The sequence below is a fragment of the Homalodisca vitripennis genome, chromosome 7 (genome assembly GCF_021130785.1).
Source record: "Homalodisca vitripennis isolate AUS2020 chromosome 7, UT_GWSS_2.1, whole genome shotgun sequence".
Taxonomy (NCBI): Eukaryota; Metazoa; Arthropoda; class Insecta; order Hemiptera; family Cicadellidae; genus Homalodisca; species Homalodisca vitripennis.
The window spans coordinates 75,045,604-75,189,782 of NC_060213.1; the positions used below are offsets into that span (position 1 = coordinate 75,045,604).

A 144,179-nucleotide genomic window follows, 5' to 3' on the forward strand; every position below is an offset into this window, starting at 1 on the left:
ACTCTTCGGCAGGTTGGTAAAGTCTATGGTGTGTTTATTTGGGTTCTACAGATTTAAATTGTGATCAGATTCCAGTTACAGCCGTCATACCCATTGTAATGAGGTAACTAAGGCACAGCTCGACCAAGTAAAAATTTTTCCAAGCAACCACTTGAAGATCTATACATAAACACTACGACTACTGAATGTTTCTTTATCATAAAACCCCCAAACTCCGCACGGTACTCTTCACTGAATTGGCGTACGTTCAAAAGTTCGCAGTAGATCTATTTATGTATACTGCCAACCCTCATCTGCAACTGCTACGACAAAAAAACTTGCAAGTTTAAGGTAAGATAAAAAGTTGAAGTACAAAATTTCATCTTCAACTAACCAGTGTTCATGTATGAAGATTGCATCTTTTTGTTTGACACGCAAAGGGTCTCAAGTTCAGTAACTTTATTTCTCATACATGGTATGTTTACAGAACACAACTGAATTGTGTTAATTGGGTTAAACCTACTTCAAAGGTTTTAATAAAAGTTTTACTGACTGGTTTAAGCGAATTTAAAGGTGTGCGAGATGTTTTATATAATTTATTGTGTTGTTTAGCAATCTCCAGAATAAAAAAACCTTTAATGAAATAAATCTCTTGGCCATTTATTACGTAGAATTATTCATACTTTGAAAATTCCACATCTAGTTTGAAACTTTCAAATAGGCCTTTAGGCATAAGTTTCTCAACCACAATATTAGTAGTACTAGGGAAGGTAAGAGTTAGAAAAGATCTTACCGACTTTTTGGTCAATCCTCTCTTTTCTTCCCTCAAATGAAACTATGCACGTTTCTCAAACATTAATAATAAATTAATGTCACCACCACCCATAATAACATGTTTACTTTTGGTTGATTTCACTTTCTTAGATTTATTATTTTGGGTATTTTTAGACAATTTGATTTAGGTTATGTTGATTGTTTTCAAACTCATATTTTTCATTTCGCTGTTGCTATATGGACGCCAACCGGCTGTCGATTAGACGGGTGATGAGTGGTGACGTCAACCGTGACGTAACGAAAGGGCAGCTATAATAATTATTGTCACCTTCACACCACTGCCTTAGAAAAATTAAAAAAAAAAACACAATAATAATAATAATAATTCTTTATTGAACATATTCTTAGAGAACAGTACAATTTAAAAATTCATTTATCGTGTAAAATGGATGGTCTTGAAGCCAGAGTTTTAGTTTGTGTCCAAACTGCAGCCGGTCTCTCCTCTTCAGTTCTAGTGGGAGGGCGTTCCACAGCTTTGCTCCGACATACGTTGGCTTCTTCTCCGTGGGCGCTAGGCGGTGAGCTGGAAGATGTTAGTTTGCAGCATGCCGAGTGTTGTAGTCATGTTGCTGTGCTCCAGTCATCACTTCATCGGGTGATTTCAGGTGTACGTAGGTCACAGCTTCTAGGATGTATAGGTTGACCACAGTGAGAATCTTCAGTTCTTGAAAGGCTTGTCTGCATGATTCTCTTGTGCGTAAGAAAGAAAGAAAGAAACACTTCTTTATTGAGGCGAAATTAGGACCACATGGTCCTTTCTTACATTTAACCTCTTAAAAAATTAATCTTAATAATGTAAATTAAGGCTAATTAACTATAGCTTACACTTACAGTATTCCATTCACTCTTCCATTCACACAGTCACGATTCAAAGAGTAGCCCCGCCGCCCGCCACGATCATCCGGTCCAGGTATTTTCGTCTCAGCTCCGCCACAAACCGTTTTCGGCTCTCAATTTGTTTGACAGGATCTGGCAAGGAGTTCCATAATCTACATGCGGTAACGGTGAAGGATCGGTTATAGGTTTTGGTTCTGTGTATTGGAATTCTGAGACTTAGTGCACCAGACCGAGTTTCTCTTGCGCCACTCCCCGCCAAAAACTGAAAGTTTTCAGATAAATATTTTGGTGAATCCGTATTAATAATAGAGTGCAACAATGACAAAATTCTAATCGATCTTGAATCAGCTAATTTTAGAATTGATGATTGAATAAAATATGGTGTAACATGATCCCTACGACGTAAATCAAACAGAAAGCGAATGCAGTAATTTTGTGCTCTTTGCAGTTTAGTGCTAAGGGCTACAGTCATGTCATTGATTACAGAGTTGCAGTAGTTAAAGTAAGGAAACACAAGTGACTTGATCAACAGAAGTTTAATGTGAAATGGTAGAAGTCCTTGCATTCGTTTCAGTGTGTGCACAGCAGCGAACACCCTGTTACAGGTGTACACCACTGCATCGGTCCATCCAAGTGTCTTGCTTATGATTAGTCCTAAACTTTTTACCCTTTCAACGTATGGTAAAAGTTTTCCGTCTACAGTTATTGTCGGTGTATTTTGTAGGTGTGTGCGTAGGCTTGCAAGGATCCGAATTGCTCTCTTTTGGTGTATTAGGACCCGTTGCAGGTTGCCTAGTGTGGTACCTCCCCAGACTGCAATACCGTATCGAAGATGTGATTCGTAGAGAGCATAGTATGCAGTTTTAGCTGTTCTTAGGTCGCTGATATGTTTCATCCTGCGGATCACGTACAGTCCTGCGCTAAGCCTTTTATAGAGGTTGTCAACGTGGTGTGTCCACGTCAGAGAGTCATCTATTGTCACTCCAAGATACTTTGAAGTGCTGATTTCCTCCAGTTCAGGCAGTCCTCCTACAGTGTCTTTGTGTCTTCCAAAGAATAGCTGTTTTGTTTTTGTCTCGTTTACAACAAGGTCATTGCCATGGCAGTATTGCACTGCCATATTAACAGCCGTGTAAGCAGCTATCTCTAGCTCTTCTTGATTTGTTTTCCCGAGCAGAAGCACAGTATCATCAGCATACATCAGTGTACTGCTGAAATCCTCCATGTACTGAGGAAAATCGTTTGTGTAGAGGATAGAGAGGACTGGTCCAAGAACAGAGCCTTGCGGCACTCCTCGAGTGATGGCTTGTAGTCCTGAGCATATTTGGCTGTGTATTTCACTTCTGTCATCTGGCTTCGTCCTGTGAGATAGCTTCGGAACCATTCCAGGGATTGTCCTTGTATTCCAAGCGTAGCTAGTTTAGATAGCAGGTGGTCGTGGCTAAGGCAGTCGAAGGCTTTGCTGTAGTCAAGGAATATGGCTGTGGAAGTGTTTCCATCTTCGAGTTGATCAGCTAAAAACTCTACAAGACTTATCAAAGCAGTTGTAGTTGATCTACCTGGTAAGAAACCGTGTTGATGTGGAGTCAAAAGTTGATTCATTTTATAAGTCAAAATTTGTAGACTATTTTATTAATTGCATACTATGCATTGGTGATGTATTGAACGGTAATGTAATAAAAGTGTACGCTTAAATAAATTAAAAAGGAGAAATATACAACTAAAAATTAACCATGTACCATAATCTACACTCCATAGTTTATTAACACATAGTTTTGTTTCTAGCAATTTTACTGGAATTTTTCAATTTATTAATAGTCATTAAGAGAAATCATAATTAATTATAAATAATTGTTGTCGTATTAAATAATGTTTGTCATTCAATAGCATAAAATAACTGGAACATTTGTTTTATTTGCAAATAACACTCATGGTTATAATTTCATTGTATATTGTAAGCAAGTGGTAAGAGGGAAATTAGTTCGTTTACACATACATCTCACTCTCGACACGTCATAAGATATTTTAAAATTAATTCTTCCCTTTACCGATTAAAAATAGTTTCATTATTAATCACTTATGTATTATCAGACTTTAGCAGGACTGTAAATTCTTGTAGAAGGGATCATAGTACAGTTTAAAGTATATAGCCTACAGTCTACATCACTACCTAACTTTTCTATTGTTTCTGGGCAAAATACTGTCAGTATACAAACGTCTGGATGAGTCAGACAGATGTAAAGTAACACTTAAAAAACAACAGATTTTTTCAAAAAACTTGTTTTATTTGATTCCTGACATCAATCACTATTTTTCTACATAATTTCCACTTTTGTTTAAACATTTGTCATAACGATCTACAAGTTTTTGAATGCCGGTGTCATAGAAGTCGGCCGAATGCGACGATAACCAGTCTTGTACTGCTTGTTTCCCCTCGTCATCAGTGTCGAAGCGCTTCCCGCCTAGGAACTCTTTTAGGTAGCGAAACAAGTGGAAGTCACTCGGCGCCAAGTCTGGGCTGTATGGCGGGTGTTCTAGCTGTTTGGTTGGCAGAGTGGGGTCTGGCATTGTCATGCAACAACGAAACTCCAGCTGTCAATAGGCCACGTCGCTTGTTCTGTATTGCTCGTCTAAGGTTAGTCAGAGTGTTGCAATAAGTGGCCGGATTTGGTGTTGTTCCTCGCTCCAATAACTCGACTAGCAATATCCTACGTCTATCACGAAACTCTGTCGCCATAACCTTGCGTGTGGTCAATGTTTGTTTTGCTTTCGCTTTAACCGGTGACGTCGAGTGACGCCACTCCATCGACTGGCGTTTCGTTTTTGGGGTTACGTGGGAAACCCATGTCTCGTCACCCGTCACAATGTGGTCTAAAAGATTATCACCTTCCTGATGATATTGGATCAAAAATTCAAGAGCAATACCCATTCCTCTTTTTATGTGTTCCTCAGTAAGCAGCCTGGGAACCCAACGTGAGCACAATTTGCGAAAATCCAAAATTTCATAAATTATTACAATGTGGTTCTACTCACGTTTGGAAATTCTATTGTTAATGAAGAAACAGTGAATCGCCGATCTTCACGAATTATTTTATCATCGGCTTTCACCAAATCTTCAGTGATCACTGACGGCCGACCAAATCGTGGTTCCTCATGGACATTTTCCCGTCCATCTTTAAAAGCTCTCACCCACTTCTGCACTTTGCTGTCACTCATTGCATTTGGACCGTACACTTCATTTATCTCATACCAAATCAAATCAAATCTTTAATTGCTCGCAACAATTTCTTCACATTGTATGGCAAACGTCATAATTATTTCTAAATTTTAAACTCTCATACCACACAACTACCACAGTCATACTTACATAATTTTCATACATTCCAGTCTCATTCATCCTTCGCCAATTTCAACCCACTTACAGCGCTGGAGTCAGTTATCGAATTGGGCGGTCTCCCAGTTAAACGCCAGAAACTCGTCAACGCTGTAGAATGCCTTTGACACCAGAAAACGCTTAAGTTGAGCTTTTGACGCATTGGGCGTTTGTAATAGAATTTGGCAAACTGTTGATGAAATGAACACCCGCCTGCGAAGGCAAGTGCTCATAAACCACCGTTCTGTGTCTTCCAGTACGGTAGTTATCTCTGCCTCTAGTCTCATACCCGTGTATGTCACGTCCCCTGATTAGGGCACATTTAGACAAACAGAACAAATATGTTTCTAAAATGGAGAGACTGGGCAAAGTCAATAGCTGCAAAGTTTTGAATGCTGTCCTGCACGACTCTCTGAAATTCAACTTTGCGATGATACGAATAGCTTTTTTTGCAATTTGAACATCCCCAGGAAATGATTGCCTGTACAGGCTCCGCACAACACCATTCCATAGGAAAGTTGAGAGTGAATTAGCCCATAATATGCCGCAATCAATACCTGACTGGGGCAGTACCGGGCCAAGGACCTCAAAACATATATCCCTGAGGACAGTTTGGTACACACATGGTCAATGTGGTTATTCCATGTCAACCCTAGATCGAGGAGTATTCCAAGGAATTTTGCGGAGTAGACTTCTTCCAATATAGAATCTGCAACATGACAGCTGACCCACATTGGGAGTCCACTGGGCGCAGTGCGAAATTTAGTACGTTGGATTTCGAAGAATTTGTTTGAAGGTTGAGGCTGTTGAAATATTGAACACAGTTGTTGATATCGACAAAGGTTTGTAGTTCCAAACCTTCTTGTGAGTTATCTCTGAAACAGAGAGTCGTGTCATCAGCATACTGCACGATTTTGCCATGCAGCAGCGATGAATGTACGTCGTTGACATAAAACAAGAAAAGGATTGGGCTGAGTATAGATCCCTGGGGAACTCCATAACTCAGTTGCATTAGTTTGGAAAAGTGGTTTGAGATCTGAACCACTTGAGCTCTCTGACTTAAAAATGATTTAAGCCATAAGAGCGGCACGAATCTGATCCCATGACATTGTAGTCTGTCAAGCAGTATTTCATTGTCATCGCAGTCGAATGCTTTAGATAGGTCAAGGAACACACTTAATGTGTGATCCTGACGTTCTAGCCCCTCTTATCAACCAGACTCACCACTGCGTCTATTGTCGATTTATATTTCCTGAATCCACATTGGTGTTCAGAAAGCTGGTTGATTTTATTTAAGAAGTAAAACATTCTAGCTAGAAAAAGTTTTTCAAATATTTTGCTTAAGATAGGCAAAATTGAGACGGGGCAATAGTTATTTATTGAACAGGGGTTTTCTTTCTTGAAAATCGGATGCACTTTTGCAATTTTTAGGAGTGAGAGAAAAACTCCTGAGTTAAAAGACAAATTGACTAATTGAGTCAGTGGTTTTACAATATGCCTTGAGCATTTTTTTATTAACCACATGGATCTTAATTCTAGATCATTTGATTTTTTGGCAGGGAGTTCTTGAATAATTCTATCGAGCTCTTCCTCAACTACGGGAGTCAGAGCCATTGAGGCTATTGGACTCTGTCTACGCGTGGGGTTCCCCTGTGGCATTGATGCAAGAGGGCCCCGTCCACAAGCAGCAGACGCAAAAAAAGCCGTTAAACTCGTCGGCAACCCTAGAAGCATCACTCACAAGTGTGTCCCCAATTTTGACTGTGATTTGCTTGGATTCTGGATGTTTATTGTTAATGATGCCCCATACAGTTTTTGGAAACGTTTTTTGAAGAAATAATTGATTTTAAGACATCATACACTTTTGCAGCTTGGATCACCTTTCTGTAAATTTTTTTATAATTTCGAAAAAAGATTTTGAACTGTTCATTGGCTGATTTTTTGTTTATTTCGGAGCAAAACTTGAGTTTTTCTCTCGAAACCAGAATACCTTTGGTGATCCAAGTATTGTTTACCTTCTTTGGACGAACTTTAACCGTTTTTGTAGGGCAACAGGTATTGAGGTGGAAACTCAAACATTCATTGAAAATTTGGAACTGCTGCTCTACGGGATGTGACAAATTTAGAAAATTCCACTTTTCTTTTGAAAGGGAAGCGTTGAGGAAAGCGATATTTTCTAGCCTTGTGTCTCTTATTGTTTTGATAGTTTTTGGTTCTCTCGCGATTTGTTTTCCACTAATGACAGCCTCTTGGCCATAATGGTCCGAGATAGCTGTGTTGACCACCGACACTGTGACATTTTCAATGTTCGTAATGATATTATCAATAGCCGACTGTGTTGTGGCCGTCACTCTCGTTGGAGTTTTGACCAACAGTTCAAGGCCAAAATAACCTCAGCAGATCGACTAGTCGCTTGGTGGATGGATGGTTGCTGTCCATTGCATCCACGTTGAGATCTCCCATCAAGACGTAATCGTATTGATGGTTAGTCAGGTCAGTGAGTAACGCTTCGAATTTTGAAAAAAAAAACTGATCTTCATTTCCACTGGGAGACCTGTAAATCCCTATCACAATTAATGTTGACCTGTTAATTTGTACTTTGATCCCAACTGCTTCGAAATCTTTCGCGGTCGTTACTTTGATTGGAAATTTTTTGAAAACTAAATTTTGTCTCAGAAAAATTGCTACACCACCTCCTTTGGAGGTTTGGCGACAGTACGCTTCTGCCAATTTGTAATTTGGAATTTTGCATAGTTCAAGGTTTTCGTTGTTAAAACCGTTTTCGGTTACAACGAGTATATCTGATTTCAGCTCCTCACACATCAGCTGAATTTCATCCAATTTGTTGGTTGCGTACTGAGCGTTTTGGTGGAGTAGTCTTAGGGTCTTAGGGTAGGGTAGAGTAGTCATCTGTCGATGAATATCTGCTGCTGAAACGTTCCTTGCTGTCAAAAACCGTATCACAGACCGTATTTCACAGTCGACGGGACGTTCAATAGTTTTAAACATTTTAAAAAAAGCCAGACAACAGCAGACTACAACGATTTCACTGCAAATGGCGTCGTTAAGCGCGCAATGCATGCTGGGAGTCAGGGCGCATGCGCATTTCGCTGCTCGCTTACTGTTTGTCTGGTTAACGCGAATCTGACCTTACTTTCCGAATTGCCCTAGTAGTTGGGTCTAGAGGCCTTTGATTTAGACATGGATCATGTTGTTGTGGTCGTCTGTTTTGTTTTGATAGCACATTAACGTCAGAAAAGGGTGGGAATGCATCTTCTGCGATTTATGATAATACTGGAGTGATTTTTACATAAGTAATTACTAACTTTACGTTTCCTTCAACGTCATTTACAGGTTTATTTAATCAGAATTCGTCATTTACAACTCCTTTCACCAATCTTCTTTCGTCAATCAAGTTATTGATGACATAGAATCACAAGTTAACGTACAGAAACCTTACATTGCACCCCAATATTAGGTTTGCCCTTTAAAAATTAATCATACATACGCCACACACATATTCACTGTCAGCCTCCATCGTCAACCAAATAACCAATCTCGTAAGCATCATAGTAATGTCTAGATCTACCCTTGCCAACCCGTACCCGTAATTTAAGTCCCAGAGGGTTTATGGGACACGACGGGTGTGTGCTTGATAGAAAAAGCCACCAAATAAGAACGAGTTCAAGACGATGGTTGTTCAGATCTAGGTATGAAGGAAATGTACAGGAAGTTAAACGGGTCTGGCTTTAAGGCCTAACTAGATTGATTACTCAGTACATCTTAGTTGATGTTACATTTTCAATGGAGGCCTTCATTTTGTACCATTAATTCAACTTCAAAACGTTACAGTTTTTAAACGTCGCTACTAAACCTTTTGTTAGCGCTGTACATCTGTATAAACTTCGAATTTTACTTCCCTGGCCAAACAGTTTTTCAACCATTCCATATATATATATATATATATATATATATATATATATATATATATATATATATATATATATATAAATATATATATATGTAGTTAAGGCTCCTGACCAATATCATTACTGTAAAATTATTTAAAAATAATCAATTGTCTTGGATTTCCAGGAAATATTTGTTAGTGGCATATAAGAATATTCGAATATAAATCATTCTTAAGGGAAGTTTCAATTGTTATGATTGTAAAAAGGGAAACTTCAGGTTCTTTTGAGGAACTTGTCGGGTCAGGAGTGGTGAGTGAGGTGGTTGTCAGCCAACTCAGCTGCTCTGTTGTCTGTTACTGTCAATATTTTTTTAGATAGATACTGTACACTGTACAGTACGAGTGAGTGTAATGTAAGACTAGCCTAGGACTGAAACTTTATGATTGGTGATAGTAAAGTAGATAGTGCAATCTAAACGTCTGCATTCTTCTAAATCGCTTGAGTTGTGTTGGACTGTAAGTTTGGTTATATTTCTTTGATTTTAATGAAAAAATTAGTAGTATTTATCGTTATTTTAATTTACACCTAAAATTTAAATCAAGAAAGCATCACTAATCCAAAAATCAAATAGTAAAGTTTCCAGTAGGCTATATTCACAATATTTCTAACGTGGACTAAAGAGTGTCAACACAGTTCAGCACTGTAATAGCATAAGTCCATAATGACAAATCTTTTTATATTAACAAGTTATATAACATGATTATCCTCTTGCAGTCTTATGGATTAACCAGGTTTGACTTCAGATATACCAGCCATTTGTGCAATAAAATGTTACTGAACTGGCATTTGAATTTTTTTTTTAATAGGCCTATTTCCATTTTATATTTTTTTATCTATGTATATTGTATTGTAAATTTTGGGGGCTGCAGTTTCATAAGAGGCACAAAACAATCAGTTGTAAATATTGAAATGGGTAGGGTCCAATAAGCGGACCCGGTTTTTTATATCGAAGAATATAATCATCGATACCTAATATTCGCATATCGAATCATAGACTATCAATCGATATAAAAGTAATAACAATCATATGTTTAAATTAAAATGTGAATTTAATGATAACAAATAATAAATGAACATAACCAAAATCAGGGAAACTCATAACTTTAACTAAATGAAACAGAACGAAAACGTTTTTACTAAAGTTGTGTCCACCATTACCTTCTTTTTTTGCATCTGAAGACGACCATGTTAGCTCCTCTGACAGTTACATTTGTTACCTTTCCACAAATATCACATAATGGATTCTTAGGTACTAATCCAACATCCTGAAGCCATAAAAAACATATATTTTATCGTCTTTTAAAGCAATTTCGTGAAGCTTCCTAAGATTGACGGCCATTTTAATACACAATGTTAGGCCTACGTGAAATTTAAAATATTACCTTGTATTATTTGAAAGTGTTTACAGCTGTTCATATAGATTATTTAAGGCCTCGCCCAAAAAGTAAACAATTTGGAAAAAAGTTGTGTTTTTATTAACATATAGTAATGTTTAAAGAATTTTCCAATTGCTCCAAGAGTCTACAATTATTTAAGTTGTTAAAAATAATTCATCAGTATCGATTGATTATATCGATGGTTATGATTAAGTAATATCGTTTTGCCAATTTCGATATAAAAAACCGGGTCCGCTTATTGGACCGTACCCATTGAAATTTAGAATGATATGCATTCTTACACTGATGTACTGTTACGGTAGACTTTACTAAGCGGCCTACACTTGTTATTCGGTTGTTTTTCTCCAATAGTTCGATGTTTTTATTCAAAGTTTTTAATTCGATATTACAATTTATTTAACCTAGGATATGATTTCAACTTACTTAGTAATTTTAATGTAAATAATAAACAGCAAGGAGTAACTAATATTTTGAGACTTTGTAATTGGCAATGAATATAAGAAAAATATGTGAGATATTTTACGAGATTTGTTTAAGTGGCTTCAAAATGTGGGTTTGGCACCTGGTAACCTATGGGGAGAATTCTCTCCTCCATTTCATATATCAAGTTCATATATCAGCAGTTACTCATTGATATCAAGTTGGGCAAGTTATAAATATTGTAAGGTTTCTTTGATATCTAAGTCTAGGCCATAGTTGGTTGAGTTGTTTTGTAATGTTAATGTTAAGTTTAATTTTTTTTATTGTTATGTACGAGATTCGGGTAGGGTACGAAAAGCGGACCCGGTTTTTTATATCGAAGAATGTAATCATCGATACCTAATATTCGTATCTCAAATCCTAGACCATCAATCGATATAAAAGTATAGTCCTCAATAATAATCGTATGTTTTATATTAAAATATTAATTTAATATTTACAGTGATTAAATAAATTATTATAACAGAAATTAAGAAAACTGAAGACAACCATATTTGCTTCTCTTACAGTTACAGTTGTTTCTTTCCCACAAATTCCACATAATGGGTTTTTCGTTACGAGTCCATCATGTTGAAAGCACGTAAAATATGTCATCATTTTTCAAAGCAATATCGCGTATTTTTCTTAATTGACTGCCATTTTTAATGATCAAATGTTACTTATGTAAAATTGAAGTATTACCTTACGTGTATTATTTGAAAGTGTTTACAGCTCTTGATATAGATTATTTAAGTTAACTGTTCAAAATAATTTTAAATCAGTATCGATTGATTATATCGATTGTTATGGTAAAGTAATATCATTTACCAATTTCGATATAAAAACCGGGTCCGCTTATCGTACCCTCCCCCGAGATTCTTATTGTTACATTAATTTATTATAACACTTAGCTACTGTATACAATTTTTAAATATCGAAGTCAGATAATATCTCGAACCATTTGAGAAAAACAACTGAATAACAAGTGTAGGCCGTTTATTAAAGTCTGCCCTACTTTTACAGTACAAATAAAACAGACTATGAACTCCTTGCAATGAAAACAAAAGTAGTTAACTTATTACAACAAGTACAAAAGAAGTTACTAAAATATACTGCTGTCCCAGTTTAAACCTCCCAAGAGCAAGATAAATATAAGTAAAATTTCAAAATTGAAAGACCAAAACAAAAGGTTAAATTTAAGGCAAATTCAAAGGGAAGCATTGCAATGAATACAAAAGTTGAGCCCTAAAAAGCGAAGAATTGAAGCACAAAATGTAAGTGGCAGTAAACACTTTTCTCCTGAAAGTAGTAAATGTAATGACCTTAACAAGATCATTATTGAACACAATGCTTTGAAGAAAGAAATAACCATGTTTTAGACCGAGTTAAATACCTTAATAAATAAACAGAAATAAAAGCGCAAAAATAAATTATTGCTTTATTAAACTAGGAAAGAAAAACAAAGAAATAAACTGATAAAACACGAACTGTTCTTTATAAAAAAAGGTGTTAAACAGAATACTACTACTATGAATGCAGTAAAAAGTATTCTAACACCAGGCTAAACTAAATCTAATGGCCAGGTTTGGTGGAAACATTAATACTTATCCCAACCTGTTGTGTTAAGAGCGCTAACTTGTAAAATATATATGGATATTTAAGGGAAAAAGTTACTTGATTTGCCATCCCCTACAATGGAAATTGGTGTAGCAAATTTACTTCATTTCCCGGTATTTCAAACAAAATTCTGGCTCTTGTTAAAAAATGTTAGGAAAATTTACCTGAATTGAATAAATTTTGTGTTGAGTTCGGTGAAATGCACATTTATAACATAATTGAGAATTCTGTTTCAGTGGACCTTAATATAAATAACCAACAATCACTTTATTTACCTTAACTAAACACACACAACAAATGCATTCAGCCAGCTCAGAGCATTACTGTTTCGAATTGGTGATCAGGTAACTGCCGCTTACTGATACGGCTCACACTGGTTCTTGTGCTTGGAATCATTTACTTACTTCAACTTAACCTATGGAGTTAAACCTTTGCTCCTACAGGAAAATGTCCAGATAAAAAATAAGTGTAATTTCCTTTTATCTCAAACTTTTGAGCTGATAAAATATAATAAAACTTCCTAGCACACTAAAAATTTTATGTTACTATTGAAATTCTTAAAACTTTGGTAGTAAACAAAATATCTTATGACAGATAAATCAGTAATATACTAACACTGTTCAAAAGGTTATTTAGTAATGATTAAAACATAGAGAAGAGCATTTGTTGTAACTCAACAAATTCTACAAAGAATGATGTCCGAAGGAACACGCTGTAGTTTCCATACAGTATGCCACTATCATGTTGGCTGTGTAACATGCTTTCCAGGAAGGGACCACTTTCTGAATCTCAGTGCAAAAGCCCTTACTATACAGTCCTGGTTGCTAAATCTGAAAGAACAGGTCAACTATATTGAGGTTCAAAAAAACTTTTGCACCACTGAATTGCTCTCTCTCAAAAACTAACTTACTAACTTGATTTCCAGGTTAGTTGAGACTGCCCCTTGCAAGATGGCAAACAATGGTTCATACAGCAATGACCGCTCTTCTGCGAGTGCAGATATTGACTATGCAACAGATCCAGCATCTGGAAGTTTTTTCAATTCGGATTACAAAAAGTAAGTTGTTGCAACTTAACTACTATGATCAGTGCAATAGGTACCGTCTTTTAGGATGTCATTATTTAAGTTAGACTATTTTTAGAAAATATAATTAATTAGTAAGCAGTTGAGTGACTATAAAATTAAGGGAAAATGTTACAGTGGTACTACACCACTTGGCTTTGTTGTTCTGACTGTAATAACTAATTGACGTGACCATTTTATAGCTTTCTGAAGATCAAGTAATGCTCTCTAGCCAATCCAGATGCTACAAATGTTTATAGTGTTTTCTGTCTTAATAAATTGGAAATAGTACATGGACATTGATCTAGTTTGAGAGTTCCCTGGTCAACCATCGCAACAAAACCCCTCAAATAAGCCTTTCTTGGTTCTGAGTAGCCTCTGAACAGCAGTATATCATGGTTGTTAGCAAAGATAAATGCTATGGTTTAACTTGTAATGTTAATTGTTAACGGAGTCCTGAAATTCAATCAAGAAATTTTAATAAATAATATCAATACTGGAAGTACTGAAAATTCCTGTGAAATCCTGCCACGGAGCATTATTATGAGTTTGAGGCATCAAGATCTAAACAGCCTCCTTACCATCTGAATTTCCACACTGCCCATTTTGTGTTAAAATAGTAATTTTTCTAGAATGGTTTTCTTTGATCAATGTTAACTTGTAAATGGTTGAAATTTAAAGTTGGTCTTGGATATAAATGAAGTCTAATAACAATAATCTTCTTTATTTGCCATAAAATATACAACATTACTGGCAAAGTTATTGTTTACAGCTTATTGATACAGAGAAATCATTAAATAGAAAAATGAAAGTAGATACTTAAGTTCATCAACATTATTGATGATTAAAAATCTACATTTTTGGGAGTAAAGAATTTATTGAAATTGTAAAATGGATTGTCCATCAACCAGGAATAGAACTTATTTTTTTAATATCAAAGGGATATAACAAAATTTTTTCTCCTAAAAGTTTATACATTTTAAAGACACTACAATGTGACTTGTTTGGGGTTTGCTTAAATGAAAGAGAAATATTTTTTACATGGATAATGTAAAAGGATAACAAGATTACTAACGTTTGATATTGTCATGTGTTACTGCAATAGAAACACGTATATTTTAGAACTGGAAAACTCAGTTGTAAAATCCTAAAACAATGTCAAACGTGCAAAAACAAACAATATAGAGTAGTATAAAATTATGCTTAAGAATTTATATCAGATTTTTTTAACTAACCAACTAAGGCTTTAATTACTGCAGGCCTAACAAATTGTAGGCCAGTAGATTTTCACTTATTGACTTAATGACTTACTTTTTGTAGGCATGAAGATTTGAAGCAGATGCTTGATGTTAACAAAGATAGTTTGAAACTGGAGGCTATGAAGCGGATTATTGGGGTAAGTGGACTGAAAATAAATAGGTATTTTGTCTCATTAAAAGTAATTAAATTAATTTTAAAAAGAATTCTAATGATAATTATTATACATTGTTTATATGAAACCATGAAGGAAGCAACTCTGAAATTATATACTAATAAATTGACATGGTTATAAAACATTTGATTGTTTAATATGTTTAATTGATAATTGAAGTAAAGTTAATTTCAATGTCAGCCAAACTAACTGTATCGTACAATTTATATTCCTACTGTATAACAGTCTGCTAATTAAAAGTTCTAGGCTATGCTTACGTAATTAAAGTGTAATAATGACAGTGGTGAAACTGTTATCTAGAAATCCTTTCAACAAAGTAGGTCTATCTAATTCCAATTTTGTTATCCCCATTCTCTCTGGCTCTTCAACTTTTCAAAAATTTGTATATTTTTTCACCCAACTTACTTCCTTTAACAGATGGTCGCAAAGGGAAGAGATGCGTCAGACCTATTCCCAGCTGTAGTCAAGAATGTGGTCTCCAAGAACATAGAGGTGAAGAAATTAGTGTATGTGTACTTGGTACGTTACGCTGAGGAACAGCAAGACTTGGCGCTCCTGTCCATCTCTACATTCCAGCGAGCACTCAAGGTCAGTTGGAAAGCAATCCCGTCTGTTCGGATGTGTTTTAAGAAAAAATAATGCTTTAGTCTAAAATGTCTATTTTGTAAGAATGGCTTGCTTAAAGTTAATTTTACATTACTTTTTCTTATAGAAAAGTATATGAACTGTAGGCTATGTTTATTATTTGAGGACCTAATTTTACAGGCTGTGTAAAATGTTTGAAAACACCTTAATATTTTTTAAACCATTGCAGATAAAATCGACATACTTTGCACAATATATGGCTCTCTTAATTACTTTTTTAAGCAATAACTATCACACACCTACATTGGGGAGACGGCCCGTTGCGATTGTCTGAATAATCTTAAATGCAAGCCCTGGTCAATATGCATATAATTTAAAAACTCTTTAATATTAGAACATAGTGACACAAACTACACTTCATAAGCTTTATTCGTCACAAAATGGGGGCTATTGAAAAAATCAATATCATACCTTTTAATGACCAACATTTGTATAGGTTAAATTTTTCAGAAATCACAATATCAGAAAATTGAGCACTTTGTATACATGCCAAAATTCCAAAACAATGAAAAAACTATTTAATTTGAGAGAAAGAGCCTTCAATATATTATGTTTGTCATTGCAGGACCCTAATCAGCTGATAAGAGCGAGTGCTTTGAGAGTGTTGTCCAGCATCAGAGTGCCAGTGATTGTGCCCATCGTGATGTTGGCGATTAAAGACTCTGCATCTGACATGTCTCCTTACGTCCGCAAGACTGCCGCACATGCCATTCCTAAATTATACAGGTAGTGTAAAAGTCCACTACTGACTATAGCATAAAAATATTCTTGTTTGCATCGTTAAACTAAATATTTACTTTTTTGCAACAAATCCTGCCTGTATTGAATGTAAGTTTTGTTCTCCCCAATTTTCCCTATTGAGCAATACACATATACACGTATTGTTTTGGTAGTAAAACCACACTGATTTGCTCAAACTTTTGTTTTACCCAATCACCTCTCTCCTGGATGAGTTAATTTATTGATTAAAATTCGACCATCTACTTTTTATAATTTAATTTGTTTAATAAACAGCATTTATTTTAATAATGAAATTTGTGTTGAAAATGCACTTTGTTATTTTCACATACAAAGGCTATAATGTACAAAAAAGCAGTTATGCTGAACCCAGAGCTACAAAAACGTTTAAGAATAATTTAACAGGAACGTAACTTTCAGAATTAGAATGATAAAAATCTTTATTCAGTTGTAACAAATGGTGTACATAAATGGAGTCACATGATTAAGAGTGTAAACATTCAAGTATTCAAATATACTTTACATTAGTAACTAAATAAATCTAATATAGTATAATTGTAACTTCAGTAAGAACTATTGTAAATTGTATAAAATTTAGAAAAGGAGTAAAACTACAGGTCAGTCAGGTAACGTTTAAGTTAATTTTTAAAATGATGTATAATTTTCTGTTAATTTTATATTGCTTGGCAGCAAAAAAATCTAGCTTCTTTGTATATTGGTTTTTTACAGAAAAAATTTAAGTTATGTTGAGCTGTTGATATACAGCTGTAAAATAACACGAATTGCTTGTTTTGTATTACTAAAATTTGAATCTAAATGTTTTATTGATGTGGATCCAAATAATAAGATAACAAATACAATATGTGAATGGATGTGTGAAAAATGTACCATTTTTAGAGTTTCTTGTGGGAATGATTTTGATATTCTGCGAAGAGCATATAAACCAGAGTTAATTTTTGAAAAACTATTTTTTTCCAAATATCTATTCCATGTCAGCAAACCCAAAAGCTTTACTTTTTCTTCCTTAACTATAGCCATCTCATCTATTTCTATATGAGGATTAATATTATTTCTGCATTGGTTTGTGCAGAATTTCATAAAGCTTGTTTTTGTTGGATTCAAAATTAAATTGTTTTCTTGGAAAAACTTGTTTATTGTATTAGATAGGCTGAGAAAAGCAGACACCTCTATTTCCTCTTTAGACGATGCCCTAATTCTTTAAGTGGCATCATAGCTTTTAAGCATAATTTATCTAGCTCTGGAATTCCTTATAGGTAGCAGAGGAATAGAAGTGGCCCCAAAATGAATCATTTAGGAAACCAATAAGAAGTTAGTTTTAAAGTATAAATTATATTACTAGTTAATTATACTTGTTGTTTAGATTATGTATATCCACAAATTGCTGTCTGTTATGTATATATGACTTTAGCCAGTTCTTCTCCTCATGAAATACCAAACTGTGACAATTTAGTTAGCAATTTAGTATGACTAACACTGTCAAATGCTTTATGGAGGTTCATAAATACTCCTATTACCTTATTCCGTCTATTAACAGAATCAATCATAAAGTCAAATAAAATCACTGGTAGCTGTATCTAATGATTTACTTTTTCTAAAAAAATGTTGTATGCTATCAAGTAAATTGTTTCTTTCTAAATAGTCAGCCAGCTGGTTAAATATTGCACACTCAAATATTTTGGATATAACTGGGAGCAATGCAAGTGGTAATAATTTGTTGCTTCGAATTGATTACTTTTTTTAGAGGTTTTATTTTTGTTCAATTTGGATACTAAATTCTTTAACGCATTTTATAAAATAAAGTGCGTTAAAGAAGAACTTTTGTATAAGATTTTGTGTTCTAAGTCCAACAACTCCCAGCTAGCCTGCAAGACTAACTACTGCACAGTTACACAGTTTTTGCTATACTGTGTTTATTTGCGATATTGTCTTTAATGCCGATATTGTCATGTAAGTAGTATATTTCAAATAAACTAGGTTTAATAAAAATTCCTTAGTTGGGTATGTTTTAACGAAGTGCCAACCAAATAAATCACAGCACACTAGGCTTAGTGAAGGATTGAGGAATAGGCAATTTTGCTAAATAAGGCATTTGTGTTTCTGCTTATTATAAGGGTCTTGAATGTGCTATTAAGATTCATAAAATTATCTCTATTTTTGTAATAAATTTTTATTTATTTTAATGGAAAAGTATCCATATGTTCTTTCAGTCTCGATCCTGACCAGAAGGAAGAGCTGATTCTTGTGATCGAGAAATTACTTTCTGATCGCACGACGCTTGTCGTTGGCTCAGCAGTAATGGCATTTGAGGAGGTGAGATTGAATTTGTTGTCACATTATTCACTGTAGAAATGTACTCACCTGTATAATTTTGTAACTTCAAACATTAGACCTACAACTCAATACGTGCAGTCTGTGGCATGATTGCGATAAGAGTTGGTGGTTCAATACCATATTAATTGCCTAAATAGTAGCTTTGTCTACTAGATGTTTGTGCTTGGTAACGTTTTCTGATATTTAATTAGTATTGTAATTATATTTGATGCAAATATCAATAATACCAAGTACTAGGCTACTAAATAATGTAGAAACAGAAACAGAAACAGAAACAGAAATCTTTATTTACTATCATCAAGATAGAAACAGGCGTCATGTAGTCTACATTATAAATAGAAAAGAGTCTATTTGCTTGCCAATTGCCATGGTCACTCTCTCCAGGTTAAAAATTCATTGACACTGTAGAAGGGTCTATCTGCCAGCCAAGATTTTAATTTCCTCCTAAAAACTTTCAGCTCCAAGACCTTCAAGGATGCGGGTAAGGCATTGTAGAATTTTGCACCTGCGTAAGAAGGTCTTGATTCAAAGGAGCTTCAAGCGATGGACCGGCAGGTTGAAGTCAGTTCCATGTCTGGTGCAGTGTGTGTGAACATCCTGATGTCGCTTATTTATTCCCAGGAGACAAGCTAGTGTTGTAGACTGGAAGATATATATATTTACAACGGTTAACAACTTCAGATGTTTAAAGACTGGCCGGCAACTATCTTGTATTTTCATTCCTTTTATGGTTCGGATGGCTCTCTTCTGTAAAATTAGAACTCGTTGTAAGTTATGTGCAGAGGTTCCACCCCATACCGAAACTCCATAGTACATGAGGCTCTCAAAAAGGGCATGGTAGGCTGTTAAAGCTGCCTCCTCTGTGCTGACAGATAATGTTCTTTTAATGGCGAAGACAGCTGTGGATAGCCTTTGACAGAGAACATCTATGTGCTCATTCCACTTAAGATCTCCATCCAAGTGTAATCCAAGATGTTTAATTGAAGTGACAGCATCGATGTCGGGAAGGTTTGAGACTTCATCCCTCTTGGTGCCAAAGGTAACCTGCTTGGTCTTGGAAGCATTGAACACAAGATCATGCCTTGCACAGTAGTCCACCGCCAAATTCAGGCCAATATACGCGTTTATTTCGAGGCTTTCAACAGACTTCTGAGAAGTGAGTAGGACGGTGTCGTCCGCGTACATGATGGCCCTACCATAAGGCTCCGTCACTGCAGGCAGGTCATTGGTGGACAGCACAAACAAGAGTGGGCCCAAGACCGAGCCCTGAGGAACCCCCCTCACCATGGGCCCGAGAGTCTGATCTGGATGTGGATCTGATGCCTTTGATGGATTGAGCTATTTCAACAACCACTTGGTTTTCTGTTAGAAAGATAAGATCGAAACCAAACACAGTGCCGTATCTCGGGATACCAAGATGGTGTAATTTTGTCACAATCATATCATGGCTTAAACAATCAAAGGCCTTGCTCATGTCAACAAAAATGCCCACAACACTATCTCCATTTTCTATGCCATCTACAATAAATTCAAACAAATCCACCAAGGCTGTGAGAGTGGACCTACCCTTTACAAAACCATGTTGTCTATCAGTGAGAAGATTGTTGATATTTAGGTGTTCAAGGATTTCTAGATAGAACAATCCTCTCGAGGATCTTAGAGATAGTGGGGATTAATGAGATGGGCCTGTAATTCCCTATTCTCATGTTTACTGCCTTTTTTGAGAAGAGGAAAAACTCTGGCGGTTTTTAGTTTTTGTGGAAACACACCCTGGGCCAACGACAGCTGGATGACATGAAGCAAGGGTGGTAGAAGTTCATGTTTGGCTGCTTTCAGTATTTTAGCTGAGACTCCATCCACTCCCGTTGAAGATTTAGGCTTCAATGAATCTATTGTAATTGCAAGCTCTTCAATTGATAACGGGTTTCAGGATATGTATAGTTTGTTCCACAGGGATTGCGTGAGTAGTTTCAGCTTGGTTATAAGAAGGGCTGCTATTATTTACTCTAATTGTTTCATCTGCTATTGTTGTAAAGTATCTGTTGAAGTGATTTAGCTACGTCTGTAGCATTATCTACCACTCTTCCATTTTACTTCAAGGTTTATGGCATTTACAGAAGACTCTTTGGACGATTTCCTCTCACCATTGATTATTTGCCAAACAGCTTTGCTTTTATTCATAGATCGGCTAATGACAGATGCGCTATTTTCTTTTCTAAGAGACCTAAGTTTTAAGTCGTAGGCTTTTTTTAGTCGAACAGCAGTCTGTTTATCATTGTCTGAGTTATTCAGGATGTACTTCCTTTGAGCCTCCAAAAATTCCTCCTTCAATAGCTTTGCTTCTTCGTCGTAGCGTGCAGATATTTTGTAGTTGCGGTTTTGTCTAGACTTCTTCAGGGGGCAGTATATATCTAGATTAAAAGTTAGAGTGTGAATTAGAGACTCATATGCGCCATCTGCATTGTCTGAACCAAAAAACTCCAATCCAGTTCTCCAGCTGCAAGATTTTGTTTTAGGTTGTGCAAATTTTCTGCATTGACGGTGGACGACGAAGAGAAGATTCTGTTATTCGTTGTCTTGCTGGGAAAGTGAGGTGACAAAGCTGACGGTATGGTCTGAGATCGCTGTATGCATTATATCAACCTTAATAAGATTTGTACTGACGTTTTGTACATACGGCATCGATAGATGTTTGTGAAGATGCAGTAATCCTAGTTGCTGGGAGTTGAAGCCTCGTCAGGCTGTGTGAAGCCATAAGGTCGTTGAAAAGGGTTCTTTCAGGCAATGGCTGCAAGTTGTCGATATTGATGTCACCCATTAGAAGTACCTTGCCCTTGTTGAAGATGGAAATGAGCCCAGTATATCTGACAGGAGCTCAAGTGCTCGAAACGATAGTTTCTTGGCGTTTTATAGGAGGGCGATATACTCCTAGAATGTACAGAAATTCTTTGCCACTCAACTTGATGGATACTCCTGCTACCTCACATATCAATGGTAGACTTTTTACATTCCACGTTTAAATTAGCAGTTTCGTTTTCTAGGGTACATTTTTTATATATATATTGCGACACCCCCCTTTTGCCGATTTCTTCTCCCGAAGGCAGAAAAATCAAAACTATAGCCAAGTAATCTGGTGTTAGTGATTAGGTTGTCGCTTTGTCCATGTTCAGTAATCACAACAATGTCTGGTGATAAAGAATGCAGAAGATGATTGAATCTATCAATTTTATTGCCAATCCTATCAACATTTTGGTGCAGCACAGTTAGATTTTTTGACGTGTCCATCTTGAATTTATGAAAAGACGTCTTCTCTGAGTAAACTTCTCTCTGGTTTTCTTCAATGGGCTCTTCCATAAAAAAGAAGTCTCTTGGTGGCATGGTTCTTGAACTGGTGTATCTAAATTCTCCTGACGCAGCAGACCCAAATACAATGTCACCTGTTACCGAGCAAACACCCACGTGCTTTGGAGTCAGACAAGTGCCCCGTAGCTGGTCTGTCTTTTATTTGGTTTCTTTTCAAGAATTGTTCAAAATTACTTTCATAAAAGGCTTCAAGACACTCTTTTTTATCCAAGGGGACTGCAAACATTGGGGGTTTATTTCCCAGTTTCAAAGCTGATTGTAAAGCTTTAAGCTCCGAGACAACGCCCAATCTTGTTTCAACATCTGGGAGAGGACTACTATTTACAACTGAGCTTGTTATGTTAGATTTCTTGTGTTTCCACGTTTTCTTGTTCAAGTATTGCATTTTTTTTCATATATTTTAGCTGCTTGTAAGGAAATGCTGAAAACATTCTTTCTGTTTCTTGAGCTAACTTTTTTACGTTTTGTTGGTGTACAATTAGATGAAGCAGTAGTATTTGTATCAAACAAATCATAGGATAACTGCTTATTTTCTATGACTGATTTAGTGTTCTGTGTATTGTTTTGGAGGGCTTCAAGTGCATTTTCAATTCTATCCTGCCTTATTTTAATTTTAGTCATTTCGAGGAGCAGAGAGGAGTTAGAACCATGAGCTGAAGATTCAGTAAAGTCTGTCTGTGTTTCAGTACTTCTGTAAATTTTGTCTGTTAAAGTAGGAGATAATTCAGCACTCTTTTTGAGTTGAAGTGAATTATTCTCTTGAGTCAGTTTCTTTACTTGTCCTTCAAGTTTGGTAACAAGTTCTTCTTTCTCCTTGTCATAATACTCAAAAGTAGCAGTCAATTCCAGCCGCAGTTGATTTTCTTTTCCTAGTTGCACTTTTCTACTTCCTGAAGAGTTTCTGTGAGAGCTTTATTTTTCTGGAGATAAGAAGAGATTTATCGTTTTCTAGCTCTTCTAATTGTTGTTGAAAGTAGGTATTATTTTTAGTGTTTAACTCCGTGATTTTATTAGCCAGGTCAGCGTTGTACGATTTTCATATTATGTAGTTCTTGTTTTAGCTTTTGGTTTTCACAAAGGAGGGCACTCCCAGCTTCGGCAGCTAGAGTTTAAGGATGATTCTAGAGCTTGTTCATCTTGCTCTTCATAGTCTTTTATTTTGTGTTCAATTACGTCTATATTTGTACTGCTGGAGTTTGTTTTACACATGTCAACACTTCCAGAGATTGATTTCATTTTTTGTTAAGTTGTTGAACTGATTGATGGTCCAATTCAAACATTTAGAGTGATACCATTGTTTGCATTCTCCAGTGCAGAGGATCGCTTGATATCTTACTCCATTATTGCATATTCCACAAGGGTATTTACTTGTCATTTCAATAAATGTTTACATTAGTAGCAGTAATAATAGTGATTATATACAAATTACTGCCTCGCCGACAGAGAACTGCCTTACCGACAGAAAACTGCTTTACCGACAGAAAACTGCCTTACCGACAGAAAACTGCCTTACCGACAGAAAAACTGCTTTGCCGACGAAAATCTGTCTTATCGACTAATTAGTTTGAACGATCGCACTGGGAGCGCTTGTTGCTGGCCAGCCTGATTTCGTTGTTGGAATGAAATTTGTGAATGAAAATGTAGTGATAATCTTCGTATTCAAACATATTAGTTCTGTGACTGTTTGTACAAATTATTCCCATTTATAAATTACGGAACAAATAATATCATTTGTAAACACTAAATAACTATACTTGACTCATTTCTTATAATAGTTGATTGGTATGCCTTATGGTAGGTATAATGCACAAACATGTACTACCCAGATTTTGTGCTCATCTTCGAATTCCTTGGTTTTTGCTATAAACGTTTATATTTTTCAAAAACTGCGTATTAGAAATGTTTGGCTATCTTAGATTTTTTAACTCAAAGATTAAAACATTTCACCCAAAAAGTCATGAAATGGTCCACTTATTACATGTAACACATTTTTGTTAAAACTTGCTATACAAATCAAATCAAATCATTTATTGCCAGGACACTACAAAAGTGTATAACAACGTCAACAAGTTATAACATGTGAAACTAGTGAAAGAAGCATACTATTACTAGCATTGTAAAATTCATTTACACTATATATACACTTCTTAAGCAACATGTTTTTTATGGAGGTTTCAAACCTAGGCCTAGATAATTTTTTTATGTGTTCAGGTAAAGCATTGTACAATTTGATTCCCAGATACCTAAAGCTACTTTGCGTGCTTGTGTATTTACACTTCATCAGCAACAGATCATTCCTATTTCTCGTAAAATAGTTATGGTTATCACTAAGGCTAACAAGGTCATTCAAGTTATCTTTAACATACATCAAAACACTTAATACATAAACGGATGGCAGGGTTAAAATATTAAACTTTGCAAACCAAGCTTTACAGTGATCTCTGTTAGATACACCAGCAATCAATCTAACAGCCCTTTTTTGCAGAATAAAAAGTTTTGTTGCATACTGTGTATTGCCCCATAAGGTGATTCCATAAGTGATAAAGCTATGAACATAAGCATAGTATACAAACAATAAATAATCAGTTGAAATTGTGCCCTTTAATGCCCTAATTAAGAAAACACCTTTAGCAACTCGAGAGGCTATATAGTTAATATGATCATGCCACTTGAGATTCGACTGAACATATATTCCAAGAAACTTAATACTATTTTCGCTACTTTTACTGTACAAATTAAGAGGTAGGTCTTGAACTTTTCCAATGTTTATGCAAAGTTTATTTGCAGAACACCGATCCAAGACAGTAGAATTCTTATCGCTAAGTTTATTTACACTGTCCAAGGCTGATTCAGCACTAACCAATAGCCCCAAGTCATCTGCAAAGAGATAAGTATTTACACAGCTGTCATTTAGATTTCCTGGGAGGTCATTTATATAAAGAATAAATAATGTTGGCCCCAGTATTGAGCCTTGCGGCACTCCAAAGTTAACAGGTTTAGTTACTGAATATGAGCCATTTAAATATACACATTGTGACCTATTTGTCAGATAAGAGTTAAAAAAATCTAAAACTAATTGATTAAAACCATAAAATTTCAGTTTATTGACTAGAATACTATGTTCAACAGTATCAAAGGCCTTTGAAAGGTCATAACTTCTAAAATTAACAACATTTTTTTGTTCAAGGCCATCAAAACAAGCACTTACAAGAGCCTGTACCGCTTTTATGGTACTGCGATTAGAACGGAAACCAAACTGACAGTCACTGAACAACTTATTTGACTCTAAATAATCTACAATCTGCCCATGTACCAACCGCTCAAAAACCTTCGACACAGCTGGAATAATAGAAATAGGTCTATAGTTGCAATGCTTGTCCATAGGACCTTTCTTATGAACAGGAATAACCTTACTAATCTTAAATATATCAGGATAAGTTCCACTATTAATACATTCATTAAACAAGTAAGTCAAGACCTCACAAATATGTTCGGCAGCAGCTTTTAGTACATGTGCATTGATACCAAAAACATCCAAACATGTGCTATTGCTTAGGCTAAGAATAGCTCCATAGGTTTCCTCTGTAATGTATGCGGGTCGACACTGTACTCTCTATGGGTCGGGAAGAATAATTAAACTACACATTTAGAGTAACATTGCTCTAGGACCGCTCGTAAAGGAACGGACGGGACGCGGAGGTTACATGACGGTGTCTGGTGGTGGACTCCGGGTGGACTGCTGGCTGGCCAGCTTGGACCGTTGGTTGTAGGGTAGTGGCGTGATGTGACGTCACAGGAGAGCAGCCTATGAGCATTCTTTATTCTTTTAGACCACATCGTATGTTACATCGCCTGACAATACATACTGCCAACATCACTGGTGCAGACATTAAATATCACTATGGATACCTACCAACTTAGTACTTCTCACACTAAATACACTACAATCCTCCCCCTTAAATACATAAGTCCCCTACAATTTTAGAAATTTATCAATTACAATTTGTTTTACAATTCTCCAATTTTAAATCAATTACAATGAATAAGAAAATTGACATTATACTCTTTTATTTTTGTAAGTATAGATTATAGAGAACAAAATACAAACTCAATATAATCATTTAACACAAATCACAAACACTTCAATCAAAACCAATAAATCAGAATATAGCAATTAATAACACATTGAATGAACACAATTAACAAATCGATAATAATAATGCTTAAACAATATTAATTATATACAAGTCACAATTGGGTTGTATTTACAAGTCCATTTTGACTAAAGGTTTACGATCCCTTAGCGGGTATCGTCTAACAGGTGTCATTTGTTTGGGTGAAACGCTGGAACTGTTATTGTTTACATTTGTACGTGGGCTGGGGCTTTGCCCCTGAGCGTTTCTGTTATTGTTATGGTTTTGCGGAGAGGGGGGCAAGGTCGTTGCTAAAAGTACTGGCGTCCTTGCGCTCGCTCTGTCCCGCGACTGTATATCGATCGTTTCCTGCGTGTGCTCTGTTGCCACGCTTGCGTCTGGGAGTCTAGGCATTGTTGTCAACTCAGACATTTCCGGACTACACTGTAAACCTACCAACTGGTCGATATGTCGTTTCCACCTCATGCCCGTATTCAGTTCAACTAAATACGTGACTGGTCCTAATCGTGAAACTACCACACCTGGTATCCACTTATTTCTACCTCTGTAATCTCTGGCTATGATTGGTTGTCCAATAGCTAACTGTCTAGTTTTACTACCCCTATAGTACAATCGTTGTTTTTCTTGATTATCTGACATTATTGCTTTAACATTTGGGCGAATTAAATCTAACCTAGACTTTAGCGATCTGCCCAACATTAATTGAGCTGGCGATAGATTGGTAGTAGAATGCACTGTATTTCTATAAGTGAACAGGAAGTTACTCAAAGCTAATTCTAAATCCTTGGAATTATGAAGAGCTGTTTTCAATTTATTTTTAATAGTTCTGACTGACCGTTCTGCCAAACCATTGGTTTTCTGGGTGGTATGGTGGTGAAAACGTGTGTTTGATACCATTTGACATCAAAAATTCTTTAAACTCTTGACTGGTAAAAGGTGGTCCGTTGTCGGACACTATGTGGTCTACAATACCATACCTACTAAATAATTCCCTTAATTTCACAATCGTGTGAACAGCTGCCGTTGAAGCAACGGGCAACACCTCTGGCCACTTAGAGTACGCATCTTTTACCACCAAAAATAACTTGGACTGAAAAGGTCCAAAAAAATCAATATGAATTCGAGACCAAACTCGTTCCGGAACATTCCAATGATGCAGGAAAGCCTTGGGCGGTTTTGCTCGTTCCTCCAAACAGGAGGAATCCTCCACCTTAATTTCCTTAAAACTAAAGTTAAAATTTATAGTCTCTGAGTTACAGGACTTGTCAAGATAATAAAAATAATCATAGGTACTATTACCAATGTTTTTACAAGTATCTTCCACAGAAGAGACAAAAAAATCATTAAAAGTGTCAGGTCTGAGAAAATGAGACTTGGGAACTGGCCTGCTGTTGACTTTGGCTGACTTTTTTATTATGCCCCAAGCAGCTTTGCTTTTATTTTTGGATCTATCTATTATAATATTTTTATGACAAAGTTTAGCTCTGTTTATCTCAAGTTTGTACACTGCTTTGAGACTTCTATATTTTGCCATTACATCCTTCTTATCCTTAATTGTATTTTAAGTAATAAAATATAACCTATCCAGCTCAGACTTAAGTTTAACAAGACGATCATGATACCATCTAGTACATGAACTTTTAGCTTTTAATTTCAATTTTTTAATTAGAGCAGCACAATTTAAGGCCCATAAAAAAGGTCAAGAAACATTTTAAACTTTACATTGATACTTAAATTTAGGCTATATACATCTAACCAGTTAATTTGGCTAGGATAATGCGCAAAAAAGGATACCCCAGACAAGCTTAAAGGTCTAGTTAAGTGTTTTAATATGAGACCACTTCCCGTAGATCCATCAGTCTCGATATCCGCAACAAAAAAGATGATGTTGTGATCAGAAGCAGGATTATGAAGCACCGACGATTGTCCTCTATCAGGATGTAGGGAAGTTAGTAGGTTATCAATGCAGCTACCCGCAGATCCACAAGAGTTGGTATTTGGCCTCGTGATATCCGACACAGTCACATTCAATCCAAAACTATCAATTAAGTTTAATAGTTCATGGGTCTCTTCATTGTCTGCCATAAAGTTTACATTGAAGTCCCCAACTACAATAATGTTCATTTTGATGCAGTATAAAAAAGCAAAAACATCATGCAACTTTTCATAAAAAGAGGCTAGACTACCTGCAGAAGATCTATAATCCGCAACAACAACCGTCTTTAACACAGGGAGCACAACAGCTGCCAACTCACAAGTCATCTCCTCCGAGTAGCCAAGAACTTGGTCCAAGATGGAGAACTCAATACCTTGCTTGACACAAATAAGCACTCCACCGTGCAAGTGATGTTCCCTTGCAAAATAGCTTGCAACACTATACTCTGGAATTACCAAATGCTGGACCTCAGAGGAAGCTAACCAATGCTCCGCAATGCACAAGACATCAGAATTAAGTTGGTTATTCAATAATTCAATGCTACAGAGTTTATTGGTTAAACTACAAATATTCCAAAAAGTCAATTTAAAATTATAATTACACCCAATTACTGTATTTACATCACAGGATGTAACTTTCAGGTTAGGCCTATCAACACAAAGTTTAGTTACTATTGAATTGTTATCAGGCTTTTGCTCCAGAACATCACCTAAAAGTGAAAGATCTATTTTATTGTATTTGCCCCTTGACTGGGATCCAAAAAAGAAGGTACTGAAGCACTTTTACGTGGGTACCTAAATCGACTCACATATGTTCCCATTGGCCAAAAGTCTGGGTCATAAACCTTGTCCCAGAGTGTCAGATGAATCCCGATTTTAAAAGAACTGTAGCCAGGGTACCTGGTTTTTAATTTTGTTACTTCAAAATTACCACCATCAGAACAGTCTTTCAAGTATTGCCTCAGATCCTCACACTCCATATCTTCAGAAAGTCTTGATACGAAAATATGTCTGTTTTTTTCAACAATTTTTAATTTATCACTGTTAACAGTAGCACTACCAGTCAAAAACATACATCTTTTACCTGTCCTAGGCCTACTCTGTCCCGGCATTTTACGTTTTTTGTAATTAACCTCTACAAATAGGTTATTTGTATTATCCCTTCTTGGCTCAGACGATTCGTTTTCAGGCTCCATTGCATCATAATTAGATGGTTCCTCAACACCACAGACTGCCGAAACCGAACTCAATGCTGTAGAATTAACCGATACTGGGTTGAGCATCGAGTTATTTCCATGTAGCCCAGCCTGCCGCTCTCCGGATTCACAGCCAGTGCCAACCACTGCCGACTTGATAAACTTGTGTTTGACATTTCCAGAAGTTATTTTCTTACTTACTGGAGCAGGTGGTAGCATTGGATTATATTCTCTGATTTTCCTAGCAGACAAGAAATCAGGTTTATTCACTGCCGTAGTCAAGTTTTGTTCACCAACTGCACCATCAATTTTAATATTACTGTCCTCATTAAACTTATTTATCACAGTCAAAGAATTTAAATTATCAGCGCTAGACCTTAAAACACTAGCATAAGTTAAATGGTTAGAATTATTTATTAAAATGTTACCAATGGCCTCGGTATGACTGTTCAAGATAGAAACAAGTTTAGCATTTTCAGCCCTAGTTTCACCTAACAGATTACTAAGTTCACGTTGATTCTTAGATCAAATATCTGATCTGTTAATATTCTGATGTGATCAAAACATTCACAATTCACGTGAAAGTTTTCAGAAACAGTTTCCGAAATAAGGTTACTCACTGCACTGTTACGTTGCTCCTGTAGTTGTTCACAGTTACTACACACACAAATTCGGCTTTTCGCCTTTTGAGAAGGAGTATTCACTTTTTGATTTTCCACCGCATTCAAAATGGAACCATTTCGCACAGTTTCCCTCACAATTAATACCCCCAGAGCTATTTGTAACTCTTTTAGGGCAAGCTCCACAGACTGGATTTTACTCACTGGCGCCATCTTGGAATGTTACATTTATTTTATGTTTGCACCTAATGTACTTGCAAATAATTTTGTCATATTATTGATTGTCATGTTGTATTCATTTTTATGATTTCTAAAAAACTGTATGCAACATCACAATATTCTTCCATGTATTAGTAAAATTACTGCCACAGAGTTAATAATAACCGTACAAGAATGAGTAAGTTAACACTTATTTCATCAGTTTTATTTTATTGGCTGAGCATTAGTGAAGCCTATCACTCGTGGAGCTGGAAAAATTCATTTCTGTCTGTCTGTTTGCATGATAACAAACTGACCTATAGACTTAAAATTGTGCACAAAGCTTCATTTCTATATAAGAAAACACTGAGTTGGATAATGGTGCATGTCACTCCATGGAATTTGGCTGAGCTTTAGCATATATTATTGCACTTGGTCTTATGGGTAACCATGATGGCAACGAAAATAGCAGAATAAATAAATTCGTAAACAACGCTTATACACCCCTAAGAGATTCAAACATCTTATTGTAACATATGTAGCCCAACGATGTCAACACGTACAACATTATGTTACAGTGACTTGTTGTGTAGATCTTTATTATTTAAGCTCTAGTATGAAACCTACTTTAATGAATAAAAATTTTAATGCAGTATATCATGTAACAAAATACGAGGGTTATTCAGAAAGTAAGTAATGTTTGGTAATTTAAAAATCAAATACAATAAAAACATTTTATTATATACATGTGAAAGAGGGACTAAAGTACTACTTTTCTACATAATCACCATACAAATTCAGACACTTTTCATAGCGGTGAACAAGCTTTGAAATTCCTATGTCACCTGTGATCTCAGCCACTCGGTGACACGTAACTGAAGTTCCTCATCATTGTCAAAACGCTGTGTTGCTAGCCAGATCTTCATTTTCAGGACTCTAGGGGGAATGAGGAAAAACTTCCCAGTTGAACGAGTTCAAGAGTTCTTGCATATGGTTTGCCATGTGAGGTCGGGCATTGTCATCAAAAAAAATTTTTGATGACAATTTTCCTCTGCACTAGTTTTGGACAGCTCTCCAAGATTTTGCAGTATTTGGCAGTACTGCTCAGAGTTTATTGTTGTATCACACTCGAGAAAAACAATAAGAACTTGCATGACCCAGAACACTGTTGCTATGATCTTCCTTGACGGCAAAGTTGGCCGACATTTCCTTGGTTTTTTATGGGAACTTGTGTGCCCCCACTCCATAGACTATAATTTTGTCTCACAACTCACATGTTTCACCCAGATTACGTCTCCTGTAATGATTTGATCCAGCAGTGCATCACTATAACTGTGGTAGGTCTCCAAAAACATCAAAGCTGCCCCTTATTCGTTGTTCTTTATGGTGGTCTGTAAGCATTTTTGGCACCCATCTTACACAAAATAATGTAGTAGCATAGCTTCTGTGAAATAATATCAAACAATAAATTCGGTGAAACTTGTGAGAAACAGAGAAAGCTGAGTTATTGTAATATGGCGGTTTTTACTAATCTTTTCGTCAACTTTGGTGACCAGATCAACACAATGCTCGGGCATCCACTCTTCTCTTGATCATGAACGTTTGTTCTGCCATTTTTAAACTGAATGCACCACTTCCTGACAGATCTTTCAGTCATTACGTTATTCCTGTACAAATTTATTGAGAACTATGAGAACATAGTTCTCAATAAATTTGTATTGGTTTTAAGTTTTTACCAACAAAAACTAATCACAGACCGTACTTCGCAACTGACGAGACTTTCAATTGCAGCACACATTTCAAATCTGAATATAATAAAAAAACAGGCAACAAGGTGATGTTCCCGTTGTCACAGCTGGACACTGACTGAAGTGCAGAGTACGAGCACACCAATATATACACAATTGTCACACGCCTGGCGGCTTTAGGTGAAATCGCTCCTTGCTTTCTGATTAGCGCTTGTATGTCAAGAAAAATTCCATATCTAGACTTGAAATAGTGCATGAATCTTCATTTCTACATGAATGAGTTCTATGATGTGTCATTTTAGTGTCAACTTTTTTTATGATTGACTTTCTGTCTTTCATACAAAACATCTGTATGATCGCAAGACAACTTGAGAATTAAATGTGCTAGATTTGAAATTTTGTATGCAACCTTGGTAAAGCCTTTTACGACACATGGTGTTGCGTACTTTCTACCTTGTAGTTAGAAACATGGTTTCCATATTTAGTTAAAAAAGTAGCAAGAGCAACATGTTTGCCCAGCAGAACCAAAACAGTAATCTTAAGTTATCAAACTGGCGTTTCACTTCCACTGAGCCAACACATAATGCATTAAAGTTCCATTAAACATCCATTAAAACAATAATAATAATATGATATTTAAATGGTGTAGCAGTTGTAAAGTGTGTTATTGTAATGTTTTGTAGTACCTTTTTATATTTTCTCTTCTCGTTTGGTTCCTGTAATATTTCCTTGATTACCAGGTATGTCCGGAGAGAATTGACCTGATCCACCGCAACTTCCGGAAGCTTTGTAACCTCTTGGTGGATGTGGATGAATGGGGACAAGTCATCATCATCAACATGCTGACTCGCTATGCTCGAACACAGTTCACTGATCCAAACTTAGATGTGAGTCATTACATCACTTTACATTGCTTGAAGCTGATTTCAGCATTTATTTCAAACTTTATAGCAACGATCAGGTTTTTTTTTTAACGGTAGAATATTGTTCTCCTACTTTATTTTCAGTTACTGTGTTTCTGTTTACTGAAAAATGTATGTTACTCTGTTACAAGATTCATGTGAGTTTGAACTCATTTCTTGTTTTTATTTAAGTAAAACCAAATTTATGCTGTTAACCTGTACACTCTTTAATAATAGCTATTTAAAGTACATTTTTAAATAACTGAGAATGAGCAGTGAATATCACAATCTTATTTGAATAATAACTTTGTTACCTAGATTCTATAATACAATACCAGAGAAACTGACTTAAAAGTAACTGTAGACATAAAAGTGGTTGGGTATTTTAGTACATATTTTTAATGGACCTGATTACCGTGCTGAAATCCTTTAGGATTTTAACCTTATTTGATTAACCGTATCACCGGTCTGTGAGACCGGAGGGGAATTTCATGTTTCTGAAATTGGCACTACTGGTGTTTCGGTCGCCCCCTCCACGCTCAGTAGCTGTAAACCGGACTCTCCTGAGACGTTTTTGATTGGTTTTAGTTTGTCTAGGGCGTTTTTTGACCTTGAATTAGTCTAGTTATTTTGTGAGCGCTACGGTCTACTGTACCGGACGATACGGTTACTGTAACTATTCTACCGGTCTGTCATACCGGATGATACGGTTAAAGTGTGAATAGTTATTACGTGTTTGAATATATTAGTTTTTATGTTTTATTATAACTTGTTATAATCATGAGTGACTCGGAAATTTTAAGAGTGAACGATGGAAGATTTAACGAGCGACTTTTACAACTCCTACACAACATTGAAGGGGATGATAATGACGATGAACCTGTTAACGATTCGGATGAAGATCCAAACTATGTAGTGTCTGATAACAAACTAAATCAAAGTGAAAGTGATGATATTTTTGCTGTTGATGAACCCCAACTGGAAGATGAAGATGACATCCACTATAGTGTCGAAAATTATTTGGTTCAGGAAACTTTTTTGGGGGGAAAGATGGTAGCGTATGGTGCTGAAAGGAGCCACCCAAGCAGCGCAGAACACCTGAACATAACATTTTGAGGGGACCATTACCCGGGCCTACTGCAAGAGCAAGAGCCTTAAGTAACAATCCACTCATTACAAGATTTTGAATTCATAAAACGTCTGACCTTAAAACTTATAAAGCCTCACATGACAAGACACCTAAAAATTAAAAATTTGCCAAGAGACATTAGACGCGTCATCACGGAGTACGTTGGAGAAACAGAAGCTGCCAATCCTAATGAATGTGTTCCTAGTGACAAACTGGAAAAACGGAAGACATGTTCCAAGTGCCCAGCTGCTAAGGAAAGAAAAACCAATTACAAATGTATCAATTGCGGACAACCCATCTGTTTAGAGTGCAGCAGAAAGTTGTCCATTTCATGTGTTCAGAATATCTAAAAATCTGTGGATACTTTTTTTGTATGTACTTATGCCTTTTTTAAGTTTAAATTGCTTTGGTAAAAATGTATGTGCATTTCTGATACTTGTAAATACAGCTTTATACTATACCAGTATTCTAGAATATTATTTTCCATCCTAAATTCCCCAAATTATTAAATTTTATAATTTTTTTCAATTATAAACATTTTAAAAATATTAATTGTAGTGTTTATATGAACAGGGAATAATTGTAAATATATTTTGTGTTTAAATCTGAACTAAAAAACAAGAATAGCCCAAAAAGAGCAAAAAACCTCCCTCAGGTCTGTGAGACCGGATGATACTGTAAGTGATTGTAATTTCATGATACGGTAAAAAGTGTTTAAAAACAATTTCTAGTGTTCACGGGGTTGAAATCTTTTAAGATCACTCATTGTTGATTAAGACACTGACACTTCTCACAGGATGCTGGATTGGATTCAGACGACAACCAGTTGCCGTTTTATGAGGAGGACGAGCCAGAAAGTGACAAAAACAAGAAACCCGCCCCCAGCTTGGATCCGGACCATAAGTTGTTGTTGCGCAATGCCAAACCTCTACTGCAGAGTAGAAATGCTTCTGTAAGTTCCATTCAAACTATATCGATGAACTTATTTTTGTATAAGCATTGAATGTTTTACAATTTTACTAATTGAAACCTACGTCAATAATAGAATTGTCTTTTACACTAGAGGTTACAAATTTTTTTTGTACCATTTTATCTCTTTTTCCAACCTCTCAAACAAAAAACCAGACACTCTATGTCATGCACTTTTTACTACTTAGTACTAGGAGTGTATTGAGCAAATTGGCATAAGGTTGAACAAATTTGTTTTTGGATGTTAAGGTTCAATCAAATGTTGAATACTACTAATAGCAGATGCTGCATCACAGTGACCAGCTATCAGTTGTTGCTTTGGTCTAAAGAAATCTCACTTGACCTGGTTTCAGATTAGAGTTTTAAAGTTAAACTCAACATATTTTTAAATGCAGAATATTATTTCTTCAGCAGCACACTTACCAGTGATCTCATTTCAGAAAACAATGTAAGCCAAGTGTTTACTCCTGTATATCTAAATAGAGTAACTTTATTGTAGCATATAATGAAATATATTATTCTGCTGCAGATCTAGGTTGAAAACTGTTGTAGATGTACACACAGAACAGTATGATTAGATTTCAATTAAGCATCTTCCATATCTTTAGTCTTTTAAGTAGAGCCTAAATACAGCATGTGATGTATTTTGCTCTGTTTAACAAAATTTCTGATCTGTTAATTTACAGCTCCAATGAGCTGAATATAAATTCAGTTGTTGTACTAAGATTAAACTAAACTCACTATTATGCACATCACATCAAATGTAAAGTTTTGTAGCGTTCTCAGTATGTTTAAAGTGGAACAGCTCCTACATTTTGCTAATACCCAGTTCGAGACACAAGCAATCATTTTCTGCTTAAATTCTTTGAACTGTGGTATTCTTGACAAAAAAAGACATAATTTTTAATCTGTTCTGTTATTTTGTCAGGTATCTTGATTTGATTACTGGGCAAGCCTCTCAATCAAGGGCTTTTTTAATGTAATTTTATTAACAATCTATTGTTGCCATTGTGAATAATCTTCAATGTATTGCAAACTGTTTGTCAACATATGCAATGATTGGCATCTTTCTTTTGAAAATAATATTATACTGTTTAAAGTTAGTAGGGATGTTCTCACTTACTCAACATAAGTTAAATGTTTACTAAACTCAAATTTATTGAATATAGTAAACATTTATTTACATCCTCTGCATTAAATTTACATTATATGACATAAAAATACTACTTGTTTTTGTCTACTTGTTATTAATAGATTTACAAAAGTAAGATGGTGGAAATTTTCCTTTTCCACGTAGGGGTGAGAACATAATCCTAAATGGGACCCTTGCACTTACTCCCAGATTGACAGGATATTAAGGATGGCTAAGATTGGTGGTAGGTGCTGCCTCATGTCAAGATCCCATGAGGAACGATATGGGCTCTGTATCTCAGTTATGTCACCTTGGATAAAAGGGAGAACTCCTCATCCATTCAAAGCGGGTAGAGGAAGGTATTCCATCATGTCCAGACTAACAACAATCTTTAACACTACAGGAGCTCCAACAGTCATCCTCCGCAGTAAACTAGACCCATCGATCAACCCTTTTACTCCAATATCCCAACATTTGCGTTTAATAATGTGCCGCTTATGGACATCATGGGGTTGGCCAGATGGTCCTATACCCATTCTAAGTTCATTAAAAGTCAAAAGTGAACCCTCCTGGAAAAAGTTTTTCTTGAATAGGCTGCTGTATCTTTGATATATAAGAAATTCTAGCATCTCTTGTTCATTTCTGACATTGATCTTTCCAGTCAGACAATTTAACTTTCCTACCACTATTCAACATTTTAATGCCTCACGAGTGAAAGAGCAACACCCAACTAGACTTACATCTTGTAATTTACTACTTACTTTGTCCTAGTAGCGCTAGACAGTTTTCTTGCTCATTCAGTCAGCTGTTAATGCTGCCAAACTTTATATAGCAAAATCGTAATAGCCCATGCTATGGAAAATGTCATTTTAAATATTCTTCTGTTAAAATCTCAAGTCTACAGAAACCTTTTGGTACTTCCATTGAAAATATATAACTTTTATTGAAAAAATGTCTTATTGTGTATTTTATTTGCTTTTTATATCAGTTGTGTGTGTCTTAAAAATGCCAATTAACATCCATAGAAAATGTGCGTTAGGACTTTCATATCAATCTATCTTCTTAGTGTGATCTCTACCTCCATCCTTCCCTCCACCATTCATATACGAATTCACCTCATGTCCATCTTGATATATCTAACTTCTCATCTTTGTATCCATTACACGCAAGGACGTACCCAGCGAGGGGGTCCAAAGGGATCCGGACCCCCCCCCCAAATTTTCATTTATTTCAATTACTTTTTTTTTTAGTAAATGATTATTATTATTTAAATAATTCAGTATTACTGATATGTATGTACTGCTGAAAGATCATTCTCTACAATGAAACTGGTCTAGAACTTGTTAAGGAACAAAATGGGGTCTTACTCTCTGTCTACTACGGGAAAAAATCAGTTGTCTACGTTCTTGATTATGTTATGTTTGTTCTAAATAACAGTACTTATGCCGGGGGCGGGTGAATCGAAATAAAGAACACTTTTACATTTCTTAAAACACGGCCACACACGAGGGGTGGTGTGGCAAGCGAGACTGGGAGTTGACTGACTACCGGCTCAAGGAATGCTCGGACGAGGCAGTGACCAATGGAGAGGGGGGTCAGGTGATCTCGAGTAGCCAATGCCGTTTATTCAAAATCATACGATTAAAACAGCCGACACATTACGTCATATGGGGTGAGGTGCACATGTTGCAAATATATCTAAACTTACTAGATAATGATACAAAGAATATTCATATATAACAGATTACACCCAGTTATGAGCATTCATGGCTTGGCCTTACCACTGATTTAATTAGTTGCACACCATTTAACTCTGTAATATTGTTATGTAGTCGTGTTTGGCCTCACTTGTACCAGATCCTTCTAATCTCAAATGATTGTTTTGTTTATTTCAGGTGGTGATGTCTGTAGCCCAACTCTACCACCATCTGGCCCCTCGCAGTGAAGTTTCTGTTGTCGCCAAGTCTCTCATCCGACTGTTTGCGGTCCCACAGGGAGGTGCAGTCGGTGGTACTCAACTGTATCGCCTCCATATCCACTATTAGGAAGGTGAGGGCTTTATGGGTCTCTGTAGTGCTTCAGATAAAGGGAAATATAATTTTAGTTGGTATTAAATTTGACTTTAACCCATTGCGGATCGTGAAAACGGCGCGCGCGCGGGCCTTAGAGTACGAATTAATCCGTATTGCAACGCAGCACCCGCAGTGTTTGCACGCCTACCTGCCTGCTTAGCGCGCTCGCTAATTATACATGTTTTGTTTGTTTATGTTGTTATTTATGTTATATAAACATTATACAGATCATATTAGACAAGTATATTATACTAGAAGTATATTCATAAATATCCTCGGAAGCACTACTTTGAGCGTTTTTATTGATATTGAAATGATGTTGAAATAGAGTTTCCACATCCGGTGGTGTCCCAGGAACAATGTCTGAAATAGTCTGAACATCTGAATCATGGTCACTAGCCCGCTCGTCACTGTCAACATTAGTATCCGCGTAATTATGAAAACGTGGACAAATACGCGTGATAGAACCGTCTCCATCCTCAATAACACTATCGATATCACTTTCATCACTTCCACTTTCTAATAATAGTCTATCTAATTCAGATGATCGTAAATTGTCACCCATTTTATTTACGTACACGCACACGAGGCAAAGGAAAATAGAACGCCACGACTGTACGCCTCAGACAAACAATTTGTCGCAAATAATAACGTTATTGACCGATAACGAGGGGAGTATTTGTGGACGAGTATCAGAGATAAGATAGGAAGCCAGTCCAGGAAAACTGACTATAAATATCTCCGAGGCTTATAACAGCGATAAGCGTTCAAAACAAATGAGTCATCCGTACCACGTCATCCGCGTGAGGGTCACGTCATTGTGCTTTTGGTCCACGCCTCGCTCCCGCGTCACCCTCACGTCGTTGATCCGCAATGGGTTAATAATTTGTCTGCGAAAAAGTATTGTTACCTGAGAATACAGCTCCAAGTACTGCATCTAGATCAATTTAACCCTTTGGAATCAGCATGAAATTTATATGATTGCCCTCTTAGATTGCCTGGCCGCCATAGCTGTTGTCTGCGTCAGGTAATTTTATTCCACCATCACGTCCCGTCCCTCAGCTCATCGGGCCATACCTAGTGGCCCTCGCTGTTTTGCCATTCAGCTTGTCAGGCTACTATGTGTGGCCCACTTTATTGTGCAATTATAAAATTGAATCCTTATCCAGTTGTGGCTGGTATGTGCTGCAATCTCTCAGTCAAATAATTAACTAAATTAATATTTATCTATTTGCAGCACATACCATAGTAAACATTGTTCAGAATTGTTTTTATCCAAGTGTCAGTATCACTGTAGCTGCTATAGTGAATCATATGAATGTATTAAAATACTAGTGCATTTGGTGGAGACGTAGCTGAAAATATGGAAACGAATTAATATTCTATCAATACTAGAGACCTACTAGATGCTGATTGTATTTTTATTCTGCAAATAAAAATACTTTTAAAACAGATAAACAGTTACAGATCAACATGTAACTTAAATTACATATTACTTGGATCCTTTAAAAACAAATAATAGTAAATAACCAATCAATAAAGTTTGAACCTTAAAGCCTATAAACTTTTTGAATTATTGAGGATTTTATTTAACCCTTCCAACGCTGCTAACGCCTAAAGACGCGGAACTGCCGATGCTTTAAACGCGGATAACGTATACAAACGCAAAAGCTTTAATTTTGAAAATGGCGAAGAATTAGTTGTTAAAACTTCCGTAAAGAGCAGGTCAATGTTTCTTTCGACTGTCGGGACTAGACAAAACGCTTTGTCATCGTTTGTGGACGTTGTAACGGTATCTACTAGGGTTGAAAACAATCGCGCCATTTTTTGTGTGGCCTTTGTGACGCGGCATACGCCTACAGACGCGTTCGTTTCATTCAGCTGTTTAACTACGTGTGTGATGATCGTATGTTGGTTATATTGTTAAACAAAGTGTTTTGAATCAGTCCGATGTTATTCCTAATAGTGTGTTTTAGTTTGTTTTTACTAACATTTAGTGTAATGTTTTGTTATCTTTTACCATTTTACTACGAAAAACGTAGTTTTGAGCGCATTTTGGTATATTATGTGTAATATTTTTTTCAATTATTTGTTTTGTATTTTATACCATTTTTTACCATACAAGTCCAGTTTATTTATTCTAAATAAATAAGGTTTATAAGTACAATATTTGTTTCATTTCCCTTGTAGGCTATCATATAAATAAGTTTGTGTGAATTTCATGTTATTACATTTCAAGATCTTATACTGAACTTAATTTTATTTACTAATTATACAGAAACTTCAGTTACAATTTACTCATTATACTAACCTGTATAAATGTAATAATCTGTCAATAGTGTTCCTATGTACATTATCCTGCAATGCAGTTTATTCAAAATTTTCAAATGTTTTCGTGCGTATAAAATTCTCAAAAATATGTAATATTACATGTTTTATTATTTTTTCTTATAAAGGTAATTACCAAGGAATATGAAACAAAAATTAGCATTTGGAAATTAAAAAAAAAAAAATACTTTTTTTTATGTCTTAGCGTTTAACAGTAATTTAAACCTTAAAGCGTCATGAAAATTAGGACCTGATCTTTGATAAAGTTACAGTTTTTTTAAATTTACAAATGTGTAAGTTAAATTTATTTTTCGTTTCTTTTATGTCAAAATAGAATTATTTAACGGAAAATAAAATTTGTTTATCCCTTTTTCTAGGCTAATTTTTAACTTTTGAGAATTATCGTAGAATAGCAGTGTAGTTGTCACTAATATTTTTATCATTTATTCAGTAAGTATGGAATGAAACACAGTTTTATAGATATACATATACTATATTTAACAAACCAATAAAATTAGAAAAATACAAGAGTAGACAAATATGTTCAATTTGGAGGCGGGCTGTCACAACTGACATTTCGCGCGTCTCCCGCAAGCCACTGTTAACGCGTGGACTTTGAACCTTCTTATCGCTCGCAAAACCTGTAGAACATGCAGGGCTTGAATTATGTTTCTTGCTTTCTGATAACATCCTTATGAACGTAGTAAAATATTAAAAAGTTTGGGGTTGACCAAAGTAATTGCTCAGAATTACCAAATCTTCAAATTCCGAATCGTCTGGATTCACCATTCACAGGAATAATGGTAAAAACACTAAATAAATACTAGAAACTGCTGTATATAATATGAATAATTTACTTTAAAAAAGAATAGGACACAACAGAAAATTAGCGATAACCGAAATACATATGCATGTACCGGGACGCTTCTCACTAACTGGCTAGATGCCTTGACGGGAGCTCTCGTCAATGACTTTGTGAGGAGGCGCGTGGCCACGCCCGCAAGACAGTGTTTGGTCCAATTAGAAGCAGCTGCCACTCCCATTGTAACAGAATTCGAGGCAGGGGCAACCCGCGTGTTTGTCGCATGACTACTAGAACCATCTAGCAGCAAAATAATTCAACTAACATAGCAGTAAGAAAATAAAGAATGCAAAAACGCGGATCCACGGCAATAACGTTTTGAGCTTGTAGTGGACCTCCGCGGATCCGCGTCATAACGCTGGAAAGGTTAAATTAGCGCTTTAAGGGTTAAATCTCAGTCATTTAAAAAGCTGAAGTTCAAATACTGCCATTTAAATTTGAGTAAAGTGATGTACGTGGTTACGCAAGCACCAAGTTATGACGCAGAACACAGCTTCTTTGTGTTTCATTGCATCTTTTGGCATTTTGGTTTTTGGCACTATATCAAGGGGAAGTCTATATACAATTTTAGTATGCAATTAAGGTCTAATTTAAGACTGAAACCATACTTCACCAAGATTGCATCCATTCTATTTTGTGCAACATTTTTATTTTGGCTATTTCACAATTTAAACCTATAATGAAATGTTTTATTACAAACTCTTAACAAATTTCACACACTTTAATATTGGGCTATTTCCTAAGTGTTCAAATGGTGCCAGTACAAAGTTTTAATGTGACAGCTGTATATATTAATTTGAGAATAATAGTAAATTTTAAAAAGTTAACTTTTACATTTATATCGCTTTATCCGCACACGTCTTATTTTGACATGCTTACTATTATATAATCTTCATACCATCACTGTTGTATAAATTAACTTTCAATATGATGGCAAAATAAGAAACCAATCTTTCTTTTGACTGTTTCTTGTATTTCTAGACATGTTTATTATTGTAGTAAATGATATTTTAATCGAAATAAAATTGTTAGTATATTTTTTGCATCACGGACCAAAATGTAATGAGTAATGTAAAATAGTTTTTTTTCACAAATTTGTTGTAATATCGTAAAGCTTTTTCCTTACTTGTCCTTACATTAGCAAATCTTGTGGTTTAAGTTTTTTAAACGGAAGTTATCAAAGAATGACAAATTTAAAATTATTTCAGTTCACTTTTTCCTAGTGTGGTTGAAAAAAAATCATTTCTCCTCTAATTTAGGATCATTTATATCTTTACAAATAATTAACAGTTTAGTCTAATAGACAACTGTATGTGTACAGAGCATGTTCGAGCCATTCTTGAAGAGCTTCTTCGTGCGAACTAGTGACCCAACACACATCAAACTGTTGAAACTAGAGATTCTAACTAATCTTGCCACGGAGTCAAGCATCTCCTTCATCCTGCGGGAATTCCAGACCTACATTTCCAACCCGGACAAGGAGTTTGTGGCAGCAACCATCCAGGCTATTGGCAGGTAACTTTCACACATGGACTATTAGTTTACATGGCTCAACTAAACTCATATGTATTATCTTTAAACGCTTTCTGTTATAAACAGCTACAAGTTTTTATGAACTTAAACATCATCATGACATTGCCTTTTTGTGTCAAAGCTGGATTTCAAAGCAAAACTGCAAAATTATACCACTAGAGAAACCATAACACACTTATGAAACTACAAAAAAAGTACATGTTAAAGCATGTTTGACATTTTATACCTTTTTGTGGAGGGCCTCAGTTTAAGAACATTTTAATATGAAGATTTTCTTGTTTGCCCTGTTTGAAATAAGGACAGAAAACATGTTTAGGACAAGGACACATAGAGGAAATTTAAATGTTTTATTAAGATCGTTAGGTTGTTATGTGTAATCTTCATTACTTATACTTTCTCAACTAAATATTTAAAGTACAGTGTTTATTTATTGTCTTCACTAATGATATACATTGTTCACTATTTCAGATGTGCCTCCAATATCAAGGAGGTTACTGACAGTTGTCTAAGTGGCCTTGTTTCTATGCTGTCTAACAGAGATGGTGAGTTGCATATAACAATCTATCTACTTGTTTGAATTGTACTTTAATATTCAAGAACATTACAAATATTTTCTTTGTTCTGGCCATAAATTGTTATCAATATTATTAATTTTGTGAGCAAATTAAATTTTTTTAGGATTTTTTAAATTTTAATTTTAATAATGGAGCTCCTTTTATGTTGATAAGACAGATAGAACAGTCCTACCTTTACTAAATGAAAAATTTGGTCCTCACCATCTTCTTCATGGCTCAAACGCATTGAGTTTAACAGTCAAGAAGAAAAGAGGACTAACCTTCCAATTTCGCAAGGATAATTTTTTTTACTATGGTCCTCAAAGGGCTTAGAAATTGAAGTCCTTACAAAAATATGTTTAGTTATATATAAAATTTTACATTTCAAAATTGTTTAGTGCTACTTTGAGAAGTGTGATTGTGGTATTTGCAAACTTTGTATATAGGTAAATTAGAAACACTTTACTTGCCACCAAAGCTTGTGATAACCAGGCTCTGTCACAACTTCGTATGAAACTGTCCATTGATATCTGAGGATGGACCAACAGTTTTCTGTGATTTTATCATTCTGAATGAATGAATGACGTTTATTCCAGCAATTTTACTAGTAATATTTGTAAAGGCCAATTATATCTCCACAGAAAAGTATTATGTATACATATTTACTAAAATAAAACAATTTTAAGATAAAAATAAACAATATGTTATTATAATAATATACAATACTGGAATGCCTACATGGAAAAATATGCATGTGTGTAGGCCTAGTTGTATCTAACTGCATCCGTTAAAATTGCAGAAAAGGCCAGAGAAATTTAGAAAAAAGTAATAAAAACTGCTCTGTCTATTGCTTCTTGGAATTCGCTATGTAAATAATGATTTGGGTTGAAACGGTGATAACAATAAATTTTGTAAATAGAATGGTATGGTACCATTATAGTTTATAAAAGTATAAAATACTACTTTAAAAAATGTAGAAAAAACTATAGAGGAGTGAGTTGAGAGAGTGTGTCCCATCAATAACAGTGACATGTCCGTCAAGGGTCAGGTCCCTTGTTTCCGCAGTGATGATCTCTGCCTCTGATAAGCCTAATTGTAATAACCACTCACTGATAACAATATTTTAAAACTGGCTAAGATTGAGCGTTGAATAAATTAGGAGCCTGGAAAAACGAGAAATGTTTCTGAACAGTATATGTAATATATAATGAGATTTTGTTGTGGAAAAGGATCTATAAAGTTGTAGAGTGGCTATTCCTGTTTTATGGACATATCTGGTGGGGAATGGGGGAATTTCCCCATATGAATGGGGAATTTCTGAAAATATGGAGTGAAAATTTGAGAAGATGTAAACTAAAAGAGATTTTATAAATAAATGATGAACTGTAAGGACAGATAATTCCTCACATAAAATATCAGTAGGATAATGACGACCTTTGTGGAAACCAATTTTTAGTAACTGTTTTTAGCATAAAAACAAGGTGTGGATCGATGTATTATTAGCTCCCCCCCCCCCCAAGCAGTATTTCCAAATGAAAGCAATGATTGAATATAAGCGTAATATGCCAGTTTTAACTCGCTTGCATTCAGAACATCGTTCAGTTGTTAAAAGGCAAAAATTAACCGTCTTAGCTTCGTAACTAAATAATCTATACGTCAGTCTGTGATCAAAGATAACTACAAGATACTTTTACACTGTTGTTTCCTCTATACTTTCGCAAGTACAAAATTTATTAAGATCATTTCCACAGCTATGAATGATCAGAATTTGTAAATTGTACTCAGAAACAGTGTGCAAGGGTAGTGGTAAAAATTTAGTTTTTGAAATATTAAGCGTTAAAACTTTTTGATCGAGCCATTTCTTCAATACCAAAAGGCCACTCTGAGCTTTAATTTGTACTTCTGTCCAGTTTTTCCATGTACAAAAGATTGACATGTTATCAGCAAATACAAAAATTTTCCACTTAAATGTATTTTTAAAATATTGTTGATATAGATTAAAAATAAAATTGGAGTACTTTCCTGAACAACACCATAATCTACTGATAATGGTCACTAGCCACCCTGCAGACAAATGCATATTGTGTTCTATCAGTGAGGTAATTTGAAAACCATGCAAGGACACTTCCACATACTCTAATAACTTCTAGTTTGTTGAGTAATTTGTCTCTTTTTTAATCGAGTCAAATGCTTTCTTAACATCGAGAAAAACAAGCATAGAATAATAAACTCTTGGAATGCAGACATTAATTTATTTATAAAATCAAATAGGACATTTATCTTAATCACTACATTTAGAGCACACAAACCAATACTTAAAACTTTTATTTTTGTGAGGCCTTTCGATAGCAAGGCTATCTTCGTCAGGCACATCACAAAAAAATAGGACATTGTTTATATTTTTATCTTTTCTGAACTTATACTGACAGTCACTTAAAATATTGTTTTGATGATGAAGATAGGATACTAACTGTTCTTTAATTATCATTTCTAGTACCTTAGAAAAAACGCTGAGTAGGGAAATCGATCTGAAGATATTTTTGTTAGTAAATTCATTTGATTTTTGAAACAGGAACAACTTAGCCATTTTAAAATTACTAGGAATAATGCTGGATCTAATACTTAGATTTATGAAATGGCACAATGGCTTAACAAGGGTCAAAACATTTAGGTAAAGCTAAAGGATATCAGCAGAGACACCATCAAAGCCAGGGCAGAACCCTTCCATAAAGCGTCCATGTGGCTTACAATGTCCAGTTCGATCACAGTGTTAAGGCTGAACAAATAGTCTAGCCACAAAGTCATTCACAACCGGCTCCTCCCCTGAATCAATCGCATCAGCCAGCTCCCACCCAACAGAAGCAAAATATGAATTAAAATTATTTGCAATTTCTTTAGTTGAGTAAGGAGTGATATTAGAAAGCCCGGATGTTTTTTATCAGAAAGATAGTTAGTTAACTTAGTTCAATAACTACAGACCAAAATAGCGTGGGATTATTTTTTTATTTATCAATTTTATCAGGATAATATTCTCTTTTTGCACGTATTTTAGAATTACTGAGGTATTGTCTGAGATGCCTGTAATCTTTTTTTAATTTTAAATTAAAAGGCTGTTTTCTTACTGCTTAACTTAATTTATCTCTTACTTATTTATCAACACCCTAGATATTCCAGGTTTCAAATTTTTTAGTCTGGTATTTCTATTGGAAATTTCTTTTTTTGATTCAAATACTGAATTGCAAACAAAACCTGTAAATTCTTTTGAACAGAGCTGACATCTGCGCAACACAAGATTGGGCTCAGACAACGCAAGCTGTTTTCTATAACAACAAATTGTTTTCAACTTTTTCTCATTCCAAAATTATTTTTATTGTATTATCTCAGCACCAACATTGATTATGATCTCTTTACATAGGTACAATAAAATTCGCTGTAGTTGTCCGAAGCATCTAAAGTTGTTCGCTCATAGAAAATGGATGCAACATTTAATACACAGTTGGCAAGATTTTCAAAGAAAGCAATGATTTTGAAAGTTGGAACTCACTTCCCAGATATTCCTCATAGCACAACACCAACCTGAATGATTTCTGTCCTCTTACCACATTCCATCTCACAATATTCCTGTAGAATATACCATTTCATATAATACCTACATTTTGTATAAAAACACAATTCTCATTCATATTTGAATAACTGTTGTATAGAACCAAAGTGTCAAATTGGGATATATTGTTTATGTTAAAAATACAAAAGTAAACAATAGTTGATTTGATATTTCTAGTAGTTCCATGCCAGTCAGACATGTTTGGCACAGCAACTGGAGTGTTTTTAAAAGTAGTAAAACTGATGGTGATATGACAGAGGCGGTTGTGGCGGAGAGTGTCGTCGTGATCAAGAAGCTGTTGCAGTCTCAACCATCACAGCACAAGGACATCATTACACAGATGTCAAACTTGGTGGACACGATAACGGTGCCGCAGGCGAGAGCTTCCATCCTCTGGCTTCTGGGGGAGTACAGTCGGCTGGTGCCACACATAGCCCCTGATGTGTTGCGCAAGATGGCCAAGACTTTCATTCATGAGGTACTGTTCTATAGTCTTGGAATGTTGGGAACTGAAAGATCTCAACATTTACAGCCTACAGCCTAAATTACCCTTTTGTACAGTTTAGAGATCATGTTATTCTTCCTGATCTCTATGGCTAATTTTACTATAGGTGTTATGTCTGTGAAGTTGGCAGTGCAACTCAAAAGTATTGTTATGGAACCTATACCAAACGTTTGTGCTTCGTTTGTGCACGCAATATTGACGTTTGCGCTCGATGTATTTCCCATCAAAAAATAATTTTTGAAGCACTGCCAACTTCACACGAGCAGTGCAACTTCAAAATTTTTGAACGAAACCGGTGCCAATTGTTTGTGCTTCGTTAGTGCACGTTTGTGCTTCACTGCGGAAGTCAAAAAAAACGAATTTTTGGAGCACTGCCAACTTCACACGAGCAGTGCAACTTTAAAAATTTTGAACAAAACCGGTGCCAATCGTTTGTGCACTCATTCCCGACGTTTGTGCTTCACTGCGGAAGTCAGAAAAAGGAATTTTTGAAGCACTGCTAACTTCACTTGAGCAGTGCAACTTCAAAAATTTTGAACGAAACTGGTGCCAATCGTTTGTGCTTCGTTTTTGCACGCAATCCAGATTTATGCGTTTTTGCTCGATTTATAGATGCATAAAAATCATTTTCTAAAGTGACCACCAACTTCATATGAGCAGGGCAACTTCATATTTAATAAAATTGTACTAATCGTTTGTGCAATCCTGATTGTTGTTAAATACACCCTATTCACTGAAACATGCCTACAGTTGAATTATTCGAGCTTATTATACGAATCTAGCCGGTATATAAATATGTGCCGTAGACGATCTATTAATAAACATGGCCATGACATTTTACGACTGTCTCTTTACCATCCAGAGCTTAGTGTTATTGAGCTAGTCTGGTCAGATGTCAAAAATTAGGTTGCTGCACATAATGTAATGTTTGAAATTACATATGTTGAAAATTTCAAACGTGATCCCGCCACAAGAGGGTTATTGGTAGGTGGTGGGGGGATGGCGCTGCAGACATGAAGTTCGCTCCACGGTTTCCCTCAGTACAATAGTGGTTGCCGTCCCTATAGAAGAGGTTAGTGCGTCACAACCCCAAGATAAGTCACAACAAAACTCGTATTTTTATGGTTTATATTTGTTGAGGTTTAATTTCCAATTTCTAAACAAACTTTATTTTGTTATTGTAACTTGTCTTTGACTGTACTGATTTGTACAATTTTGCATTGAGTATATATATTGAGGTTGATAGGTCTTTTACACTACCAATCGTCTAAATGACCTAATTATATTAAACGTTTATATTGAGAGAACTGTCTTTAACTGAACCATTCTTTGTGCCAACGGTCCAAAACGTGGATATGTATAAACAATATGAACAAGGGTCGTAGTGACAACAACCCATTTTTAATTAAATGGATAACACATGGTAAGAATGTAGTAAAGTATTGTCTCAATGACCCTACTTTTATCTGTTCAAAGGTTCGATTAGTCAACTAGGCTCTATATGTCAACTGCGTGCAACCAGGCAATGTGGTGAGATGTTGAGCGCAGTTGTCGTGCGGCACTGGGCTTGCGCTCGTATCGGTTTTGCGTTCACTATTCTCTAGCAATTATAAATTTACTAAAGTAATAGTTGTTTGTGTATTCATCCAAAACTATATTGACATAAACTCCTGTAAAAAGAATGATTAAAACGGGAATAATAATTCAATGCAATTTCCACAATTGAAAACTTACTTTTTTACAATTTAGTTCGATTAACTTTATGATGACTTACAAAATAAATATATCGTATGGAAAGGTGTGTTTTTTAATGTTTAAATTAATTAATGCACGTTCAGTGTTTTTCACAACAAAACTTTTTCTTCCATTGTTTTTAACATCTCTTGTAATCTCAATAGTAACTATCTCTATATCTCTTAATTTATAAATAATTTTCGCTGTGGATTGAATAAAGTTGACACTAACTATAGTTAAGCAGATTCACTGTGACAAGACGTGGCTCACATTGAGGTTTTCAGCAAATAGCCAACAATACAAAAACTGTTTAAGCGGCATCCCCATAATATATTATGAGTTTTGTTACTTATTGTGTTTTTTGGTGCAAATAAATTACATATCCACATTACAGGCTTACGTAAGGGTAGGGTATTCAAATATTTTCTGTTCATTTAATTTATTTTAAGATCTGTTGTTTTAGGGTTTATTTCTTTACTAAAATAAAGTGTGGTTACAATCTTAGGTTTAAGAGGAATGTTTTAACGCGGCCGGCGAGCGGTCTTTTCATGGCTCTGGTATTTACTACAGAGATAGAGACGTAGACATTATTTTCACCAATCTAAAGTAAAAACAAATATTGTGATATGAACAAATACTAGGCACTAACCAAATATGTAGTATTATTTAAAAGGTCATTAAAAGACAGAAAAACAGTGTATTTTCGGATTCACTAGAATCCTTCATTAGAAACACACTGACTAAGAAAACAAATAAACCAGAATCAAGGTAATTCTGGGCATTTTTTCTTCACTTGGGAGTAATACTTGATTCACGCCCAAATAATACTAAACCTAGTACAAATTTAATTCTGTAACTTATGACCATGATCTTAACATTAAATCATTTTAAGTTTCAAGATCGAAATTATCTTCAAATTAAAGGAACTGCTATGGGTACACGGATGGCTCCTTCTTATGCCAATCTATTTATGGGTTCAGATACATAATGATACAGATGATATTTTTTAAATATGGCAACACGGTATCAAAACACTTAAAGACTTTCTTTCTAATCTCAATAAATTTAGTATTTTAAAATTTACATAGTCTATCTCACCAGATTCAGTAACATTCCTTGATACTGATGTGTTTATTGAAAATCATAATTAATTTTAAAACTAAAATTCATATAACAAACAGTAACAAAATGCAATATTTGCATTTCACAAGCTGCCAACCAATTCACGTTAAAAAATCAATCACTAAAAGTCTATAAATAAGGGCAAAAAATCTTTGTAGCAATCAATCTGATTTTCATAACTATATAAACAGACTGTCTAATGTCCTTACTGAAAGGGGGTATCCAAAAAATCTTGTTGATAAACAAATTAGAGCACCAAAATTCAGTTCCAGTGCTATTAATCCTAATGATCCTACATTTATTACTCAATATTTTCCTGGCCTTCATAAGATCAACAAAATTCTGAAAGTATCTTTTCCCTTTTTGGAATCTTCCCCTGATACTAAAAATTTATTTTCTAAGTCCTTCAAAGTAATCTTTAAAAACCTCCAAATTTACAAAACACTCTCTAGACCAAAATTTAACTATGAAAGCAATTCAAGAAATAATAAAATGCGGCATTTGTAAAATGTTAACAATTTCTAAATCTTTTAAGAGTAGGACAACAGAAAAAGAATATTCCATTAAAGGAAACATTGATTGCAACAACAAAAAATGTAATATATCAACTAACCTGTAAATTTGGTTCCAAAGATTATATTGGCAAAACTATCACTCCATTAAGAGTGAGAATGACATCTTCCGTAATACCAATCGGCTTCAATACGCTTTCAAGTAGTTAGAGGTTATTAAAAGACAGAAACATCAGTGTACATGTTTAATTTTCGGATTCACCAGAATCCTTCATCAGAAACACACTGACTAACAAAACAAACAAACAAAACTCAAACCATTAATGAATAACATAACCCTTGCCCACTAATGAATAATGCATATGGCCTTTCAGAACTAAAAACCTATAAAAAAGTGTAACAAATTGATGTATTTCATAACTTGGAAACACACGCGTGGGGTGGATTAAACCCCATGTTATATTAAACGTCCAAAAATACCTATTTTTTATATAAGTTTGCAAAACAAACACTCAAATAATACTTATAAAATAAACAGAATAAAATATAAGTATTATATTGGAGTGTTTGTTTTCTAAACTTAAGTAAACTAAGAAGAAGCTGGTACAATGTACCTATTTTTATTTCTGAAAATGAGTCATTAATACAGAATGTTTCAGACTACCCGGCCGCAATCTCCTGTGGTTGAACCGTTTGGCACAGAGCTATGCAATAAACTGCCAACCTAATAAATCTCATACGGCGAACGTCGTAAAATTGGTGCTGTAAGACAAACCTCAAACATGGTCATGCGACACTCATAATTAACGAGGTTTGCAGGCTCATCGGTTGTTCCTGATCAGCACAGACAGGTCTTTCACGCCCTTTCCAGAATTTTTGAAACATTAAAATTGTTATAAATATAAGAAATCCTTATTATCTTAGTTCCTAGGTTTGTTTGTATTCCAAATTATAAAATACATCAATTTGTTACACTTTTTTATAGGTTTTTAGTTCTGAAAGGGCATATGCAATTTAAGTTCCCCATGGTATAGTATAGGATAATTTTTGTTAAAAGTCATTTAATTTACTTTTTACAGATGCCGAAGCAGTCAACAGTTAAACCAGACGAGATTGTTAATCATGCATCTGAAGAATCCGCCATTTTAAATAAGAATGGTGAAGTACTGGGTCCAACTCATGAAGTTTGGAAAAAAATTTCTGATAAACTTGAATCAAGAATAACTCCAAAACATGTGTATACTATTGTAAGGGCCAATCGGAACAATGTACTGACTTCAATTAAAGAAAAATTAGGTGTTTGCAACGATTCAACTAAGAAAAGACCCTTGCTTTGTCCCACTGATGATGACGACAAAAACTCTTCATCATCATCCGACCAGGAAGTCACACATAACAGTTTAGTACCACCTCAAAAAACCTTTAAGGTGTTCATACCGTATGAAGATTTTGAAGCAATGCAGCCAGTGTACACTAAAATGAAAAGTAAAAAGCAGGGAAAATTGATACCAAGATTTTGTCTTCCGCCCTATATTTGGGCTGAAAAAATTGCACATCTTATATGGGATCAACACAAACTCCCTTGCCCCTTTGCTGTAAAAAACTCACAAGCAAACGTCGATTCAAGTGTTGGTGAATATTATATAACAATCAATGCTTACTGCACAGATTCCAAATGTAAAAATTTAGCTAAAGGAATTATAGCACACAAACCCGTATCAGGAGAACCTGTTGAAATGGAATGGAGATGTGTAGATACGGATGGCATAATGCACTCTACTAAAAGATATCTTAGAGGTTCGATTAGAACTGAAGTAGGAAAGAAACTTGCCCACACCTCGTGTACAGTGTTCCGTTGTCACGCTGCTGATGAACTAATGGATATTTGTGACCAGCAAGAACCTCCTACTTTGTATCGAGATCATGTACTTCGGAAGGCTAAACAGGAGTTCAAGGATTTACAGTACAATGTAGTTCATGGGAACGATCCTGTTTTGTGCTTAGAAGTAATGAAACATAATCAACCCCATAGTGGTTCAATTCATGATATTTCTCTTGATAAGTTTTTTGTTCACTACTATACGCGGATGCAATTACATACATACAAGATTCTGTGTCGATCTAATTATGTTGTCCCCATAATTGATGCTACTGGTTTACTTGTTAGGAAAATTATAAGAGATCATGGTGAATCTCAACACATATTCTTGTATGAAGGAGTTGTACACACTGGAAAACAGCAAATACCTGTTGTTCAAAAAAAGAGGAGCAAGATTCCAATACTATTCTGTATTGGCTAAATGAATGGCAGCGATGCGGTGCTCCTTCTCCTAAAGAAGTTGTGACCGATGATTCAAAGGCACTTCAATCGGCTGTAAGCAGATCCTTTGGCAGGTGCTATGACATAAGAGACTACAAGGACAAATGTTTTCAGTATCTTATGAATGAAATGGGAAGTCTACCTGCATGTTATATAAGGATAGATGTTGCACACATGATAAAATCATGCTCTAAATGGAAATTGTGGAAGATTGACCACAAGCGAGTGAAAGATTTCTATTTGCAATGTCTAGGACTATTAATAAAGAGTCAAAGTTGTAAGGATTTCGAAGATATTCTGAAAAATATGCTTATTGCATCAACATCAAAAGACGAGGGTATTAATAAAGAAAGAAAGCCTGTTGCAATGGAACAATCCCTAAAAATGTTGATGGAAAAAATAGAAGGAATAAAGAATATTGAGGATATATTAGTTTTTAAAGATGTAGGTCCTGAAGAAGAAGAAGTTGTAGATGATGTTGAGACTAATAAAGAAAGTGAAGAAGAACCACCTATTCCTTCAATTGAAAATTGGTCAGCAGCTATTAAACTGTTTGTGGCTGAAAAGTGCAGCGAAAAAGGAAATAGGATCAATCCTTACTATGCCCCTTCTGTAGCGAAGAAATTCACATTGTCAAAGATTTTTTACCCTGGTCTGGAGTAATGGGGCCTTTATTTAAATCACTGTATCTTACTGCATCTGCAGCCTCAGTGGAAAGTGACTTCTCAGACCTAAAACGAAGGATTTTAAAAAATGAGCATACACCATTGCTGGTACATAAATTTTTAGATATACACCTCCAGTCAATTTCAGAGCACCTAAAAATAGCACATGTATCGTTAAAATCAAATATTTCTGACGAGAAAGAAAACAGAGTGGTAGATGAAAACGAAACAGAGGACGAAACAAAACATTTTATGAGCACCAATCCAAAAACCATTGTTGATAAACATAGAGATGCTATGGAAGAGAGCCTTGAAGACTTAAACTTCTTTGAGAATTGGCGAAGAAAGGTAACGAAAACAGAGAGACCAAAAAAATCAAAATACTTAAACTCGTTTCCAGAAATCACCTTGACAGGAAATAGACTCAAACCTCCCATGGACAAACTTATGAAAAACTGTAATAATTGCCAACCTATCCGTATCGAACGTAACAAATACATATCAGTGAAAAATACCTGTACATTTGACTCCTTGACAAGTCTTTTGATGAATGTATACATAGAAAATCCACTTATCGTTCCAAAATTGATAACAGTAATAACCTAACTATGAAAACTGCTAAAAGCTTAGCAGTTGTAGGAGCCAATTTAGAAACTTTCCAATTAAGAGCCCAAACGATAAGCAGTTTGTCAAAACCATTGAACACCACGATAACAGAAAATAAGCTGAAAACTATATTAACTGAGGAATATGATTTATGGTCAAACCTAACAGATGTAAAAAAATCTTTGCTAGATACAGAATATAGTGCAATTGTGCATATACACTGCTCAAATGAATTCTGCACAAGAAACACAGAAGAAAAGCACGTAATTTTAGATACTGATAGCTTCATTATTTGTAGCCACGGTTTTGAGCAATTATATGAATCTATTGATAGTTCAATTAAAAAGGGAAGACCCTCAATACATGATTGTAGCTCTGCAGATATTAAAACAAAATGTTTACCTCCATGCACAGGCGATACGAAAATAACAATGGTTGGACAAGACCACTCGTTGATCGATACTGAATATATACAGTACACTGACAACGCAATAGATCATGATAAATTGTTCAATCGAAAATGCTCATTAAATGAAATTCCAGTTTACATTGAAATAGGCGATCAGGAATATTACTTAAATGGCTTGATCGCGTTTCGCCCTCGTCATTATGTGACTTACACTAAGACACACGGAAATGATACATGGGAGTTGTATGACGGGTTGGCCAGAACGGTATTAAAACATATATCAAATAAACAACAGGTGTGTCCTCACTTAATAATGTATACGAAAAGATTCAAAGCTACTGTTGTATAAGTACATGAATTTTGACGGTGAGGAGGAGTAGTTAAAATAATTTTTTTTTAACTACTAGAAATTCTATTTGTATATTAGAATAATTTCACCATTTAATTAAATAATAATTTTAATTCAGCTGTCATTTATTTGGATTAAAGTGGTTTTGAAAGGTTAAATACAGTGTTAAGGGATAATCTTTTAAATACTCATGCATTATATAGTAGTTTTGATTTGTTTAGTTCATATTAATTTAACTTCCACTTTGCAAAATTTTATTTGAAGTTAATTAGGTAACATGTGCTTATATATCGTGTAAAATTTTAAGGTAGAGAATGTTTAGACTTTTAAATATAACATTTAATAACAATATCATATTATCAACTTTTAAATACCATACGATAAAGTGTTTTCATGTGTTGATGACTATTTCATTGTTTATTATTATATACTTATAATTTAACGTAGTACACGGTCAAGTTTTTTATATAATGAAGTGTTTCAGTTTAAAAGACTAGCAATAAGCGTGATATACTTTGATATATTATACTATTAAGTTCTATTAATAATTGCACTGCGTTGTGAACATTTGAAATAAGATAAAATTTTTAGTTGAATTTTTATATAAATATATCAAGTAATCTTTTGTCAAGAAATATGATTTTTCAAATTTATGTTTTAAAACAATTAAGGCTCTATAACATAAAGGTAACATTAATACTAGTAAATTCCTGCTGTATGTATGATATCGGGCTAAATGTTTTTTTTTTTTTTTACATTGTTTTATAAATTATAAATAGTATTCTATAGTTCTTTGTTAGCAAACCATGTACTGGTACATTTAAATGTATTGTCAAAATAGTTTCATAATCTCTACTTCCCTTATATTGTATAATTAAAGACGCGTTGTAAGTGTAAAATTTAATATTACTTTGTATAATTGTCAATATACTCTTCATATACATTTGATTCGTGATTTATATACTGTATATGCATGTGCGAGAACATGTACTGTATAGCATAGTATTTTATAATGTACTTAATAGTGACAAAATTTATTCTACAAATAAAATAGGATATATAATTATTTTTAGATTAAATGTGTACATTATTTAAAATATGCTTTAAAATATTATTAGTGTAATATTTGTATTGTTTGCCATGTATAAACAATGTGCAAAATAAGAAAGTAAAAAGTGTTATAAGTTAAGTTTGAATGGAACTGATGATTTTTAATGGTATGTACATTTCAACGTCAATAATATCAAAGTATGAATATTCAATATTAAATAATTGTGTATTAGTATAACAGTAACATGATTTTTCAGTTAAATTGTTTAGTGTTTTATACATTATTATTAATAATATGTGGAATGTAAATATCACATGACGTTTAAAAGTCCATAAATATTTGTTACTATACAATGAGTTTCATTACAACATTCCTTTGTTATACAATATTTCTAAACAAGTTTCACTGCTCGTATGAAGTTACCAGTGCTTATGAAAATTCTTTTTAGACGTCAAGAAATAGAGCACAAACGGGATAGTGCACAAACGATTGGCACCGGTTTTGTTCAAAAAATTTTAAGTTGCACTGCTCATGTGAATTTTGCATTGCTTAAAAAATTCCTTTTTTTTACTTCCGCAGTGAAGCACATACATCGGGAATGTGTGCACAAACGAAGCACAAACGATTGGCAACGGTTTTGTACAAAATTTTTAAAGTTGCACTGCTCGTGTGAAGTTGGCTGTGCTCAAAAAATTCCTTTTCTTGACTTCCGCAGTGAAACACAAACGTCGGGAATGAGTGCACAAACGATTGGCACCGGTTTCATTCAAATATTTTGAAGTTGCACTGCTCATGTGAAGTTGGCAGTGCTTCAAAAATTCGTTTTTTTTACTTCCGCAGTGAAGCACAAACGTGCACTAACGAAGCACAAACGATTGGCACCGGTTTCGTTCAAATATTTTGAAGTTGCACTGCTCGTGTGAAGTTGGCAGTGCTTTTGAAAATTATTTTTTGTTAGGGAATATATCGAGCACAAACGTAGGTATTGCGTGCACAAACGAAGAACAAACGTTTGGTATAATAGGTTCTATAACAATACTTTGAAGTTGCACTGCCAACTACACAGACATGTAGGTGTTTTGTCACTTCTTAGATAATATTAATAATAATAGTAGAAATAGTAGATATTAAAATTGATGGAAGGACTTTACACTAATTTTCACACACACTTCAGTACAGCTATGTTTATTGAATTAATCAAAACTGGTTTGGGCATGAAAAATAAATTTAAACTAAATAAAGTTGACTGACTAGCTACTAGTAGCACATCCTACAATAGCAGACTATTATACATCTTCTTCTACTGGGATCTGTTGAGATATTCAATAGTAAAGATCGTAGTTTTAGACATTTGAGAAAATTAAAGGCCAAAAATTTTTAATTTATATAAGATACCAGATGAGATTTCATTTTTCTAATCAAGTAAGAAAAGTAACTAAGTAGGCAATAACAAAAAAGTGGAATTTTACAAATGAAAATGTAATGATAGTTTCCTAGAATTTTATTTAATAGATTGGAAGAAGCATTGGGGCAAAACAGTGTGTTTATAAAAAAGTTGTATTAAAATTTCCTCATTTTTGATAAATTAAATAATAATCTTTCCTGTAATAGGAGGACATAGTGAAGCTCCAGGTTTTAAACCTTGCTGTGAAGCTTTACCTGACGAACCCGGACCAGACAAAACTGCTGTGTCAGTACGTGTTCAGCCTGGCACGTTACGACCAGAACTATGACATACGTGACCGTTCACGCTTTCTACGTCAGTTTGTGCATACCGACAACCCGTTTGCACAACATGCTCACCAGATCTTCCTCGCAACCAAGCCGGCACCCCAGCTCAATTCCAAGTTCAAAGGTAACAAATGAAGTTAACTTGGTATTAAAGAACATGATTTAAGAGATTGTAAAGTAAAAGCTGAGTAGAATGGGTACAAGGTAAGTGTTGTGTAAATTGTTAATTGCAATAATATTATCATCCGAGTACAATGTTTTTGTTGTATATAAGGTTGAGTGGTATAGAAGGCTTGACATTCATTTCATTGTTATGTAATAACCTCTATTACAGCACAAGGGAGAAATTTGCATGAAGCAAAACCCAGTTGCTGTAATCACCAATATAGTTTTTTTACAAAACTTGTGGATACAGTATTTTATCTAACTCTATTTTCAGTCTATAGGTCGACTGTAGTATTTGCATTTGATTATTTTTGTAGAGTTTGAGATGGTTGACTCACAGACAATTTTTTCCAAGACTAGGTCTAGTAATAATTACTTAAGCACAACAGAATATTACCCCAGCATTTGCTTTGATAAATAAATAACACTTATCATATGTTCCAACCTTTAACGTCCATACTGCTTATATATTTACATATTTAGTTTATTTGAAATAAACACTTTTTATGAAATATTTTTAGTAAATTACATTGGTAATAAACATGTATGTCATATGGATGATCTGGAAACAGTTCTCCCAAGCCGGTTACAGTTGCAGGTGAAATCATCCTTATTTTAAACTTGTGAATAATGAATCATTCAATTGGAAAAATATTCTTATGTTCTGTCATGTCTCTCTTGTGGTGATTGATACAGACTCCTCTCTTGTGGTGATTGATAGATTGATACAGACTCAAGACCTAAGTCTTGAATGGAGATGGAAGTGCCCGAGCTGAGGTGTTGTAAGAGTGTTATTGTTATCTAATCTGGCTAGTACATATTAAACAATATGGTTAGACGTTTGTAATTTTGGGTCAATACGTTAGAAAAATCATTGCCTACATAAGTTTTAATGATGATTAGAAATTAGTCACAATTACAGAAGTTGACTTGGTGATAATTTTGTTCCAATCAAACTTAGTCTAAAAAAATTGTTTGCAATTCATAATTTGAGATTTGACAATGTTTTTTTTTTTTTTATTTGAATCTTGAGTTGTGATTTAGAAATTTTGATTTGACCGTAACTAGTGTACTGTATAGGTAAGAAACTACAAAAAGTGCCAGTCTAGTCTGTGGTGACTTCCCATTGTAGTTCTACCTTTACCTTTGTTATTTCACGTTGAGGACTAGTGGACAGTTTTTACTACATGTATCCTAATAGTCATGCACCATCTGAGGATCACAGTTCTGTTGTCTAGACCAAGAACAACTGCAGTTGGGTTCTCTCTCACACTATATAAACACGCGAGCGGCAGGCTACCATGACTTGCCTCAGTTCCCTGAGACCGCCCCGAGTGTTGGGGAGCGCAACGTGGTGGATCCAACTCCAGCTGCCACCACCAACACAGAGCAGGCACAGGACAACTCCTTCTTCACCAACAAATCCGCCCAGAAGCCCACCAAGAAGAAGAAGTCCTTCTATTCTGAGTCGGACAGTTCACCACCTGATGGTAAGGGGACTTCCAGTTTGAGTTATGTCAAATGTTATCATGACTTGAAAGGCAATACTTATTGTTTGCAGGGTTACCTATTCTTTCCATAAGTGGAATATATAATTTATGAACCTTGTAAAATGTTTAAACTATAACTTCTGTTCAGAATCCGAAGGATCAGGAGGAAGCTCTGAAGGGGAAGAGGAAGAAGGAGAAGAAGAGTCAGGAGATGAAGAGGATTCCTCAGAAAGTGAGAGCGAGTCAGAGAGTGAATCGGCCAGTGAAGATGCAACTAAGGTAAATTGAGTCATATGTGATAGTCCAAGATTAAAATCTCATTCAGTTTTAATTTAGAATGTTTAAAGTTAAGTTGGTTGTTTATTATTATATGGGCCAACAACAGTATGTTTATTTTTATATTTTGATTGTTTTTTTTATATTTAGAATTAGTTTATAACAATCTCCTGGTTAAGATATCTAAAAAACCGAAATAACTATCATATAGTGTGATTATTTGTGACAATATTAGTTGATTATTCTATATACAAATGAAATACATTACTACACTTTTTTATTATAATTTTATTATCATTATTATTATTACTAAATCCACCAGCACCAGTGCATTTAATTTTTATTATGAATAATGCATTAAGTTTATGTTCTACTGATTAACTCTTGGACTGGAGGGATTTTTTCACAGCAGTCATGCCCCAAAGAGTAAGTTTTTTTAGATTTTTATTTTTTTAAAGCTACATTTTAGAAAAAAATTATTCATTTTTAGTAACAATTTATTTCAATTTTTACAAAAATTAAAAAATTATCGGTTAATATTATACAGTATTACTTTAAATCAATATTTGTTAGTATTTGTTACATAAATACTGGGACAAGGCACTAGGTGTTCAGTTCCCAGTTTATTAAAGGCACATTAGAAGTTTTTATTGATGTGAAGGGTTTTGAATCATTCTTAGATACACAGAACATCATCAGATTTGTGGCAAATCCATTTTGTGTCCTGACGCACTCTTTATCCATCCTCATCATCATTCATCAATATCTGAATTATCATCATGGAATCACATGTTGTTTCTGCCCTAACGATTAATATTCACTATTGAACACCGGTCAGTTGTCAGTTGTTGGTTATTGAGTGCAGGCCAATTAAGGCCTGCTGCATCACATCATGATAACCCCTGATCTCTTTTGCCCAAGTGATCTTTTAAGTGAGCCTGAAATGATATAGAACTGTCTGATCTCTATTAGACTAAGGAAGATAATTAAATAATTTTGGACCTAAGTAAAAAAGTGAACTTCTGAATTAAGACAGCCTGAATTTAATAATTGCAAGGTTTTATTTTTGTCTTAAGTATTGTAGCAGTGATCTTTTTTAATATTAAAACATTGAAATGACTTCTGTTTTGAAAAATTTATATCAGGGAATGTTAAATCAAAAACTTGCCAATGTTAAGATTAATTTTAATATACATACACATTTGTTTTATTTACTAGGTTTTCTCTAACAAGAGTACTGCTCTCTTGCAGAAGCCCAATACAGTCCAAGCCAATACCAAGGAAAGTGAGAGTGAGAGTGAAGACTCATCTGAGGAAGAGAGTGATGATGACAGTTCCTCCGGTACTCCGGTCGCTGTCACTCCTGTCAAGAAGAAACAACAGCCAGCTGTCACCCCTCAGGCCACTCCCAAGTCCAACCTGGATCTGCTGTTAGACTTCAGTGAAGGTGAGGTGGTCAGCAAATGGTAGAAACATTGTATTGACTCATTATTACAAAGTAGGAGTACACCACAACACATGTGGCATAACAGCCTTCGCTTGGATTACATGCAAAGTTTCAAGACTATAGCTAATTTTACTCTGAGATGTCCTATCTACAGACAATCATACAGTAAAGAAATTTTCACAAATATTTGAATTAGATAAAAGAAATTGTGTCAGCCAACTGAATGATAAGCTTCAATGACAGTCAGCCAATTTCCTTAATTGGACATGCACCATCATAGAACTCATTCTCATCTATGTAGAAATGATGTTTTATGCAAAATGTAAAATTTTTGGAATACAGGGGTTTACGAGAATGATTGCAAATTAAATGTGGAAACATCTTGCCACATATTACATTTACATTTTTGTTCTTAAATTTATGTTTTGTAGTAGTATTAAAATAATAAAAGTTCCGGTGATACGGAAATCCTGTTATATTAGTAAGAAAGAGTGTCACTATAAACCAATAAACTCTTGTTTTTTTTTTTTTTTTCAAAGAAAAACCTTATACCATTGTTGTAAAAAGTTAGGTTACTAAAAAATAAAATTTGTATTCATTATTTTTCAAATATAGTAAAAATACATTTTTGTTAAGGTTTTTTACCTACTTTATATTTCTTTCTGAGTCAAAACTGTAAGGAAGTACCAATCATGTAAGTATTAGACATATTCTAAATACCTACATAATTAAGTACCTACATGGCTTATGAATTATGTAATTTAAAAATAAAAATGTATGTTGCGCTATGTATTTAACGTATTTGATTAAGTAAAACACCAACATTTTAGCTTATGAAAGAATGTAGTACTAATTACATTGGTAAACTGTAGAAGTGGGTTGGTTGGTGTGCTTTTTTGAACAAAGTAGGCTATTTGAAACATAATTAGGCCTACATATATTACTTGGGTTCTTTTTCACTTCAAAAGTTTTTTGTAATGTGATACTAGTCAAAACACGAGTGAGGATTGAGTCCAAGTTTGTGTGGGCCTAGGCCTAGGCTTAACCCTACCTGGTGCTGAAGGTTGATGTTTAGTCTCATTATCATCTAAATCACGATCACTTTCATCCTCAGAAATAGCAAATTCAGGATCAACATCATCATCATCATCATCATCACTATAAAAATTAAAAAGTGCATCCTCAAAATCATTCTCGTGCAAAACATTTGCATCACTGCCCCCTCGACTCGTTGACGCCATTTCAGTTGAAAATGAAAACCCACTTTACATGTTTATTTGTTGACAACTCAATAATAATAATACATCTCTATCCATCGCTAAACAGATTCAAAATAAATGTTTAACCACACAGCAGCAGACACTTACAAGTCATTAGTTGGTTGAAAATAAGCACTATGTATATTTTCAACTTCGCATCGCAGTAGTGTCGAAAGTGGAACCATAGAGGAAGGTAACTTGTGACTGGTTATTTAAAACCCTTTCACAAGATCTACAGAGACGTTAAATAATATATAATAATAATTCTTTATTTAATTTTTTACATTTTCATTTTTTTACATTTTATATTACATTGATCAAATATGAATCTGAATTTCTTTTTTTGTTAGATATTCATGTTGCAACAGATGTCGGACTGAGTCTGGCACTGGACCAGAACGGCCGAGATACCGAAGTCAGAAGTTATGTAATATGTGGCAAGAAGTATAGAAAGAGTTTGCCTATATACCCCAAAAGGTTAAGACAAGTTTTTGATCAAAGTTAATTTTGTTGGAACTGTAGAGAAAAACAGTTTTCTCAGTTGGAACTGTAGAGTTGATCATTATTAGTGTGATGTTCAAATATTTCAGCAAATGTGTATTTGTGCTTGCACATTCCTTCAAATGAAGTTCTTAATATTTCTTGCATTCCTGAGGAAATCAGTGTTTATACCATGTAGATATTCAAGAACATTTTTTTCTGTTGTATTCAGATGCTCCAACCATGACTCCTCTAATGACACCTTCTCTGGGAGGTTTCCTGACACCCCTTGTTGCCACTCCTACGTCTCAGAACGTTGCAGCCTCGTCCATTCAGGTAAAAACATTAGTTGTTATTTGTTCTTTTAGATGCCCTGCCGTTGTCTTTCTATTTAACTTAATAGTTCACGTACAGCTGTTGTATCACTCCTTTAATGGAGGTAACAAGTTCATAACTTAATATATATTTATGTAGTGTAAACATAATTACGTAATGATATTGGTAGTGAACATCTAAGACTACAAAGTCAGCACATGGGGCACTTAAAGTAATTTTCTTAATGATTTATAATCATAGCTATACTCAAAGGAGAGTATCAAATCAATTTTACGATTAAAGAAAACTTTAAAGCGAGTTTGGACATGATGTACCTCTGTTGTTTAACTTTCTGTGTGAAATTTTTAAGGTACCAGTGCGCTAAAATTTAATAAATTTATATTGGATTATTTTTATTGACTTGATGATTCTGAGAAGTCCACCACTAAGTTTCAATTTAAGTACTTCTTGTAATATTCTAACCTGAAGTAATAAAGTCACCACTGTTCTAATGATTGCAGCTGGCAAGTGCAGCTTACATTCCTGCCAAGAGTGTTGAGGTACTGAACAAAGTGTCTGGTGGTGGACTGAGTGTGAGCTCTCGATTCACCCGGGCCCCCCACCTGTACTCCCCCGCCATGGCGACCCTCCAGCTGACTTTCACCAACCACACAGCAGGGCCCCTTACTGACATCAGGGTCACTGACAAGGTTTGTGTCTCAGCTCACCAATGGCAGTTATTGTTGGTATCGTGTCTGTAGCGAACGAAGTCTTCATTTCCACTCCCAAGTAGGATGTGGCTGCCATTCATATTTAAAAGAAATGCAATTTATAAACATCTATACTATCCAACAAATGCTAGGAATGTTATGAAATTAAAATTATATGTAGTGCCTATGCTTGACCGCCTCTCTGCACTGTATTTTATATTCCTTTGAGTGCCGCAGCGTCTACATAGTAGATGTTGTGAAATGTGGCACCGTCCATAAATTGCCAAGCATCTACCCAGTAGACGATATGTGTATTGATTAATATCACATATAATTCATTTTTGTTTTGACAAATAACTTATTTCACGGCAAATTTACATATTTCGAACAATCGATTGTGATTGATTTTTATTGATTCACCGCGCGTCCCTTGTAGTTATTTGCCATCAGAAAAAAAAACAGAATTGAACGCAATAGTTTGGTTCAGTCTGCTACTTGTTGCCATTAACCTACACAGTTTGGTTCGTTGGGGTGTTTACATTGTGCTAGTTTTCGTGTGTTTATGCTGAAAACTGTTGTTATTACTATTCTGCAATTAATTATGTTCAGTAAAACTTACAATGCACTTATAAACTTCTTTTTTTCGTGTTTATTTGTTTAGTGATGTATATTTTATTGTTTGAATTGTGATGAAGTAAACCGCAAGTTCCAATCAAACTATTGATTTAAGAGGTGAAGTAAGGTTTTATAGAAGTAAGGTTATATTGTAGGCCTGTTGTATATTTTATTGTCGAGAGAATTGGTGATGAAGTAAAAAACCGCAAATTCCAATCAAACTACTGTTGATTTTAGTGTGAAGTAAGGTTTATATTGTAGGCCTGTGTGAACCTTTTATTTTGCTACAATTACAAATAAAAATGAGTAGAAAAAAAACGTTTTTGGTGACGAAGATATATTAGACCGCCCTAGACGCAAACATACACAACTGTAGATACATCTGCTACTACCAGTGTGTTAGTGAGGGGAGGGTGATGAAGGGGATAAAAGTGAGAGAAAGGCTTGATCTGTTCAGGAAAAACGATTCTGATGATGATTATTGGTTGCAATTATCTAGTGAACTTGTACGATACAGATGCCGACAAGAAAATGTATGAGCCTTCCTCTGTCGATTCGGGTTCTTCTTTGAAGCTAGAGCTGGGCCTTCTACATCAACTCCAATGAAGAAACAAAAAGAAAAGAGCCCCCTCTAAAAGTGCGAATTTTTGGATTACCCCCCCCCCCCTCCGCACAAGAGACCCTGACTGTATTAGTGTTAGTAGTGAGCTTTGTTCTGCTATATCAAATAGAAATTTAGTCCGATGATTGAAAATGTAGATGACCCTCACTCCCATACAATGTTCCCCCGTCCCAGAACCTGAATTATTGGAACAATAATCCAGTCACTTCACCTGTTGAGGATGAGTCTCTTTGGAACTCGAGCAATGAACCAGTGAGAAACGTTGGTTAGAAGTTTGGCCCAGATGACGATTTTTCCTTTGGACCCTGTCTTGTATGGTGAACTTCCGGGCCCTAAACATATGCCACCCCGCCCCCCCCCCAGTCTGGCCCTCTAGCTTATTTTTATTTATTTTCTACAAATTTAAAAAAAAAAACTTTTTTTCCAGTTTAGCCAGAGAAAACTAATAGGTATGCAGAAACAAGTCACTGTGGATGAAATAAAAGCTTTTGTTGTTATTTTGAATATGGGTATAGTACGACTCAGCCAACCATTTAATAGCTATTGGTCCACAATTCTCTCTACTCAATAAGTTTGGTTTAGACAGATGTGTCACCTGTAATCGATTCCAGCTTATTTTGAAGTTCTTTCATTTGGTAAACAATGAAGGTTAGCTGTCCAACCTTATGACCTCTTATGCAATAAATTTCATCCAATCATTGAACAGCTAATATTTTATTCAGACACCACTACACTAGCCCACAAAGAAGTTTTCTGTTGATGATCTCTAATAGTGAACAAAATCATGAAACAATTCTGCATTCTGAAAGCAGTACTTTGCCAAATAAAAAAGCATCATAGATGGGGATCAAACTATGGCTGATTCAGTAGTGATTCGGATCACCCATTACTGTGCCAGCATTTTTTTGTTTATAAAGGTTCACGTCATGATGATCCCATAGAAAAGGCAGAAAATGAAAGATTTGGGTAACTGGATACTATGTTTTAAAGAAATTACTTACTATGTGCAACTACATAGAGGTAAAGGGTAACCATTTTTTTTTTGCGACAACTACTTTTTCACACTGCCTCTAGTAGAATATCTTTACAAGTGTTTGGTACTACGTAACTTCACAGGAACAATCAGAGGCAATCGAAAGGGTCTACCAGAGCATTTTAAACGAAGTCCAAGGTTTGATGTCGGTGTGACAAAATTTATGAGGAAACGATTTTATTCTTCTTTGTGGCCACAGAGACAAGCAATCTAAAAAAAAAACAAGTATTATTGTTGTCTACATCTTCCAAGGCAACAACTACTGAAGTAATCCAGAAGACTTAGTAGAAACCAGATTGCCAACTTCAATGTTATTTCTAAGCCTCCAGGCAGACCAAATAGTCTTTTGCTTAACACCACATAATAATGGGAGGGTATAGATACATCTGACATTGCATGCTATACGTACCCTCACAGCAGCTCGTCCCCCCCCCATGATAGAGCCGCCCGTAACCCACCCACCCTGATATATTGGGAAGTAGTAGTGTTTAGATGTCATGAACCGAATGTACTGGCTGAATCCCATATACAGTATATTGTAGTGCCGTCGAGCACAAAGAGTCCTGTATTGGAAAAACCAATGAATCGTTTGCAAGAATATACGTCAAACACAAATTATTATCTGAAAAATTGGGAAAGAATCGGATTGATAAGCAAAAATCCCCCTCCTCCTCATGACCAACCCCAAGGAGAATTTATTTGGCTTAGAACAGCTACCTCAAAAAAATGCAGTGCCTCATGTAAGGAGTGTAGCACAGCAGACCCACGAAACAACCTCCGTCAACCTACTGTATTTGTTCAAGTGGTGAGAAAGGAGTTCATACCAAAGTGTCTCAATATTCACATATTGCAAGAAGTAAAATGATGATAGGGACAGTGTAAATAGTATTTGTGTATATAGAAAAAACATTTTTTTTTAATTTTGGAATAACCAATGAAAAAGTAAACAACAATGAACAATCAGTAATCCCTGAGAGAAATAAGTAAGTGAGATTTTTGTTTATACTTTTTTATATACATTTAGTATTTTTACAGTAGACTTTACGTCATTGAGTGAAATAAGGATAGTTATAATCTTTTTTCTAAACTTTTGAGACAAACTTGAACTAAAATTGCTTTTTGGTTTGTATTTTGTATATATTGCAGTATCTGGTATTAAATATTACTGTAACACAACCATATTATGTATGATTTTTGTTCAGTTTTTTATTCATGCTCTTTCATATGGTATAGCTAAAAAAATATTGTATATATTATAAAAATTTAAGTTTTTTTTTTAGTTTTTTGTTAATCTACTACATTCTTTTGTGTAAATATAAAATAAAATTATAATATTTATATGGATAAAAAATACCTTGTTTTTTATATAAATCACACAAACTAAAAATCGGTTGAATAGTTTTTTTTAATATAGTTTTTTTTTCCCCACCCACGCTTACAAAACAGAAGGAAATGTCCCTCCGGGAATTTATACGTATGACTTGGGAAAATATGCTGTGGCACTCAAAGTGGTTAAATTCTAATTATATTCAATAATAATATTTCCTTAATTGCATAAACAATCACACAATTGCATACCATACATCAATACTATTATAAATATTACTATAATACTAATCCAAAAATTTTGTTTTGTCGTTTTAGATATCAGAACTGGGGGTTTACATTGACTATCAATTACTAATTAATAATTTTCAAGTATTTTCCCTCCAGCCCATCATAAACTCTTCAACGGAGAAAAACCCATTTGACACCAGTGGGTTTTGTAATCACGGTGTGAGATTATTTAGATGTTTAATACTGTCAGGAAGCTTATTGATCAGCCTCACACCAATTTGAGACAAGTGTTGAAACGCTATCGTTCTGTGTCGGTCATTTCTGAAGTTGTCTCTACCTCGTCTCATATTGGTGGTCGTCCCTGCCTTGTTTGTACCAATTCGCATTTGAATCAACAGTACAGGGTAACCTCCAGAATACAGAGGCAGGGTAGAGTTAATACTTCAAGCTCCCTGAAGGCATCTTTGCACGACTCTCTGGAGTTCATTTGTGCTCAAAATACTCTTTCAAGTTTATATTTAAAACAGCTCCCTCACAATCTCAAATGTTAAGATAAATGTGGATGTATCAAACCGTAATAGCATGTTTTTAATACATCCATGGAACAAAATTTTGCAAGTTTGCATAGGATATAAATGCCGGAAGCAACCTTTAGTATGATAGTCCCAAGTCGACCCTCGATCAAGGTATAGACCAAGGAACTTGTGGATTTCAGATTCCTCTAAGAAGACTCTGACGTGTTGTCAGCATATTGAATCATCTTTCCATTCTGGATTGAAGAATTCAACCTGTTGACATAAATGAGGAAACCTTAAAAAATGGGAACTGGTGTCAGTATTGACCCTTGAGTGACACCATCGGGCATTTTCATTGTTCCTGACTGCAGTTGAAATCTTCACGCATTTTTCCCAGTTTGTAAGATAAGATGAGAGCCAATCAAGCGGCAAACCCTGAATACCACTTGTCCAAAACTGATGCAACAGTGTCACATGATGCTTACAGTCAAAAGCTTTTTAAAGGTTGAGAAATAAGCTTAGCACATGTTTTCTCCTTTCCAAGTAAACACCAATATTGTGAATGAGATCTGATACAGCATCGATAATCAATTTGTGTTTCCTGAACCCATACTGTTCAGGAGATAAAATTTCGAAATAGTCTAGAAATGTTTCATATTTTAACACAATTCTTTCACAATTTTAACATAACATAAATTTTACTGAAAACAGAAAGAATAGAAATGAGACAACAGTTGCTTGAGATGCAAGGATCGTCTTTTTTGGTATTATACTACTAAAGACAAAAAAAACTTTTTTATATTAGTTAGAATTTTTATATAAGGAAATGTAACATTCAATTTCTGTAACGTTTTTCAGCAAATTTTTCCCCTTTCATAAATTTAATAGAAAGTCAAAATTTATCAGTATTAACAGCTAGCAGTTAAAAAACACTTCCATATTATGTTCCCGACAAAAATATCAATCGTGCTCTCCTTGCTGTTGATCTTGAAATTCTGAAGGTCAGTTTTGCTGTCTCTCATTTCATGCTATTTATGCTACCTCAGCCTTGGTGGAATTGTCACTATGAGCCCTATTAATATACAATAATACAAATTGTTCACTTCTTCCTGTAATTTTATATCATATAACTAAAGATCAAACCATTTCACTGTGAAAAGTAAACTATGTTTTCATGTTGGACCTGCAATAGATCGTTAGTGAATATTCTAAAAACATGTTACCGAAACATGTCTGTGTTGGATTGCTAGTAAATTTCTTAGAAGCATTTTCTATTGACCACTGAAACATGTTCTCAGGTTGTCAGTGGGGGAATGGAGGTCCATGATTTTGCACCAATCGCGAGCCTGGAGCCCAACACGTCGACACAGGGAACTCTGGGTGTGGCATGGAATGACTCGACACAACCGATAACATTGGAGGTGGGCTGGGGGCAAGGGAGGGCTAAGCTGAGTCTGAGGGCTCCGGTGGGGGAGTTGGTCCGACCGGTCACAATGCCTGTCAACCTCTTCCACACTGAGCAAGGTTTGCCCATTAGTGTTTATGTAAATGATATTTTCCTTGTTATAATAATAAATATAACTTATTTTATTATGCTTAGTTATGGCCAAGTAATTTTTTGTGCCACTTAACCCTTTGGAGTGAACAGTTGACCATAGTAAAATCTTGGTTTGTCTGTATAAAAGTACTAGACTTTCAAACACTCTTATTAATACATAATTTTTACTAAAAAGCAAATTAACAGACTTCGGGTACACTTGACTTGACTGCAGAATTTTCCTGTAACACCTATTTTTTGACAATGAAAAGGTCAGTAAGCCATTGTTGTCAGTGTAGTGTTAATTTAGTATCAGTAGATTAACTGCTGTATTTTATGAGAACGCTGTTGAAAATAAGTTGTCAAGGCATTGTCACCTTAACATCACAAATACTGATTGTTCCTGAATCTTGTTATAGCCTCAAGGCATAGAATTCCAAAATGACAAGCAGAAAGAGAAAAGGAGTTGTTAATGTGGAATTGTATGTCGAGGAATTGTAATTAGATCGTACCATAAAGAGTATTGTCATTGATTTCTTTAAGCAATCCTCTAATCTCAATAAACTCACAATGAATTGTGAATTACACCTATCTTCAAAATGTGCTAGATTTATTCTTAAATTTAAGGTACTATTTAAAATATATTATCTTATTTTCTATATTAATTATGGTTTGAACAATGTTTTCTTCTGGAATTAAAACTTTATTTCCAAGCTGTAAATCAAAATAATAAATAAATAAAATACATTTTTTAGTGAGAGGTGAGCTTGAGTACTAAGAGGAGGCTTCCGTTTTTCAGTTTAGAAAATTGGCTCTTATATTCTTAATGTAGAAATGCTGCTTCCGTATTTAGTAGGTAAAGATTTAACCTAAGTGCATTATGTAATTACAAAATTCAACTATGAGACAAAATTATGTAATGGATGTGGTTGTTTTATGAGTTTTTTATTGCAGGGAAACTGAGGGGTATGAACGAGCACCAAGACAAAGTAGACTGGTCTGGTGACACAGCAGCTGTCTGTCAGAGAGTATTGCAGGCCGCCAATGTGGGATCCATCGTAACCGTTGAGCCTGGCATTCTCAGGTACGCTTTACTCTAGCAGGAAAAGATAAACTGGTCCAGTGACACAGCAGCTGTTTTGTAAGAGTGTATTACAGGCCGCCAACGTGGGATCCATCGTAACCGTTGAGCCTGGCATTCTCAGGTACGCTTTACTCTAGCAGGAAAAGATAAACTGGTCCAGTGACACAGCAGCTGTCTGTAAGAGTGTATTGTAGGTCACCAATGTGGGATCCATCTTTACCGTTGAGCCTGGAATTCTCAGGTACGCTTTACTCTAGCAGGAAAAGATAAACTGGTCTGGTGACACAGCAGCTGTCTTGTAAGAGTGTATTGCAGGCCGCCAATGTGGGATCCATCGTAACCGTTGAGCCTGGAATTCTCAGGTACGCTTTACTCTAGTAGGAAAAGTTAAACTGGTCTGGTGACACAGCAGCTGTCTGTCAGAGAGTATAGGAGACTGCCAACGTAGGATCCATCGTTACTGTTAAACCTGGAATTCTCAGGTGGGCTTTACTCGAGCAGGACAAAGATAAACTGGTCTGGTGACACAGCAACATTATTGTGTTGATTCTTTTAGTAAAGTGGGCGATTTTAGTTTACCTGTAGTATGTTCTAATTTTGGTTGTGATTTTACGTGTTTTACATTCTTAAAATTTAAAAAGTGGCTGAATTTCAACCTCAAAACACATTGATGTGTTCACAGGTTAATCGTTGGAACATAATTTTGCGTTACAAGACTTCAATTGGAAACAAGTCAATCAATAAAATGTCAAACATTGGCTCATTGATACATTTGGAAACTGCATCATGAGAGCTAAATACTCAACTAAAATTACTCAGGTCAAGTGACTACCTATTTGCTGGCCATCCTGGTTTTTTATTATGCTCCTATAACAAATACATAGAATATAAAAAACTTTTTTGAATGGCCAGCTGTTCTGAACATATGGGAATAAGAAGAAAAATCATTAGTGACCAATTGTGCTGAACACCTGACCTCAGGTGGCAAAGCAAATTGCTAAATATGACCAAAATTGGGGTGATGGCCAGCAAAGGGTTCAAAGTATCAGCCACTGATTAAACACCTTTTCTAGAAGCAGTTAACCATAACCAAATCACAATATAAGTTAGCTAATTAAATCAGCATTTATGCTAGCCTATAATTTCTTTAGTTGCACCAGCTGACAAATATAAATAACAGCTCATAAACACAATCTTTAACCATTCATTCTGTATAAATAAAATGTGCCAGAAATGTATTAATATTGTTAATAAATTAAATTGTAACTCTCTGTTTTCTTTTATACTTTAGAAATATTCCAAATGCAGAGCTAATTTAAAAAAATTCACAGATTGAAAAACATAGTTTCTACATAAAAAGGTCCAGTGAATAGTTTTATCTACAAAGACAGTATTTTACAATTATTATGTCATTTATAATTGATTACAAGATGAAATAACGGATCTGAAACTTTTTTAACTCCTCCACTTTGTTAGTGTTGATACTTTTGAGGGAGCAATTTGTCTGATTACTGTTAATTGTAGTTTTTGTTTTATGATTTACTAGCGGGCCCGGCGCGCTTTGCTGCGCATTTCAATAATTTTTTGCAAAAGTTGCCCGCGGCTTCGCACGCAATTTCCCGTTGAAAACAGTACACTATATTCACTTATTCTTTTTCTATCACATTCTAAACATTGCTGAGATAATTGATAGTCGTTCCATCGTGAGCCTCTTGGGCGTATTATGAAGGTATGTACCATATTCCTGCCTCTATCTAGCTGTTACCCACGGCTTCGCACGCAAATCTTAAGAACCGAAGTCCTTATATTAGTTAGTAAATTTTTTTTTTACTATAATAAATTTTAGATTAAATTAGTTATATCTCCGATGCCACGATTGAGCTTGCTTTGTTGTCTCGATCGAGAGAATATGTACACACGGAGTTTTGAGAACCATACTTCTGTCAAAAAAAACAACTAAGGTTGATTTTATAACATTCTTTATATTTGTAGCCAACGTAAGATAGTAATTATGATATCTGCATTACTCTTCTGATCAAGCATGAGCATGGTTTATATTAAATAAATATTGCAGTTAAAGGTGAATTTTTACGTCAAATTTGAATTGTATTATCTGGATAGTAAAGTCTATGTTTAACAGTGATTGCAAAAACAGTTTAAACAAAATTTGTCGTTTCTCTTAAGCTTACTCTATGCTTTAAAACTATAAGTGTAATATATGTTTACAAAGAACAGCTGATTAAAAATTTGAAAAGACGTTAACATATGTTTGCTGCAATGCATTTCTTATGGGTATTTCTGTAACCAGTGGGGCGGAATCCTGAATCGGGAAAGGGATGGGCATAGCTTATAAACCTTCTCCGTGGAAAAATACATATACGTACAAATTTTCATCATGATCGGTCCAATAGTTCACGATTCCATAAAGGACAAACATACAAACATTCATTTTTTATATATATAGATAACTGCAATAATGAAGATGAAAAATATTTTATGCATGAAAATAAAATTTATAATCTCCTCTTTACATGATTTATATAATTTGTTAAGTTTCATATTGGAAACATAAAATCAGCACCACTGTAGATATATCCCTGCACCAATCAACAGAATCTGTCCAACTAAACATGCAATTCATATTGCAATCAAATGATTCTGTGTTGGTTGCCGTTTTAAGCTTAAGTTCATACTTAAGGTAGCTATAGTTACTTAAGGTTCATACTTAGCTTAAGTTTTATACTTACTGTTAATGTAAATTATTGTCGTGTCTTTGACCAAACTGGATCAAGAAATGTGTTATTTGGGCCCAGAATTCCCTAACTTGTGCTTTTGGGGAATAAGTATTTATACAGTACCAATTATAAAGTAATAGTGATGAGCCATTATAGCACTCCACAGTTCACTAGTTAGTCATAATATTTATAGTAAAATTGTGACAACAAATTATATCTCAAGAAGTTCAAGCTGTATTGCATTACAAAATACATCTTACCATCTGATAAAATCTAGCAAGGATTGTCAAACTGCTCATTGTTTTCCAGGTTTGCTGGCCAAACACTCGCTTCCAAATCACTAGTGCTTGTCACTTGCAAGACTATTGAAGACTCAAAATCCGTGGAAGTGACGGTGAATTGTGAGAAGATGGTCATCGGATCAATGCTTTTGAATGCAATCAAAAAGAGCCTTCTCAATCCAGATTCCTAAATATAAATAATACTGTCATTATATTACATTAAACTATTATTAATTAATTTTATGTATTCTTGATTTTTTTATCAATGTGCAATTTTGTTATCCACATAATGAAAAAATAAAACATGTTATATTCATAGCTCATTATTTCCTTGTTCATATTGGTCCAAGAGTCATAAAGCTTTGATGGTTGTAAAAATAAAAGTTAATATTCAAATTGAACATGGATTGTATTGTAATGTTTCTCTATTCACGAGGTCTTATACAGGGTGAGTCTGACCACCCGTGCAGTATTTACAGCTGTCTTAATAACTGACTTCCACACTTTTTCTGTCTGTTTTCTCCTGGCCTCTCCGAACCCATGTTTACATTTGAAAATTCCCCAAAAAGCACCCCTACCCCCCAAATTGGGCCCTTTAGGGGCATTTTTCAAAATTGAAAATAATTTTAACGGATTCGGAGAGGCCAAATTATGGAGAAAACAGATAGAAGAAGTGTGGAAGTCGGTTATTAAGACAGCTGTAAATACTGCACGGGTGGTCAGACTCACCCTGTATACTACAACATATAAAAGTTACACAGTTCTTTCTGAGTAACAGGGATGTTATAATCAAATCAAAGCATTTATTGTCAGGATACAAAGAATGTATATAACAACGTCAATAATGATACATTAAACTAGCTTGTGAGATTTTGCACTACAAGAAAACACTCATCGACACTGTAAATAGCAGATTTTAACAACCAACATTTTATGGTATTTTTGAAATTAGTCCTGCTCATGATCTTTACTTGCATGGGTAGAGCATTGAAAAGCTTGATACCCTGGTATTGAAAGCTGCATTGAGTACTAGTATAGTTACATCTAGGAGTTATTAAGTGTATTTAAGTGCATTATTTCTATTGCGTGTAAAATGATTATGTACATGATCAATAGAAATTACTCCATTTAGAGCCCTAATCAAAAAGATGCCCCTTGCAGTCTGAGCAGCCACGTAATCAATGTGAGTTTGCCACTTTAGGTTTGACTACAAATAGACACCTAAAAACTTGACTCAAGTCATCATTGTCACTTGACCTACAAGACAAGGTGAGTTGTAAATCCTGGATTTTATTTTCATTTAGACATAATTTGTTGGCTGCACACCAGTCGTTTACAATTGAAGTTTTAATACTAAGCATCTCCCTACAATCATCAACTGATTCTGTACAGACTTTGAGGTCCAAGTCATCAGCAAACATGTAGGTGCTTACACTGTTGCCATTAAGATTAGAGGGCAGGTCATTTACATAAACAATAAATACAGTAGGCCCCAAAATTGAACCTTGGGTAACACCTAACTGAACAAGACGTGTATCAGACAAAGAGCCATTGAAATAAACATATTGGAACCTATTTGTAAGGTAAGAAACAAAGAAATTTACAACAGTATTACTAAAACCATAAAACTTAAGCTTATTTACTAAAATGGCATAATTTACTGTGTCAAAGGCCATGGAAAGGTCATAAGACCTAAAATTTACTAAATTTTTCCATTCCAGGCCCTCATAACAATCATTAATAAGAGATTGGACTGCACCAACAGTGCTGCGCTTGGCCCGAAAACCAAACTGACAGCTGCTAAGTAAATTATAGGTTTCAAGATAAGAAATGATATGAAAAAGTCTTTAGTATAGAGGCGAAGTTAGGACTTAAAAGTCCCCTCTACCACTTAGCCTCTGCCCAGAGGCAGAAAAGATAAGCATATCTTTTCAACAATGATATACCACTCATGAAAATGTTCCTATTATAATTTCTGTGCAACATTCCATAGCTCAAAATATTTCAAAAGCTTTTTCAGTTAACTACCTTAGGCCAGGAGGAGGAATCTCAAAGTGTGAGTATATTAGCAATCTTAGTGAGAGCATTTGTGATATAATTTATAAAGAAGTAATATGATAATTTTGAAACCTTAATAGGCATATTTGGGGAACATATTATTTTAGTGTTTAGTGTGAAATTTCAACACAATTAACAAGACTTTTACATGGCAGGAGGACAAAAATCCAAACAGTCATATTGAATATATTTATATTACATTAAACCACTAAAAGAAACATCTTGCTGTTTTACAGGATACCTGGCTCGTGGCTGTCCTCATTTGTATCCTCGGTTTGCGTTCACAGCTGACACAGTACAATGCAAGTCCTTGCTTTCAGATCTCTGTTCACTACATTATCCTATTTCCTTGGTTCCATCTCGAAATAGTGTCAAATTTTATAAACCAAATCAGTGTTGCATCCCTCTACTGCAAAACAGACTCGCTGCTCTATGCTTTCTTACCCCTAAACAAATTGTACTTTGTGTGTGGTGCATTGTTTTTTTATTCTATTTACAATGGTCAGAGGTTCACTTTTCCTCAAATTATAGTCATGAGCCATTTCGCTTATCTTGTTTTTTTCTTCAGGTTCTTGCCATTTACTAAAGCCTCGAGGGCCTTTTGCACACTCCGGAATTTTACTGTCAGGCCTACCAGTTTACAGTCTCACCTGTTCTACAATCCATTAAAAAAACAACTGAAGCGGTCCACCTGGGGAAATTCACCGCCCTTGTCCAGAATGCTAAAAATGGTATAACTCTTCCTTGTTATTGCAGGGCAGTCAAAGAGCAGGTGTGTTCAGTAGTTACTTCCTTCTAATACTGATTCTATGAAGTTATAATCAGACCCACAAGTTGAGAAGACAGCAATTTACTTGAAGAGAAAAGTTTCAGGACACTTCCCTGGGGAAAAGTGAATTCGGCAGCTCATTCTAGAAGACCATCGTCAGACAGTAAATAGTTTTATGTAGTGGTGTCAGTATTAGCATATGGAAGCTGTCAAGAAATGTTAACCAAAAATCAAGGTATGCATGGAATTGCCACACAAAATTTGTGCTTCGGCTTTTGACTGTCGATCAGAAACAGCGATGTGTTGATTGTGCAGTAAACTCAGAGACATTTGAAAGTGACCCCACATTCATATCCAGAATCATAACTGGTGATGAAAGTTTGTTTTATGGTTATTATGAATCGAGGAACAAAACAGCATTCATCAGTGTAGAAAAGTTCACAATCACCAAGACTGGAAAAAGCAGGGTAAGGAGAGAACTTCAACAAAAAACAAATGCTCGTATTTTTTTTTTTTACTTTAAAGGCATTAACCATTGTGAGTTCGTACCACGTGGTGTTACATTGAACTCTGATTTGTATTGTAACGTTTAGAGGCATTTGATGGAAGGCTGATTCGTGGAAAGACAACGACTAGCTCTTGCATCACTACAACAATTCGTGAGAACAACACAGTTATGGACAAAAACAACATGTCTACCATTCCACATCCTGTGTATTCGCCATATTTTCACCCCTTGTGTCTTTTTCTCCCATCCCAAAAATGAAAATGCATATGAAAGGTCATCGTTTTGACAGTGTTGAAGACATACGATAAAAGCACAGAAAGTTCTTGACAGTTTTCTAGAAAAGATGTTTTTTACACATTCCATTTGTATAAAAAAAATGCTGGTTTTGTTTGTTACAACTCAAATGGAGGCGATGATCTTGAAGGGGATAGCAGCCAATAATAGCCGAGGTAAAAAAAAAAAATTAGCAGACCTAGTCCAGAAACTTTCTGATACCACCTTGTAATTCAGGTCTGTCTTTAGAAATATCATTAATAAGGAATATCCAAATCTTTAAATGGATAGTTCAGGAGTGTACCAGTTTAATTTAATTGGCTCATACTTAGTGATGTATCTGGTATAGACCTCATATTTCTTAAATAAACCTGCTAACCTTGAGTGGAAATACTAAGTCAAAACTATCTACAAAGCCATAGAAAAAACATTAAAATTTCCCTCAGATATGACATAATTAATAGGTTTTAACCTATTTACAACTGTCTTCTGTAACACATTAACAAATAAGTTAGTTGCCCTATCATTGAAGGATCTAAAATATATAGTAGTCTTTCTATCTCCGAGCATTATTTACATATCTTACACAGTCAACTGGTAAAAAGTACATGTTTATGGTCTGTCATCATGTCCTTTACTGACACTAACATTAAAACTACTACTACTGTTCATGTTTGTAATAAAATCAGACAGGCAGGATCTCTTGTGGATTCTGAAACCATACTGTGCGATTGAAGTTTCCCAGAATATGTTCAAAATCCTTAGCCTCACTAGTGAGTTAATCAAGTTGACATTGTGATACATCCCAATGACAATGAACATTCCTAAGGGTGAGACAAAGCCCTGAGGACCCAGCCCCCAGTAAAAGTGTCAGAAAAAACCGGTCTGAGCAAAGGCCTGGATATAACAGTGGAATTTAACCTATTGTCGAAATTAATAAGTTTAATTAGGTGAACAAAAAAGGTAAAATATTAATTAAGATCCTTCCAGTAATCACTCCAGTAGTACTTGAATGTCGAGACAAATGGGTCATTTCTAAGAAAAGATCAACTGGTAGGCCACCAGTAAGCAATAAAGTGGTAGGGTAAAATAAAGTTTTGCACTTAGGCCAAAAAAATCAACCGTTTAGTATAGAAGAGAACTTGGAATACCTCTGAAAAAAGTAATGGAAAATGAAAACTTTGTAAGATGTTTAGTGATTAGGCTACTCTCCCGTTGTCTGGTAAAGTGAACAGACAATGTAAGAATATGGGCCATGGAGAAGCCACACGCTTACAACATGCATGAGCGTGATTCACCAAAAGTGAATGTGTTTCGTGCTATTACACACAATAAAGTTTTGTGGTCTCTGTTTATTTGCACAGCAAAGAATAACTGGAATAATTTTCCTGAATGAACATTAACAGAAAGACTTTTTCCACAATTAAAACAAGATTTCCCGCATTTCATACAGCAATTGAACAGTGCACCTTCACATTACCACTGTGTTAGGGCTGAACTTGGATATCATCATCAAGACAGATAGTCATCCTGATGACGGCACGATCTATCTCTTAAGATCAGCATCTTGTGATTTTTTCTTGTGGAGCTTCGTCAATGATAAAGTTTTCACCAGCATTACCATTACCAAAAGTATACCTGATCTCAAGCAACAGATTACAACAGCTATTGAAGCAATCGAACAAGACACTCTTGTAAAAGTTGCAAGAGCTTGGATTACAGACTCGATATTTGTCGTGTCACAAGGAACATTTATAAACGAGCATTATGGGATGAAACTCTTTGAGTTAATATGTAATTGTAGCCATTATTACTGTTTATGTGATAAATAAAAGCAGAATTACATACACTTTAGTTATTGTTAACACCATTTGTACTAGTCCTGTAATTCATTTGTTATTCATACAGGCTAAAACAAAATTTGTAATTTCTGTTTTTATTCAATGTTTCATAAAAAAATGTATCTGTTTTGGTGGGGGTGTTGTCAAAATTCATCTCCTATGTGTGGATTCTGGAAAAGATTAATATATTGTAATTTTGACTATTCTTTTATATAATAATATATATCTACAGTTCAAAGCCCATAACAAAATTACAAGAGAATTTGCTCTATAAACATATAGGTATTTAGTAAGTAGAGGGTCATGAATTATACACATGACGTTACTTATTCAGCTCAAGATCCATTAGCATCCACCATTGTGATCTTGAAAGCTATAAATAAATTTAATTTCAAACTTTAAGTGGAAAACATTATGTTACTATAATGTGCATTTTAAAATATGTACCATAGCTTAAAATTACTTAACCTCACCATTTTCATATTTATCAAATTTTTTATATTTAATGGAGGCAAGACTAATCAACCCAAAGTGATTCTACTGGTTTTGATGTGATTTCAGTAAAGGTGAAATCATTAAATTTCATCATAACTCCATTTTTTTCTAGAATGATGTCTTTGTTTACAGAAGTTTTCCACAAAATGTGTTAAGTTTTAAAAACATTTTTATAAAAGTTAAAATGTTTAGATTACGATACAAACAGTTATTGGCACCAACTTTTCTAAGATTATAATAAATTAAAAGAATATTTAGAGAACCATTGATTGCACATACTTTACAGCTAAAAATTTGGTTTTAGAAAAAAACATCTACCAAATTAATCTTGCAACACAAAACCATGAAATAATTTATTTTACATTGAAATATTCATAAAAATATTTCACAAATTTATAATAATAAAAATGTACAAATTTCATATTTGTGTAATAATTTAAATTAAAAGTCATCTAAAATATAAATATTATTTTTAGAGTTGGTTCATTGTATAAAAACTAGTGTTATCTGCTGGAAATGTGAAAGTGATTCTGTGCATGAATCAGGTTTTCATTTTGTTTATATGACCTTGAAAAGAGAGTTCTCATTCCTCAGCTCTGTATTTGAGGTTATGTAGACAAGAACAGCTGACTAGCTGAGACAAGCACAGGTGAGTTACTGTCAAGTTCTAAAACATGACAATGGCCATTTACTTTCACTTACTCCTAGTAACTAACTAAACCTAACAAATATAGATTTTCTATCAATGTTATACCATACACAGATACTTTTTCGTCATAGTCAGTCCCAAACTTTAAAAATCTGTCTTATGCATGATTGTACATCTCTATTGTACTAAAACTTTTTTTTAACTTGGATGTTTATTCCATTATGTATGAAAATTGAAAAAATAACTGATTTTGATAAATATTTAATAAAGATTTTTATATATTTAAAGATACACCAAATGTCTTATAAAATCATTTGCATTTGTAAAATAAATACATGTCTGTCTTACTGTGAACACTCTATTCGGAAAAACACTAAGGAATTTCTATTGAGTTGAATTGTAAAATACTCAAAGATTTGTTCTTGCTTACAACCAGGAAAAATAGTTTATAATTTATAATAATGCCTAGTATTTTTCATGACAACAAAAGGAATAAGTAAATAGTGTTTACAAAAATGTATACAATATCAAACAAAGGTAAAACTGGTGTTATTAGTTCATAAATAAATAAATCTTTGAAAAATGAATATGACATCATCAATTCAAATTTAATGTGTGTTTTTCTATGTTTATTATGACAGAAAAACTAGCATCATATCAGTCCACAAAAAGTTGTGTTTGTCCAAATATACAGTATTGGCCTGTAATTTACTATTTTTTTGCTCTTCATATACTTCATGATAGAAAGATTATTCAATAAAGATGATATTTTTATTTTTGATGAGAACACTAATATTTTCTAACTAAGACTATGTACTTGGCTCAGTTAAAATTTGATTCGTTCTCAGATACTGACTATTTAGTGCAATACCAAATTGAATTAAAAAACGTTTTTTTCAAAAATAAACAACATATACAACAGTTACGTATATCCAATCTATACATATAAACTTTTCTGGAAACTTGCTAGTTGTAAACCTGAATAAAATATTGTTTACATTGATCTAAACAAGACCAAAAGAGCAAGAAAATCACAACTAAACAAATGTTTAGAATGTATGATGTTGTTGTTGGTTGTTGTTAATTATTCATAGAATGCTGTCGGTTCTTTTTATATTGAAACTAGACCCTATTGGAAAGGTTACAAAGCTATGGGCCAAAGCAATTAAAATCTCCCCAACCTATTACCATTCTTACTCTAAATAGTAGAACTAGCGGTCTTGACAGATGTTACAATGAGTGACCTCACCATGGGAAACACATTTTTCAATCAAATATGTGGGTTCTCCCAGTGTTAGGACACACATATGAGGCAACAAGTCTGCATTATGTGAACAACAGGCAACCATCCTGCTTAATTGCAATAGGGTGACAGATTATGTGCAGATAAAGGCAAAATCTGTATTATACGCAGATGATACAACTTTCTTAAATGTTCACACAAACTTTAACACACTACAAGACCTTGTAAATCAAACATTTACCGAAGCCTCATTGTGGTTCAGGTCAAATGGTTTTTTATTGAATGAATCCAAAACCCAAAACATTTTATTCAGCTTAAGGCAAATCCCTCCATCCGACATAACCAATGATTTCTTTTCTTGTGTTAAATTTCTAGGACTATTTATTCACAATAACTTAACATGGACCTCTCATATTGAATATATTTCCAAAAGATTATCAAGAGTAATTTTTCTTCTTAAACGAATAATGAATTGTGTGCCTGAAAGCTATGTAAAATCTGCCTACTATGCCTTTTTCCAATCTATAATTAGATACGGTCTTGTAATATGGAGCAATAGCACTAGAATTAATGACATTCTCATCCTGCAAAAGAAGGTGATTAGAATAATGACTAAAGCAAATCCATTGGACCATTGCAAACCTCTTTTTGTTGAACTAGAGCTGCAAACTGTTATTAATTTGTATATTTTTGACTCGGTTTCATACATCCTGAAAAATATTCCAGCTCTCACTTTTGGCAGCAACATACACAGCTACAATACCAGAAATAAAAACAACATTGCAATAGAACACTGTAGGTTAAGCAAAACACAGCAGAGTCACATTGTAACTTCTCAAAAGATTTATAACAAATTAAGAAATGTAGTTGATAAGTATCCAACAAACATTTTCAAAGCTAAATTGTATACTTGGTTACTGAGGAATCCTTTTTATGATCTGACTGAGTTTTTTAGTATCCATGAAGTGAATTTCTAGTTTTCCATTTCTTCCTGTTTATTCTTATTTCTTTCTTCTTATTTACTATACTTTCATGTTTTGTAAAAAAAACAGTGTTTTGTATAACATTGTAATGTTTTTAATTGTATAATATTTTAATGTTTTAATTGTATAATATTTTAATGTTTTTAACTTCCTAGATAGGTGCTAATATTATAGGTTATAGTTTTATTTACAATTTTACAGTCCATTTTAAATAGCTTGTAATAGGGATTGATCAGGATGTTGTTTAGTACCTAAGTTTATTCCGTTGTATCATTTATGAAATTGTATTATTTATTATGTAGGTATGAAGATTGGTGGAAGAGAGAAATTCTTGGCAACTTTTGTTAAATATGTTTAAATGTTAGATTAATAATATTGCCTCCAGACTATACCACTTAGGTGTATATTTGACTTTGCTGATGCATTTTTGTAAGATGGCAATAAACATATATTTATTTATTTATTTTTATTTATTTTATGTCTACATAGGTTAAGAACAAATCACAAAGCAGATTTCTGAATCCCTTCTATGGCATCTCTAGAGATGCTGTTGCCATACACTGGGTAACAACCACTGCTGAAACCAGATATTGGAACTGTTTCAGTTTTACATTTTTTGGAAAAACTTGTTGAAACCTGTACAGACTTTTAAGTCTTCTCAGAGCCTTACACATGTCACATTACCGTAAAATGCCAGATCGTTAGTAAAGTCAGGTATGAGTCCAAGAGTTTTGACAGGGTTACATGTCTTCAAACTTTCTCCTCCAAGCTTAAATTGTGCATTGACATGTTTTAGCTGCCTCAACACTTCAGGTGCTGTAACATAGATAACAGCTGAGCTCAATGTCAATGCTGAGCTTGAGACTGGTTTGATAGACCATACACTTATATGCTCTCAAGATCATCATTTCAACAGGCTTGATGAATGTCTCCAAAACAGGGTAGATACATCTGACAGTCATCAGTATAAACATAGATGCTACATACAGTTGGGAACATCTGTAGTGTATATAGTACACTAAACTGGCCCAAGGCAGGTCCCTTGAGGAGTTGAGGTTCTAGATTTTACAAGAGGAGACAAGATCTGGGTCTAATATTATCCCCAAATATATTCATCAGAACCAGCCAGATACTGTGGTTTCTTTCAAGACCAACTTCAATGCTTGTAAAAATTCTAATTTTCAACAAATGTTATGACTAGTTAATCCAGTTAATAAGACTGAAGAAGTACAACTGAGTTCTAATCTTGGATGATAATTTTCTCTTGGTTTCGTGGATTAAATTTAAATCATGTGTAATTCAGCTTAGGAAATATTTTTATTTTCATTCAGCCACAATTAAAACTGATTGGAGATAAATATTCATTATTTGTTTCAGCCATGCGACTCTCTCTCCTGCATATAATGTTGCTCGATGTGATATCTCTAGTGATGGGAGCTAAGATATTAGCCATACTTCCATACTCAGGCAAGAGTCACTTCATCTTCGTTTCTTCAGTTCTCCAAGCATTGTCCCAACGAGGACACCACATAATAGAATACAGTCCACATCCACCATCTAAACCAACACCAAACTATACTCATGTAGAGATTCACACTGGTTTTGAAAACACCATCAGTAAGTACAGAACGTTGGAACAAATTCTTGTAACAATGTAAGGAACTTATTGTAAGTTGTAAGTGAACTTAAAATTTAAGAATTAAGAACAAGCAATTTTATTTATTTCTGTGGCAGTTTTTCCTCTGTTCTTCTCTTCATTTCATGTCAATCAGTGGAGTAACTACAGGGGGATAGAACTTTCAACCAAATTCTTTACTTCATGCTGTAAGAACTATACTTTTGAGTAAAAAAACTTATTCTTAAACAGTTGAAATAAACGTTTTAAAATAAGCCAAAATAAACCCACCATTACTTTGTTGTGCTAAAATTGCATTGAGCTTTGTTCAGTAGTTTAACTAAGAGAGGGAGGATGAGTGGAATGGAAACCCCTCTCCTAGAGCCCTGAAGTAATAAAATATTTATGAAACATCAATCCAACTTGTCTGAAATGCAGCAATAAACTGTTTTTCTTTGACTTAATTAATACAAATCTAATTAATACAAATTTAGATGTATTTATATTTATTGATCTACCCAGTGTGGTCTGCTCTTCAATGAAATTCATACCACTCCCCTCCCCTCCCACAAAGCCAAGTCCTAGCTACGGCACTTGTGATCAATCATAAGAATTTGTCAAATTTATTGAATTTTGTTATTATATTGATAGTGTTGGCCCAGTGAGGACCTGACCACAACTCTTCGACTATAGATAGTTGCGTAGAAACTGTAAAATTGAAGAATATGTCTTTTTTCAACCAAGAATATGTTTTCTCAAGATTAAAATTTTAACACTTCGACTTCCCTGGTTAATTGCAATATTATATGAAAACTATTAATTTGCTTCAACTACTGATTAAACTTGTTAGTCAATTACACTTTTTTTCCTCAGGAACTTCCTTAATTCTAGTTCTGTTTAATATTTATTTTTTAATCCTAGACATATTTATGTTGCAGAAAATTGGACTTTCCAAGAGTTTATCGAGATTTGCAGGAACGATGCAACCAACATTGAAGTTCTGTGGGAAATCACGTATGGAGTTTGTTTACACACATTTCAAAATGAGGCAGTTCAAGAACTATTGGATTCTGATCAGCATTATGATCTTGTTATTACGGAATCAACATTTGGACAGGAGTCAATGCTCGTGTTTGGCCATAGATTTGGTGTTCCAACCGTAACTTTGCAGGGAATACCCACCTGGAGTGCAATGAACCTGAATGCTGGCAACACTCCATCTGTAGCTTCTATAGCTGACTTCACAGTGATTGTGGGAACAGATGATATGTCTTTTATGGAAAGGTGCAAAAATTTCTTTTACGTCATGAAGATACTATTTGCCTATTACAACTATCATCTTCCAGCCCATGAGTATATATTGAAGACGTATTATAAATATGATTTCCCCCCTCTTGTAGAAATGGTTAGTAATGTATCACTCTATCTTGTCAATGCTCATGAGACAGTTGGGTATGTTCAGCCCTATACACCTAATATTATTCCCATCGCTGGCATCACCATCTCACCCGACAGAGTGCCTTTATCTGAGGTAATCTTCATCAATTTAATTTGTGAATTCAATTAAAATTAAAATTGTTAAAATTATAATATTATAAGTTCTTCAGACTGATAAAAATGTTAACCTTTTCCCTTCGTCTGACGTTTGACAGATGGAAAAAGGAAATGTTTGGAAATATTTAAATTAAGAGGAGTTACAGTTTCACGTGCCCAAAATGTTGTAGAAAAGTATCTGAGAGGAAGTGCCTCACAGCCAACATATTAAATAACAACTCTTCAAGTTATGACAGAAAAATTCATAGAAAAAGAATAAAAACTGATAATTGTTCAGGCTTAACCTGTATTTTTAAAGTCCTTGCAATGTTGAGTATTTTTCACTCATAGTTAACTATTTATCAAGTGACTGAATTTAATTATGATTGGTTTATGTGTCTAATTGAAATTAATATTTTTTTAAATAAAAAATAAATGGGTTTTTTCAGTTGAGATATCATACCATTACTATACTATTTGAAAATGTTCAGTTGCATGATGGTACGCATTGCTTGAAAATGTTTGAAACACCATGTCCAATTGACCTAATATCCTACTAAAAGTTTCTTTTTGATATATATTTTTTTCCTTTAAAAAAAGAGAGGCTCCTTTTAAGCCTCATTCTGCCTGTCCTCATGGGCTATTGGCCTGTGCAAGGATCTTATCGAATAGAATAAGAGTCGATACAGTACAAGGTGAATGGTACTGATAAAAAGTGCTATGGCCACAGACAGGAATTGAATCTGAGTTATCCCTAACTCAGATCCAAAGTCCAATGTCTCAGACCGCTCGACCATCAGCACTCCCGAATATGCTAATAGTCTTGGAAAAGGGGAACATTTTATTCAACCTTTTTAAACATTTCTTTGATATACAACTGTTTTTTTTTACATTATTTTTACACTCTGAAAGGACTAGGGTTTATATTTCATAAAGTATGGGCTACAAAAATCTGTAGAACTCGTCAAGGCTTATACTGTTACTAATTCAAACCGTGCACTCTGGATATTATAAACTAATCAAAGCATAAATTAATATAAATAAATTCATAACTTTAACAAATGAGATTAACACATTTTACTGCGGTGAAAACACTTAGCTACTTGGTACTGCTCTAGGATGGTTTGAGTAAGCATCATTGCGATCAGTATTGTGAATGATATTTTATTGTATGAAATATACTTTTTGATTATGATTAATCTTATCATAATTTTCAGGAAGTTAAAAAATTCATGGATAAAGCTAAGGAGGGAGTCATATACTTCAGTTTTGGAACTATGGTTCCAGTTCATCTCCTTCCCGAAAATATACTTCAAGCGTTTGTTAACGTGTTCAAGAAACTGAAGCAGAATGTTCTTTGGAAGACAGATCTAGAGAGTATACCTGGGCTGACAAATAACGTGATGCTCATAAAATGGGTGCCTCAACCTGGTGTCCTTGGTAAGAATTTTTAATTGGTAACTTTACAAAATCTTAATAATAGTAAGTTTGTTATACATAGCAATATTCTAGCATACAAAACCGCTAACAAAGGTAATGATCTTGACAGCCATATGAATATTGAAGCATATTAGTGTGACACAACAACTTTTAGATGTTGGAAGATATTGTTATGGTGTCACTGTCAGTCTGTGATGTTGAGCCAGTGCTGTATATAGACAATTTAAAGGGGGGAAGCCAACACACTGGATAGTTTAGGAAGTATAAAATGCCCTCCAAAACAGGAGCTCAGGAATCCTCTCCTTTGAAATTGTTGAGCTTTAAGACCTCATAAATTTGTTCTAGCTCAAAAGAAACTGCTGGGGGTAATTTTAATGTTTGCCTTTCAAAATTTCAGGGAACTTGAGCCACCCATGTCATCAGTAACATACTTTTGCTGTCAAAGCAATGACTCCTCCATGACAAGCAACTAACTCTATTGAACTACATTTTTCATTTCAAAAAGCATTTCAATGATAATAAATTTTGCACTAAGTATTAGTATGCTGCACTAAGCAGAAGTTGAAATGGAGCTAAATTCAACATTTACAACCCTTCTCATCTTAGGTATCGTAACATTGTAATGCACTCTATTGTAAACCTCATGAAACAATAACACCTCTTCATCTAGATTACACATACACTGGATGGCTGCTGGGTAAACCAAACAGATATCTTTTGTAATCTGGGTGTCTCTTTTGTTGAAGTGATGCAAAGAGTTTGTTTTGATCGTCTTCTTCACCAACTTCGGTGGATCTCCTCAGATAGACATGGACTTCAAGGTTCCAGGAGTCAAGTCTGTTACAGTGTCAGATTTCAGATGCTGCACTAAGATGGTGGAATGGGTAGTAGATATATAACCAAATATGTCAATTTTATTTCCAAAGATAAGTCCAATGTTAGGAGCTTTTTAGTACATTATTTTGTGGTGGGTTAACTTTAGTTGTACGCTATTATGGTTTAACCAAAACACTGCTTGTTTTCCATGGAAGCAGACTTTACTTTCAGTTGTTAAACAAATTTGACACATCAGTCATTGTGCTATGCTATTTAAAAAATTCACTGATTTTTTTATTGCCAAAGATCTTATTTGAATTGTTTCTCCAATCTAGCTCACCCTAACTGTGTTTTGTTCATAACTCACGGCGGGTTGTTCAGTCAGCACGAAGCCATCTATGCTGGGGTCCCCATTGTTGGTGTTCCGTTCTTTGGGGACCAACCTTTCAACATGAGATTTGCTGAGCATCGTGGCTTCGGCATCAAGCTTGACTTTCATACCATCTCAGAGGATACAGTCACTGCTGCTCTTAATGGTGTATTACACGATCCAAAGTGAGTTTATAGTCAAGTAAACAATCATCACATGATAAACTTTATTCTATTCACTCTTTACTTGAATTGCTGGTTAAAAAAAATACCTTTTTATATTTCTTCTCATGTTTCATCATTGAATCTAAAATAATCAAACATTTGTTCACTGGCCATTGACTAGATCCTAATTTATGTGTCGTGTGCAACCTTACTACATCTTTAATTCTAATGTCAGCCAATAAATTTGTTGTCTGTGTGTTCCTAATAAATTAAACTATCAAAACACACAATATACTATATCAGTATTTTTATTTTAAAATAATGTTGGAGAATTTGATTAAACATAAAAGTTACTGTTGGTGCCGACTACCATGTCAATTAGTCATTAGATCGGTATTGTAACCTTAATATAAAATTGTAACCTTAATATAAATTAAAATACATGTGTTTATAAAATGTTATGCATAAAAAATCCTTAGATTTATTCTTACCTAGAGAAACTATATCATAAGAATTGTCAGTATGTTTTTACTGGATAATAATAGCATGTTTTATTAACCCTTTCGGTGCTGGGCATTTTTTCGGATTTTTTTCTAGAAGTGCTAAAATTTTTTATACGATTTATCCCAAAAGTGCTAGGGTAAAAATGGCAATTTTGCATGCTTTTACTTAAAAAATCATATTTTACTTATTATACAAGATAATTACTTGAAATTTGATTTGTTTTGTGTAATATAGTACTACCTACCTAAAAAAAATATTTAGCCAAAATTTAAAAATAATTATATACATGTATATATACATAAATCTTATGCTCATATATTTTTTCAGATTTTGAGCCTGTAAAAAATACCAAAAATAAAAAATATTAATATCAAATGCATTGTTTCCTAAAAGTATACTTTATGATAAATAGGTCCTGAAAATTTCATATAAATTAGATTATTTTTACAATACTTATAAAAAATAACATTTTATTATCTTAACGTTTTCAAGTCTGGTGGCTAAAGGAGTGGCTACTTGCTGTCTGGCACAAAACACACTGTCTTATAAAAACTAAATAGCACTAATTATTGTATATTTTAAAACATATTTACACTATGTACAGTTGGTTTTAATTTTTTTATTTGCAAACATGCTTTACAAGGCACTCTGCATGTACCCCAGCCCCACAATGCACACACACGGTTCGGGATCTTCGCACTTTTCCTTCTGGGTGGTTGGTTCCAGAGCAGCACTTGCAAACTTTTTCCTTCTTTTCAGGAAGTTTCCTCAGTCCAAAACCATTCTGTGGGCCATCTCCCCTACCCACAATGTTTGCAGGGACACATTTTGTTACAAGATATTCGTTTGACAGATCTTCAATTACGTCCATCATGTAGTCAGCCCTTTCCATTCTTCCATGGGTAGTGTTCAATTTATAAAAATTGTAAAAATTATAAAAATAATTTATAAAACTTCAAAATGTAATATTTCTTTATTTCTTTATTTCTCTTTCTTTCTTTTACATTTTACATATATATGTATACACAATTCATTCATAATACCAGTCTGTCCTTGATTACAAACTTAAGACTATAGTTTAAAATTAGACAAATAACAAATAAAATAGATACACTATGTACATTAAACCAATAGTTTTGTATGAAAGAGAAAGAGAAATCTCCAAGGCTTAGCCTGATTGGAGAATTACACATTCAATTTACATTGTAAAAGCGGTAGCAGAAAGTTATTACAAAATAATCAAAGAAACAAAATTTATTAAATAATCTAAACTCAGATACAGTTGGTACACCACAAGCTTAAAATTACATCTTGTTATAGGCTAAATTGGTTACAGAATTAAAGATCTATTTGTAGAGAATAATAAACAGGAATAGAAAAGGAACAATGTTTAATTTCGAAAGTACAAAATAAAAGCTTTGTGTGAACATAAATTATAGTTCTTCTACGTAACTTCAATAAGATTTGTTCCCTCCCCATCTTTCCCTGACCATACTGAGAAATCAGCAGCTGATAGATAAGATAATTATTTTGGAACCGTCAACCTCAAACTGTTCACAACCTGTCCTGAGTAGATAATATGTATATTATATATAAATATGTATATGTATATTATATATAAAAAGGAAATTTCTTTAGCTTTTGTTTGCTAAAAAAAACGGAACAACGATATATCGTGTCTTAGCACTTTTCGGGAATAAGACGAGAAACGATATATGATGCCTTAGCACTCTTCGGGAAATAGTCAATAAACGATATATCGTTCCATAGCACTGAAAGGGTTAAAAAATTATAGATTTTTAACTTTGTTTCAAACTTTTGAATTCAAAGTATAATAAAATGTATCAACCATCCAGTGAAATACATCTGTAAAACTTTTATTATAACAAATGTTGGGTTAATATGTAAAACTCTATTTTTATTCACCAATAAAAACGTTTTCCATGTTTTCTAACTTAGTGGATTTTTACAAGTTTCTGTATAGCATTAAGAATATATATTTTTGTGTTGTTTTACAATTTCCTACTTACAGTACTTGTTTTAAATTTGCCATTATTGGGTTATCTAGATTTATGGAAGACTTTTTTTAGAAACTAGGGAACCCCAAAGTTGCAATTTTACAAAAACCTTTATAACAATAAATATATATTCTTATTTGTTTCTTTCCATAAGAAAACACTAGTTTCTATCGCACCACAACCAACTTCTATATTTCATGTTGTACAAACCATATATAATAAGTACACTTTCGAATAAAAGCAACATATCTCAAAATGATTAAAAAAACAAACTTTAAAAAAACCAACCAAAATAGGCCTGCCAGCACAGAAAAAATTAATGGTCACACCTAGGGTTAAGAAGCATTGAACTTTGTTCAATTGTGTAACTAAGGGAGGGAGGATGAAAGGGATAGAACCTTCTAAAAGTCCTTAAAATATATAAAATATTTGTATAACATCAATACAACATGTTTGAAATGTCAGAGTTTTATGTTCTTTTTTGAATTAGTCCTATTTCATTAATTCAAATTGAGTTGTACTCAGATTTATTCCATACTCTTCAATGTGTGGTGTGCTTTTCATCAAATTCCTCACCCCTGATGGTAATGACCAGAGCTAAGTTCTAGTTAAACCATTGCCTTTATTTGATTGGTTTGAATACTGGTAGTATTATAGTTATTTACATTACTGACTTTTGTCTTAATGGTAATGGTGATACACTAGACCAAGGGCGCACCGACAGGGGGGAGAACAAACCGGACCCCCCTCCACTGAGCATATTATTTGAAAATAATCAATTCGACCAATAATCTATTTTGGACTAAACATGACATTTATGTTAGAACTTTAAAATAAATCACAATGAAGTATATACATTCAAACCTTATAACTGTTTTAATTTATTAAATATAAACTGCAGATATAATAATTACATATTTGTCAAAACCATTAATTTTCCAATTTTACCGTCACACAGCAAACATGAAAGTGGGGTTAGTTCTTACTATTTCTACTGGCTTTAAACTGTGCCTCGTACTTCAGTAACCAAGAACTAAATGTACTCGTACTGATTTAGACTCATACGTTACAGAGTGCTCCTAAAATGGTACAGGTACAAGTTCCAGTTACTGTTACTGCTAAGAGTCCCAGTTCTCTGTACCAGGAATGGTGGTACGGTAACTGTGTAAAGTATCTGTATCGTAAAATGATTAGTAACAGTAACCTTTACCGGATACTTTCAGTTTACGGTATGTCTTACATATGTAATATGTATTTATTGGAATTTACATCATCGAACTGAGGCATAAATAAAACCATAAATCTGACCAAATGTCCAAATATAAATCTATGAATGTAGGGTGATCAGTCCCGAAGTGATCAGTTGTCACAGTGGTGAGCGAGTTGCCAAGCTCAGACCAGTTCTGTACTGCATTGGTTTGTTGTGATTCGTTGTCACTATGAGACAGCAGAAATTAGCTAAATTTTAACATAACTTCCGGGCTGTCTTACATATGGAAACACGATTTTTCCGAATATTTGCCATCGTCCAGTGACAGAAAAAATCAGCAACACTATGTGCATTAGTAGGTTTGTAGTCAACTTTCAAACTCAGATATGTATACAACTTTTAGATTCGAGAATAGACATGAATAATTAGTTTTGTTCTTGATTTCCGATTTAAACTTAGCTATTATTTTGTTTTAGTTAAATACACTTTATATATTAATTGTATTTCTTACAAAAGATTGTAATTATCACTGTATCCCCTGGTGATTGGTAGTAGAGTGCTTTTACTGTAAACTTTATATGCTCTGACCTCATTTTAGCCCTTTTTTATTAGTTCAGAAGTACGTACTATATTTAACGATTTTAGGACCTAGTATTTCAAAAATTTGTTTTCATACCCCCTACTCTCCAATGTTTTGGACACCCCCCAGAGAAGATTTCTGGGTGCACCACTACACTAGAATTACTAAAGTTGGAAGTTTGGTGTTGCAAAGGATAATCTCTTTCTTAAATCTTTCCTTTCTGAACACCTTTATTATAATTGGTCTTTCTGTATTAAAATTTGTAAATCAATGAATGCAAAAAAAACATAATACCTCAAATATAAACCAGCACAAATTATTTGAATTTCTTGAAACAAAATTATTAGGAGTATAGGTCCATGAAGCCTCTCATAGTTTGTAGTATAATAACTGATTTTACGAAATTATGGTCAGATGATCTTATAGACATTATAATTCTTGAAGCCATAAATTCTTACTGCAAGGAAAATTGTTCACAACAAGAGATCACGAGTTTTAATTTTCTTTCTAGAACCTGTGTTTCTTTCTATACAATAAAATAATTTATGGAAAATCTACTAAATATAATTTAAATTATGTAAAAATTGTGTTTTATTTATTTGCAAACTCCTATGTGCTTTCACTACCATTTTAAAACTTAGATCAATTTTATCTTTGAAGTTCATAAAAATGTTAAGGAAGTCTTCTAGGCAATGCAACATTAAAGTAACAGTATTTGCATAAGTACGTACAAGTGTAAGTAAATGTCTTGTTGAAAAATAAAATGCAATAATATTTACTCATCGTTAAAGTACTATGCAAGGAGCTAAATTGTTATATTTACATTTATGAATATCATTTATTAATTCAATGTAACATTTTAGTGAGTATTAACATTTTTATTTTGCCAATAACCAAGACTTGGGCAAAATTTGTAAAAAAAGAAACAGTGCAAATGAGGAATAAAGATTTAAAGGAGCAATATAAATAAGGATGTTTGCTATTTAATATCGTAACACCACATTTTATTTATCTAATTCTTCATAAATTCCATTCGTGAAAGTGGAGGTTAGTGGCCAATGGGCAAGTAAAAGTTCTTTAAGGAGTTCAAATTAGAAACAATGTAATCTTTGGGACCATTTTATTCAGGAATATTTTGATAGTTATGTTTACCACACACTAGTATACGAGCAGAGCAAGAGTAAAGAATGTTTAGAGTTGGTTCAGATTTAAACAGTTAAACGAATGTAAAATTAGCTTTCTTTAAAGGTCAACCTTATTTTTTTAAGCACTGTTTTACTACCAAAAGCAATCTGTTATAGATACAGGAATAATGCGCAGAGACTATCCAGAATATTCAGGGACCGGCCCATTTCTCCAGCAGACTCTGCAGTGTTCTGGGTGGAACATCTGCTACAGCATGGCACCACTCAGCAGCTCAGGCCTGCCTCAGCACAGTTGTCATGGTATCAGCTCGCCTTGCTAGATGTGATAGCAGTAATACTTGCTGCTTCAGCAGTCATCTGTGTTGTCCTTCATCTGGTTATCACTAAACTGTGGAGAAGAGCATTCAATAAAGGAACACTGCAAGTGGATAACAGTTGTGAAAAGAAAATTAAGAGGAATTAAAAAACTGTAAATCATCTATTGCATTTTAAATTTGTCCTGATACGTTTACTCAACATTCTCTCTTCTAATTTACTTTTAAAATATTAAGTAACAAAAATTATGCATTTTGATACTGTAATATGAAAAATTAGATATTTGTAACCAAAATAATTTTTCAACAACTTTGAAAATTGCTTATGTCCCTTATTTTGATGATTTTTAAATGTGTGCATATTCTGAAAAAAAGATTTGTTCCATAAAAATTGTATGCTAGCTTACTGAAAGTCTTTCAGCGAAAAATAAAATTTGTATATAATCATATTTAAACATTTAATAAAAATGATAAATGTTATTATAAAACCAAAATAACTAAAAATATTTTTACATATATTGCAATAAATAAGCCATTTGTTATCCACTGTGTTTTGAGTGAAATAAAAATCTATATAATATTATTTATTGGAAAAAATTTCATTTAATGATCACTTAATGATTCCTGCAATGAGAACCCTAGATCTTATAATAATAGCATAACATGTTCCATGCACGTGTACTGCACTGGCAGTTTAGTACTCACAACCTACACTTGTGGAATTTCACTGTAAGTTTTTGTTTTTTTTTTTTTAAGGTGAGGCTGATTTTCTTACCAAATTACATTCCTTACCTTATTCCACCCATCCTCATGAGCCACTGGCCTGCACAAGGATCTTACCAAACAGAACAAGGGCAACAGTTTGTACAGGACAAGATCGACAATACTGAAAAAAAACTTCAAAGGTCACAGACCTAAAGCCGATGCCCTAGACAGCTCCTCTACCAGCTCCTCCCATCTTTTTCAGTTTTAAAATCACATTTTTTTAAATTGTGATAAACATACAACTTAAAACTGTGCTCTTTCTTTACCTGTTATCATTAAAAGTTAAAATTTACACAACATTTAACATAACCTACTTAAACTTTTTTCCATATTGAACCTCCTTTATGGTTGGAAAAAGTTAGATGTATTTCGATTTGGAATCAAGGTAAAACTGTGTAATTTTTATTGCATGCTAATGTTGGGCAAAACTGAGGCAATACCTGCAGAGGTCTTAAAATGTTAAAAAAATTATCGCCTTGATTGAAATTGTTGATCAACGTTCAGGTAGCTGTGAAAATATTGCAGATGTTAATTTGTTAATTAATTTGTTATGGTGAAAAATCTGTGAAAATACATTTTGAGTATGTATTTGAATAATATGGGTTTGCAATAAAAAAAGTGAAATTATTTGTTTCAGTTACTTAATTTTGTTGTAACAAATAAAATATGAATTTGCACCTACTGTTCTGCTTTAGTTATGCTAACTACTGTTTTATAATCAATCATCATTTATTTGTGTGTCAATTTTTTATTTTACATCAAACTTTTCAAATGACCATAGTTCAAGAACCTGTAGACTCTACCATGCATATGAATAATAATATCAATACACAATTACTGTACAAGTTTTTGTGTATCTGAACATTTTTTTATTGTAGACATGGCTACATACATAGTCCATCATAATAAAAACTCTGATCCAACATTACTATATTAATTATACCTTAAGCAGTTAAAAAGTTATTACGAAACATGCAACTTTCAACTCAGTGACTTTTATTATGTAGTTGAGTTATTAAATCAAGTCGCTTCTAAAATGTGAAACTTTGAAAATCATGAACTTGGAAATGTTATTTCAAACTAATGAATGTTTTAACTTTATTAAATTAATTTTAACTGCAAAAATACTAAAAGTGTACATTTTTACTTTGTTAGGTAGTTTTTTAAAGGTTGTTAAGATAAATTTCAAACTGCTTTTTCAGATAGAGCAGTTTCTAAAAGCTTTTAAAAAACCAGTACTAGTTTGAAACTAAATATTATTTTGTTTGATTGTTTTATGTTATTAACACAATAGGAGAAATTATAATCTATTGTATGGAAAAGTAAAATTTTAACAAAATAAATAACTTCTGGAAGCAGGTGACATTTTTCGTGATAAAAAAATTAGGTCATTGGATGTTACCACTATGAATCACACAATAAACTACTTTAAAAAGTTTCAAAACATTTAGGAGATCGGGAGCACCACAAATCTCTATCTGGCAACAACCATGTTGTAACTAATCAAATATAGGTCAAGCCTTAAATGTTTACAATTAAAACAGTTGTGTAGTGAGTCTTTATCATAATTTATCCAATAATTATAGACTGTCGACTGTTACAGTATATCAATGTAAATGTAAAAAATCAAAATTAATTGTTTCTACTGTTGGATGAATGTACAAAATATAGGCCTAAACATTGTGGAAATGTGGGAAATTAACATAAATCAAGCTTTTCTATGAGCTTTTACAATGAAAGATCTATTACAGTGTAAACATTTTTAATCATTGTTAATAGTATAACAATAATTTAGTATTTATAATTAATGTGTTTCTATTTTCTGTAAGAAAAACTATTCTTACGCCTAGCTGTATTTTATCTATAAATCCCCGAACCGATGTCACGTAGATGAGGCAATGAAGTGTAAATAACAACTTCTCTTCGGGATTCGGCATCATCATTACTAAAAGATTCGGCCGACACAAGTATAAAGAGAGACGGAGATAACTCCAAGAATAGGATTGACGATAGGAACAGCCGGAACAGCTATCCGAGGTGGCTCATGCTCAGTTAGTTTCCTCTGACCGGTTCTGTTCTCCTGATACTCAGGCGACAGTGATGAAGCGGAAGAGTTGAGAACTGGTGAGATTCTGTAACTAGCGGCGATTATAGAGCCACTGGTGTCCGCTAGGTGGCACTAGTGACTGCACGTCGCAGACTACAAACGATCGCAATGGCAGTGGCTGAAGTGATGACATTGATCATATAACCTTCTCAAGTGTATTTTTGTTCTATATTCGTGTATGTTAGGAGGTTAGGTCGTTAGGTACAATGGATCTTCCTCCGACAAGATTACGATGAGAGCCGATATTAATATTTTGTTCGGTCGTTCACTCAACAAACAAAATGCCTATCTATATATTTAGTGAGTCTAATAAAATAGTTCAAATTAGCCTACATGGAAGTTTTTTTACTTGCAATAAATTATTTGTATTCTAAAACAGTGTTTGACCGATTCTTCAAGTTTATAAACTGTATTTCATTGCCGGGAGGTTTATGTATGAAGATAAAATTATGAAGTCTTATGTAATAATAATTTACATTACATAAAAACCTCACTGTCAAAAATTACAACTATGATATTATATGTTGAAAAGCCGAAATGTGCGTCATGTATTAGAGTTCTATAAGGCTAGTTGGATAAATTAATCATATGTAATTATTGCCCAATCTATAGAGGATTTTCTGTTAAGAAAAACTCGTTCAGCGGAGCTAGTTTTGTGATGGTGGGGGGGGGGGTTCTAATGGTTGGTCATCGAAAGGGTTAAAAATATAGTTATAACATTTTTAAGCTTGACATAGTTGAAATTAATTGTTAGACGTGTAAATAAAGATTAAATTATCGTCACCCAACCATACGAATATCGACTATTTGGCTGGAAATGTCTACTGAAAGAGGATATTTCTCACAATAATCGGCATGACTGTATAGATACTTGGAAACTTCTCTCTATTAGCGTCAAGGTATCTTTCTTGCCGATTGTATTTCTTCTTCTTATGTTTCTTGACGACTTTCAGCTATGGACCAGTGGATCGATAATTCAAAAATCGGAATAGAAATGTACAGAACTCTCGTCATCTAGGTAAGGATGTCCTTTGATTGATGTCACATTTCATGAATGACAAAAAGTTTCTGCAATGATGCAGTGAGACGATGTTGGTTCAAATTAAGGTATTTATCACAATTAATATTATAATATGTAGGAGTGCTTTGTAACTCATGACCATCTGGAGAAGGAAAGGAGTCAAGTAAATTCCAACAACCTCTTTTCTCGAGTTTCACGTTCACATAATACCCGCTGTTCCAATAGTACTGGAATTCGATTTCTCAAATATTTCTTCAAATTTAAACAATAATATTTTTTTCTGAATTTTTAACTTAACTGTATACTTAGGCCGAGTCACTAATAGCCACGAACTATGGACGGTTTTAGTGCTAACTTACTATAAGAAACGCGTTTAGTTACTTTTATTTGTTCCTTTAGTATAATAATAGTTATAACGTGTATCTTTTCTGTTCCTGTGTTTATTGTAAAATCTTGATGGAAATAAACTGATTCATTCATTCAAGGGTATCCAATGAATAATGCACACTTTGATGAATACCATGAGCTTTAGGCAGTGATGCTTTGGGTTAGTGATCATTTTACTAACCATAACTCACTATTTGAACGTATTTCCGGTCATCACTATGCTGTAGAACAAACATTTCTGCGAATTCACTTATTTGGATTTAAGATGGAAATGTTTCACATCATTACGGTTTATTTCCATAGCGGGAAATCCCACAAAGAAGAATACTACAGCTAAGCATATAATTACAGAACAACAAAGCATGTGGTCGTTAAATTTGCTGCTGTGACATTCCTTAGAGAGGGACTCTTTAATGTGATACAAAGCTCACATTCAACAAAGTGAGCAATTACCTATGAATCTTACAGGAAAGAATCCTACAGCAAGACGATTTGGTGTGTGACGCCGATCTATGACATTCTTCGCTATTTTATTGCCCGTTCTTGAGCAACACACACGACACTACAGCTGATAACTTACAGCTACCTATGTATCTTACAGGAAAGAATCCTACAGCAAGACGATTTGGTGTGTGACGCCGATCTATGACATTCTTCGCTATTTTATTGCCCGTTCTTGAGCAACACACACGACACTACAGCTGATAACTTACAGCTACCTATGTATCTTACAGGAAAGAATCCTACAGCAAGACGATTTGGTGTGTGACGCCGATCTATGACATTCTTCGCTATTTTATTGCCCGTTCTTGAGCAACACACACGACACTACAGCTGATAACTTACAGCTACCTATGTATCTTACAGGAAAGAATCCTACAGCAAGACGATTTGGTGTGTGACGCCGATCTATGACATTCTTCGCTATTTTATTGCCCGTTCTTGAGCAACACACACGACACTACAGCTGATAACTTACAGCTACCTATGTATCTTACAGGAAAGAATCCTACAGCAAGACGATTTGGTGTGTGACGCCGATCTATGACATTCTTCGCTATTTTATTGCCCGTTCTTGAGCAACACACACGACACTACAGCTGATAACTTACAGCTACCTATGTATCTTACAGGAAAGAATCCTACAGCAAGACGATTTGGTGTGTGACGCCGATCTATGACATTCTTCGCTATTTTATTGCCCGTTCTTGAGCAACACACACGACACTACAGCTGATAACTTACAGCTACCTATGTATCTTACAGGAAAGAATCCTACAGCAAGACGATTTGGTGTGTGACGCCGATCTATGACATTCTTCGCTATTTTTATTGCCCGTTCTTGAGCAACACACACGACACTACAGCTGATAACTTACAGCTACCTATGTATCTTACAGGAAAGAATCCTACAGCAAGACGATTTGGTGTGTGACGCCGATCTATGACATTCTTCGCTATTTTATTGCCCGTTCTTGAGCAACACACACGACACTACAGCTGATAACTTACAGCTGAAAATTAATGTTTGATGCCCCGACTAGTGCAAGCACACCTTATAGATGATCATGTTTGCTTATACGTTGACGGATTGCGTTGAAAAAGTACCGTTGGAATTGTAATATAACTTGTAAAATAGTTGGCACCTTGTAAAATTTATTATAACTATACCGCTTTATTTTATAATTTGACTTTTAGAATTTATAATATGCGCCATTTTATTAATATTAAAGCAAATCACACACTTATTTTGGAAGTTTTTCTCTTTTTATCTCACCGTATGTGCAAAGTTTGGTATCTATTTCTTGAAGACTTTCAGCTAACACGCAATTGTTGGTTAGCTACAGTTTGGTAGTTGGGTATTCGGGGAGCGGTTTCGGGGGGTGCTTAGGGACCATCTGTTTTGGGCCTCGTCAGGTTGACGATATCATGGCAAAGGGTATGGGACGATGGCTTTGTATGAATGGTGATGGGTGAATGTCTGTTAATTTCCTTGTACATTTTTTATTTATTTATTTTTAGTTTCATAGAGAACCTTTATTTCATTTTATTACTTTATATAAATTTAGATTATAATTTTTGAATGTAAAATAGTAATGTAGACTATAATATTGTGGCTCTTGTTTTACACTAATAGTATAGATTATTAATACATGGTTAGGTGTAAGAGAGGACTTAGGGTAATAGTCCTAACCTCGCCAATTGAGTATGTTTTACGTTGTATTCAATAAATACATTTTTTATTTCATTTCATTTATACGTAGCTTTACTAGTTTTATAGATAATATTTTTATATAGCCTACAAAATGGCGGCTATCGGCAAAACTACACATGTCTCCACTCATGTTTATAGGACATTTTTTGTTTGTAATGATGAGTGTACTATCAGCCACAGACGTTTATGAGTAAAACAAGCAACGCATATCCTATCGTTGGCAACTTGTCTTGCGAATCTAAACATGTGATTTGCCAAATTCAATGAAACAAATGTCCTGCAGATTATTTGAGTCGACTACGAATACCTTGAGGACAAGAATTACAGGTCAAATATACGATAATAAGCACCAAGACATAAAGAAAACTGTAGTCACTTATGGTCACAATGACAATTTTAAAAACACATATTCTATAAAACCTACTCGGCAAGTGCGTCAAATTCAAATCCGATCTATCTCAGATTATGAGAACAAGGACATCAATTGATATTAAAGAACGAAATTCTCCATATACTCATCATCAGACAGTTTGACAAAAAAGTTAAAATTTTAAAACTAATTCTGGAAGAAATGGTTTGCCGTGTTACCTGTATTTACTATTTATTGATTGTTTATTTACTTTTGTTTCTATTATTATATTTTACTGGCAGTTACTCGCGGCTTCACACGCAAGTTTGTAGGTTTTGTACCTGTATACGCACTTCTAATTCGAACGAAATATGTTGAAAAGTGTATATTTATAGTACTTATAGTAATTTACTTCGATGTTAGTATTTTTTGTTCCATAACCGATTTTGCCTCTTTCCCGATCAAAAAATTAAAAATGTTTTTTTTACTGTATGTTACATACACAGCCTACTTTTACCAAAAGACAACTAATTTAGGTTTCATAATAGTCTTTAAATATGTAGTAAAAGTTGGACTACATTTTCTCTTATATCTGCACTGGTAACAGTTACCCGCTGTTTTGCAATTTAGTAAGCTTTGCCCATGCATGACCACTAACGGTTCGAGTGAATTATATTTCCGACGCCAATGCTGAGTTTGCCTTGTTGTCACGATAAAACAATATATATCAACAAGTTGATAGTTATGGCCATTCTAATTTACTTGTTCTTAGTATGATTTGTTCAATACTTGATTTTGCCTTGTTTTCCGATCAAGAAAATATATATCACAGTTCAGACAAGCCCACTTATGTCAAAAGCGAACTAAGACGGGTTTTATATCAGTCTTTAAATTTATAGTAAAAGTTAGATAGTAAGGTTGCCTTTTAGATCTAATACTTAGTATTTGATAACATGTACAGTTAAAACTACATTAACAATGACACTACGCGTTTGTTTCTTTATAAACTAAAAATTATTGTTAATATTTTAGTACATTTAGGGCTGGAATTGATACATTAGTTCAAAAGCACAGTCCAGCAAACTTTCATTTACCGCAGTTCTTGCTGACTGCTTCAAAGGGAGTCTTCTGAGTCAAATTCTGACTATCTTATGTTACAGGACATTTGCTAAGGTACTTACCTAACCGTTGAAATCTACAACGGCTTTAAACTAATGGTTATTTCTACCATTATTAGAAAATACTTATATTGGAATGTACTCACTATAAATGTAAACAAATTGAAAATAATAAACAATGTTTACACGGAACAGTTGATTACATTTGACAGGCCAGTCAATTTACATTACACAACTTTAAAGACCAAGGTGGGATTTGATGCTACTATAAAGACCAGTGAGGCGTATTCCAGATTGATTTTCGAAATAAGAATACGCTGTATTCATTCCTGGAACCGTAAGAATGCTCGTGTAAAACTTTAGTAGGATCGGTTTAGTATTTTAAGCGTGAAAACAAAACAAATATAGGTACTTTCACATTTATAAAATTATTAGATTTACATTTATACACTTTAAGCACCTAAAGAAAGTTTTTACCGAAATACTGTGGCAATTTTTGAAAAAAAAGGTTTTTTTACAGTTATTTATAAAAAAAGTCTTTATCCAGTCTGTTTTGTCTGAGACAGTTAAAACATCTGGAATGAATTTTCCATATTTTAATATGAATTTTTGATCACGTGCATCCCTAACTACAAGTACAACCTATCATCTCAAACTATAAATTCAAAATTCTTTAATGCCAGAGACATCACATAATGTATAGCAAACGTCAGAATTATTTTTGGATATATTTTACAAACACACTACATTAAAACACCAATTAAACATACAATATATGCTCTTGTACCTCACTCATTCCTACCAATATTCCCACTAACGCCGATTGTCAGTCTAGTGAGTGCGGTTGTCCTCTCATATGTGATAAACTTGTCAGCCCTATAAAATGCTTGGAACGATAAAAGCGTTTCAAACGAGTTTTTAACCCCTTGGGTGTTGGGGCATTCTTTATTGAACTTGCCGACTTGTTGATAAAACGAACCCCTGCCTGTGAGGGTAAGTCGTAAACCCTCTTCACGTGTCTCTCGGTCTCTTGTCTCGTTTTCCATTTGTGTCAAGACACACTTAGACGTACAAAATAACATTGTCTCAAAAATGTACATACTGGGCAGAGTGAACAGTTGTAACTTCTTGAGGGGTTTCCTTGTAAGATTCTCTGAACTTCAACTGTGCAATTACTTTATACGAATCGCTTGCTTTTGCTTCAGCACCGTTCACTGTTGTGTACCAGAGCTTGTGTTTTGTGTTTGCAAATAGCTGGTTCAGTCAATCTTCAAGGAATGAAAATGGAACGGTTGCAGTATGATAAGCGGCCACCTTGACTATCGAATAATCTGATGAAATCAAAACTACCAAACAAACCAAAATAACAAACTGAACTACGTTTTGGATATTTCATATTATGGTAAAGTTCAACTATTTTTAAAAACTAAAAAATAATAATTTAATGACAAAATGTGTATACAAAAAGCAACTTGTAAAACTTAAAAAATGTTTATCTGATAGATTGTGACACTAATAACAAACGTCTTCATCATTGTAGTTGCGGTCATTAGTTAAATACCACATATATATATATACATGTATTTACATTAATGGAACTAATTTTAAACAATATTTTTATAATACATTAAAACAGCTGCATTAAATAGATTTTAAATAACTACTATAAGGATGGTTTTGTACTCGATAATTTGGTTCGCTGTTTTAATTGGTTTGGTGGCCACTTATTATACTGCAGCCAATGGAACACCTAATTGAGGAGGTAGGCCTACGTATTTATCCAGTGATTTGAGAGAAAACTATAACTGACGTCCTTTCGAATACTAACCGCAAAAACGTAGTTGCTGTATCATCGTAGCAATCGTGGCTGTGTGAATTGGCTCATGGCTAGCTAGCAAGGCCAGCATACCATACATGCAGCCAAGTTGTTTTTGTGTGATTTATTTCAGTCACGTCTGCAAGGGTGACGCGGTCATCTTCATTGTTGAGTTGACTCTAGACTAGCATTGTCAGTATGCTCAGTGTCAACATGTAATATTGAGGTTTATCACTCTTTTTTTAAATTTGATTTCAACTCATGTTTTTTATTAAAAAATATGCTCCTTTGTAGAAGAAGACCACATTGTAGTGATATCTCTATTGAGTTGCCGATCCTAGGAACATTCCTAATGGGAAAATGTGTGCTTTCGGACATTGACTATCTTGAAACGTGTACGTAATTTGAGGCTACTAACTAAAAAGGCTGGCGCAGAAGGGCGTGATTGTATGTTAAGAAAAGCATTTCCCAAAGGATGATCTAAGAATAAGGGTGCCTAATCATCAGTGGTGTAGATTAGATTTGTGTTTGGGATGTCGGAGGTTTCCCTGGGGGGTCCGGAAAACGTTTTTAGGTTGTACAATAAAAATATCTACTTTAGCAATTTAAAAAGCTGAAAATATCCCAAAGAAACAGTTATTATTACAATGAAGATTTAATGGTCTGACATTGTATATGTGATATTTTAAAAGATTTGTTGCCTTGTAGCAAGTTTTGTCGGTATTGTACTTATCACATTGACGTGTCAAAATATAAAATGAGATTTTCAATTAAATGCTGCATTCCCGTTCGCAACTATTTTTGGCCGTGTCTTTGTTACCTGTTGTAAATAATTAGTGTGTACTGAGAAAATTGACAGTAAGTTATTAACTTAACTTAAATTTTGTATTAAGTTTAATAATAAAAAAACGAAATTCATAAATTTTAAGTTTTGCAAATTACAATCATTTTAAGTAGTATGTTTTTATTTGAAAAATAAAAATTTCAGTTATTGGTTGTTTACAATGCTGTAATGAGCCCTTCATGAAAGCAAGTAATATAAAATCTTTAAACAAGATACACACATAAACACGTTTGAAAATCCATTGTAGGAGAATCCAAAAGTTCATTCCCATTTATACGACTAATAATAGACGGTTGAAAACTGTGTTTATCCGTAAAAAAAAATAAAAATGTTACGAATTATAATCTTTAAACTGTGTAAATACTTATGTTAAATAACTCTGTTAGAACAAACTATAAGCCACAAGAATCATAGCTGGGATATTCAAAAGAGAGAAGATTGTTAACCAGGAATTATTGAGTCACGATTCTGGTTATAGTATAATGTATCACGTATAATTCACTTGACTGGCACTGGTTTGCTTGTTGTTGGATTCGATTTTGTAACAAATTTCCTCGTCTGATTATTTTAGTTTGGGTTTCCCAAGTTAACGACGCGTTTCATAAACCCATGTTCCTTGTTTTAAAATCATGTTTGCGTTCCTTTTCTCTTAGCAGATTTCTAACACTTTTAAAACATTACGTTTTACAACATTGGCAACAATACTAAACCTACAGGAACTGTATTATTTATCACCTTTGTAACTGACGAAAGAGGTTGACCATTGTAAAAAGAACTATAACAATAGTAACAGGAGAATCAAATAGTATTCGAATACAACCCGGGGATTCATTTATTCGAATACCTTAAAATGAATTCGAATATTTTTCAAATGAATACTATTTCTTTGAAAGAATTGAATTCAAACCTGCAGTATTCGTTCATTCGGACTAATAGTATTCAAGATCTGTATTCGTATTCACATACAAGTTTTCATTGGAGGGTTTTAAATAAAGAAGATTCACAATTTTTAATAAATAATTACAAAATTTTGAAATTTGACAACATGTATAATGGTATAAATATTCAATTAATACATTTGTAAACAATAAAGCCAAAATCGAATATTTGTTTCATGTTTTTGTATAAAAACAAAGTATTATTGATGTTTTTGGCTTAAACGTTTTCCTACGATCATTGGTGGTAAAACCTGCAGTAGAAAAGAATCTTCCAGATGGGACTGAAGTAGAGGTGTGCCAAGTAGCTCCGAGAGCGGAAGAAGCCAAACTAGCTCCGGCTCCGTTTGCGGAGCTAGCTCTTTAAACAGCTCCAGCTCCGGCAACCGCTCCGGCGCGATGTGCGGCATCTGTCTGCTCCCTTGTAGATTGGAGCTTATTGCTTGGTTATGGTTATAAACAGCAAAATACTACTGTAAACAAATATGCTAAGGTGCTGACAGTTTTAATTACTACTTACTTTTTTATAATACGTATTATGAAAATCTAATTTTTGGGTAAGAAGACTACACGTACCATTTTATTTATATTTATTTTCACACTGTAGTAATAAAACATAAAAAATAGTACGGTAACAGAAAATATAAAATAATATACAAATTATTTACACAAGTATTCATGATTTGCATTTAGATACACAAGTTGAGTCACTTTCATGGATTTGATACGTGATCTTCGGTCACTTATTATTATTCCCGTTCGGGGAAAAAAATTCTTTCACAAGGTACTGACGTACCCACAAACCCCATGTTTATTTTAACGAGTCTGCTGAGATTTGGGTAGACTGCCTCGTGAATCCTCCACCAGGGACAGAGGATCGCCTTCTCTGGGAAGTGGTGGTTCAGCGATGTACCTGTCGATTTCGGCGGCGGTAGCACAATCGTTGGGAGTTCCGGGAGTCTGCCTTTGTACAGATTTTATTACAGAATCAAACATAGAAAATACTGAACATTCTTCTTCTTCAAATTGTGATGGACCAGATTGGTTGGTCAAAGTCAAAGATGGTGTACCAGGAGGGGATTGTTCCATTGCGGTGGCAGAAGTGGCGGAAATCATAGCTGCAACGACCGTAATCACATGATTCTTAGCAAACTGTTGACATTTGTCGTCAGAAAATGCATACAATTTGAACCTTGGGTCCAAAAAGGTATTAAGTACTACTAACTTGTTGTACTCAATGTCATGGTATCTGGCTGATAACCCCATGAGCAGGTTCTGTACTACCTGTATTGCATCAGGGTGCAAATTTAGTGTACATAGTTTGCTGCAAACATTTTGCAGCCCAAGCGTCAAAACAATTATTTGACTTCCAGTGAAGTAGGATTTCCCCACTCATCTTTGCTGTGACCTCTTTCAAATGGTTTTAGGACTTTGCAAAGGTCACTGCAAAGTTTCCATTCATTAGAAATTAAAGATGGCAAGTCTTTGTCCAGCAATGCCAAAGTGCTTATTACAGCCTCTTTTAACTGAAACAAATCTACAAAAGCATGTTAATATGTGCTGTTCCCATCTCGTACTTACATCTTGAAGTAAGCGTTTTAGGGTCTTTAACGCCATTGTTGATTTGGTAATTTTAATAGTTTTTCAGTGGCTGCGTTGCTTCTCTTAAAAAATGAGGACAATCTTTTGCATTTGGTGATTACTGTATCTACCTTTGATATGGCATCTTGAACCACTAGGTTAAGAGTATGTGCATAGCACGGCCAATGACTCCACATTAAAACATTTTTTATGGCTCCAACGACATTGGAGGCATTGTCTGTTACAACAACTAAGATTTTGTCTGAGATTTTATAGAAATTCGTTATTTTCTTGATTTCTTCGGCTAAATGGCTAGAAGTATGTGAGCCCTCATTAAAAATTACAGTCTAAGAGAACTGATTTCAACACAAAATCATTGGTAATGAAATGAAATGCCCTGTAACAGCTATATACGATTCATTGATCGTAGATGTCCATGCATCTGTCGTTAAACAGATGTTTTTCCACATTTTTCATTAACTCAGCTACTTGAAGCTTACATTTGTCGTACGTGGTGGGTATTAGGTTTTTTGAAACCACTTTCCTTGATGGAATTTCAAAGAAGGGTTTAAAGCTGTAACGAATTCCCGAAAACCAGAGTCCTCCACAATAGAAAACGGTTGGAAATCTTTGTAAAATAGCTTTAGAAACGCAGCTTCTACCTTTTTCTTTTGGTTGTTATTCATTTTTTTTGGTATAAAAACTCGATAGAGTGGTTTGTTTAGCACTTCCCTTTGGCTTATCTAATTGATTAGAAGGCAAACTCACCAGGTTGAGGTTCATTTTCAGTTGCAAAGTTACTAAATGAAGCGGCTGAATCGGTAGGTCCAGTGTTGGTTGTAACATTCACATCACGATCACTTACACTTGTTGATTTTTTAACTTATAACACTCAAAGTAATTCCGACATGTTTTCTCTCAATATGCCTCTTCAAATTGTACGTTGATGTACGGTAGCACATAACCAAGCCACAATGTTCACATCTACAGTTTTTAAGGTTAGCATCAATAACTGTAAAATGAGACCAAATTGAACTTGTCTTAGATTTCTGTACTTTTGATGCCATGTTAATTAACTGCACAAAAACCAATCAATACTAGTCATACTCGTAAACCGCACAAAAATATCACTTTTCACTGTATGTCTACGTTAGAACTCCTACTGAAACTGAAACTGGTTTGTTTTGGTTTGTCAACAAGTGTGTAGGCCACAGCTGATAGCTCCACAGACGCTCCGAGAGAGTAATTATATGAATATATAAGGTTAGAGCTGGAGCTGTTTCGAGAGTCACGGAGCGCTGCTCCGCTCCGCTCCAGCAGCGGAGCGCTGATTTGAAACAGCTCCAGCTCCAAAGGCACACCTCTAGACTGAAGTACTGTAACAGGTAAACAAATATGTATTTTCTGAAGTTTATAAACCATCGGTAAGACATGTTTGCAGGAGGCACAAAAAGCCAAAGGATTTCCCCATTTTTTGGCATGGACAATACCAAATAACCTAGAAACAATGGATTGCGGGAAAGAAATAAGATTTGTCTGTTACAAATACTTAACGTAAAAAACGTATTCGAATACAAGGGTGTTTATGAATATACCGATTTCGATTCTTTTAAGTATTTAATTCTCCCATCACTATGTAACAGTCTATATGCATCAGGTGCTTGTTATTATTTGATTTTAAAAGTTTATATGAAGCGAGAAATTATACTCGTATTATACAAGAAACAAGAAAGTTAGCAGAGTAGGCGTCGCAGCGAACGTGTTGATCAGACATCCAGCGTCGCGCCGTGCCGCGAATTGTTGGCGGTGAAGGCGCCAATCCCAAATCGCGCGTCGCCGCGCTACACGGTCACCCGTCATCCGTCTCGAGGCGCCTGCCTGACGGGTCGCCGGGCCGCGCCAAGAGCTAGACAACACCCTAGTGTCCCCTAGTGTTCTCTGGACCCCTGGTACTCCAGGCGCGGTTTCGACATCCTGCGCAGCCGGCCGCGTTGGTCGTCCCGCTCCCGCGCGCGCACCGGCTCGGCCGACCTGCGCTCTCTCTCTTTTCCTCGTCCGCTTGTCACGATCCATACACGTGAGAGAGATAGAGAGTAGGTGAAGTAGGTGAACAGTCACTATGTCATTGAGTATGGGCTATAAAAATTATGTACAGAGAAAATCACTAGAGTTTCAATGTAGGCTATATTCACTTTACATCTGCAATAGAACAACGGTTTAGAACTGGCATAACCTCCCCGCCATGATAATAGATTGTTTGATTGATTTTTAGGAAACAACATTTGAGGAAATTTCTTACTATAATACTCCAAAGCAATTTAATTCCTCTCTTAACGTACTTGTATAGTGCATCTTTGTTCGCCAAGCAGCAAAACATTCCTAACCCATGATTTTTAAATTAGACAAAACGTTGAAATTTCATCCCAATAGAGGTTCTGGGTGTTTGGAGATCATCTAAGATATAGAGAACCGTGCTGTATGAGGAGTTGTGATAGCAAGAGGAGAAATTATTGACAGGTTCTGGTGTTTGAAGATCATCTAAGATACAGAGGACCATGCTGTATGAGGAGTGTGATAGCGAGATTAGAAATTATTCAGAGGTTCTGGTGTTTGGAGATTATCCAAGATATAGATAACAATGCTATATGACGATTGTGATGGGGAGAGGAGATATTATTGGTTGGCGGGGAGAGCCATTCGATAGTAAAGAAACATATGACGTTGGCCTACTTCCATAAAATGTTCTAAGAAATTTGAAAGAGTAGATCGTCATAATTCTGGAATCAGACCAATAACATTACGCAGTGTTAATAGGAAACAGTCCACAGATTATAATAATTAGTAAATCTTTAGTAACAGAATTTATACAATAAAGAATGTATTCACAGTTTGGTCTTTGTATGTTTCATGTTCTGTCATTGCTATCTTGCATATGCGTGTTATATCCTGGATGTAAATGATTCATATAACCGTATGTGTCAAATAAATATTACATTTCAATTTTTAACTGACGCTGATTTTGTGTTATTGTGGCCCGTGTCAAATCCCTTCAACTTTATCATTAAAATTGATCCATACTTATTCCCAATATTCCTCCACTGTATACAGACTGTGCCATAACGGGTGACCCATATTTCAAAAATTGGTTAGGGCATCGAAATAAAACATAATACCTATATCCGAAAATGTCTTTGTTTTCCGAACAGTATGTGTTTCATAGAACAATATTTTCATTAAAAAATGTTTATAGCACAGTACTAACATTTGGTACATATATTGTCAGTATTCTTATAACAATTTACAGTTTTGAAATGGCGATATTTTTTAAATTTCAATTCAAATTTTAAAGGCTTTTACTTATACACAATATGTTAATAATATATGTGAAGTGTAATAATAAAACCAATAATACCCAATTAATATAAGCGTATTAAGAATTGACAGGGTTATTTCCTTTGTTAATAATGTAAGTACTGTATTGGAATACCAGTTGATGTCTTCAAGGACGTAGCCAGGAAACAATTGGGGGGGGGGGGTGCAGGCAACTGATATTTTCCCGTTGTAGACGTAGAGTAAGGCCCCATTTTGTTAATTAGAAAGTTATTGGGCCGTTTCTTTGTTGAGAACAATCTTTCAGCAGTACATTTCAGTAATACTGAACTAGTTAAATAATAATAATCATTAACTAAAAAAGTAATTGAAAATTTTGAGGGGTCCGGCCCCTTGGACCAACCATAAACATTAAATACTGCAACCATATAATCTATCCACTAGCACTATTCTCTCTCACGGTCACTCATTAGGATAAGGACACGGCTGGATATCGTCTTGAGCTGTGTGTTCAGAAATTGCATACTCTGTCGAGTAAAGGCAAAATGTCTTAGAGTCCCGCAGGGATGAATTTGGGATCCATTACTTGTTTATACGTAAATTCTATACTTGTTAATCGAAGATAGAAAGGTGGTTCAATTCGTATGATAAGACGCTGTGCATCAAATCTTTCTCAAAAGAAGACTTGGAAGCCAAATCATTCATTGCTCTCAATTCATTCAATTATTTTTAATCAATTATTTAATTTATATCTTCGGCAGCAGTCGAATCAATATTCTCCTACTGTCATGTTGTATTAAGTTTTCCTAGAGTAGGCTATATAGATTCCACAAAATTCCTGGAGATGTACCTAGATCGCGGTTTGACCTGGATCGACCATATAAACAGTTTGTGTTCTAAAGTTACTTCATCCATCTATGCCTTACGTAACTTGGCAAATTTTTGTTCTCTACAAGTCTTAAGAATGGTATACTTTGGCTTGATCAACCCATATTTGGCTTAGGGGACAAGACTTTGGGGCAGCTGTGCTAAATACAATCTTGAGGGAATATTTAAACTACAAAAACGTTGTATTCGAATCACCTCAAAATTGAATCATAGAGAGTCGTGTAATAATTGCCTTCAGAGAACTAGGATTGCTGACTTTACCCTGCCTCTATCGCTTCTAGGTGATCCTGTACTGTAAGTCGAAGTGTGTATTCAGGGAGGGATCTTCACAATTAATTAATGACGAGACTAGACGGAGGGACAACTTCAGAATTGAATTCATCAATACAGAATTACCGCTTTTGAGCGCTTGCCATTCCTCACAAGTGGGTGTCAGACTGATCAATGGTCTCTCTGAGGCCACAACAATTTCAATTACAATTCACACCTCGTCTCAAACGTCTGTTAGTGTATCAAGCGTGTTACTAGGATGATTAAGCGTGTTAATGAAAACTAATTCACAACTTTTGATCTGATGTCAAGAGTAAGCGATCAGGAACAAACAAAATTCCAACTTAATTTGAGCCTAAATCAAAATTTTGTCTTCATCATTATTTTATACATATTTACTGGCTAAAACTGTTTGACGTTTTCAATGCAACGGATGGATGCATGTTTGTAAATGGCTGTATTGTTTTTTTTTTGTGAATTTAAAAAGTTAGCAAGGTACATGTTATATGCAAACAGTGTTAATAAAATATGTCGGTTAAATAAATGTAACAAAAATTGTTAGTGTTCAAGTCTAAATAATAAATATGTTTTTCTGTAAAACACATCCAGGTAGACTGAGTTTTTAAACTTATTTCTATTTAATATTTTCCGTACTATGATGTCCTGAGAGCCGTTCCATTATTAATCTTAGGTTTGTGTGAGGATCTTTTCAAATCCAAGGGATAGATTTATCTGTAAAATATTACCAATATCGATAGTAAGTCCTAAAGTCACAGATATGATTTGAAATCCTACACTATTTCCTTAGGGATTTTCTTATTAGTTATACTGTAATTCTTAAACAGTGCCAAATGTAAAAAAATGCGTTGTATTGAAAAGGAACAAATAAATTATCATTATTTTAAATCCAGGTCTAAAATTCAACACATCTTACCGTATTCCCAATGTCTTTCCCATTCAGGGACGTAACTTTATATTTTATTACTATCTTAATACATAAAAATTAATGTTATTAATGACTGTTTGTTTTACGAGTATAACCCAACATTCACTATACGATATGTTAAAACCCAAATAGAGGTAGTCGAGGCACTTTTAAATGGTCGCTTGTTATTTGATTATTGGCTGAACTTTAGCGAGGCCTATCACTCGAGGAGCTGGACAAATTTCACTCCTGTCTGCCTGTCTGTCTGATTATCTGTTTGTCGCAAAATATCTTGAAAACAAACTGACTCCTAGTCTTGAAATTGTGCATGAGGCTTAAATTCTATATGAGAAACACTGAGTTGGAAGATGGTGCATGTTCATCCATAGGATTTGGCTGAGCTTCAGTGAATAGTTTTACATGGTTAACCATGATGGCAACGAAAAAATAGCAGAAGAAATAAATCTTTACACAAATTCAGTACACCCATTAGAGATTCAAACATATGATACATTAACAGATGTAGATTAATTATTTCTACTCATGCAAGATTATTTTAGGCACTCTCGTGTGGTTACTTTTATTACAAAAACAATGATATGAAACTCAAATTAATGAACAAAAATCTGGATGTCATGATGTGCAGGTCCGTACTCAGGCCGGGTTTTGGTACAATTTTGCCGGGGCCAGGTCCGAGTCAACTTCACGTCTATTCGAAAGGACCGTGTCGACGGACGAGATAGCTCTATAATTTAATAACTACAACGCTGTTATACGCTAAATTTGTAATATCGTTAGTTAACATTTCGAAGAATCTGTGACTATTACTTTTTAAATAATTATTATCACGTTCAAACCCTGTACAGTGAATTTACATTAATTATCATTACGAAAATAATGAGATGTCGTCAATGGGATACGGCGGGGGGGGGGGATGAAGCGGTGTGACGGGGCGCGGTGGCCGAAATCTTCCAGGGCCCCTTCAAAACTGAGTAGCTTACGGCCCTGAGTATGTGGGAAGATATCTCGACAAACATTTTATCTGCAGACTTGAAATTTTGCATGAAAATTCTACACGGATAAAGCCGGGTCCACACTGAACAAATGTTTTACAAACATGTTTGTTCAAACAGTTTGGGCAAATTTTATTATGTTTGACAAACAATGTTTTGCCCGTGGCCAGTGTGGACGCGTCAAGAAACAAAATATTTCCAGGTAGGGGAGAACAGTGCCGCCATCTTTGTTTGGACTCGATGTTTGCTCTCAGAGCGACAACTGGCAAACTGTGTGTTGTCAGTCCATGCGAGTTCTAGTCAGAAACAGGTATATTGTGGTGTTTTCTGTTAGTGAGTTGCTGCTCTTTGTGTTTCCTATTCGATTGGTAAGTGAAGAACAATGAGTAAGGAACTTTTGGACACAAGATAATGTAATTTCGTTAATACAACTGTACGAATCGCACAGGTTACTTTGGGACACTAACGAACCAAACTATAAAAACAAATACAAGAGGAAAGATTCCTACACTAGTATAGCTAAAGAGTTAGGTGTAAACAATACCGAAGAAGTTAAGAAAAAAATTGAAAGTCTTTTAGTGCAATGTAGAAGATAGAAAAAGGCAGCAATACCAAAGTAAGGAATGGGAACTTCCGACAAGAAAAAAGGCTTGGTGGGGTTTACAATTTTTCAGTTTTTAAGTGACAAAAATGTACCTAGACAAACAGTGTCAAGCAAGACACAGGATGAAGTTTCTGAAGATCTATTGAGTGAAAATGAAGATTTACTTTCATCTGCTGGCCCTTCAAGAACCAGCACACCTTTTTCGTCTGCTAATCTTTTTAGTGACACTTCGAATAGTAGTGTCAGTAGTAAGCCTGTTGCCCAACGAGGAAATAAAAGAAAACTAGTTGATGAAGCATTTAATATCATGACAACTTGTTTCAACGAAATGTAGCAAGAGCCAAAACCAACGAAAGATAAGCATGCAGTTTACGGGAATGCGTTGCCAACCGAATAAGAAAAATACAAAACCCCATGAGACTCTGCATTGGTAAAAACAAGATAGACAATATACTTTTTGAAGCTGAAAATGGAAGAGTACAAGGACGTTTCTGAAAAACCTGAACAAAACAAAACATCTGAACAACCAGGAACAAACCAGTGGAAGAGGAAGACATCGGAAATATTTCTTCATTGATAGCCTCATCAGTTGAATACATTTCTGGATACCTTGAGGACTTATAACATTTACACTTCTAATCAGATGTTGCAGTTATTTTTTATTATATTTTAATACAATTTAATGATGGTTAACAGTGTTGTATTCAGTATTTGTTAAGAGTGTTGTATTCAGTGTTTGTTTCAAGAAAATACAAGTTTTTCAGGATACAATGTGAGTAATATTTATTTGATTTACCTTACAGTTAGGTTAGATTACAGTTAGTTTAGTTAAATTATAATTATGTTATAGTTGTGGATTAAGTTATGTAATGATTTTTTATATATTATATAATGTTATATATTACAGCGTTTAAGGTAAATGTCCAAATTTCGAAGAACATCTAACTAACATCACTTCCAATTAAAAAAATTCAAACTTTATAAAATAAAAAAATTCAGCTGTAGTTGTTTATGCCAAAAGGAACCAGAGTTCATCCCACACTGCTCATGAGTAGTCATTTTGCCACGGTACACTACCAATGTTGGAGACGAAGTAGTTTGCATATTCTTCTCTCACAGATTTCGCAAACTCACTGTAATCCTTGGTCGTCTTCTCTCCAATCTCCAGGAACATACTCCCATCTGGAGCTACGCTGTCTAGGGAAACCAGGAGGTGTGTATACATTTGCTGATGATTTGCTTTGAAGCAAAAAGTTTATGTAAAATGGACACAAGCACATTAACAAGAGTAGATTTTTCTGGGTCTAGGAGCATTGGCTTTCTCAGTACTCTAAAGACTGAACTGAGAATTCCAAAGGCATTTTCAGAACATCTGCGAGCTCGAGAAAAGCGATAGTTGAATATTCTTTTTTTGCTTCCCTTTTCTTGGTGGCCTGGGAACGGTTTCGTTTATGTGCTTATGTAAGGCGAATGCATCATCTGCCACAATGACATATGGGACAGCAAATAATCTTCCAGGTAAAGCTTCTTCCTCAGTAACCTGTTCCATTTTCCAAGATTCTCCACAACTACAATTTTTAAAAATACCACCGTCAGATATTCGTCCTTGGCATCCAATATTCACATAGATAAACGAGTAATTAGAGTCTACAAGTGCCATTAACACAATGCTGTGGTAACTCTTGTAATTGAAAAAGTAGAGCCACTGTTTTCTGCAGCCTGTATATGCTTGCCATCTAGAGCACCGATGCATTGGTCAAACTGCCAAGCTCGCTTAAAATCAGTTGCAATCAATTTCCACTCTTCTGGTTTGCTAGGGGTCTTTATATAGTCCTCCAACATACTAACAAGGGCAGAACACACTTCAGGAACGATTTGGGATATGCTTTGCTTTGATACTTTAAATAAGTACATCAAAGAATGGTAAGAATCACCAGTTTCTAAAAATCGTAAAGTTATAGCCAAACGATCATTCACATTTTATCACTTCTCGCCAGTTTGTTTTTTTCTTAGCAACCATGGGTCCTATCATGTTGGCAAAGTATTTCAAAATCTGCATTTGACACTCCGTGTAAAGTTAGTGAACAAACAGGCAGCTCTCAGGTCAGTAACGCAAGTCCTCACCACTATACTCGTACCTCCTTTGCAACAGCTGCCTCTGCCACCATCTTCGAGGTCCAGGTGAGTTGATGAAACACAAACGCCGCGGCCGCGGCTATAAAAGCAAGGCGACGACGACGGTACAACAACAAATTATCGTTCATGTCTGATCCATTTTATAGCTCAGCACTGACTGTTTTAGCAAACACTGAAATGTTTGGCCAAACAGTAATTTTTTGTGTTGACAAACAATGTTTGACCAAACTTTTTAAAAATGTTTGTCCCTGATTACCTCAACGAACATATTTGTCAAACATGTTTGTCAAACATTTTGTTCAGTGTGGACGCGGCTTAATAATGAATCTATGATGATGCTTCTCCAACCTTGGAATTTAGTTGAGCTTCGTTGAAGCCATCTCAAAATTAATAATACAGGGTCTCTTTGTCACCAGTTCCCGTGACAGCATAGTGGTTTATAACAAGATTTTGCATCACATTTTTTCAATGATACCATGCAACCTCTCCAAATTTTTCAGTTAAATGATTCCAAAACTTATATAGATCAGCTGTGTTAGAACTCATTCGCGTTTCTTTGCCTGAAGCAGGCTGGATAGAGTGTGCAGTGCACCAGTTCAGATTACGTAAATCTCGACTAGAAGAGTTTTTAAGCTAAACAACGCGCATTTATTTTCACATTTTTCTTAGAAAATGTTAAGAACACGCACGGTTAAATTTATTATACCGTATGATATAGAGTAGATTAAAAGTTTTTTATATCAAAACAAGACACATACTCAAGCTATTGGTATTTGAGCACCTTCTGGCGTATCTTCTTATCCAGGCGTTGACTTTGCACACGATGCAAGTCCCGAGCACAGTTCAGGAAATGACTCCAAACAGCTTTTGAGTACGTTTGAACCCTTTCCTTTCCATTCTTTTCTTCTTTCTGTTCTTAATTTTTTATATATTAATACCTCCCCCACCTGACGAAGAGGATGGATTCCAAACCTCGAAACGTTGTGTTACACCTTTTGTAACATATAACAGTGGAAATGTCCGAAATCCTGTTATCATTTCAAACTTTCATCGTCAATAGACTTTAAACCAAAAATATTCAAATTATATTAAAATTAACGAAGAAGCACGTGACCAAAAAAACAGTACTACGATTAAAAGTAATCGTTTACAATTTAGGAACCGATACTCAAATTGCAATGTATAAGCACACGACTTGATGTTTCTTGAAGTGGATAGACTTTCTCTATGAAATCTATCGTCAGCCGCGCTAGTTTTGGTGGAGGAGAAAACGGGAGAAACATATTAAAAAGTCTCTTCCTTTGGGCTTGTGACACTTAAAACCAACCGTCAGGCGCGTAAATAAATGTTAAATTATCTTGAGCTATCTATTACAGACACGAAGTGGCGGCTTCCAGTCTTCAAACATTTAGTATTGCGTGGCTTCAGAAGACACAACGAATAATTCATCGGCACCGTAATCGTTGGGGAGGAGAACTGGGAGGAGTTAGTAAAATAATGAGTGGAACACGTGCTTGAAAACCCATTCATATCAATCAATGAATGGGAGGAGTGGGGCAGCAGTCAGCTGTATTGTTGCATTCTCCCCCACCCAAAACCTAGCGGCGGTTCGGCGCGCGTCTGCGATCAGCTGACGGTCTCAGCTCTCGCTCTCCACCCAACAGCGCGTGCCCACCTCACTGCTGCTAACAACTTCTGCTCTCCTGATCTTTGCTGAAGGGATGACATTCTGTAGCCGTCCGTGATGGAAGAGTGACAGCCCCCTCGGTCCCACCACGTCGCCGCCTCCCCTTCCCCAGTGGGTCGCCGCCCCTCCACCATAGCGGGGGCTCCGGCTCCTTCCTCTCTGTTCACGGCGCCTCTTCCTGACCACGCCATGGCAGTCGGGGTAATATTCACCTAGAACGGGGTCACAGAGCACTAGAGAGTGCACCCGTTTGTTTAATACCTCCTATTATGTGCTCTTTCTAACCCTTTCATGTAAAGTATGGAATTGTTGTACATCGAAGTTAACTACCCCTGATATACTTCTATATCTTAATTCATTAATTGTCTATTTACATGTGTGAATCACAGAGGTGGACGTATGACATTAACTCCATTCAAAGTATTACCCTCCCCCCACAAAACTTTTAAAATGCTGTAGTATTTGATTAAGTTCCGGCAGGCTCAGCCACTGTGTTAATTTTCAATACGTCAAGTAAATACCTATAAAAAAAATACACAACGTGAGATTGAAGTTTAAATATTTGTTTATTCTCACATTTTTGTTACATTTTGAAAATCTTATTGGCTAACACGGTAATATTGTGGGTTTTAACTCACAAATGAAAATGTTTTAATTGACAACTGTCTCCAGTAACAGTAGATAAACATGCCACCACGAGATAATATACGTAAACATGCAACCTTTACAGTAATGCCGTTATTGGTGTATGCCGATGGTGGTTCTGCAAGCGATAACTTACAGTATTCCGAGAGCCACTGATGGATCAACGATGAATCTCTCAAATAAAGTACGTCAGCTGCACTATTCCTGGGGGGGGGGGGGTCGAAAAGGCAAGGTATTTAAAGAAACTTATAAAAAGATCAATGTTCCACATGTCATTTTTGCAGCTTGACTCACTTAAAATCATCAGTTAGGCAGATGAATTATACTAATCGGAGTCTGCCAATAGGATAAAATAGATTTTGCTCACAATCATTCTGTTGGTTGACGCTGACATAACTAATTTAGGTGTCATGCATGGATCGTTCGTTATAAATGCGCTATTGATTTGGGGTTTTTTGTTAGAGGAAATTCCTCTATCGATTTGAGGAAAAACTATCCTTGGTCGGAAGGGAGAACGGGTACGGCTGGAGAATATATGATAAATGCTCTAATAAATTACAGGGCATAACGGACCTTTTGAGTCGCAGGGATCTTTTAGAGACTCGAGAAGAGTCGGCCTGTGCGACCCTTACGGCTACATCAGGGACGTAGAGAGAGAGAGAGGCCAATGAAAGAAGGTCGGGCATCTCTGATAATATGCAAAAAATCTTCTAAACTAATATAATACAGTGTTTTATAAAACTCGAGTTCTTTTCTGTAATACGTATTCAGTAAATATAACGAATAAATTTTAATTTGTCTAAGAAATTTACAATATTTGCAATCGGAATTTTCTAAATACTTTATACACTAAATATTTCATACACTTTCTATAATTTGTACAAATGGTTTACATTCCATGTTTTATTAAAAAGCTCAAAAAGCTTAAATAGTTCACTTTAAATAAATATTTTAAGGGCCCCATACACCTGCGAGTCTGGCTCGCGAGCCTGGCTCGCCGAGCGTAGCTCGCGAGCCGGACCCGCTGATTATTCACCATACACCTACATATCTTGCTCGCCCAGTTGCAAACATGAGTTTTTCGAAGAAGGTTGCAGCTGCGGTCATAGTGTTAGATGAGCTAGGTGTATTTAAGAAGAAACGGAAGAAAAGGGCAATGTGGTCAAAGAATTGGTTACTAAATAGAAAGAGAATTAGTCACATGAATTTATTGAATTGTGTTAGGAATGATAGTCACCAAGACTATCAAACTATTTAAGGATGTCAGCTGAAAGTTTTAACATGTTATTGGACGAGGTTAAACCGCTTATAACAAAAAAGATACTATACTGCGAAACGCTATATCACCAGAGGAAACGCCTCACTGCTACTCTCCGTTTTCTGGCTACCGGACGGTCTACATAATAAATGCTATCGTCAAATTTCGATACTCTTCAATAAATGTTGTTAAAAAATCAGGGCTCATAAATAACTTGGAGTCAGCCATGTTAATTCAAAACAAACAAAACACCTTACCCTTGGCGGAACGAGTGGTGCGTAACGTTTGGCGTACAGTAGTGAAAAAGGAATGAACAGATTTTTCGGTGGTGGGGGCACGAGTCCGATCCGTAATGCGCCATACACTGGCGAACTGATACTCGAGCCGAGCCGAGCCGAGCCGCACGGCAAGCAGTGGCGGATCCGGCTCGGCTCGCCTGAATTTGACTCGGCTCGGCTCTTTATTGTCCATACACTGACGGATTTGGTCCATTTCTAGACGAGTCGAGCCAGGCTCGCGAGCCAGACTCGCAGGTGTATGGGGCCCTTTAAAGTTTAAACATTTCGTGAGTTAGGCCTACGTTCTATTCTGTACATGTTGATTAAATTGAACACAATTAGTTACATTTTATGTAGATACAATCGATGAAATCTTGTAAATTACCATACGAGGAGTATATAGTATTTTATAGCTAATACTTCAGTGTGTATTAGGCTATTTGAGAACTATTTTATGAATCGGTCTAGTATACAGACGTATACGATCTAATTAGTACACTACGTAAATTAAATTTATAATGTAAAATTTGCCAGGGCATCGGGCTGGGATTTGATTAAGAGTGGTGACGGACGAACCACACCGCAATGAGTCACAGAGCTTCCGGCAATGGACACTCTTGCGCAAACCCTTTAGGTTAGAGCGTTTTCACACACCAGCATAAGCGGAGCCGGATGATTCTACTCTTTGAATAGTCCAATAAAGGGTGCTTGTATGAAGTGCGGATGCGTCCTATTTATAGGTAACCTGCGGTATCTCACTTTGTTTCTTCATCTGAGGAGAAAGTAAGGAATACTAGAGTTTATTGGGTCCATCCCCTTTAAGATGTGCGTTATTTGAAGGCAACCTTTTTAATAAACTAATAGGTGAGACAATTTATTTTGTAATTGTTTTCGGTATGATTCGTCACTGTGTTTAATCCAAAAACTGGCTCCTGATCCCTGAATCAAGGACACATCATATTTAAATTTCGCCTTCACTATCTACTTCAGAAACACTGCCAGTACTGAAGAAAAGAAATCTTCCCCGCCGATGCCATATCCTATAAATCGGAGCTTGTGTGAATATGCACGTAAGAAAGCATTGGTCTCGGCTTGGCTCCCAGTATGTTTAAATACAGCCAGATTGCATTCCCGACCACCCAATGCCGGGAAATTTATACCTTATATAACGTTCGATCATTATAGTGAGAGTACAAAACCGATTAAAATCTTCAATGCATGCAGACAGACGAGCACTAGATTTCATTGCTCTTTAAGTAGGATATCCTATCCATGTGGTCGTAATTTGGGATTATTGTTAGACGGTACTCTATCAATAGTGTTAGTGGAGATCTTGGAATCTTGGGATTTTCGAATTAAAATTGTTTGCAAGTTTAGAATAACATTATTTTGTCCAAACCATAGCGTTCATATCAATCCAAAGTGGTTAATTTAAGACGCATTGCATAAGAATGATTTGTTTCTTCCTTTAGATTACACAAATGAATACGCTGCCGAAAACGTTATCTAGTAGGCCGTATATCAGGAATACGATATTATATATACCATGGCCTTGTCTCATCAACCTCTTTAAAATGACTGTATATACAATATGAATTATCAGTACATACATTTAATTCACACTAGCATTAACACCATGAGACAGTAAAAAATTACAAAGAGTTGTCTATGTACCAAGTTAAAATAACGAGAGTTTATTTTTTTAAGTTGGGCCATATATAAATTACTAATAAATGGTTTATAAACAAAGCGAACTATTTTTCATGTGGCAATCACCGTGAAGGAAAGATAATAATTTTCATTCATAAAAAGAACTTTGAGCGTTACAATTAATTTTTGCATAGTTTCATGGTCTATTTAAAATGTTGTCGATTACCTTGGCGGCACAAATAGGTAAGTCTACTAGACGCTTGTCTTGTAGAAACCACGATTATGTCGGAGTCTCACATTCTAAACAAGTTGGTAAACCTTGAGATTGTGGCGAAGCGCCAACATTCCAACTGCAGTATCGATAACACAGTTGTGATGGGATGGGGAAGAGAGACTTGAGGTTGAAGGGAGCAGACGTCTGTGACGTCAGAGGTGGGCGGGACAGAAGTGGGTGGGAGGGGGAGGGCGCGCGGTCACACATGGTTGAAGAAACACGAGCGCGGGTATCAGGAGAACAGAGACTGCCAGCTCTCTCCAGCTCAGCCTCGCTATTGTGTGTATTATAAATGATGAATGTGTGAACTGCCTGCCGCGCGACCCACAGCACACATAACATGTTATTATTATATTTTATTAAAATACTTTAACAGATTTCCAGTTTTACAAGAATTCTGGAAACCGTTTTCTGGCGTTTTCAACAAATTTTTTAAATAAGGTATCAGGGTGGCAGGAGACGACAGGATGTTCGTGTCGCGCACCTGCTGTCGACCCTAGGGACTTTGGCCCGAATTCCGCTGGACACCCGACCCCCCACGACCCCGCGTCGAGTTGCACTGACCATGACATGCGCTGCGGCCAGGTTATTATAGATCGGTACAGGATAGATTGGATGGCCAGAGATATTGGTATGGAACGTTATGGCAGCAGTAATGTTGAATAATGGTGCTCATATGGCGGCAGTTGGAGGGGATTACTGCTCACTCGTTTAGAATGAGCTACAACCTTCTTTCAAATTTATATTTAATTATTCTTTACCTTTACGATAAAAGTTCTACAAATGTAATTCAGTTCTGTATTACTACTAATTACGATTGAAGTGTCAATTGTTATTACGGTAATATTTTAGTATAGTCCTGAATAAGAAAGTGCGAGAACATCATTTTAAGATTCAGCTTGGAATCAGATGAGTAAAAAAGTAGTAGGCTGCCTATTCTCGTTGTGAAATAGTAATTAATTATTTTAGTACCGGTACGTTAATTCTGGACTATGAAATTCAAAGTTTAACAAATAAACAGAAAACAAGACAGCTAAGCAGAGTATTTATTACTCTGTGTCTCGGAGCGCAAATTATACTCCGATTCTGTTTATAATTTATATAGGATTTTATTTATATAGGCTATATACACATATATTACACATATGTATACATACATAAATACATATCATATTATATCTACATTACATTACATTATATCTACAGAATGTTCAATACTTTGGGATTTTGTTCTACACATAAAAATTAGCAAAACAGTTCATATGAAGGTATGTCCTAAAACATTTAGTTTTTCGTCTATCTGTCTGCATGTGTTGTTTATAAAAAATATATCTTTTAAACCAGTTAAGATGAAGTTATAAAGTTAAATTTTGGTAGACCTTTTTGAAAATAAAATAATAACAAAATCCATTTACACGTTTTAAAATGGCGGACGTTTAAATTATTCCAACCAAAATAACTCAAAACCGTCTAATTTTAGCAAATATATTGAGGAATACTTTTGTTAGATGATTTTGTTATAGGTTCAACCACGTTTGTTTCACCAAAATCGGATGAAAAACACCTGAACTGGTCTACCAAACAAAAAATCGTGTTTTACACTATTTCACAATTATAGCAAATGTTGTTTTCAAGATTGATGTACTCTGAACAGTTGATTTCAAGTCAATAAGCTGATTGATGTGAACAGCTGTTTATTTAAGTTATTAAAAGTTGTTTATATTTTTGGCATTGTTGGCATTTATTTATAAGAAAAAGAACCTATTTCTTCTACTGAAAAAGTTGTTCTGTGTTCATTTTTTAGATATTCTAGGGTATTTTTTGTTTTAATTAGTAAGTGTTTCTTTTCATTAGTAACAAGGAATAACAAACAATGAAGTTAACAATTTTACCAACACAGAAATGTCAGATATGCATCTAATGTATGGCTTTGGTTTTTACCCACCTGCCAATTAGTTGGAAAATTTAAGTTTTCATTTGGTGTGAGTGCATGAAGCAATGCTTTTCAACATAATATTGTGAGAATTTCGACAGAATATTGTGAGAAGAATAATTCTGATCTTGCCTATGTAGTTTTCAGAAACCTCACTATATTCTTGCATATGTGGCTGTGAACAAGTGATGTTAGTCCTTTTTGTCTCAATTTCAACTTGCGCACAATTGTCATTGTGAGAAGTTTTATTTTCTTGAGTGTTTGTTGAGCCAAAAGCTTTGAGATTCAAAAAAGTTTAGCTTCATTTTGAATTGGAATCGAAACTTTCGTTTGTTTGGCAAAATAACTCGTAATTATTTTCTTTTTCATCTGCAAACATTTTATTTTGGATACAACCACACTGTAATTACTCAGCGTGTAAATAACGCACAATAAACTGGGCGTAATAAATGACAATACACACTACACAGATGCAGTGCAGCTACACAGCATGTAATAATGCATACCGCACAATATTGTCAGTCTAAACTGGCAGACTGCAAAATTGCAATGAAAGGGCTGCGTGTGTCATCTGATGACTCATGTGAGTCGAGTCGCTGGGCATGTCGGGTAACGAACTTGTGCCTGCGCCACTGAGCGTGCACTTACGTACAGCCAGCCTCAGAAGAATGGATCTTTCTGAGGATTGAACTGAAGGATCCATAATCAAGGGTTCCGGCCTCCGACTGTACGTTTAAGTGACGCGTTGCGTGAACTCAGCGCCAACTAGCCTCACTCACTCCGTTGATTAATAGTATCAGGAAACCGAGCTTTGCTCGCTATTTTTCTGGTAAATCGTTTTATGATATATATACTGTCCGCAAACGATAACACTATACATGCCATGGTTATTTATTGTTCTGCCATCTTCTGCATTAAAGGACGCTAGAGCAAAGATGCGTTGATGTTTCTTATTAAGTTCTAAAGCCCTACGACGTCTTCCGTCTCGACGTTATTGTTGTTCTAATCGGTATTCTCGTTGCTCGCCATTTTCGGTAGCAACAAGTTGTGCCGCACGCTGCCGCAAATCTTTTAGACGTCGAAACACCTAAATCATGACACGTTTCTGCTTTTATAATGTTAATTAAGGTCTGCAGGCGTTTGACTGAAGCAGTACGTGCGGGACGAAGCATATGACATAGTTAAATAGATTTACTTTTGAAATGAGTGAAATTATTCATCAACTTAGCCTATATTAAAATCAAAATTTTGAACTTTCGTTAATTTATACATCAATGTTTATTTTTACTCTTTGGTATTTCTGATGAAACATCAGCTGTAAGAACTGGCTTACTATTCCTGTTGTGACACGTCAGATGTATTTACTACAGAATTTAAACAAATAAATAAATAATATTGACTTTGTAGTAGTTTTTTGAAAACATTGCTTGTAGACATGGATAAACAACGTTTTCTAAAAATGAATCCTCGCTAAATCGATTTTTCCCCCCGAAACCCCCTGCATACTAAATTTCATAAAAATCGTTGTAGCCATTTTCTAGATACAGATTATATTTTTATATGCACGACTTTGCTCGTTTAAAGGTATTAAATTGTTGTATAATAACTAAATATATTGAATTCATGAATAAATGCCCAATTGTAATACAAAACAGCGACACTCAGGTTTATTAAGTAGGCCTAGAGTCATTGTTAAAAACTTAAACTTAATTTCATGAGAATTTCAGATAGTGCCGGAGCACTTTCAGCACCCTCCCCTCCCCGGCTACGTCCGTGTTCTAGGCTTAAAATGAACTACTGGTTGCAATTTTAATGTATGTCTCATAATTTGGGGGAGGACAAGGCCTCCCCCCGAGCCCCCATTTCAGGAGAGGAACCTATTTATAGGTTTATATTATTCTTATAGCACAGACGGACAACGACACGATTTCAATAAGACTGTAGAGAAAAGACGTAAGATCACCTGTAGGCATACGACGAATAGTACTTATACTTTGAATTGAAAAAATAGGCGAGTATTAATAGTTATTCATACTGTTAGTGTACAGTAGTGATTGGACTGTTGAGTACCTTCTACAATCGATTAGTGACTAGTTAACTACATTCAAACACCGACTATACTATTAGTCGTGAAAATTAGTCGACTAGTTTTTCTTGTCTTGCCATGAAAAGAAGTCTACTGTTGCCAAAGATAATTCAATTGGCAGTCGAAAGTGCTGTTATAGTTAAACGGTATTTGGAACTAACTTTAGTTTATAGACAAAAAAAAAACTCTCTCCCTTACTGTGAGAAATTAAAAAAAAAATGGAATTTCAGATATTTATTACTTGCAAAAATGTACGTTTGCTACAATCAGTCCACTCTAAAAGACTTTTTAAATTTCCGGTAACAAATGATAGAAGGAGTAGACTTTCCCCTAACAAAGTTAAAAAAATATTGTTAATTTTAAATTCTAATACGAAATAAAAATAATATAATTCAAACAAATTATGAAGCCTACTGTAAGGTGAGTACAAGGGATTTTGTAATTTTATATTGACATGTACAAGTACCGTGTTACAAAACTTACGTTATATTACGAGGTTTTCATTACTAGTGAATGAACAAGTTTACATATTTACTTTAATATATATAAATAACTAATAGTCAGTCGACTAAATTTACTAGTCATCGATGTTTTAAGTAGAAGCTGTAGCAAAACGCTACAGTACATTGGAAATGTAAAGTAACTGACATTACTAACTAGTGGTTCAAATACGACTAGTCTAATCAACCGACTATTCGACTACTTTGGGCACTAATCGAATAAACAGGTAGTCGGCTATTCGTTTAGCCCAACATTAGTGTACATGCGATGTGCCCGCATAGTTTTTGTGACCAGGATTCGAAGGCTAATTCTGACGTAACCTTGCAGAGGCAGACGGGGCCGGGCGCTTGGAGGTTGTGAATACACCAGATAATATGTAACCACGGGCCGAGAACCAATAACACATATAAGCGGGCAACCAAGTTTTTGTTAAGAGTTATTTTTCTTCGGAGAGGCTTAGACAGTCAGCCACGTTAATTTTGCCGCGGGTCGAATTGGAAGAGTATCAAAAGGGTTAAATATATTACACGATAATTTGCCTTACATCATATTTTTAGTATAACACACTAAACTATTGAGTTAATAACTCATAATTTATTAGGGGCACTAGTATCGATCCTGTCTTTCCTTTTCTGTTTAAATCCTCTTTTTTCCATTTCAGTTGTTATATATTTTTATAACGGTTTAATACTGTATTCTACTAACGAAAAAGCTACGCATGAACGTAATATTTAGGCTACAAATGTAACGAACTAAACAGAAATAACTACCGCGATGGAAATGTTTAGTTATGCATAAATGAAAAGATTTTTATTTCCAAATTCAATAACAGAAGAAAATATATGCAACATAAATTGTCAGCTTTGCATTTTACAATACAACTAGGCCTAAACCTAGGCTCATTCGTGTCTTTTAAGAACACAAAAGTGACAATTATTAATGTAAAACTTGAAAAATTAATACAATTACCTGTCATTTGAAATACAATAAAAAGAATATAACTACAATGCTTGAAAAAATTTTAAAAAGATACAGAAAGTATTCTAAGCCGACACCTAGGTCCTGTGGAATAACTGTCCGACTTCATTTTGATCAGTGATGCTTCCACTATATTCGCACAGCTTAGTCTACTGGTAAGGCAGTAAATGTTAACCACAGTTTTCTCAAACCAAAATTTAAGCTATCACATATGAAGTAACTTAGATTACTAATTGGGATTATATTTAAATACATTCAACACTATATCACTATCTGAGTAAATTCGGCATTTCCTAATGAATCATAAACATCTACAGTAAGTTTGTATTAATTATTCCTCCTCTTGGTCAAACGTTGGTATAATACTGTATATGCAAGTAGACACATTACACGTAGTAGTACACTTTAAATGAAATTTATAGTTTACTGTTTTATTTATTGATGATTGATGATATATGATTTTATGATAGTGTATACAACTTGTGCGTAAGCCGAGTTGTCTTTTATGTACAGTAGATTTAGTGTTTGGTATGGTACATTATGAACACAATTTAAACAAAGAGAAATTTAAGCAAACGTGTAGAGAATAGGCTAAATTATAACATAACGGTAATGTTTTGTGGAATTTTATAGCCTATATCTAGAGGAACAAGAGAGAAGGCGAATTTTCATTAGAAATATACTGAAAAGCCATATTATTATGTTTAGTATTAACAATAAATACAATATTATCTAATTTTGATAATGTCTGGAAAGAAAAGGGTGGGACGAAGTGCAAAAAGTGTTTGTGAATAAACTGATACAAAGAACTATGGAAGGACCCAAATAATACGGTCTAAGCAGGTCAGTTAAAATATGAACAAAGTAAATAAAATTCATCTCATGTGTTGTTAAACTAGGTACTGAAAACCATCAACTAGATTTGTAAAATACTCTGTCTATTAATTCGTTAATTCTGCGTTTTCCCCGTTACGATTATGGTAATCCATAAGAGCAATGTGAAAATGTTGGGATTTTACTTTGCTATGCTTTAATCCCAAAATTCAGCTGGTCACTGGACCAAGAGAAATCTTTGCACTAAATTTGAAGCTGCAGGATTTTTCTAACAAGAGTTATCCCACAGACAATATAACATTGAAGGATTTATTGGGTAATGAGTAAGGGAAAAAGGAATGTGACAGACAACTTCCGACCTCGGCATATCAGACGGGTTGAATGCCCGACGACAGCTGTGTCAGGAGAGACCAGGCCTGCCCCGCCCATCATGGGTAATCAACTGCGACCTCCCCCTCCACGCCTACCGCAACAATTTATTACCGTCTTATCTCAACTTATCAATTCCCTTCACGCGTTGCCGCTGTCGCTATCAGGTGACTTCACTCTGCTGCGATCCCGAAGTCATCCAAAAGTTTTCGGCACATCACTCACAATTGTAATTTTATCTGGAGAACTTGGCGATTAATTGCTATATGACTATATCTTACCCAAAGGCATGGCCTTCTTTAGGACGGCATAGAATTAAAAGTCCGATAACAGTGATGTACCTTCCTTAATTTGGCAGTCCGCGTTTTATAACTAATACACGAGCTAACGATGATAGTCGTTAGTGATTCTATTATGCTTTCACAACTTTATGTAATACTACAGATGGAATAAAAATGGACAGAAGCAACTGTCTTACGCGACCATAAAGGTCAAAAAATGTGTTTTGTTTACGGGTCGTAACCGATTCAGTTATAGTATCGAGGAAATAGTGGTACTTTTCTATCATTTTTACATCACCTCAGGAACTTAGCTACAATTTATTTCGGGAACGCTTATGAGGATACTAGTAGCCTGTATTATCCCTATAGACCCATACACTATAGAATATACCAACATGGTATGTGTACGTCTACGTTCTCTGCCTACAAACACAACAACAATGTTACCAAATGTTACCAACAACATTTTGGTAAATAATATCTAGTTTTATTATAGTATTTTTACAAGTTACTAATACAGAAATGTGTTTATTTTCACTTCACAGTTGGCCTAAAATTTGAATAGTTTATGAGATAGTTTGGCAATATCGTGGTTGGTTCATTCCCAACACTCATCATGCACTTTTTATGTTAATTCCTACACGAAACGAACATTTTTATGGAACGGTATAATTAATTATTTACCTTGAATCAGCACAGCTAATGTTAATCATCATTATACTCATTATAACGTTAGAGGGGGCACGTTTTACGACATGCTGGTATCTGATTACATACAGATTTTTAATCGCCGTTGAATGCTACACTAGTTAAATTTAGTTGGTCTTTAAATTTGTCGAATGAATTTATACGTCTTCCAATAGTTGATAAGAACTTTCAGACTGCAAATTATTTCTCTAACTTCACTAAGAAATATAAAACCCTTGCCTTAATTTATCTGAACCATAAAAGTGTTGTAAGTTTTGTCAGATAACATCGGAATTTTCAAGAAAAGAGTATTCGTGTAAAAATTCAGAGGAAGTGCTGAAATATAGCATACCAAAAGTACAAATTTAAATTCACTTTGATTATTACAATCAGTTGCGGCTTTCTTACAAAACAACGTAAAAGAGTAGAACCGCGCTGCTACGGATGACCCGACCGCCCAACGACAACCTCGCGAGTTTGGAAGAAGCCGCGAAGAGGAACAAAAAGCACAAAAGCAATCCCAAACCCGATTATGGGCGAAGAAAAAAAATGCAACGGGCATTTTGGACGGGAGGGCCGTGATGGGGCGGGGTCTTTGTATACATCGGCCGTAGCCCGTGGGAGGATCGGCAGGGGCGGGACGTCAGCTGGAGGGCGGCCTAGGGTCGCCAGGACCGCCTTAGTGTCTTCCACGGTACCAGGAGACCAGAGATGTTGTACAGTGTAGACAGGGAGTAGCGGGCCATGTGTGAAACCGCGGCGCAGCTGTTGTGAGGTATTGAATGAGTTGTTTGGCGGCAGGCTCGCGCCGATACTTGAAAGCCAGGTGTCGTACAACTCTCTCGTTTAGGATAAAGGATTTCTTGCAAACCCTTATTACTATAGAATAGTGTAGGCCTATTTGATATCCAGATGTTTTAACACCTCCACCCCATCCATCAATAACACAATTAAAGCAACCGATAACAATCTATATCATTAAATATATACATAAAAGAATGTAGTTAGATTTTAATTTTTTAAATTATTAAAATAGATAGTTTGTTAATAAAAGTATTAATTTGTCAGCATTGTTTGAATTAAAACTGTTACAGGCACCCCCATTGAGATAAAAACTTCTGTTTTGCGGAATTGTTCTTCTTTTACTAGGGCGTTTAAATGAGACAGACGTTTACCTGTAACCATCCTCTAAGGATTTTGGTTGATATATTACTTTTGGTTCAAAAGTTTTAGAGGGGAGTGGGGGTTGGGATTTTGGGACACGTGGTATTTTAAACAAATAATTATTAATCATAACTATAATGACAAGTTTGTGGAGAAAAATGTACTGATTACAATTAGATTGTGGAAAATAATAAAATATGCGAAATTTTCTTGAACCATGTTTAATGCTGAATAGTCTATACTATACAGTAATAAAAAAATGCGCTCTGTGCGCCAATCTCAAGAAAAGCTAGGCCAAAGTTAATAAAAGTTTAGGAAAATTAACAGAAATAAGAATTGGCTTATTCTTTTTTTCTGTTCATTGAAGTGAGAGGTAGTTTTGTATGAAGAGTACAATCAAAAAGTTTTCCAGGAATATTTCAGAATTCGAAATTAAACAAAAAATTAAACCAACCATAATCATCCATATTTAACTTACACTAAACAGCTGTTGACACTTTCAAATGAAGTTCGCCAAAGAGGCTGATACATTTTGTTTACATTTACATTATAAGAAAATGTATACAGTGCTTTATCATTAGTGTAATATTAGGTATATTACGTGGTGTAATGAGATTACAAAGACAAAGTTAGTCCACTATATTATTTTTACTACAGATTGTGACAATAAAGAAGTTAAAACATGTAACAGATTGGAAATACTACTAAACACAGTTTTAAACACCATCTTAATGAACAAAGTTTTGAATGTTTGTATATAAGGTACTTGTTTACTTTATGGATATTGTGATATAAATATTATGGTTTAAGGTATCCATTGATTTGAGAAAAAACACAAAGGAATGGAGACTAACATGCATTAATGAGCCATTCTTTCCCATTCTACAGTCCGAAAAAAAAACAAAAAAGACTTCTATCAAACAAAATGATATTATAAACGATTTTTTTAATGTTTAATGAACTTAGTAAGAGATTTCCACTCTTCCTCTTATATAAAGTATATTACAAGCTCCGGTAGTAGGCCTAGATGCTTATCGAGCGTTGTGCAAAGTAGGCTAGTCTAAATTAGGTGTATTAGGCCTGCTGTTTAAATACTTCCTTGATCGGGTAGCAAAGCAAAGTTAAACGTAGCACCTGAAATATTTTAGACCGGAAGTAGACGCTTTTTGAAAGTTAAACAAAGTAGTCTGCTCAAGCCTGTGTATTTAAATACTTCCTTGATCGAGCAACAAAGTAAGCTGAAATGTAACACCAGAAATATCTTAGACCAAAAGTAGACGCTTTTTGACCGAAATATGCTTCTAAGACGTATATTTCCCATACCTACATAATTAGTTTCAACCTGAAATGCTTCTGCACGCGCAAAACCTAATACAACCTTTCGTTGTCATTTTGCTTAACCTCTAACCTTCTTATCAACAAACATAGAAATAATATGTACCTGAAATATGCCTGACTTCGGTTGAAAAATGTCATAGGGCTCCATCATATTACGTATCTTCACGTCTACGAACATCTTGAAAATTGCGTATGAAACCGCGCGTAACTTCAAGTTTTATAATGTTGAAACTCATTTTTTTTCTTATTCGAGGATGGCATCAAACATGATTCCGAGTAAAATGAACATGATAGGCCTAATATCCCAAAATAAAGAATGATTATTGGGCAACTAAATTGTTGGGGGATAGCCAGGCACGAGAGCAGATTTCAGATCGTCTCCAGGGGAGATTATAAAACATAATATCTACTTAGATGGGTGTTAGTAGTGCAGATAGAAACTATATTCTAGTGATCAAGGTCGTGATAAATCTAAGAGAAACAAAAGCGAGCTCCTGGATCCAATAAACTCAAAAAAAGGAAAAAAGATCAAGTAAAATTGGTTTATTTCACCAGTAAACATTTATTTTATTATATTGTTCTCCATATCCTACCGATATAAGTGTACATAAAATTCATCGTGTCTTCAGTAAACATATTATAGCTTAACACATCAACTTTTAAATGCTTACCTTTATTGCAAGTGGAGGCAACCTTTTCCAAAATTAGTCTTGTTTTAGTGTCTTAGCGTTCTTAGATTAATAAAGTAGCTATGGTGGGGAGGGCTGATTCTATATGGATATTGAGTTTAGTTCCCAGAATTCAAACTCCGCGGAGTGTTAAATGAAACTTAACTCAACATTTGCACGTTAAAGAATGATTTTTTATCATTAAACGAAACAAGGTGCGGATTTTCGAAGTAAAATGGCGAAATATTCTTTGAATTGTAATTGTACAAATAGAAAATATACTAATAGAACAACTAAAAATTGTGTAAAATAGATTTTTCATAAAAATATAGCTAAAAGATAAGTATAGGTTAAACACATCATAAGATTCTTTTATTCGGCATTAATAAGTTGGTGCTGTGGTATAATTTTTCTCGTAATGATGTTTACTATCCAAATATACTAATCACTTTAGGGTAATAATACAAACCACAAAAAATGTGGCCGGTCCTAATTCCCTGTACTTCTGTGTGTAGTGTTTGTGTACACGTGGGGCTGATTGTACTTGCCCAGCCGCAATCCCTATTTGCTAATACTATAGTAACGCCACCAGCTGTACTGGTAGCCATTTTTACGCTAAACTAAAAAAAAAACAATGTTTTTCGTCTTTGAGTTATGGGAGATGTCTCATCGTAGGGATAATCAGCATCTAAACCCTTGATGTACTTTTTGATATTTTTTATTACATCGCCTAACTACTAACAAGATAGACTTTACAAGAAACATTAAAAGGTTTTGAATACGTAATGTTTTTAAAACATGAATACATATTCCATTGCATTTCATTGATTAAAATTATAAAAATAAAGTATTTTCCCTAATTACGTGTACGACTAAAATAAAGGTTTACACGTTTTTGAGGTTCAACGTTGTTTTTTGGAGTAATAAAGTACAGTCGTAATTTACTCTTAAATTCTATTTGAAAGACCCAATAGTTACTGCAAACTAAAATAAAATATGAGGATATTTACATGTTAATTTATTGGGCATTTTATTTGGGACCCTACAGAGCCTTCTTGAAATAACAACGTTTTCCGCCCGTCTGTGCGGAAACTCTTGAGGTTCTAGGGACTTGAAGCTTGCTTGGCACATGGGTTTCTCTTTGTCCAAGGAAGAACATTTGGCCTTTTGATTTTAAATTCAAAAGGTCAAATGGCAGACGGTCTGTCTGTCTATACGTCCGTCTGCCTGTTTGTAGAAAACTCGCGATAGAAAGGTCCTACAGACTTTAAACTTGGTATATGTTTTTTTTTTTTTTTTTTTTTTTTTTTTTTCTACCGAGAGATTCTGCAGACTTTGTGCATGGGTTTCTCTTGGGTGGTCCTAAAACCTTTATGAATTTTAGGGTCAAAAAGTCAAAGAACAGTACGTCTACAATGTCTGTCTGTTTATGCAATAACTCTTTCGTTACGTTCTGTGTGGTTATTCGATACACATTTGTTTGTTTATAGTTTATGGAACTTGTTTAAGGGAACCCTGGTTTATGGAACTTGTACATTCTCCCAGCACAGAAAGGAATACATTAGGTCAAATCCTAGGTTAGATGCCGAAATCCAAAAGAATTTGATGGATTTTAGATACAATAATGCAAATTGTGTGATCATAATGATTGTGCCAGTGTGATAGCCTACAATCCAATTGCGTCAGAACGGAGAGAGGACGAGGCCGCCTGTCGTCTGACCTACCTCACTGTTGTCGAGCCGCCCGTCTAACCTCGACTTACACTGACAGTCTCTGCCCTCCTGGTACTTGACGACCGGTATTTTCCTCCCAGTGACGACATGAGTGTACAAAACTCGGTCACCGAGGCAACGCCCCACATCACGCCTCCCGGGCCCCTCTCTGCCCACTGGGAGGGAATGGCGGGCATTCATGTCAGTATAAACTTATTCGCCGTCGAACGGTTCAATTGGATATAACATATATTTGACTTTCATAACTCTGGTTCCTAATTCACGAGTACGAGTAATAAATTGCCTGCAGTTATAGAAATCAGATAAATAGATAATAGCCGTTTCTCAAAAGTCATAATAATAGAATTTGTGTTTAAATCAGTTGAGTTAAATTATTTTAAAATATAATCGATTACTCACTAAGAGTTATGGACCATAGATAGGAATTTTTAATATGAAGTCAATGTATTATGTGGCAAGACATGTTGAGAAAGATTTCGTATGCAGACTTTATATTTTACATGAATCTTCATTTCTACAAGAATGAGTTCTATGATGTGTCATTTTTGTGGCAACGTCTTTTGTGTATGATAATCCTTCTACCTATCTGTCCGCAAGGACATCTTGAGAATGAAAATAGACAGATTTAAAATGTTGCTAGCGACCTCAGCGAAGCCTATTACGATAATATATGATAGATGTGCGTCACACCGTATGGTTCTTGGAAATGATACATGAAATATAAGTGTAATGCTACGTCATAAAATAGATTTTTTAAACATTAAATCGAAGAAAATTAATTTAAGAGATTTCCACACATCTTTTAGTTGCGTTACCATAATCACGTCATAAATAATAAAAAAACCTTTTCGGAACAAATTCTACATTCACCTTAAAATGTTGAATACCTTTGTACTCGAAGAAAAGGAAGAGGAGCCTATTGATACTTCACTACCGTCGTTGTGTAGTTAATAACAAAAAGATTTCCTGAAAAAGATCTTGAGGGGCCAAAAAAGAAGGAAATTTCTAAAATTGTGGAAATGATATTCTTGATCACTTAAATTCATAAACCTAGCACTTAAATCCATAAATTTGGTTAAGCATATCTTTGTAAAAATAATTAAAAAGGTCTCCTCAATATTTAAAACACGCAAAGGTAAAATTTCGAAAGCACAAAATTTAACCTATGAGTGTAATAATAATATTCAATCGTTTAAAATATCCGTGTGATAAATATTCCGAAAAATTACAAAAACCCTCATAAACATGACTGAATATGTTCGATGAATAATGGTGGGGGGGGGGGGAGGGGACTGCGCAATACTTATTCGCTGACTCGTCGTCTTGCACAAAAGTAAATTAGCCTACACCATAATTTACCACACATCATCCTGCGTTACCTATTTTAAGTTAACATTTATATTATGCTTTTAACATTTTATTTCTTAACAAGTACTGCTCGGAACTGAAAAGTATTGTAATACTACATAGAGACAACCTATGTTTTAGACCAACCTGATCTTAATTTAAACAGTTTTCATCAATTTCGCACAAATTTTTCTCGGAACCATGTACTTATAAAAGTAAGACATTAGTCTTGTTATTAGACATAGTGACCAAACATTAATACCTGCACTTATCGCCAGTACTGAGTGATTTTGAGTTGCTTAGTCGCAAGAAGCAGGCCGTAACCAATGAGTTACACTATTATAGATAACCCTCTAGCTACTAAACCCGTGGTTAAACATACGTGTTATGAAATCTTTAAATATATTGAAATTCATTGTTATATGGGTGTAGAAGGGGTGACTTGGTAAAGTGAGAGTGTGCGAAATAGCCATTTACCTCAGGACAATCACCGCAGGAAGCTACCTCAATACATCTTCATTTTATACAAGCTGTCCCGTAACTCTATGGACAAAAGTATACCACGATATTCTGGAGCAGCCGTTTATTCACTTTCGTATTATTGGCTATTCGCTGAGAACCTCAATATGGACCATGTTTTGTGACAGTAAACCTGCTATAAATAAGTTATTTATTATTCGATTCAAACAATTTAGGTGTCATTGAATTTTTGAGATAAAATTTATTAAAAAAGTGTTATTTTGTAATTATTGAGAACAATTCGTTGTTTTTAAGATATTCAAAGTTAAAAAGTTTTATTGGCCGCCATTTTGTGAATATTAATGATAATACCATAATATTTATTTCACTAACTGGCCTTGATATTGTAAATAATTCAGCCAAATTTTGTGTAATTTAATGCATTTGTTTTTAAGACAATATTATTTGTTTTATAAAAAACACATACAGACATATGGAAAACTAAGCATCGGGGACCCATGTTTATGGTGAAATGTGTTTGTTTTGACCTGAGTAATAACGGGGTATATATTTGTCCAGAATGTTACGGAACAGCATCTGTAGAGTAGATGCTATCAGAGGATAGGAAGGTTCAAATGAGAGTCTTCTCATGTAATACGACGTAAATGTCTCTTAATGCCGTGAGCTATAATCCGAGAATGTCTTTTTTTGGATATAATTTTGCATATACCAAAGCTGTTTTGCACAATTTAAGTATAATTCGATAGTTTCGCGCATATGTATCTTTGATCAGTTGGCCAGTGAAATGATCAGCAGCTGAGTTTTATCCCAGTTACAATTAGCTATTAAGAAATAATTTGTTGTAGGTTATACAAAGTGCTGATCAAACCATGCCCAGCTTGTGCATTATACTTATAAAAATAAACATCCGTAGGTAAGATCTGGAATTAAATAAGAATAATTACCATTTCTCTCAACGAGAATGTTTTTTTTTCGTTGATACGGTACTTATCAAAATGTGTGTACCATGAGGTAGGCCTACTCATGGGTTTAACTTTTTCTTGTTGACCTTTCAAACCCATTTAAATAACAATATTTTCGAAATTATCCAAAATACATCATTATCATATATGTTTTCCCCATTAATTTTAAAAATTATCGGCTGAGCGCTAGCTGAGCTTTTACTCATTCTATTGTAGTTCTACCTTCAATGTGATACTTGTATTGTCATAATCTCGAAATTTTAAAGATTTATTTAGTTTTAAACATAGTAGGCCTATCCGGTAATTTCTAATATATGAACTTTGTTTAGTTGCAATCAGTTCTAAATTACTTTAATTACGTATCAATTGTATTGTGTTATCATATAATTAGTTCTCTTTGGGCGGCACTCGTCAAGAAGTCTTAAAAAATAGGCTACGAAAAATTGTTAAAACAAAATTTGTTGTAAATCTATGACAATGCTAAAGCCATTTGCCGTTCTGCTCTACCTAGTAAACGATACCTCACTATTCATTCCCAATAGTACGAACTGCTGCGATTTCGTAACTATAGTAATAAGAAATAGATTATTACAAATATTGGTTAAAATTGATTAGCGTTTTTAAAAAACATTCCATTCTTTGAGTTTATTATCAAATAGTTGAGATAATCTCTATCGTAATGCTTTTTGTTGATTAATACTAACTTAAAACCTGATCTAGGATTTGTCCAAGTACATACTATCTGTGCATCAACTTATTTTAATAAATACACTTTCGGGTTAAATTTGTGGTCTAGGGACCATGATCGCCGAAAACGCAAAAACATCTCCCGGAAATTCAATTGAGAGTGGTTGTAGTAGACAGCTTTCTATGTCATTTAAGAATGGTCCAATGTGTTCATACATAGTGATTATGGCATATACGGAAATGATGCACAATACACAGTATTTCCAATTCAGTTATAAATAATTTGTATCTTCATTTTATTTAAAGGATTTTTTTATTCTTGTATCTAAAATTATTATTTTGTTACATCTATATATATATAAAAATGAATGTTTGTATGTTTGTCCTTTATGGAATCGTGAACTATTGGACCGATCATGATGAAAATTTGTACGTATATGTATTTTTCCACGGAGAAGGTTTATAAGCTATGCCCATCCCTTTCCCGATTCAGGATTCCGCCCCACTGGTTACAGAAATACCCATAAGAAATGCATTGCAGCAAACATATGTTAACGTCTTTTCAAATTTTTAATCAGCTGTTCTTTGTAAACATATATTACACTTATAGTTTTAAAGCATAGAGTAAGCTTAAGAGAAACGACAAATTTTGTTTAAACTGTTTTTGCAATCACTGTTAAACATAGACTTTACTATCCAGATAATACAATTCAAATTTGACGTAAAAATTCACCTTTAACTGCAATATTTATTTAATATAAACCATGCTCATGCTTGATCAGAAGAGTAATGCAGATATCATAATTACTATCTTACGTTGGCTACAAATATAAAGAATGTTATAAAATCAACCTTAGTTGTTTTTTTTTGACAGAAGTATGGTTCTCAAAACTCCGTGTGTACATATTCTCTCGATCGAGACAACAAAGCAAGCTCAATCGTGGCATCGGAGATATAACTAATTTAATCTAAAATTTATTATAGTAAAAAAAAAAATTTACTAAGTAATATAAGGACTTCGGTTCTTAAGATTTGCGTGCGAAGCCGTGGGTAACAGCTAGATAGAGGCAGGAATATGGTACATACCTTCATAATACGCCCAAGAGGCTCACGATGGAACGACTATCAATTATCTCAGCAATGTTTAGAATGTGATAGAAAAAGAATAAGTGAATATAGTGTACTGTTTTCAACGGGAAATTGCGTGCGAAGCCGCGGGCAACTTTTGCAAAAAATTATTGAAATGCGCAGCAAAGCGCGCCGGGCCCGCTAGTATTTGATATCAGTCAAAAGTACTTCATATTCTAGATATGTCTTTTGTTTATTTGAAATATATCTAACTAAAAGTGAATGCCACGGGGCAACGTTCCAATTTTAATGGTATAAAGGCATTTTTGTTTCATACAGCTGATTACTAAAATACACATATCCGCTCTGATAGTTATCCTCAATCGTTAACCAATGTAATATCTTTAGCTTACTTTTTTGTGTCGAGTTACATTGATAGTATTATAAAAATATACAGTACTGCAAAATAGAAAACAGGATTACACAACAATCTATAAAAACACTCAACCCAAGGACGGAATGAAATGAAAGCAGCTGATCAGTCTGAAGAAGTAATGATGGCGGGAAAACGCCTACGCACTCCTGGTCTCCTAATAATTGCCGCTCATTCAACAGTTCTTGTTGATTTCACTTTCTCTCTCAGTTTCAATGTAGTTGCCAGAGTCGCCACGAGGCAGCAGCACCGTACAATGGCAAGGCATCTCTGTTAGTTCCTTCCTTTCACGACATGAAGCGCTAGCGTAGTTATCAACAGAGTTGACAGTGTTCAATATATAAATTTGTTATTATTTTATTTAATGTAAACAATCAAACAGCTAAACAATTATTGTTACTATTGTATAATAATTGTATTAATTAATAAACAATTATTATACAATTATTATGCATAAATCGCGTCGTTAAGCCCAAAATTGACAAAGCTATTTTGTACAAGATTCACTTAATGTGTTTACAAGCGTATTGCAAAGTGAACTGAAAGACAGCCGCAGAACGACATCCTAATCCTAAAATATTATAAATGCGAAAGTGCCTTTGTTTTGTTTTGTGTTGTTTTCACGCGTAAACTACTTAACCGATTGTACTGAAATTTTACATGGACATTCTTACAGTTACTGAAATGAATATAGGCTTATTCTTATCTCGAAAATCCCTCCGGAATATCCACTGGTTTTTAAAGTAGTGAGGAATCCCATCTTAGTCTCTAAAGTTGTATTATATTAATTGACTGAGCCTGTCAAATGTAATCAACTGTTCCGTGTAAACATTGTTCATTATTTTAAATTTCTTTACAATTATAGTGAGTAAATTATCTTTAAAGTAACCATAATTTACCCAAGCTGTTCTCGATTTCAGCGATCAGGTAAGTACTAATCTATCTTATAAAATGTCCTATAAGAAAAGAAACTCAGACAGAATTTGACTCCGTAGACCCCATTTGAAGCAGTCGACAAGAACTGTTATTTTATTTAACTGAAATTTCGCTGGACTGTTATTTTAAACTAATGTACCAATTGCAGCTCTAAATGTTCTGAAATATTAAAAACACTGTTACTATAAATTTAAAGACTAATACATATACCCGGCAAGTGAGAGATCCGGGTTCGAGTCCCGGCGGAGCAAGTACTTTTTGCGATTCAATGTTTATTGAAATAAATTAAATTCGGCTATTGCCATTTATACAAATTTAATGAATGTATATATATATATATATATATATATATGGATCCCATGTTAGTTCTCTTTTGATAGAAGTAGGCGTCTCTGTATGAAAAGTTGGCTTCTCAGAACTCTGTAAATATATTTTCTTCATCAGTATAGAGGTAAAATCAGCTTTGGAACCGAATTAAATTAAAATGACCTAAATATACACTTTTAACAATATATTTTACTGATCGTGGGAAGAAGGAAAAACAACATTGGCTTCGGACATATAATTCACTCGAACCAGCAGTAGCTCATACAGGTGCAACACCTAAGAAATTGCATGCAAAGTCGCGTGTAAACTGCTCGTATGAAAATATAAATATTCACTAGATTGATTAAATGTTTGTGAGAATGATTGATATGACATTGTAACTATTTTAAGATACAGTATATAATTAGAAATTTTATAATAGACCTACTAGAATCAGGAACATAGGGCGCAAGACGCTCGAAAGAGAGTGTGAAATTGTCATTCCTTTTTTGACGTGTTGCAGTGTTTGGTTATTAAATATGCACCAAACCCAAAACCAATGGGTAAAATAATTTTTATTAAAAAATATAAACAAAAACTGAAGTAAATAATAAAAAGATAATTTTTTGGTAGTCGAAATGTTTATTCACGTCAGAAGGTGCATTTGTGTTACAAACTTAATAACTATAACTTGTTTTTCAACTTATCAATGTCCTAGAATGATTATGACACGTGTTTTATGTTATTAACTGGAAAACATTATTTTCCATCTAGATCAATCCACTCATAGGAGGGGTTGCAATCCCAATGGAGTTGCAACCCAAGAAAAACTATAGTCTACTTTTATTTTCCAGTTTCCAGGGACCTATAACTGTGAAACTTGAAGTACACGTGCATGATGTCTTAAAAAGATAAGGTAAAGATTTTTCATGGAGATCAACCATCCGTAGAGCATGAAATAGGGTAGAAACACATATAAGAACTGTATTTTTCAACCTTCCGATGTCATATTACGATGAGATTTAATGCGTAAATTACAAAGGCCGGATGTAGAATTTTTTGATTGGTAAAGACTTTTCAGACCAATGTATGTGTATTTTTTCTTGATCGGGGCAATATGCAAACGCTACATCTGCATCGGAAATATCTGAGTCCTGAAGTAGATTATAAATGTATGAGATATTTTTTGACTAAAGTAGGCTTCTCAGATCGAGTATCTATACATTTTTAACTGTAGCAACACGGCAAACTCTAATATAGCGAGTGAAGTATAATTGATTAGAACAAGAAATGCTTTTTAAGTGGTAAATCTTAAATAAGATGATATATTATGGGTATAAGAGCCAGTTGTTTAATTTGTTTAATTGTTGAGCCTCTTAACCATCAACAGAACTCAGCCATCAGATGTTTCTCAACCTGAGACGGGTTGATCTTATCTATCCTTACAGGAATGCTGTCTAGTTACTTCCCGTGCAGGCAGTGTGCAGGCTGCTGACGTGTTCCATGGTCCACAAGGTTCTCAAATTTAGATAACCACAGTATCTCAGCAAGAAACTCTTGTATCGGGAGGAGGTATTTTAACGAAGCACCCACTAAAATAGAAGACTTCATTTTCAGAGTGGATGTTGGAGGAAGTGCTTTTCTTATTTAGGTCCCAGCATTTGCAATGGCCTCCATAGACATATTGCAAGCATTGCATCTTGTTTGCCTTTTAAAGATAAGACGAAAGAATCTTTAATCAATATCTACAAGTTGGAGGGTGCTGAGCTATGATTTAGTTAGTGTTGACCTGAGTTGATTTGAAAACAGCTCTTTGCTGAAATATATGCCTATTTCAGATTCGAAATTATCACAGGCCGCCATCATATAACATCATTAGTGCTTCCACTAAGATTACCACGACATACTTAGTATTACTCCACTCTGGCTTAAAATATTTAAAGTATTACTGAAATTGTTGGAGCTATTCATTAAAGTATTATGGAATGTTGCAGAGACAATTTGAGTATTTCATTGTTTATTACGAAAATTGTTCCACTCATCCAAAAATTTAAGCTCTTAATACTTAAAGTCCAATTATTCTGAAATGGGGAATGAGACTGGAATATCTTCCAGTGACCATATTTTATTTTAAGGAGGGTTTATTATGACATTCGAAAAGGATATGCCTATGAAGTTGGCCTTACCTGTTATTCAATAGGAAATTGTGTTCACATCCGCGTATAACTGCTGGGTCGTAATAAATCGTATTTTAAGTTGAGAAGTAGAAAGTTCAAGAAAATAACATGATAAATATAATGTTTCAGTTATAAATAAAAAGGTGTTTCTATTCCATTCTCTGATTGAGCTAGAAGTGATATTTCCTGAAATTTTCACATATAGTAGAAACTATCTTTAGGAGTTAGCTGTATAAAAGTGTGCAGAGACACTTTTAGTCTTCGTATATCACATTATGTCATATTTTGTTGAAATTTTTAGAGTTTATTTACAACACGAGGAGGACATATATAGTGGAAAAGACAAAATGAAAAGAAAATATCCAAAGAGGTTTGAATTTCAAGATGTGTTGTGTAATACATTTTTGCGAATTATTCAAGTCTGTAATATGAGGTTTCGAAGTCCTCAATGCTGACTTGTAATACG

General features: G+C 34.7%; 2 protein-coding genes across 2 annotated transcripts; both read left to right on the forward strand.

The window, feature by feature from the left end:
• The first annotated feature begins 9,299 nt into the window (after window positions 1-9,299).
• On the forward strand, window positions 9,300-74,360 carry LOC124365981 (AP-3 complex subunit beta-2). The gene is given in 22 exon segments (XM_046822144.1): window positions 9,300-9,449; window positions 13,393-13,524; window positions 14,851-14,926; window positions 15,380-15,550; window positions 16,173-16,333; window positions 18,574-18,676; window positions 32,652-32,798; window positions 34,739-34,894; window positions 37,939-38,022; window positions 38,024-38,092; window positions 42,627-42,820; window positions 43,307-43,380; window positions 47,254-47,474; window positions 57,881-58,124; window positions 59,404-59,655; window positions 59,804-59,934; window positions 61,183-61,378; window positions 63,350-63,453; window positions 63,954-64,142; window positions 69,783-70,008; window positions 70,976-71,105; window positions 74,150-74,360. Coding segments are annotated over 21 exon segments (3,198 nt in total). The 5' UTR covers window positions 9,300-9,449; window positions 13,393-13,417; the 3' UTR covers window positions 74,313-74,360.
• Window positions 74,361-80,632: 6,272 nt separating this feature from the next.
• Window positions 80,633-95,162, forward strand: LOC124365982 (UDP-glycosyltransferase UGT5-like). The gene is made up of 6 exons (XM_046822145.1): window positions 80,633-80,714; window positions 84,318-84,557; window positions 85,494-86,086; window positions 87,306-87,528; window positions 88,680-88,899; window positions 94,492-95,162. The coding sequence occupies exons 2-6, from the start codon at window positions 84,320-84,322 to the stop codon at window positions 94,796-94,798; spliced, it is 1,581 nt and encodes a 526-aa protein (XP_046678101.1). The 5' UTR covers window positions 80,633-80,714; window positions 84,318-84,319; the 3' UTR covers window positions 94,799-95,162.
• The last annotated feature ends 49,017 nt before the right edge of the window (window positions 95,163-144,179 follow it).

Excerpts from the sequence above, each read along its gene's own strand:
- LOC124365982 (XM_046822145.1), top strand. The coding sequence starts at position 84,320 with ATGCGACTCTCTCTCCTGCATATAATGTTGCTCGATGTGATATCTCTA. Across the intron at positions 84,558-85,493 it reads TGGTTTTGAAAACACCATCA|AAAATTGGACTTTCCAAGAG; the intron begins GTAAGTACAGAA and ends TTTATGTTGCAG. Across the intron at positions 86,087-87,305 it reads ACAGAGTGCCTTTATCTGAG|GAAGTTAAAAAATTCATGGA; the intron begins GTAATCTTCATC and ends CATAATTTTCAG.